Below are 143,755 nucleotides of genomic sequence, written 5' to 3' on the forward strand. Positions count from 1 at the left end.
AGAATGGCGATGAAGGTTCATGTGGAATATTGGTAATGAATAATAATAATGTAATACTTTATACACTGTGTGTGTGTGTGTCTGTGGGGGGTGTGTGTGTCTGTGTCTGTGGAGGAGGGGGGGGGTTTGTGTCTGTGTCTGTGGGGGAGGGGGGGTTTGTGTGTGTGTGTCTGTGGGGGAGGGGGGGTTTGTGTGTGTGTGTCTGTGGGGGAGGGGGGGTTTGTGTGTCTGTGTCTGTGGGGGAGGGGGGGTTTGTGTGTCTGTGTCTGTGGGGGAGGGGGGGTTTGTGTGTGTGTGTCTGTGGGGGAGGGGGGGTTTGTGTGTCTGTGTCTGTGGGGGAGGGGGGGTTTGTGTGTCTGTGTCTGTGGGGGAGGGGGGGTTTGTGTGTCTGTGTCTGTGGGGGAGGGGGGGTTTGTGTGTGTGTGTCTGTGGGGGAGGGGGGGTTTGTGTGTCTGTGTCTGTGGGGGAGGGGGGGTTTGTGTGTGTGTGTGTCTGTGGGGGAGGGGGGGTTTGTGTGTGTGTGTCTGTGGGGGAGGGGGGGTTTGTGTGTGTGTGTCTGTGGGGGAGGGGGGGTTTGTGTGTCTGTGTCTGTGGGGGAGGGGGGGGTTTGTGTGTGTGTGTCTGTGGGGGAGGGGGGGGTTTGTGTGTGTGTGTCTGTGGGGGAGGGGGGGTTTGTGTGTCTGTGTCTGTGGGGGAGGGGGGGGTTTGTGCGTGTGTGTGTGTCTGTGGGGGAGGGGGGTTTGTGCGTGTGTGTGTGTCTGTGGGGGAGGGGGGGTTGTGTGTGTGTGTGTCTGTGGGGGAGGGGGGGGTTGTGTGTGTGTGTGTGTCTGTGGGGGAGGGGGGGGGTTGTGTGTGTGTGTGTGTCTGTGGGGGAGGGGGGGGGTTGTGTGTGTGTGTGTGTCTGTGGGGGAGGGGGGGTTTGTGCGTGTGTGTGTGTGTCTGTGGGGGAGGGGGGGTTTGTGCGTGTGTGTGTGTCTGTGGGGGAGGGGGGGTTTGTGCGTGTGTGTGTGTCTGTGGGGGAGGGGGGGGTTTGTGCATGTGTGTGTGTCTGTGGGGGAGGGGGGGGGTTTGTGCGTGTGTGCGCGTGTCTGTGGGGGAGGGGGGGTTTGTATCTGTGTGTACGCGCGTCTGTGGGGGGGGGGGTTTGTATCTGTGTGTACGCGCGTCTGTGGGGGAGGGGGGGTTTGTATCTGTGTGTGCGCGCGTCTGTGGGGGAGGGGGGGTTTGTATCTGTGTGTGCGCGCGTCTGTGGGGGAGGGGGGGTTTGTATCTGTGTGTGCGCGCGTCTGTGGGGGAGGGGGGGTTTGTATCTGTGTGTGCGCGCGTCTGTGGGGGAGGGGGGGTTTGTATCTGTGTGTGCGCGCGTCTGTGGGGGAGGGGGGGTTTGTATCTGTGTGTGCGCGTGTCTGTGGGGGAGGGGGGGTTTGTATCTGTGTGTGCGCGTGTCTGTGGGGGAGGGGGGGTTTGTATCTGTGTGTGTGCGCGCAGCTGTGGGTGGCTCGGGAATGGTGGCACTGCTCGTGCCAATCCAACTATTCTGCTCTCACTGTCTGGCGCCTGAAGCATGGTCTCATGATCATGGGCTTTGTGATTGCACACCTAAACACTGCTGCACTCTTCCAAGGTTTCTACATCAGCTCTACTTGATGCCAGTGAATTCTAGCAGTTCTCTTCATCCATTTTTGGATAAAAACTGAGATGTATTGTATGGAAACACGCCTTTTGGTCTGATGCGTCCATGCTGACCAGATATCCCAACCTAATCTAGTCCCATTTCCCAGCATTTGGCCCATATCACCCTAAACCCCCTAAATGTTACACCAGCCTCCTCCACTTCTCTGGCTGTTCATTATGTATACTCACCATCCACTGCCTGAAAAAGTTGCACCTCTGATACCTTTTAAATCTTTACCCTCTCAACTCCGGGAGAATGACCTTGTCGATTTACCATATCCATGCCCCTCATGATTTTAGAAACCTCTATAAGGTCACCCTTCATGCTGTAAGGAAAACAGCCCCAGCCTATTCAGCCTCTCCCTATAGCTCAAACCCACCAAACCTGTCAACATTCTTGTAAATTTTTTCTGAACCCTTTCAACATCCCCAGCATTTTTCTGATAGGAGGGAGATTAGAATTGCATACAATATTCCAAAAGTGGCCTAACCAATGTCCTGTACAGCTGCAACATGACCTCCCAGTTCCTATACTCAATGCTCTGACCAATAAAGGAAAGCATAGAAGAGAGGGCATTTTCAGGGCTGACAGACAGGCAGGGCAGGGCAGGGCGTGAGGCTTATATGGGTTGGAAGGGATTGAAGGGAACGGGTTTTCTCTAGTCTGTGGTTCTCAAAAAGCACAGCCGATCATCCAAGGAGCAGGAGAATTGACATTTTGGGCGTTAGCCCTTCATATTCCCTAGTCTCTTGTTTACAGGGCACAGAGGCCTGAGGGACCTGTCACCTGCTCCTGTCTCTTGAGCCATGAATGAGATCAGAATGAAAATTTCCAACAAAAACAACCTTGTAGAGCATTGCTATGAAGTTACCAAGAAGTTTCTGGTAGTGTCAGCTGCTGTTTTGTAATTGTTTAATTAAGGTCTGTTTTGCATGAAATACCTGTTGCAGGGTGGGGCAAGTGACATTCTAGTACTGTGTTACTGGGTGACATGCTATTGGAATGTGAGTTCATACCTACATTTTTCTGTACACAGCTCAGTAAAACAACAAATCCTCAAAATTGGTTACTTAACGGGGTTTGAGAAGGTTTATAGCTCAGGTTGAGGTTCTGGATTTAGGTTTGCTTGCTGAGCTGGAAGATTCATTTCCAGACGTTTCGTCGCCCTGCTAGCTAACATCTTCAGTGGGCCTCCAGGCGAAGCACTGTACATGATTCCTGCTTTCTATTTATATGTTTGGGTTTCTTTGGATTGATGACATCATTCCTGTGGTGATGCCATTTCCTGTTCTCATGGGGTGGTAGATGTGGTCTAACTCGATGTGTTTAGATTAGATTGGATTCCCCTAGTGTGGAAACAGGCCCTTTGGTCCAACAAGTCCACACCGACCCTCTGAAGAGTAACCCACCCAGACCCATTTCCCTCTGACTAATGCATCTAACAGTTGTTTGTTGATAGAGTTCTGGTTGGAATAACAATAGACAATAGGTGCAGGAGTAAGCCATTCTGCCCTTCGAGCCAGCACCACAAGAAACAGGACAGAGCACTGTTACAAAGGAAAGCTGCTCAAGGAAACATTGAGCAATAGCAGAAGATGGTTGCAATCCATTGACCTCTGGGTTATGGGCCCAGCACGCTCCCGCTGCGCCACTCTGCTGCTATGCTTCTAGGAATTCTCGTGCGTGTCTCTGGCTTGTCCTAGGATGGATGTGACTCCCAGACTACTCAGATGGACGTAGAAATAACTGCCAGACTACTCAGACCCCTTGGCATTATGTTAGCCCACAAACCCACCAACACACTAAAACAGCAGCTAATGAACTTGAAACCACCAGGATATGTGAACATCAACTAGCCACAAAACGACATGACCCTCTCTCACTAGTATCCTCACATACGGATGAGGAAGGACACCACTTCAAATGGGACAACACATCCATCCTAGGACAAGCCAAACAGAGACATGCACGCGAATTCTTAAAAGCATAGCATTCCAACTGGAACTCTATTAACAAACACATAGAATTAGACACCATCTACCATCCCTGAAAGAAAGAACAGGAAATGATGTCACTGCATGAAATGACATCACCAACCCAAACATATAAATAGAAAATAGGAATTGCAACAGTGCTTCGCCCGGAGACCCACTGAAGATGTTACCTAGTAGGGTGATGAAACGTCTGGAAATGAACCTTCCAGCTCAGTGAGCAAACCTACATCCTTGGTTATTTACTGTTCATCATAGAATGCTGGGGAATAACGGAAATAATACGTTGAGCTTGGTCTTGTTTAAGGGATTTGTTCATGTGAATATCCTGTGAACTACAGAAGGCAGGGGAAGTACAGATATAGATAGTGACATGTGATACATTGAGTTTGAACAAATCTGATAGTGCAGTGCCCCCTCAGTTTCTTCCCCCTCATTCTTATTGATGTTGCAGCCTGGATTAAGTGTTCAAGTCTCTAGCTAAATCCTGAATTCCTGGTTTTCTAACTCGAACTATGTGCACTTCCCCACTGGACCAAGGCTAAGGAGAAATCTTAACACGGTGTGACAGACCCACTGGAATTCAGGATGTTAATTGGGGGAGCAAGGTGACTCAGGATTCTTGTTGAGAATTTTAATTATGTATGACACTTCTGTCAGATAATTGCACTGGCTGTTGAGTAGTGTTAATAAATCTGCTGTCATACCTTTTGCAAAGTTTAAGGTAAACTCCATTCTTGTTTTTTGTAGTGATGGATGAGGATACGGCAACCGCTATCAGGAACTCTCCAACACCATCAAGGAGAAGTTTCCTGATGCGGAGATCTCTGGAGACGTTGGGAGGAAAGGTAATACAATACGTTAATACCTTCTTTCAGGTGGATTGCTGTAACGATTGTAGATTTGCTTATTTCTCTTATTGACGGCGAAAAACTTTCAACGGTGTGCACTTCTTTAGATGAACCCCAAAAAATATGAAATCTGTGACCTTAGGAATTCCTCTGCTCAGAATAGCCATTTGGCTAATCTGCAAGCATGCATTCAAATGATTCCTCAGGCATATTTCACATACAGTAGATGCTATTGAACAGCCCTATCTCTGGGTGGGAAAACAAAGGTCTAGCCAGTTTACACAGCAAGATTCCACAAGAGATAGAATACTGTTTATGGTGCCATACAATGGAAGGGGAATGTTTTCACTGTATTTTAATGCTGTACTCTTGCCTTTAGAAAGAGATTAACACCATGGGTACGGGAATACATGATCCCACCTCTCCAATGCCATTTTAATTTAACCCTCCTCCTTTCGCTAGTTTTCCTTCACTCTGTTGCTGATGCACTGGCCCTAATGGACTGTGTCTGTAAATTTTCTTTTCATTAGAAACATGAATGACTTGGCAATAGATTAGAAAAAAACAATCTCGAGGTTGTAGTAGTATCTCCTGACAGAAAAATAAAACACTGAGCAGAGAAATGGGCTGGAATGTATTATTTCCCGCTTGAACTCTTTGTTAACAAAAATGACTAAAGTTGGGCACTTTCTTTATTTCTTCATTTGTCTGCCTTTATATTCTGTGGTTTGGTTTATTTTTCTGTGTTTTAAGATGGCACTAGAGAGTGAAAAGTTTTTTATTATGTTGCCAATGCATTTTGTAATAAGATAATTGTAACAAATAAATCCTATTATATTCTAATTTAGTTCTCTCTCTTTTTCCCTACCCTCCCTTCATTTGTTATTGTTGCATTGCACTTATTGCTTAATTAGTCAAATGTATGATTTAGTGGTGGGTATTTTTTAAAAAGAAATGCTAAGTTCTGGAGGCTATCGTGGCACTATGATGTTGTCCCTACTTCTGGGCAAGAACACCTGGGTTCGAGTTTCACTTGCTCCAAAGTGTATTGCTGCACACCACACCACCCACATTCTCCTCTTATCCACTGTCTGGAAACCCCTGGCCATTCCAGCCTACTGTAAGGCAGTGGGACTTCATAATAGCAACCTCGTTATGTGGGTGTTACCTACTGTCCATTAGAAACCCAGGGGCAAGAGTACCTGCTCACAGTCCCGTGTAACTGTAGGTTGAGGTGATCCACAGACACCCAGCCCAACTGTTTATTTTGTGCTACTAAACAAAGTCCAAGGAACTGTAGATACTGGAAATCAGAAACAGTGTAATTTCAGCATCTGATTCCAGCATCACATTTTCTATTCGGGGACCCTGCAGCCTTCAGGGCTCAGTATCATGTTCAATAATTTTAGGCTTTAGCACCCTCTCCCGTATCCTTACCCCAACCCACACACACGAAGCCCTGTCATCTCATGGGTTGCTACCACAAACAACCCATTATCAGCTGCTAACAATCCCCATTAGCAGGTTTTGATTCTCCCAGGCTGACCTTGACCCATTCATTTCTTTGTCATCTTTCCCTCTGTGTTTCCATGAGGACCAAGATTAGACCATTCAGTCATTTGAGCCTGTTTCTTCAATCTGCAAAACTGATGTAACAGGGGATTGTGGTCATAGGCACGGCCCATCACTCCATGACATAGTTTACAGCACTACCTTTATTAAGTACTCTAAGGCGCGTTGTAATTTATGTGTTTCGATGATATTTTCTTTCTCTGACTTCAGGCAGCTTTGAGATTGAAATCAATGGGAAGCTGATCTTTTCCAAGCTAGAAACCAGTGGCTTTCCTTACACTGATGATGTAAGTAGATATTTTAATCCTTTCAAAATTGAATCAGATTTGGTTGCCCCTTACTCCACCTTGTTTCTTGCTCCATATCCTGGAGAATTTGCCAGAATCTTAGCACTGGAATAGACCAACAACCTCACTTTTAGAGTCATGGAGGTCTACACCGCAGGTAAAGGGCCTTCTGCAGCAGTTAAAAGCAACCTCCCAAGTATTTGAATCCCACTTTCCAACACTTGGCCTTATCAAGCTCCAATGAAGAATCATCTGTTCATCTGCATTGACTGATTATATAATGTTTGCAACCCTACCTGGCTTTGTTCCATATTTTTGCAAGATTTGTGAAGGTTTGTAGCTCAGGTTGAGGTTTAGGGTGTAGGTTTGCTCGCTGAGCTGTAGGTTTGATATCCAGACGTTTCATTACCTGGCTGGGTAACATCATCAGTGGTGACCTCCAAGTGAAGCGAAGCTGTTGTCTCCTGCTTTCTATTTATATCTTTCTCCTGGATGGGGTTCCTGGGGTTTGTGGTGATGTCATTTCCTGTTTGTTTTCTGAGGGGTTGATAGATGGTATCTAGATCTATGTGTTTGTTTATGGCGTTGTGGTTGGAGTGCCAGGCCTCTAGGAATTCTCTGGCATGTCTTTGCTTAGCCTGTCCCAGGATAGATGTGTTGTTCAGCCAGAAACCCTAACCACCTTACCATACATCAAAGAAGTTTCAGAAAACTAACAAACTTAAAAGACCCAGTACAACCCATGGACAAAACCAACGTCGTCTACAAACTTCCATTGAAGGACTGCCACAAACGCTACGTACGACAAACAGGAAGAAAATTAGCCACCAGGATACACGAACACCAGCTAGCCACAAAGACACGACCCTCTTTCCCTCGTAGCCCTACATACGGATGAAAAAAGCCACCATTTCGACTGGGACATCACATCTGTCCTGGGACAGGCTAAGCAATGACATGCCAGAGAATTCCTAGAGGCCTGGCACTCCAACCACAACACCATAAACAAACACATAGATCTAGATGCCATCTATCAACCCCTCAGAAAACAAACAGGAAATGACATCACCACAAACCCCAGGAACCCCATCCAGGAGAAAGACATAAATAGAAAGCAGGAGACAATAGCTTCGCTTCACTTGGAGGTCACCACTGATGATGTTACCTAGTCAGGTAATGAAACATCTGGATATCAAACCTACAGCTCAGCGAGCAAACCTACTCCCTAAACCGCCTTTGTTCCATATCTCTGTAAATTCCTCCAAACAATCCTCCAATTATTATGCTTCTCCAGTTCTGGCCTTTGTGCTTCCTGATTCTAATCGCCCAACATTGGCAGTCATGATTTTATTTGCTTCAGCACTAAGTTCTGGAATTGTATTCAGACATCTCTCCCTTCCTCCTCCTCCTTTGCTTCACATCTGAAAATAAACTTAAACATTCACCTTTCTGTCCAAATGTCTCCTGACACAGTTTTGCACTGAACTTCATTTGATTGCTTCTTTGAAAAGCTTTGTGACATTTGACTGTGTTGAAGATGTGCTATAAATTCTCAATGTTGTTGTACTTGTTTAACAATATGCTCCAGGGAGGTATTCTTCAGGAAGTGTTTGTATATAAGTACATAGAGCAGTACAAGCCCTTCAGACCACGATATTGTGCCGAACATTTATCTTAATGTAAGATCAACATATGCTTGTCCAGCAGTCGCTTAATGTCTCTGACTCTAGTACCACCACCTCTGGCAGTGCATTCTATGCCCCCACCACTCTTTGCAAAGAACTTATTTCTGATATCTCCCCTAAACCTCCTTCCAATCACTGTAAAATTACCCCTCGTGACAGCCATTTCTGCGTGGGGAATAGTCTCTAGTTATCTACTCTATCTCTGCCTCTCAATCAAGTCACCTCTCTTCTGTCTTCTCTCCAGTGTGAAAAGCCTTAGCTCACTCCATCTATACTCTTAATACAAGCCCTTCAATCCAGACAGTATCCTGGTAAATCTCCTCTGCACCCTCTTTAAAACATCGACATTCTACCAACATGACTAAGCAAAATGAACCTGAAGAATGCAGTTGATACCTATTGCACCTTTCTGTGTACCTTGCTAAACAGGTAACCTGAGGAGTAGTTTTTCAAGTTGTGTTGGTTACTCCCCTCTCTTACAGGTCCTCGATGCAGTCCAGAAAGCCAGCGATGGAGAACAAGTACAGAAAATTGTCAAGAGTCAGGCTCCTTGTGTCATCCTGTAGCTCAACCTAAATGATGCTTCCTGTCTATCTGCTGCTAATCTGTCATATTTTCAGAACTTAAACTTGCCTTGAAGTCTGTTCTAGTCTAGATCCTGAAGATGTAAAAACAGTGGAGGCCCAGGGGAGTGTGATGTTGGGCTTTTTATTGTCAGATTCCATGATTGCCAGTGGATCATTTATTCTTCGAAGCTGTCGTGACCAGACAGTTTAGATTTCTCCAGTAGCTCATTCCGCTTTATGAATAATTTGTCAGTGCCGCTTCTCTGAACTTATCAGACAAGTGCATTTTTAAAATAATTCTCCCATCCAAACTAGCGCGCGTGTTAACACGCGCACATACACAGTTCCTCATTGGCTCCTTGAGCAGATGCTTCAGGCATTCGGTTAATCCTAGGATTATGCCAGGGTTGCTCTTAAATACAGAACCATATTGCCTTGTCCACTCCCTCATCTCGCTGAAATCAGGGCCAATGAATGAAAGTAACCAGATTCTGTTGTGCAGTTACTGAGAATCTGAAAGGCTGATTGGTTTGCACTGATCATTGTCTTTCAGTCAGGCAGCACCCACAGAGCAGGAGAATATGTTGACTGCTGTCCAACTGACTTGTCTGACCACAGTTGATGTAAAATAAAACAATGATCGGGAATTCTGTCAACTGACACTTCCACTAACCCCCTCCCAGACTGCTCACCAAACAGCAAGATGTGATAATCTGTGGCACATCTCCCAGCGTGATGAGCAGGTCAGATCAATGCACTAAACTCCAATGCCTGTGGTCTCAAAGTTGCTGCTCTGATGTTCTGGTTGATCTGTTAAAACAGGAGACACTACGTTTGACCATGCTGACAGAGGCAGGTCTCTCTCCTTCCCTTCTATCGGTGAGGAGTCTTAGTTGCATAATTGATGTCAGTCTGTGCATGGTGGCTGAGAAGTGTAATATTATCCTCTTGTTTGGGAGGGTTCTGTGTCTTTGCTTTCTTTGCGGCTGTGGACATCATTGGGATTTTCTGAAAAATCTGCTGAACTATTGAAATTGTTGACCTGCTGCAGCTTTAGAATTTGGATCTATGAATGACTATTTTAACTAAAATTAATGGTTAAATTATGAAAAGAAACTGATGCCAATTTCTAATGGCAGAGCAGGTTTACAACTTAAGTAATTGTATTTTAAAATGTAAGAATTATGCTTTTTGAACTTTGTTGTATTTCAAATATAATTGAAATATGTATGTGCTAACAGAATTCGTGTCTGTCGTTTGTATAAAAAAAAAGCAAAAGTGTTGAACATCGAAGTCAGGATAGCACTCACTAAGATAGCACTCACAAGAACTAGGATCCCAGAGTTCTTGCGGGAAGTTCTTCAGGTATGAGGGCGTAGAATACAGTATACTCTAGGAGACTTCAATATTGATAGCAAAGAGTGGCTCTGCAGCAACACTGTTGGCCAAGCCCTTAAGAACATAACTGCTAGACTCAAGGTGCCAACCAAGAGAGAAAGATCTACCTAATCTTGTTCTCACCTGTCATCGATTCTTCATCAGATGAGGGAGGACAGTCCATGATAACAAGCAAGAGGTTTCCTTGCCATGTTTAACCTGATGCCATGAAACTTCACGGGGTCAGAGTCAATGTTGAGAACTCCCAAGGCAGCTCCCTCCCAACTGTATATCACTGTGCTGCCAGGTCTGTCTTGCCAGTGACACATGCCATATCCAGAGATGGTGATTGTGGTGTCTGTGGCATTGCCTCTAGACTATGACTCCATGAGTATTACTGTGTCAGGCTATTGCTTGACTAATGTGTCAGAGAAGTCTCCAAGTTTAGCCGTTTAACCACAGCGGTTAGTAGGGAGGACTTTACAGAGTCGATAGGGCTGTTTCTGCCACTCTCTCTTCCGGTGTTCAGGTTGATGCCAGGTGCCCCTCTAATTTCACTTTTTTTGTTGAGACTTTGTAGAGGTTGGTACAATTCAAAGGGTTGCGAGGCCATTTCAGAGAGCAGTTGAGAGTCAACCACTGCTGTGAGTTTAGAGTCACATAGGCCAGACTAAGTCAGGATGATCGATTTCATTCCCTGAAGGACATTAGTGAACTGGATGGGTTTTCTGACATTTGACAATGATTTCATGGTCATCAGTAGATTCTTAATTTGAGTTTTTTATTTAATTCAAGTTCCACCATTTGCTGTGGTGGGGTGTGAACTGCCTCCCCAGAGCATTAGCTGAGTTTCTGAATTAATACCTGATGAAGGGTTTTTTGCCTGAAATGTTGATTTTCCTGCTGCCTGACCTCCTGTGCTTTTCCAGCACCACACTCTCGTTTCTGAATCAATTGTCTAACTATAATACCACTAGGTCAGCGCCTCCCCAGTTTTTTATTATTGGTTACTTTCAGATTGAAATTAAACGGGAAATTTTAAAAAATTAAATGAAGAAATGAAGAATTAAATGTAAAATAGAGATGCAGAGTCAGGTGATGTGTTGTACCTGCATGATGTAGGAGCTGGTGGACCCCATTGTGGTTCATAGTGACCACATCTGCAGCAAGTGTTGGTTGCTTGGGGAAATCTGGCTCAGAGTTGATGAGCTGGAGTCTGAGCTTCGAACGCTGACATATCAGGGAGGAGGAAGAGTTACCTGGACACTGTTTTAGGAAGCAGTCACACCCCCGAGATTAACTATCTTGATTATTGTCAGTGGTCAGGGACAGGAGGGTATGACTGAGTGAGGCAGGCAGACGGATCTGTAATGTAGTGCTGAAGGAGCCTCAGCCCTTGAGCTTGTCTAATAGGTTTGGGATTCTTGCTTCCTGTGTGGATGAGAGCACGGACAGTAAGAGGATGAGCAAGCTGACCATGCACTGTGCTATAGAGAGCCATTCAAGAACAAGGAGAAATACGCAATGTAGTTTTACTTAGGGATAGTATAGCCAGGATTGAGTCTTTAAGGCTGTATTGGTTGCCTGGTGCCTGGGTTCAGGATATCACATCTGGGTTGCAGAAAAACTGGGAGGGGAAGATCCAGTTGTCATGGTGCACGTAGGTACCAACGATACTGAGGAAAAGAGGAAAGGAGTTCTGCTGAGGGAATATGAGCAGCTCGGGGCTAAATTAAAAAGCAGAACCAAAAGGGTAGTAACCTTTGAATTGCTACCTGAGCCATGAGCTATTTGGCACAGGGTCAACAAGATTAAAGAGATAAATGTATGGTTCAAAGATTGGTGTGGGAGAAGCAGTTGAATTCATGGGGCATTGGCCCCAGTCCTGGGGAAGGAGGGGACTATTCCAATGGGACAAGCTCCACCTGGAATTGGAACCAGATTCCTGGCAAATCACATAACTAGGGATTCAGTTACATGGAAAATTATGGAACAAGTTAAAGGGCAGATGGGGTGGAAGGCTGAGTAGCAGTTATTAAAGTTTCCACAGCAAGTAATCAGACAGAGTATGGGAAGATTTTGGAATTGAACGTGAGGCACAGCAGATAACGGGGCAACTATGAGAATGGTGGCAGTCATTGCAGAGCTGAGGGTGTTGTACTTAATGCACAGAGTATATGAAACAAGGTGAATGAGCTTGTAGTGCAGATTGTAATCAATGGGTATGCCTTTATTGGTAAGACAGGAGTTTGTGGGGTAATTCTGGAACACAGCAGAAATTAATCCCAAGGATAAAGAAAAATACTGAGGGGAGGATGAGGCAACCATAGCTGACGAAGGAATTTTGAGACAGCATAAAAGCCAAAGAAATCTTACAATGTGATGAAGATTAGCAGAAAGCAAGAGGATTGGGAAGTCTTTAAAAACCAGAAGGGAACAACTAAACCTGCACCAATGGTGCTGAGGTAAAGATGGGTAAGAGCATCAATTCCTGGGAGTGACGATCACCAACAATCTGTCCTGGCCCACTCTCTCTGATGCAATGGTCAAGAAAGCTCAATGATGCCTCTACTTCCTCAGGAGACTAAGGAAATTTAGCATGTCCACAAGGACTGTTACCAGTTTTTATGGATGCATCATAAAAAGCATCCTGTCCGTGTGCATCACAGCTTGGTATGGCAACAAGAAACTACAGAGAATTGTGAACCCAGCCTGATCTATCTCCCAAACCAGCTTCTGTCCATACTTCCCACTGCCTCAGGAATGCAACCAACATAATCAGTACCCCTCCCACCCCAGTTATACTCTGTTCCCCCCTCTTCTCACAGGCCAAAGATATAAAAGTTTGAACGTGTATACGAACAGATTCAGGAACAGCTTCTTCCCCGCTGTTAACAGACTTTTGAATGGACGTCTCAAACGTTAATTCTGATCTCTCTCTACTTTCTCAGCAACTGTAGCACTGTATTCTGCATTCTGTTCTGCTACCCTGATGCTTGCTGTACAGTGAAAGCTGCCTGAATAACAAGTGAAAGAGCACTTTTCAGTGTATGTGACAACAATAAAGCAAACTCAAACTAAAATAAACCAGAACAACTGCAGAAGCTGGAAATCAGCCCCTCGGCAACTTTCCATGCAATCACCAAAGGTGCAACACCTGCCCATTTACCTACTCCCTCCCTCCCTCCCTCACTATCTAAGGGCCCAAACAAATCCAGGTGAAGCAGCACTTTGCCTGCACTTCACTCAGTCTAGTCTACTGTATTCACTGCTCACAATGTGCTGTCCTCTACACTGGGGAGATGAAGTGTAGACTGGGTGACCGTTTTGTAGAACAAATACATTTTGCCCACAGAAATGGCCCTGAGCTTCTAGTTTAGATTAGAGTGGTGTTGGAAAAGCACAGCAGGTCAGGCAGCATCCGAGGAGCAGGAGAATCAACGTTTCAGGCCGGAGCCCTTCATCAGGAATGAGGCAGGGAGCCTCCGGGGTGGAGAGATAAATGGGAGGGGGGGGGTGGGGCTGTGGAGAAGGTAGCTGAAAATGTGTTGCTGGAAAAGCGCAGCAGGTCAGACAGCATCAAAGGAACAGGAAAGGGCTTATGCCCGAAACGTCGATTCTCCTGCTCCTTGGATGCTGCCTGACCTGCTGCACTTTTCCAGCAACACATTTTCAGCTCTGATCTCCAGCATCTGCAGTCCTCACTTTCTCCTGGGGAGAAGGTAGCCAAGAGTGTAATAGGTAGATGGGAGCAGGGATGAAGGTGATAGGTCAGAGGGGACGGTGGAGTGGATAGGTCCGAAGGGAGATTGGCAGGTAGGACAGTTCATGAGGACAGTGCTGAGCTGGAAGTTTGGAACTAGGATGAGGTGGAGGAAGGGGAAATGAGGAAACTGGTGAAGTCCACATTGATGCCCTGGGGTTAATGTGTTCCGAGGCGGAAGATGAGGCGTTCTTCCTCCAGTTGTCGGGTGGTGAGGGAGAGACAGTGGTGGAGGCCCAGGACCTCCATGTCCTCGGCAGAGTGGGAGGGGAGTTGAAATATTTGGCTACAGGGTGTGGGGTTGATTGGTGCGGGTGTCCCGGAGATGTTCCCTAAAGTGCTCTGCTAGGAGGCGTCCAATCTCCCCAGTGTAAAGGCAGCCGCATCAGGAGCACCGGATACAATAAATGACATTGGTGGATGTGCAGGTGAAACTTTGATGGATGTGGAAGACTCCCTTAGGGCCTTGGATGGAGGTGAGGGAGGAGGTGTGGGCGCAGGCTTTGCAATTCCTGCGGTGGCAGGTGATGGCGCCAGAACGGGAGGGGAGGTTGTTCGGAGGCGTGGACCTGACCAGGTAGTCACGGAGGGAAAATGGAAAAGGGTGCGGAGGGAAATATATTGGCACGGTGGCACAGTGATTAGCACTGCTGCCTCACAGCGCCAGAGACCCGGGTTCAATTCCCGCCTCAGGCAACTGTCTATGTGGAGTTTGCACATTCTCCCCGTGTCTGCGTGGGTTTCCTCCCACAATCCAAAAATGTGCAGGTTAGGTAAATTGGCCATGCTAAATTGCCCGTAGAGCTAGGTGCCTGAGCCAGAGGGAAATGGGTCTGGGTGGGTTACGCTTCGGAGAACTTGTTGGGCCGAAGGGCCTGTTTCCACTGTAGGGAATCTAACCTAATCTAATCCAGAAAAATTTGGGAGTATTGTATGCAGTTCTGGTCACCACGCTATAGGAAGGATGTGGAGGCTTTGGAGAGCGGACAAAAGAGGTTTAGCAGGATGCGCCTGGATTGGAGTACATTACTGTAGGTTTGAATAAACTTGGATTGTTTTTACTAGAGTTTCAGAGGCTGAGCTGTGAGCTGATAGAAGTATATAAATGTTTGAAGGGCATGGATAGGGTGGATAGTCTGAGTTTCTATCCCAGGGTGGAAATGTCACATACTGAGGAGCATTGGTTCAAGGTGAGAGAGGGCAAGCTTAAAGGAGATGTATGAGGCACAGAGGGTGGTAGGTGCCGGTAGTGTGCTGCCAAGGGAGGTAGTAGCAGCAGATATGATAGTGATGTTTAAGAGGCATTTAGAAAGACACATGAATAGGCAGAGAATAGAGAGACAGGAGGGGATTAGTTTAGAATGGCTTACCTGTTGGCTCTGTAATTCCCCAAGTCGCTGACAAGGATAACCTGGTACCCACTGCAGTCAGATTCAGCTGGAATGGAAGGTTTTTGGCTCAGAGCTGATGAGCTTTTTGCAAGTTTTGCTATTGTGTTATTAGTGATGTGACCATGTAAGACAGGAGGCAAAAAGCAGAGAGCAAAAATGCTTTCAGACTTTGCAAATCCAAAATACAACCAGACAAGTAGGTCAGGCAGAATGTACAGTTACAATACTATCCTGACCTTCCACTGCACATTACCAACACTCACTGCCTGAGCTGCTGAGTATTTCTAGCATTTTCTGTTTCTCTGAAAAACCCCTGATTCCATTGAGGCCTTTTCTAACGTATCCCTCCAAATAAATTTATCACAATTCCATATTTCACTGGACGACACACCAAACCTTACTTTAGGCTCAAAATGTTTATTTCAAATGAACATCAGATGGAACCCTGATTGACCCAATACTTACCCCCAAGATTCAGATTGACAGTGCTAAGGGATGCCAGAGATAAACCTCACTCAACACACGCTGAAGATCAGAGAGAGGAAAAAATATTGGAAATCCAATTTTCATGCACAGCGAGAATGCGATGCCTGGAAATGTGGTTGAGGCAGGTTCACTTGATGCATTCAAGATGGGCATTGCATGATTATTTGGATTGAAGTAATAAGCAGGGATATGGGGAAAAGGCAGGAGATTGGCACTAGGTAACAGAACCGGTGCAGGCATGATGGCCTCCTTTTGCACTGAAATATTTTTGTGATTCTCTGATACAATCCACCATTTGACAGTCATAGAGCCAGCATCTGCAGTCCTCACTTTCTCCGAGTTGATTTTAACCTCACTGCGAAGCCTCTTCCAAGGATGCCTACCTTGAAGAAGTTCTCCTCCTCTCTCTACAAGGATCTCAGTGAGTCTCTCTCTCACTGCGCCCTCCAGGTCATCTCCTCTGCCCTGAAGCTCTTCAGCCTCCATCTACCTATCACCTCTTAGAGCTGTACACGATGGAACCAGACACTTCGGTCCAACTCATCCATGCCAACCAGATATACTAAATTAATCTAGTTCCATTTGCCAGCACTTGGTCCATATCCCTCTAAACCCTTCCTATACATATACCCATCCAGATGTCTTTTAAATGCTGTAATTGTACCAGCCTCCACCACTTCCTCTGGCAGCTCATTCTACATATGCATCACACACTGTGTGCAAAAGTTACCCTTTTGGTCCCTTTTAAATCTTTCCCCTCTCACCTTAAACCTATGCCGTGTAGTTTTGGATTCCCTCCATTCAGTACCTAGAAAGAGAGCAGCATTCTTCAGGATTTAACTTCTGTTGTTGGTGGTTATATCATTCCAAGGCCACCAGGGGGTACTGAATGCCAATTTTATTCAATATCTCAGACATGAAAAATGTCTGTTTTTCTGCGAGTTGCTTTTTTTAAAATCTCAGGGTCAATGCGATTTGCAAGGTCTGTAGACCCATTGTTTCCTGGGGTGAAGGTGCACTATCATGAGATCCTCTGTATCATCATTGATTTCACTCCAGCTCAACTTTGCTGCTGCTAACCTTCATCCATGCCTCTGTTACCTTCAGACTCAATTATTCCAACACACTCTTGTCTGGTCTCCCACATTTTACCCTCCAAAAGTTAAGGTCATCCAAAACTCTGATGCCTTGTCTTTATTCACGTTAAGTCCTGTTCTCCTCATCCCCATTTGCTCATTTACATTGGTTTCAGCCAAAAAGCGCCTTTGTTTAAAAATTCTCATCCTTGCTTTCACATTCCTTGCTGCGCCCCGTCTCTGTAATCTCTTGCTGTACCCCCATCTCTGTAATCTCTTGCTGCACCCCCATTTCTGTAATCTCTTGCTGTACCCCCATCTCTGTAATCTCTTGCTGTACCCCCATCTCTGTAATCTCTTGCTGCACCCCCATCTCTGTAATCTCTTGCTGCACCCCATCTCTGTAATCTCTTGCTGTACCCCCATCTCTGTAATCTCTTGCTGCGCCCCCGTCTCTGTAATCTCTTGCTGCGCCCCCATCTCTGTAATCTCTTGCTGCGCCCCGTCTCTGTAATCTCTTGCTGCACCCCCATCTCTGTCATCTCTTGCTGCACCCCCATCTCTGTCATCTCTTGCTGTACCCCCGTCTCTGTAATCTCTTGCTGCGCCCCCATCTCTGTAATCTCTTGCTGCACCCCCATCTCTGTCATCTCTTGCTGCACCCCCATCTCTGTCATCTCTTGCTGTACCCCCGTCTCTGTAATCTCTTGCTGCGCCCCCATCTCTGTAATCGCTTGCTGCGCCCCCGTCTCTGTAATCTCTTGCTGCACCCCCATCTCTGTCATCTCTTGCTGCACTCCCATCTCTGTAATCTCTTGGTGCACCCCCATCTCTGTAATCTCTTGCTGCACCCCCATCTCTGTAATCTCTTGCTGCACCCCCATCTCTGTCATCTCTTGCTGCACTCCCATCTCTGTAATCTCTTGGTGCACCCCCATCTCTGTAATCTCTTGCTGCACCCCCATCTCTGTAATCTCTTGCTGCACCCCCATCTCTGTAATCTCTTGCTGCGCCCCGTCTCTGTAATCTCTTGCTGCACCCCCATCTCTGTAATCTCTTGCTGCACCCCCATCTCTGTCATCTCTTGCTGCACTCCCATCTCTGTAATCTCTTGCTGCACCCCCATCTCTGTCATCTCTTGCTGCACCCCCATCTCTGTAATCTCTTGCTGCACCCCCATCTCTGTCATCTCTTGCTGCGCCCCGTCTCTGTAATCTCTTGCTGCACCCCCATCTCTGTAATCTCTTCCCACAACCCTCTGAGATCTCTAAGCTCCTCTGTTTCGGGGGCTTCTTGGGTACCCCTTGATTTAAATTATTCCACGATTGAGGACTGTGCCTGGACCCAAACTCTGGAATTCTTTCCCTAAAACTCTCAGTACCTTAACCTCACTTTTGTTCTTAAGAGACTCCTTAAACCCAACTATTTAATTATGATTTTAATCAATCAATGTAATCTCACCTTACGCACCTTGGTGCAATATAATGTTTTCTAATGTTCCTGTGAGCACCTTGAGATGTTGTAATATGTTAATAGCTGTTGCTTTGGACAGCCTGATGCTGTGTTGGCCTGGGTTCATCATTGACCACACAATCCCGAGGTAGTGAGGGTGGAGTGGAGTGCCTTGTCAGTATTCCATCTCCGGACACAGTGACTGTCTCAAATAAATGAGTAATTGTGATACAACTGTGCAGTCTGCTCTGAGATCCCCACACCACATGTTTGGACAGCTCTTGCTCTCAAGAGTTAAACCTGAACATTGAGTCTCCTAAGGAACTATAGCTCAGGATTAGCCCACCCAGTAACTCACCTGTTGATTAATCTGAAGGTTTTGAATCCAGACCCTATACCAACTCAGCAATTAACCACATCTGAAACAATGTTAGGGGAACGACTGAAACCACAATGGTAATATTTGCTAGAATTGCACAGTCCACAGGGAGGTGATTCGCTCCATCATGCCTGTGCTGGCTGCTTGAAAGGGATTTCAAATTAATCCCACACTCCAAGCACTTTCTCCGCAACCCTGCTATTTTAATATGCATCCAATTCCTTTTTGAAAGAGGTTCTGCTGGATTTTGAACATCTACTGATGTTATTTACTGGTTCCTGTTCAAAGCATCTCCCTCGATCGACACATTTAATAACCTCAGTACGATTGTTGCAGTGAGTGTTTAGCCCATTGACTCAATGCTAGCCTCTGTGTTAGAGGGTGAGCAGTACCTATTGCAGTCCTGAGCTAACCATTCCATTGTTAAGTATATTCCCTTTGACTGCGTCCTCTTCATACTCTTTGTGCAAACTGTCAGAAAGACAAATGACATGTCGGGAATATTCAAGGCAATTAAAGTGGAACAACAAAAGGCTTTCGCAGTATGTTGTGGAACTTTGATAAGCCCACACTTGGTACAGTTCTAGTGGTCCACATTTAATGAAGGCTATACCGGGGTGATTCAATCTGGCAGCGATGTAACAGGTCTGCCTTGCTGAGCTCTGCACCACAACTCAGGTAAAGTGGTGCATTTACCTTCCCCGTAATAGCTGTTCTGGTAAAAATCAGTAATTTAAGTTCCTAGAATCTTCATATATTCTTTTTAGCAATTAGGGAAGATGAATAAAGGTAAAGGACCGTGTGGGTCACAACACGCAGCGCACTCCCCTGCAGCAGCAGACACATTCGTAGAAGCCCCCCTGGACTTATTTGCTCAGCAGAGTCTGGCTTCGGAATTTGTCAAACTCCGAGAAAAGATGGAATCAGCGATGGAGGACGCCCAGACCAGGCTGGAACTGATCTCAGCTATGCTGCAAAACCATAAGCAGGAGATGCAGCGTCTTGGGCAGCGTGTGGAAGAGATCGAGCAACGGATCACAGTGTTGGAGACTGCAGCCGAATCCTTGGCGGGATGGCTCCAGGCCCTGGAGGAGCAGGTCAATGACCTTGAAAATCGAGGTTGGAGGAAGAATCTCCGTGTTATTGGGCTTCCGGAGTGAGAAGACGGGAACCAACCAGCCAGCTTTATGGAGCAATGGCTGCTGCAAATCTTGGGATGGGAATCCGAGGCAGGCCGGGTTGGGATTGACCAAGCTCACCGGGTCAAGGTGCACAGGCCTGGTCGGACCAGCACCCCCGCCCAGTCCTAGTGCGATTCCAGTTCTATAGAGACAAGCAAAAGCTATTGGAAGCTTCCAGAACACTGGGGAAGGATCCACAGGCCCTGACTTACAAGGGGAGAAAGTGAGGTCTGCAAATGCTGGAGATCAGAGCTGAAAATGTGTTGCTGGAAAAGCGCCGCAGTCAGGCAGCATCCAGGGAACAGGAGAATCAACGTTTCGGGCATAAGCCCTTCTTCAGGAATGAGGAAAGTTTGTCCAGCAAGGTAAGATAAAAGGTAGGGAGGAGGGACTTGGGGGAGGGGCGTCGGAAATGTGATAGGTGGAAAGAGGTCAAGGTGAGGGTGATAGGTCAGACTGGGGTGGGGGCGGAGAGGTCGGGAAGAAGATTGCAGGTTAGGAAGGCGGTGCTGAATTCGATGGATTAGACTGAGACAAGGTGGGGGGAGGGGAAATGAGGAAACTGGTGAAATCCGAGTTCATCCCTTGTGGTTGGAGGGTTCCTAGGCGGAAGATGAGGCGCTCTTCCTCCAACCGTCGTGTTGTTGTGGTCTGGCGATGGAGGAGTCCAAAGACCTGCATATCCTTGGTGGAGTGGGAGGGGGAGTTGAAGTGTTGAGCCACAGGGTGGTTGGGTTGGTTGGTCCGGGTGTCCCAGAGGTGTTCTCTGAAACGCTCCGCAAGTAGCCGGCCTGTCTCCCCAATATAGAGGAGGCCACATCGGGTGCAGAGGATGCAATAGATTCACCTGCACCTCCACACACATCATCTATTGCATCCTCTGTACCCGATGTGTCCTCCTCTATATTGGGGAGACAGGCCGGCTACTTGCGGAGCGTTTCAGAGAACACCTCTGGGACACCCGGACCAACCAACCCAACCACCCTGTGGCTCAACACTTCAACTCCCCCTCCCACTCCACCAAGGATATGCAGGTCTTTGGACTCCTCCATCGCCAGACCACAACAACACGACGGTTGGAGGAAGAGCGCCTCATCTTCCGCCTAGGAACCCTCCAACCACAAGGGATGAACTCGGATTTCACCAGTTTCCTCATTTCCCCTCCCCCCACCTTGTCTCAGTCTAATCCATCGAATTCAGCACCGCCTTCCTAACCTGCAATCTTCTTCCTGACCTCTCCGCCCCCACCCCAGTCTGACCTATCACCCTCACCTTGACCTCTTTCCACCTATCACATTTCTGACGCCCCTCCCCCAAGTCCCTCCTCCCTACCTTTTATCTTAGCCTGCTGGACAAACTTTCCTCATTCCTGAAGAAGGGCTTATGCCCGAAACGTCGATTCTCCTGTTCCCTGGATGCTGCCTGACCTGCGGCGCTTTTCCAGCAACACATTTTCAGCTCTGACTTACAAGGGAGCGAACATAATGTTTTCTCAGGACTTTTTTGAGGCTGTGATCCGTAAGAGGAAGGCCTTTGATGGAGTAAAGGAGAGGCTGAGGGATTTGGATATTCAGTATTCTGTAAGGTACCCAGCAGTGTTACATTTCAGCCACGGAGGGTCTGTGCATGTCTTTGATTTGTCAGAAAAGGCAAGAGACCTTTTGGACACTTTAAAATAGACTGACTGGTTCAAGCCATATGGACAGTAACTTTTCTGTTGTTAGCTTCATTCGTCTGGTTTTGTCCCTTTAATATGTTTCTTTTTCTCTTCCCTGCTCGCTTTTTTCAGGTTTGGGAAGCATTGTCGGAATTTTGTTTTGATTTGTTTTTTACCAGCAATAACAGGGGTTGGTGTACGGGGGGGGGGGGGGAGATGAAATGCCCACTTCTAATTTCTTTGTTTGGAAGATTTCTGTATTCTTTACTTTTTATTTGCCTGGGTTTGGGGAGTGGCTTCAGCTCGAAGGAGCTACAAAGGTCCTTGTGGGTAGTGTGAGTGCCCCCTATGGGAAAGGGGGAAAGTCTCCTATTATCTGTTTTTTGTATTGGTTTAATGTAAGTGTAGTTCTTAGAAGTTTTGTTTTGGTAGTTTCTGTGGTTGTGTTTTTTAGACTCTGTGAGTCTTGCATTGTTTGCACTCAGTGGGTTGTGAGCAGGGTTCTTCCTCTCAGGAGGGTCACAGGTTGTTTCAGATGGTTATGGCTAGTTGCTCGTTTAAATGGTGCACCTGGAATATTAAGGGGAGTCACTCACCAATTAAGAGAAAAAAAGTACTTTCGAGTCTTAGAAAAGAGAGGGTTCATGTTGCTCTGAAACCCATCTTGATGACAAGGAGCATCAAGTTACCGCAGGGAGGTTTCGGCCAGGTGCTCTTTCCATCTTTTCACACAAAAAGCAGGGACTGGATATACTCATTCAGTAGAAGCTCCCATTTCAGTTGTTAGATCAAATTAGAGATGAATATGGGGGGGTTTGTGATCATCAAAGCTTTAATACATGGTGAGGACTATGGTATTCTGAATGTTTACTGCCCCCTGGCACACCCCCTTAAATTTTTAATGGATGTGCTTTCCAGGTTGGTGGCCATTAGAGCACGCCAAACGATTATAGGGAGAGACTTTAATCGTCTCATGGATCCCGGGGTGGCAGGATACCCAAGGATCTCCTGGGCACCTCCGCACAATCTAAACAAATGGTGGATGTATGTGGGGAGTTGGGATTGGTGGATGTATGGGGATGCCTTCACCCGGCGGGTAGGGACTTTACCTTTCTCTCCAATCCACACAAGTGTTACACAAGGATTGATCTGTTTCTTGCTCCATTGGGTTTTTTGGATTCTGTGTTGTCCTGTAAAATTGGGAACATAGCCATTTCTGACCATGTGGCAGTGTATTTGGAGGTTACGGCCAGGTCAATGGGGTAGGTTCGTGACATTGGCACGTGGACCCTTCCCTCCTGAAGGACAGTGATTGTATCGAGTACTTTTTCACAGGAGTTTAAAATGTTCTTGGATATCAATTTGGGTACGGCCAGTAAACTGAGACTGCCAAGGCCTATTCAAGGGGTATAATTATCTTTTATTCAGTGAGTCGGAAGTGACAGAGGAGAGAGCAGCAGCGAATGCTTGAAGCCTGGCTGAAGGCAGCTGAGACTGTGTACTTTGACAGACCATCTGTGACTAAGTTACAGCGGATCGCAGTCTTTAAGCTGCTCTGAACTTCGCACTTACTCAGACAGCAAAGAGAGAGATCTCTTTCATGAAACAAAGGCTATTTCAGTATGGTGATAAGTCAGGTAAATGCCTAGCATATCTGGCTAGGAAGAAGACTGATCTCTAATCTATTACATCTATTAGAGAGGGTACTGGTACTCTTAGTTGTAATTCCAAAAAGATCAATGTGATGTTTAGGAGATTTTACTCCGAGCTGTATCAGTCAGAGGACTGTAAGGACAGGTTGGTGAAGGTGGAGTCCTTCTTGGAGAACCTGGACCTTCCTGGTGCGACTGTGGAGCAGATGACGTCTTTGAACACTCCTTGACAGTGCAAGAGATACAGGAGGCAGCTGCAAAGTGATAAGGCACCCGGCCCAGATGGCCTTCTGAGTGAGTTTTATCAGGAATTTAGGAAAATGTTGGCTGGGCCAATGCTGGACATGTACAATTATTCGTACAGTCAGGACTGCCTCCCACCCTCTCTGAGAGAAGCTAATATTTCTCTCTTACTCAAGACAAGGACAGCCCCAAAGGACTGTGCTTTGTACAGGCCCATCTCACTGCTAAACTCAGAGTTTAAAATTCTCTCTAAGACACTAGCACTGAGGTTGGAGAAGGTGTTGCCCTCCATTGTAGGAGGATCAGGCAGGTTTAATTAAGGGCTGTAGATCCTCTAGTAACATTAGAAGAGTACTGAACGTGGTCCAGGTGTGCCAGTAGAGATCGGTTCTGGGCTTGGTAGTCTCCCGAGATACGGAGAAGGCATTTGACCGGGTGGAATGGCCATACCTTTTTTATGATCTAGAGCGGTTTGGTCTTGGTGGGCTCTTTGCCAGATGGGTGGCAGTGTCATATCGTGATCCTATGGCAGCGGTCCTTACTAATGGCATAAGGCTGATCATTTCAGTATCGGTACAAGCAGCCAACGAGTCTGCCCCCTCTCAGCGCTGTTGTATACGTTGGTGATTGAGCCACTGGCGGAGAGACCCCAATATAATCACCCCCGGAGATGGGATCAGGGGGCATAAGATCACCCTTTATGCAGATGATGTTCTAATTTGCCTATCAAACCCAACAATGTCTGTGCCGTGTTTATTTCAAAGTATCAATTTAATCGGCTCTTTCTTGTGGTATAAGATTAATTTTATGAAGTTGGAGGCCATGCCTGTGGGGGGTCTTGGGGGACTACCAGATCTCGAAGGTGGAGTCCGATTCCCTTTCAGCTGATCACAGGGAGGTTTTCTGTACATAGGTATTTTTATTACCCCTGCCTTTGACCAATTATACAAGGGTAATTTTGTGCACTCGCTCGACTAGATAATGTTACAACAGGGGGTAAACCCTTCTGCTTAATTTAAAACCAGCAACACAGAAAAGATTTATCCCGTGCAGTAATCTGTACTGAACTATGTAAAGGAAAAATTAACAACTTTATTTCTTGAAGTATAACAGAGAATAACTAACTAACCACTATTTACAATTTCTTCCTCTAACCTATCTTTTACCTTCCCTTCTATAATACTGGTTTAATAAAATTCTCAATTAAGATTTACAAAACAACACTCAGATGAGAGGGGAAAGATATAAAAGAGACCTAAGGGGCAACTTTTTCAAACAGAGGGTGGTACGTGTGTGGAATGAGCTGCCAGAGGATGTGGTGAAGGCTGGTACAATTGCAACATTTAAGAGGCATTTGGATGGGTATATGAATAGGAAGGGTTTGGAGGGATATGGGCCGGGTGCTAGCAGGTGGGACTAGATTGGGTTGGGATATCTGGTCGGCATGGACAGGTTGGACCGAAGGGTCTGTTTCCATGCTGTACTTCTCTATGACTCTATGACTCTATAACAATCCTTCTCTCAAAACCAGGCAGCTGTAGGATCTTGTCTTTGGATCTACCTGTATCTTCTTTTCTCATTGTTAGGAATTTCTGCGTCACAGGTTACTGATCGAAAAGGGACTTTTAGGAGAGATTGTTTTTCAAGCGTTCTGTTACATACTAGGACTTGGCCATTCTCCTCTCAACTGTTCAATTTTCCCCGGGTCTTATACCCCAGAGCATCAGATTGTGTCATTGGTTTTTAAGATTGTCAATATACTCAATTCAAACTGGATTGGAGTTTGGTATTTTTTGGGGTATAATTTAAACTGATTGGCCAAATATGAATTTGTTTTTGTCTCCAGGCAATGAGCTACTAGAGTTGTTCAACCGAGTGTTACATTGTTACCTTATTGAGAACTCTTGGTCCTGTGTCCTGTGGTTCTGCTGCTTTTAACTCTCTTAAAGGTGCACCCACATCTTCATAACAATAAGGCAGGACCTCAGTGTGGGGAGTTTCTTCCAATATTTTGGTTGGGTTGAATAGCTCTTGTTAAAATAAATGTTTTTCCTCGCTTGCTATATCCCATGCGAATGGTGCCGCTGTTGCCCAGGCAAATGTTGCAGAGACTTAATGATTGGTTTGGTTCTTTTATTTGGTGTTGCAAGTGACCTCTCATTAAGCTTGCCAAATTGCAGCTTCCCCAAGGAAAGGGTGGGGGGTAGACTTTTCAGATTTTAAGAGATATCAAATAAACTCCCTATTATCCTTTGTGAATGATTGAGCTTGTCAGGATCTGAGGTCAATATGACTGGATATTGAGGCCTCCCAGGCAAAATGTCCCCTTATTACTTTGTTATTTATGGGTAAGATGAGGACAGTCATGGAGAATTATCGGAACCTGATTGTCATTAAAACAGTTAAAGTGTGGACAACGATGCGACAAAGCAAGGGCAGTTTATATAACGTGTCCTTTTTCACCCCCATAGTAAGAAAGCCAGGGTGGGTGAATTTAGGTTTGGGTAATGGGCAGGAGAGGAGAGTGCTTCAGACTACAGGGTACTCTCTCGATTAGCACCCTCTACCATTTACTGGGAGATGGTGCCTCGAAAGATGCTCTGTGGGGTCTGGGCGCAAGAATTGGGAGTAGAAATCTCATCAGAGGTATGCGAGAATATTTGGGAGAACATGAGAAAGATCTCGATTTGTAATAGAATGCAGGCTATGCAGCTGAAGGTTTTAACTGGGTCTATTTGGCCCCAGAGCGGCTTGCGAAATTCACAAAGGGAGCATCTCCAATGTACCCCAGGTGCAAAATGGGTATTGGCATTCTCACCCATTGTTTGTGGTCATGCCACAAGCTTTGCAAGTACTGGGGCGCTATAGCAAATATCTTGGGGGGGTTCCTTGGGACCAAAGTCAAGGTGAATCTGGTATCTCTTGTCTTGGACCTGCTGAATCTGCCTTAAGAATCTGCTTAATATTCTTACATATTGCACGAGGAAGAACATTCGGATGAGTTGGACCTCAGAATGTCCTCTGGGCCTAACGGGATGGTGTATGTTAGTTATGGAACATGTTCCCCTAGACTTTACAAGTATGGTGCACCAGAAAATGGAACTTTTTTATAAGACGTGGCAGCCCTTTCTTAACTATATAGAAGCAGACCTGTCAGTGATATTAACTAGGGCCTTTGTTTAGCCACGAGACCTGAGTCTGATGGGCTGGGTGCCCTGAGAGGAGGAATCCCAAAGAAATATGGGTATGCCAACTGATGCTCCCAGTAATGGGGAGCTCTGGTGGGGTTGCGCTGAGTGGTGTAATTTAATTTAATTTATTTTGTTTAGTTATTTATTGAATTGTAATATTGGTATTTTTTATTTGTTTCGTATAGTAGAGTAGTAGTTAGTTTATTGTTATTGTTGTAATACTCTCAGATGGTTTTTTCTTGTAATTTTATAATTGTGTAAAGAATAGAAATCCTTCTCAATAAAAATAAAAAGAAAATGAAGGCTATACTGGACTTGGAAGTGGGTGAGTAGCGGCTGGGTTAAGAGAGTTGTGATGGCAGCTGAACAAATTAGAACTCTGGAGTTTAGGAAAAATGAAGTGATCCTATTAAAACATCCCTAATTCTGAAGAGGTTGATAAGTTCAACAGTGAAAGGTTATTTGCTCTTGGTTGTGGAATTCAGAACATGAGGAATAGATTCAGAAAAATGGACTAAAATGGGAAGAAATGTCTTCACTCAAAGGGAAGTGAACCTTTCAAACTCTCTGCCCTGGAGGGTTGTGGGGAACTCCATCAGTGAATATATTTGAGACTGAGAGAGACAGATCTTTGGTCTCAGGGAATTGAGGGATAAGTAGGGATTGGCTGGCCTGGCATGTCGCACCCACATTGTGTGAACAAATAAACAACTGATTGTACTAAATGACAGTGGAGCCTCAAGGAGTTGAATGGTCTGCTCCTGTTCTTATCACCCAGAGTCTGCTGGATGGCAGGTAACATGACAGGAAAAAGTGACAATAGTGTGATATGGTTCATCATGTTTATTCAAAACAAGTGCAGTCAAGTCTGCCTCTGGGCAACAGCTTCCTTGGAAACAGCATATTGGGACAGGAAGTCATTCCCATTCAATTTCTCTGCTGCTAGAAAAGCAATTTTTAAAAAAAGGGACAGTATTATTTTAATGCTTCCTCTGTAAGATATTTCCATGTTGCCTTTGTATTCACAGATGCAAGATCCACTTGAACAAAGGAGGAAAGAACAAGGAACAGGAGTAAAATATGTTGTACAGGAATAGACGTGGGGAATGGGAAAGTTTGTATTGCCCTGCAGAGAGCAGACATGCCGTTCCTCTGTGGTGTATTGAACACCTCCAACACTGCAGGACTCCCTCAGTATCCCACTGGACACAATAGGGGAACAAGGTTGAATAGCCCACCCCTTTTCCAAATCGGCTGAACCTTTGAGTGGGAATTCGAATCCAGGACCTTTCTGACTTAGCGAGAACTGTGAGAACAGTGGACCAAGAATTGGAGAATGGATCAGTGGTGCTGGAAGAGCACAGCAATTCAGGCAGCATCCGAGGACAGGCAAAATCGACGTTTCGGGCAAAAGCCCTTCATTAGGAATAAAGGCAGAGAGCCTGAAGCGTGGAGAGATAAGCTGGAGGAGGGTGGGGGTGGGGATAGAGTGGCATAGAGTACAATAGGTCAGTGGGGAAGGAGATGAAGGTGATAGGTCAGGGAGGAGAGGGTGGAGTGGATAGGTGGAAAAGGAGCTGGGCAGGTCGGACAAGTCCGGACAGGTCAGGGGATCGAGTTTCTGGAGGTTAGAAGCTAGGATGAGGTGGGGGAAGGGGAAATGAGGAAACTGTTGAAATCCACATTGATACCCTGGGGTTGAAGTGTTCCAAGGCGGAAGATGAGGCGTTCTTCCTCCAGGCGTCTGGTGGTGAGGGAGCGGCGGTGGAGGAAGCCCAGCACCTCCATATCCTCGGCAGAGTGGGAGGGGGAGTTGAAATGTTGGGCCACAGGGCGATTTGGTTGATTGGTGCGGGTGTCTCTGAGATGTTCCCTAAAACGCTCTGCTAGGAGGCGTCCAGTCTCCCCAATGTAGAGGAGACCGCATCGGGAGCAACGGATACAATAGATGATATTAGTGGATGTGCAGGTAAAACTTTGATGGATGTGGAAAGCTCCTTTGGGGCCTTGGATAGAGGTGAGGGAGGAGGTGTGGGCGCAGGTTTTACAGTTCCTGCGGTGGCAGGGGAAAGTGCCAGGATGGGAGGGTGGGTCGTAGGGGGGCGTGGACCTGACCAGGTAGTCACGGAGGGAACGGTCTTTGCAGAAGGCGGAGAGGGGTGGGGAGGGAAATATATCCCTGGTGGTGGGGTCTGTTTGGAGGTGGCGGAAATGTCGGCGGATGATTTGGTTTATGCGAAGGTTGGTAGGGTGGAAGGTGAGCACCAGGGGCGTTCTGTCCTTGTTGCGGTTGGAGGGGTTGGGTCTGAGGGCAGAGGTGCGGGATGTGGATGAGATGCGTTGGAGGGCATGTTTAACCACGTGAGAAGGGAAATTGCGGTCTCTAAAGAAGGAGGCCATCTGGTGTGTTCTATGGTGGAACTGCTCCTCCTGGGAGCAGATACGGCGGAGGCGGAGGAATTGGGAATACGGGATGGCATTTTTGCAAGAGGTAGGGTGGGAAGAGGTGTAATCCAGGTAGCTGTGGGAGTCGGTGGGTTTGTAGGAGATGTCAGTGTCAAGTCGGTCGTCACTGATGGAGATGGAGAGGTCCAGGAAGGGGAGGGAGGTGTCAGAGATGGTCCAGGTAAATTTAAGGTCAGGGTGGAATGTGTTGGTGAAGTTGATGAATTGCTCAACCTCCTCGCGGGAGCACGAGGTGGCGCCAATGCAGTCATCAATGTAGCGGAGGAAGAGGTGGGGAGTGGTGCCGGTGTAATTACGGAAGATCAACTGCTCTACGTAGCCAACAAAGAGACAGGCATAGCTGGGGCCCATACGTGTGCCCATGGCTACCCCTTTGGTGTGGAGGAAGTGGGAGGATTCAAAGGAGAAATTGTTAAGGGTGAGGACCAGTTCGGCCAAACGAATGAGAGTGTCGGTGGAGGGGTACTGTTGGGAAGGTCTGGAGAGGAAAAAACGGAGGGCTTGAGGCCCTGGTCATGGCGGATGGAGGTGTAGAGGGATTGGATATCCATGGTGAAGATGAGGTGTTGGGGGCCGGGGAAACGGAAGTCTTGGAGGAGGTGGAGGGCGTGGGTGGTGTCTCGAACGTATGTGGGGAGTTCCTGGACTAGGGGGGATAGGACAGTGTCGAGGTAGGTAGAGATGAGTTCAGTGGGACAGGAGCATGCTGAGACAATGGGTCGGCCAGGGTGGTCAGGCTTGTGGATCTTGGGAAGGAGGTAGAACCGGGCAGTGTGGGGTTCCCGGACTATGAGGTTGGAAGCTGTGGGTGGGAGATCTCCTGAGGTGATGAGGTTCTGTATGGTCTGGGAGATGATGGTTTGGTGATGGGGGGTGGGGTCATGGTCAAGGGGGCGGTAGGAAGAGGTGTCCTCGAGTTGGCGTTTGGCTTCAGCGATGTAGAGGTCAGTGCGCCAGACTACCACTGCGCCCCCTTTGTCCGCTGGCTTGATGGTGAGGTCGGGATTGGAGCAGAGGGATTGGAGGGCCGCGCGTTGTGAGGGTGAGAGGTTGGAGTGGGGGAGGGGGGTCGACAGGTTGAGGCGGTTAATGTCCCGGCGGCAGTTGGAAATGAAGAGGTCGAGGGCAGGTATTAGGCCAGCGCGGGGTGTCCAGGTGGATGCAGTGTGTTGGAGGTGGGCGAAGGGGTCCTCGGAAAATGGGCGGGAGTCCTGATTGTGAAAGTAAGCTCGGAGGCGGAGGCGACGGAAGAATTGTTCGATGTCATGGCGTGTATTAAATTCATTGATGCGTGGACGGACGGGGACGAAGGTGAGTCCTTTGCTGAGGACTGATCGTTCGTCCTCAGTGAGGGGGAGGTCTGGGGGGATGGTGAAAACCCGGCAGGGCTGGAGCTGGTGTAGGTGTGGAGCTGGGAGTGGGGTCGGATCCAGTACCTGGAGTGGGTGTGATGGTGGGGGGAATGGGGGTGGAGGCATGAGCAGGGGTAGTGTTCCCCTCGGGGTTCTGGGGGGTGGGGATAGTGACAGTGGGGTCTGTGGGGGGCGTGTCAGCAGAATGCAGGTGAGTGGCGCTGGTGGGGGCGGAAGTGGTGGCAGACACGGCAGTAGGGGTGGCGGAAGTCACTGAGTGTGTGGCATCGGCGATGATGTGAGGGCCGGAAGTGGCTGTGGGAGTGGCCATGATGGGGGCAGAAGTGACCTCATCAATCAGCGTGGGGGTGGTAGCTGCATCAGCCGCATGGCTAATGGCGTATCCGAGGCCAGGGGAATCTTCTGGAATGTTCGAGGAGCGCTGGTTATGGAGGAGGGTGGATAAAAGTTTGTTTTACTTACAGTTTTTGATGTTTGAGATGGAATTGAAATACTGTTTGTTGAGAGTATGAATTCTCCTGAGGATGTAGTACAGAGTGGGTCCTTTGCAATTCTGAGAGAGTGTGGCCCTCAGCTGAGGCAGGGCAGACTGTAGAGAGGTTAGGTACCGGCCCAATTGGAGAAGTTGATTTATCAAAGGTTCAATAATTGCAAATATATTAGAAATTTAAACATTTATGCCGATTTTTTGAATTCATTCTTGGGATGTGGGTGTCATTAGCTAGACAATCACTTCATTGCCTGTTTCTCATCAGCCTGAAGATTAATATGATTTATTTTGTGAAAAAAATACGGGTTGGGCACCAACTGGGGAGCGTATGTTTCTGCAGAATGCCTCAGTTTGAAAAGTAAAGGGAAAGTCAGTGAGACTGGTGAAGGAGCCGTACAGATGTTTCTCATCTTGTACAGTTCAGACCAGACCTCTGTTTTCTTAAGTTGCTGACTTTTTTACAGTTTTTCCCATATGTAACAAGTGCAAAGGCGAGAAAAATGTGAAGGCCTGCAGCACAGAGAGTGGATGGAAGCTGCTCGATGGGACAACACCAGGGAAGCAGAGAGAATGAGAACTGGAACCTGGGTGGTTACCATGGGGACGGTCCCATTGGAATTTTTAGGATGATCCAATGGTCTGGCGTCAAACTGGAAACAAACAAAGAGACAGAAAACTCAGAAACTCCGAGCTTTGGGAATAAATTGCTCAGAGTTTGAGTGAAGGACCGGAGCAAGTTAGAAAGATAAATACAGAAATGTTTCTCGGTAAATAGATCAATGGAGATCTGACCCCACCAGCTGGTCTGTGCCCTCTGACTCCTCCCCCTTTCTTTTAGAAGCTTCTTCAAAACCCACTTCTTACCCTGAGCTTCCCCCCACCCCTCGCACTCCACAATGTGTCCTGTCTGTGGCTGCGTCTCCATTTCTGATGGCTCCTGGTTTTGGCATATTCTACCTGGCTAAAGGTGCTACTAAATGCAGGTTCTAGATGTTCCAATTCATGAACATATTTATAAGAGACCTGAGTAACACAGTGAGTTTTCCTGGAATCTATAAAGTGAACTGGTTTAGTTCAGTATTCTCTGGAGCAGCAAGGAGTAGATATTTCCTAATCGAAAGGTGTGACTTGAACTTGGGCCTCCTAGTTGAGAGATTGGGACACTACAGCTGCAATCAAGAGCCCTCTATCTGTGAGGATTCAGGAGTGCAGATCATTGCGATTCAGCTATTGTTTTATAGAATCTCCGAGATCCTGCACATGTTAAACCCAGGCTCACATCTGTCTGTGTTTGCACATGCACACTGCGTCATTTTAGCTCCAGGGTAAAGGTGGAGATCACAGATCTGTCAGTAATTAGGGCAGAGACGTTTCTGAACTCCCCCTCAGCATTCTGCTAGTGATACAAACACGTAAAATGCAACCCATATCAAAACCAAAGCTGGGCTTTCCAAATGATGGCTGGAATTACAAATCAAGGCAGAAAGTATTTGTGTAAAACCCCCAGAGAATAAAGCAACCTGTCAGACATAATGCTGAATATTTCACTGCAGCCAGTTGATGGGGAAATGAAATTTTGATCGAGGTGATAATTGCTGCACTGCGGAATTTGATGCAGAATGACACATTGCTCAAGTTACAATCCAAAAATGTGTAGGTCAGGTGAATTGGTCATGCCAAATTGTCCATAGTGATAGGTGCATTAGTCAGGGGTAAATATAGGATAGGGGAATGGGGGTCTGGTGCGTTACTCTTCAGAGGGTGAGTGTGGACTTGTTGAGCTGAAGGGCCTGTTTCCATACTGTAGGGAATCTAATCTTACAGAAACCAGGTCATGTGCAGGTCTCCTAGTCTGAAGAAGGACATACTTGCTATTCAGGGAAAACCAGCGAAGGTTCTCCAGACCGATTCCCGGGATGGCAGGACTGACATATGAGGAAAGACTGGATCGACTGAGCTTGTACTCACTGGGATTTTGAAGAATGAGGGGGAAGATCTCAGAGAAACACATAAAACTGTGATGGGACTGGACAGGTTAGATGGGGGAAGAATGTTCCCCATGTTGGGGAAGTCCATAACTAGGGGTTACAGTCTAATAATAAGGGCTAAGAGAACCTGTGGAACTCTCTCCCACAGGAAGCTATTGGGGCCAATTCATTAGATATATTTCGGACATGGACCTTGTCACTAAAGGGATCAAAGATTATGGGGAGGAAGTAGGAATTGGATACTGAGATTACATAATCAGCCAATGAGCATATAGAATGGTGGAGCAGGCTGGAAGGGCTGAATAGCCTACACCTGCACTGATTTTCGATGTTTCTATGTTTCCATGTCCCAGATTTGAGCTGGAGTAAATGTCAAAATCTTTAAACAATGCAGTTTCTAATTTTGGTTTTACCGTAAGGTGAGAAAAGGAGAATAGGCCATTCAGCTCATCAAGTCTGTCTGGGTATGGGTTATGCCCTTCAGTTCTCTGCCCTTAAAAAGCACAGTTTTGTTTATTAGAATCATGTCACCATTCTCTCTGAACCCCTCATCTCGAAATCACTAAGACTGGAGAAAGCAGTTTGATGAAGTGAAAGCTGTTAGTTGTCTGAGTGACTCCTTCAAAGTGGCTGCCTCTACATCCAGCCTCACTCTTCTGGCTGACATTTCCAGCCTCTTGTAACACACACTCTCCATGCAGAGATCAGACTGAATGCCGACAGTCTGTAGCTTGGAGTGACACCCTGTCTGTGGTAAAGACAATGACTGCAGATGCTGGAAACCAGATTCTGGATTAGTGGTGCTGGAAAAGCACAGCAGTTCAGGCAGCATCCGAGGAGCAGCAAAATCAACATTTCGGGCAAAAGCCCTTCAGACAATCACCATGAACAACAGTAGGCCATTCAGCCCCTCAAGACCCTTCCACCATTCATTAACATCATGGCTGATCTATGGCCTAACTCCATATATCTGCCTTTGGCTCATATCCCTCAATACCCTTGCTTCACTAAAAATTATCTATCTCAGGTTTAAAATTAACACCTGATCCAGCATCCACTGCAGTTACTGGAAGAGAGTTCCTAACCTCTCCCACCCTTTAGAGATGTACAGCAAGGAAATAGACCCTTCGGTCCAACCCGTCCATGCCAACCGGATATCCTAACCAATCTAGTCCCACCTGCCAGCGCCCGGCCCATATCCCTCCAAACCCTTCCTATTCATATACCCATCTAAATGCCTCTCCAATGGGCTGGCCCCAACTCTCAGACAATGCCCCTAGTTCTAGAATCCTCAACCAGTGGAAACAGGTTATGGTAATTAAGCTGTCTTTTCCTGTTAATATTTTGAAAGCTTCAATTGGATCACCCCTTAACATTCTAAATTATGGAGAAAACAGGCCTAATTTGTATAACCGCTCCTCATAACTTCAGGTACGATGTTTTACTCCCTCCACGGCCCTTCCTGAGGTATAGACTCTAGATTTGCTCACAGTACTTCAAATGAGGTTTAACCAGAGTTTTGTTTCACTGCAGCATAATGTCTGCAACCCTGTACTCCTGTCCTTTAAATATAAAGGCCAGCATTCCATTAACTTTTTGATTATTTTCTGCGCCTGTTTGTGACATTTTAAAGAACTTTGCAACTGAACCCCAAAATCTCTTTGGACACCCACTGTATTTAACTTCATACCATCTAGAAAGTTTCCTGATCTATTCTTTTTCGCTCCAAAACAGGCAACCTTACACTTATTTATGTTGAACTCCAACTGCCACGGTTTTGCCCATTCACTCAATCCTATCAATATCCCTTTGTAATTTTATGTTATCATCTACTCTGTCTGAAAAGCTGCCTCACTTGGTGTCATAGGTAAATTTGGAGATATGAACACAGGCAAAGACACTCAGTTACTGGATAGGGATGTGCAGAAATCCAGTCTGAAATTTCCCCCAGAGATTCTGGGGTAATGAAGGTGGTTCGATGGGAGCAGCAGAGTTCTCTTGGTATTCTGGTCAACAATTCTTCCAACAGCAAGATCAGCAACAAACAAAAAACAAAGCTTAATGGGCCTTTCACCTTACCAGTCTTTGTGAGATCTTGCTGTGTGAAAATTGGCTGTAGTGGAGTATTGATTGGTTGTGAAATGCATCCTATGGATGTGAAAGGCACTATAGAAATGGAAGCTGGTACATTGACCTGCCTGAGTGTTGTAGGTTACATGGTTTATTACAGTTTGCATTATATGCACCTCTGAATGAAGTCACTAAATGATGTCAGCAACAAGACCTCCTCACCTCATGAGATTAACTGCCAGACAGAGCATTTCCAACAGCATGTTTATGGATATGAGCTGATTCCATACGTCATGGGCATTGGACTTGTTCTGTATGATTTAGCTTTTAACTTGTACCACAACTGCTTTGAGGTTAATAAACCAAGACATCCCATTTAATGAAGCCCTATGTTTTCTTTAGGAGCACACAGACAACTATTGTATTGTTTGGGATCATGTTCTACATTGCATTCATGATGCTGTCTCTGAGCCCAAAAATTGTCAATCCTTTAACTACCACACACAGCCCATGGTCTAGAGAGCACCATCAGACAAACAGTGCTACCTTTTCAGCTTCACTGGTGCAGGCTATAACTCATGGAGTGCTACAAGGATCAGTATTGGAGCCTCAGCTATTTACAATCAATATCTATGACTTAGACACAATGTTCAACAGTAATGTATCTACATTTGGTGGTAACAGGTGGGGAGGGATCACCCCAAAGAGGCTGCAAAGAGACATAGACAAGTCAGATGAGTCAGCTGCAAGATGGCATATAATTTAGGAACAGATGTAGGCCATTCAGCCCCTCAAGCCCATTCTGCTATTCAATAAGATTCTCCTACTCCTCGGATGCTGCCTGACCTGCTGTGCTTTCCCAGCACCACACTCTCGACTCTAATCTCCAGCATCTGCAGTCTTCACTTTCTCCACAGTAGGATGGGTTGGCTCTTAACTGTTCTCTGTAAAAACCTGACATTCAGGGCAGTTAGAGCTGGGTCACAAATGCTGAGCTTGCTGGTGAGACCCACAGCCCATGAGAAAATGATGCACAAAAATATGCAGGAAATCAGTAACAGACTGGAATGCTTCAGAAAGGGCCATTATCATATTTTCAACGCAGCCATTCCAGTAATGCCCACACTCTAACAATCAAAAGAAAATTGTCTGATGATACATTGAGGACAGGAATATGCCAAGTTTTGCATCTGATCCCTAATGATCTAACCAACTTCAAATATTATAGAGGCAACAGCAGGAATATTAAGACAAAGACTCCTGCACCACTGCATTAGAGTGCCAGCTGTTGTGTTATATATCTCTCGGAGACCTGCTCATGACATTATCACTGTGTTTTATAGCATGTGGCTTGAGGGTAGAAATGTCTCATACTCCATCTTACCCCAGGCTCACTTGAAGCATGACACACTTTTAGAAGTGTGCTCCTCAGTTCTAATCTAAGATCTTGATGTTAGCCCAGACGCTGATGTTTATATATAATAGCTGGCTGTGACAGCTCAATGCCACAATGTCCATAACCTCTTGTGTATCTCGTGTAGGCATCACCATCTCAGGTAAAGCAAAATCTCACCATTGACCACAATTAGAGATGCATTTGAACTCATAACCTTCTAATCGACACTAGGATTGAAACTGAACTTTGTGCAGCCAAACACAACCTGCACAGTAAATACAATGAGAGTTGGTTGGAGAGTGTGATAGAGGTGGACCTCAGGGCAGTACACAAACGTCGGAGTGACAGACTCTAGATTCAGGCTTTATCGCAGAAACCCCCAATGCGGTATGGAGGGAGAGCAGCCCAGGCGTCCAGAAGAGGTATTTCCATTATGGCCCAGTCTGTCGTTATGGTGGTTCATGTAGATGTTCTAAGATCCTACTGCAGGAGCAGGCAGCTTGCCAATCATTCTCCTTCAAATTATCCAATCAATACAGGTTAACGGATGACACCTTTCATTGCTGCTTATGGGATCTTGCTGTACATAAAACACTGTTACAAATTGCTACATCATGGTAGTTAGTGCACCTTAAAGACCTACATTTACTTAATTTATTGTTGGCACCAATAATCTAATAGCCCTTTGGGAACGTGCTAATGAGCTGCATTCCAGAACCACTGCTGTCCACCTGGTACCCAGGAGCACGAGAAGGCCATTCAGCCCCTCAAGCCCACTCTGCCATCCAGCTGGATCATGGCCGATTTTCTATCTCAATGCTATTTTCTCAATGCTATATACATCCCCACATGTGTATCCTTCACACGTGACATCACCCAACTTGTTTCATCGAAATCAATCATCATGACACTCAATTCCCTTCTCTCTCATGTGTTTGTGTAACTTCTTCTGAAACACATTGACATCATTTACTGCAGCCACTCCCTGTGGGAGCAGGTGCCACACTCTCAGCACTCTCTGGCTGACAGGGTTCCCAATTCCATTTCCTGGGACTATTTCATATTGACAGAGAGGTTCAGAAATTGGGAGGTTTAGGAAGGAAGAGAGTCAGGGAGGGAGACAGTCAGGGAGGAAGAAGGCTAGAGCAGAAGAGGTTTATGGATGGAGAGGGTCAGAGGTGAAGACCATCAGAGACAGAATGTTTATGGAGGAAGAGGATTGGAGAGGGAGTTCTGGAGACGCCCAGACAGCTGACAGTATGCCTGTCGATAGTGGAGGGAGTAGATAAAGTGCGGTGCTGAAAAAACCACAGCAGGTTGATGAAGAGTTAACCCTGAAACGTCGACTCTCCTGCTCCTCAGATGCTGCCTGACCTGCTGTGCTTTTTGCAGCTGCATACTTTATCGACTCTGACTCTCCAGCATTTGCAGTCCACACCATCTCCTGGATAGTATAGGGATAGTATCTCCTGGACAGTATAGGGATAGTATCTCCTGGACAGTGTAGGGATAGTATCTCCTGGACAGTGTAGGGATGAAATGGAAAATGCACAAGAAGCCAAGGTCTTGGAGGTTGTGGAGCTAGAGTAGATTACAGACATAGGAAGGGGTAAGGTATGGCTGGGATTTGAAAACAAAGATGAAGGTTTGAAAATCAAGATGTTGCTTCACTTGGCCTTACCAAACCTTTCCAAGGTAAAAACAATGACTGCAGATGCTGGAAACCAGATTCTGGATCAGTGGTGCTGGAAGAGCACAGCAATAAAGTCAGCCTCCACATTGAGGAGCCCACTCAGTTTCAGAGGGAGACAGTGAGGTCTGTAGATGCTGGAGATCAGGGTTGAGAATGTGTTGCTGGAAAAGCACAGCAGGCCAGCCAGCATCCGAGGAGCAGGAAAATTGACATTTTGGGCAGCAGCCCTTTCTCAGGAAATTCCTGATGAATGGCTCCACCCTGAAATGTCGATTCTCCTGCTCCTCGGATACTGCTTGATCTGCTGTGCTTTTCCAGCAACACATTCTCAACACTCAATTTCAGACCTAACCGACCTCTCAGAGCTCGGCTATCAAGGTAATGGATTGGGATCTCTGCCTTTGATTGTAGCACCTGCTAAGGAGCTGCTCTGTGGACCCTGATGGCAATGTCACTCAGGGTCAGCTTTCACATTGCCTGTAAGTGATCAAAGTTTGTGCGAAGATTTGTAGCTCGGGTGCTCGTTGTTGTGGTTCTGTTCGCCGAGCTGGAAGTTTTTGTTGCAAACATTTCGTCCCCTGGCGAGGCGACATCATCAGTGCTTGGGAGCCTCCTGCGAAGCGTGTACAAAATCCCATGCAAGGACTGCACTAAACACTACATAGGACAAACAGGAAGACAGCTAACAATCCGCATACATGAACATCAACTAGCCACGAAACGACACGACCAGCTATCCCTAGTAGCCACACACGCAGACAACAAGCAACATGAATTCGACTGGGACAACACTACCATTATAGGGCAAGCCAGACAGAGAACAGCCAGGGAATTCCTAGAGGCATGGCATTCATCCACAAACTCCATCAACAAACACATCGACCTGGACCCAATATACCAACCACTACAGCGGACAGCTGAAACTGACAACCGGAAGCGGCAGGGACAGACCACTATAAACACCGGAGGAAGCATCAAAGAAGCGCTTCGCAGGAGGCTCCCAAGCACTGATGATGTCGCCTAGCCAGGGGACGAAACGTTTGCAACAAAAACTTCCAGCTCGGCGAACAGAACCACAGCAACATTGCCTCCTTCTTCCAACCAGAATAACCCTCAATAACCAGGGGAAAGAAAGAGGATGGGAATGGGTGCTGAAGGCTCAGGAACAGACTAGCAGCTCTCTGCTCTGTTCTGGGTTCTTTATGATGAAATAAATTTGCAGACTCCCTGCTGAGGAAGGAGGGAGGTTTGAAGAATGTAGTATCCAAGTCTAATTCCAAGGTTCCACTGGGTCTGAATCAAGCAGATAGAGTTAAACAGTAAAACAACGACAGATGCAGCGTCTCATGTGAAGCCAGCAGGAGGAAATGGAGACTGAACCGTGTGTGAATATTTTCCCAACACAGATGTACCTTATCCAGGAAATAAGACTTCAATCTGAACAGTGCACTCAGTTTCATTAACTGCTGGTGGAGTCTGTGTAGAAACCTAGATCCTCCGTGGTGACCAATCACCCTGACCTTGTGCTCTATCACCGGAAACAAATATGAAATCTGCAGTTTGGTTTTGGAGCACTGGGCAACAGAGAGACTTAGATTAACCAATCAACTTGCAGCCAGGTGGTTTACAATCCCATTATTTTATGAGTTAGGGATTTTCTATTTCCACAAATCGTGTTCACAGACTGCAGTCATGGGAAATTCTCTGGAAGCCTTTGTCTCAGAATAAGCTCCACCTTCCCTACCTCCTACCCCCTACCCCCCACCAGGACTGATCCACCACTACTCACTGGGACTGGCCCCATCCCCCTCCCCTCTCTCACTGCCCCCATCCCCCTCCACTCTCTCACTGTCCCCATCCCTCTCCCCTCTCTCACTGTCCCCATTCCCCTCCCCCTCTCACTTTCCCCATTCCCCTCCCCCTCTCACTGTCCCAATCCCCCTCCACTCTCTCACTGCCCCCACCCCCCTCCACTCTCACACTGTCCCCACCCCTCCCCTCTCTCACTGTCCCCATCCCCCTCCCCTCTCTCACTGTCCCCATCCCCCTCCCCTCTTTCACTGTCCCAATCCCCCTCCCCTCTCTCACTGTCCTCATTCCCCTCCACTCTCTCACTGTCCCCACCCCCTCCCCCTCTCACTGTCCCCACCCCCTCCCCTCTCTCACTATCCCCGTTCCCCTCACCTCTCTCACTGCCCCCAACCCCCTCCCCTCTCTCTCTGCCCCATCCCCCTCCCCTCTGTCACTGTCCCCATCCCCCTCCCCTCTCTCACTGCCCCATCCCTCTCCCCTCTCTCACTGTTCCCATCCCCCTCCCCTCTCTCACTGCCCCATCCCCTCCCCTCTCTCACTGCCCCATCCCTCTCCCCTCTCTCACTGTCCCCATCCCCCTCCCCTCTCACACTGCCCCATCCCTCTCCCCTCTCTCACTGTCCCCATCCCCCTCCCCTCTCTCACTGCCCTCATCCCCCTCCCCTCTCTCTCTGTCCCCACACCCCTCCCCTCCCTTTCTGTCCCCATTCCCCTCCCCTCTCTCACTGTCCCCACCCCTTTCCCCTCTCTTTCTATCCCCATCCCCCTCCCCTCTCTCACTGCCCTCATCCCCCTCCCCTCCCTCACTGTCCCCATCCCCCCTCCCTCTGTACCCACACCCCCTCCCCTCTCTCACTGCCTCCAACCCCCTCCCTTCTCTCACTGCCCCATCCCCTTCCCCTCTCTCTAATCCCATCCCCCTCCCCTCTCTCTCTGTCCCCACCCCCTCCCCTCTCCAACTGCCCCATCCCCCTCCCCTCTCTCTCTGTCCCCACCCCCTCCCCTCTCTCTCTGTCCCCATCCTCCTCCCCTCCCTCACTGTCCCCATCCCCCCTCCCTCTGTACTCACACTCCCTCCCCTCTCTCACTGCCCCATTCTCCTCCCCTCTCTCTGTCCCCATCCCCCCGTCCCCACCCCCTGCCCTCTCTCTCTCACTGTCCCCCTCCCCTCTCTCACTGTCCACATCCCCCTCCCCTCTCTCACTGTCCCCATCCTCCTCCCCTCTCTCTCACTGCCCCCATCCACCTCCTCTCTTACTGTCCCCACCCTCCCTCTGTCCCCACCCCCTCCCCTCTCTCTCTGTCCCCACCCCCTCCCCTCTCTCACTGTCCCCACCCCCTCCCCTCTCTCACTGCACCATCCCCCTCCCCTCTCTCACTGTGCCTACCCCTTCCCTTCTCTCACTGTCCCCACCCCCTCCCCTCTCTCACTGCCCCCATCCCCCTCCCCTCTCTCTCTGTCCCCACCCCCTCCCCTCTCTCACTGTCCCCACCCCCTCCCCTCTCTCTCTGTCCCCATCCCCTCCCCTCTCTCACTGTCCCCATCTCCCTCCCCCTCTCACTGTCCCCATCCCCCTCCCCTCTCTCTCTGTCCCCACTCCCCTCCCCTCTCTCTCTGTCCCCACTCGCCTCCCCTCTCTCTCTGTCCCCACTCCCCTCCCCTCTCTCTCTGTCCCCACCCCCCTCCCCTCTCTCTCACTGCCCCCATCCCCCTCCCCGCTCTCACTGCCCCCATCCCCCTCCCCCTCCCCTCTCTCTGCCCCACGCCCCCTCCCCGCTCTCACTGCCCCCATCCCCCTCCCCGCTCTCACTGCCCCCATCCCCCTCCCCTCCCCTCTCTCACTGCCCCCACGCCCCCCTCCCCTCTCTCACTGCCCCCATCCCCCTCCCCTCTCTCACTGCCCCCACGCCGCCCTCCCCTCTCTCACTGCCCCCATCCCCCTCCCCTCTCTCACTGCCCCCACGCCCCCCTCCCCTCTCTCACTGCCCCCACGCCCCCTCCCCTCTCTCACTGCCCCCATCCCCCTCCCCTCTCTCACTGCCCCACGCCCCCCCTCTCTCACTGCCCCCATCCCCCTCCCCTCTCTCACTGCCCCCATCCCCCTCCCCTCTCTCACTGCCCCCACGCCCCCCTCCCCCCTCCCCTCTCTCACTGCCCCACGCCCCCTCCCCTCTCTCACTGCCCCACGCCCCCCTCCCCTCTCTCACTGCCCCACGCCCCCTCCCCTCTCTCACTGCCCCCATCCCCCTCCCCTCTCTCACTGCCCCACGCCCCCTCCCCTCTCTCACTGCCCCCACGCCCCCCTCCCCTCTCTCACTGCCCCCATCCCCCTCCCCTCTCTCACTGCTCCCACGCCCCCTCCCCTCTCTCACTGCCCCCATCCCCCTCCCCTCTCTCACTGCCCCACGCCCCCTCCCCTCTCTCACTGCCCCCATCCCCCTCCCCTCTCTCACTGCCCCACGCCCCCTCCCCTCTCTCACTGCCCCCACACCCCCCTCCCCTCTCTCACTGCCCCCATCCCCCTCCCCTCTCTCACTGCTCCCATGCCCCCTCCCCTCTCTCACTGCCCCCATCCCCCTCCCCTCTCTCACTGCCCCACGCCCCCTCCCCGTTCTCACTGCTCCCACGCCCCCTCTGATGTCTGGGATTGAACGGGTTGTCTTATGAGGAACGGTTTGACAAATTGAGTTTGTAACCCCATGGAATTTCAGAGACAGATTTGATCAGAGTAAAACCTATAAACTTCTGCCGGTGCCTGACAGAGGAGGTGCTCAGAAAGGTTTGCAGCCTCCTGCAGGATTCTGGAAGGAGGGGCTTTAATGATAATTTCCCATTTACTTTCTCATTTAAAGGGTTGTTAATATTTTGGAATTCTCTTCCCCAGAGAGCAGTAGATGCATGTATTTAAGGTTGAATTAGACAGATTTTTGATCTAAAGAGAGTCGAGGATTATGGGGACAGGCACCAGTTGAGACCACAGGCTGATTATTGATGATCTTAACAATGCAGAAGCAGGCTGAAGGGGCTGAATGGCCTACTTCTGTTTCTCAGAATCCTGCAGGCTGCACATTCAGCTGCACTAACTCTGCAACTACTTCCCAAATCCTCTCCATTTGGGGCAGCACGGTGGCCCAGTGGTTAGCACTGCTGCCTCACGGTGCCAGGGACCCGGGTTCAATTCCAGCCTCGGGCGACTGTCTGTGTGGAGTTTGCACATTCTCCCCGTGTCTGCGTGGGTTTGCTCCAGTTTCCTCCCACAGTCCAAAGATGTGCAGGTCAGGTGAATTGGCCATGCTAAATTGCCTGTAGTGTTCGGTGAATGGGTCTGGGTGGGTTGTTCTTCGGAGGGTCGGTGTGGACTTGTTGGGCCAAAGGGCCTGTTTCCACACTGTGGGGAATCTAATCTCTCTGTCTTGCAGATTCTCCTTTAGATCCAGCTCTTTGCTTAAGCTCATCATTTTTCACGTGTCAATTTTAGTTTGATATTTGCTAATGGAAAGCATCTTGAGTCATTTTGCCATCTTCAAAGCAGTTTAGAAATGCAAGTTATTGTTGCTGATGTTAATGTGGGCAATTCCTCTTATTTCTAGATATACCATTCTCAGATATATTCTGTTTCATATTCTACTTGGGTTCCTGTGTTTCATCCACATCCAAGTAAACCCTAGATGCACTCCAAGTTCATCTGTGGTATTAATCATCCTTTTGATCTTGGTGCAGGCTGAGCTGATCACCCCATCCTATCCCCACTTCTCCACTGGGATTTGGTTACTGTGCATTATTAGCCAACATTAGGTGAAGTGTCCGAGCCCTGTATTGCTGTATCAGAAAGGTCACTTTGTTGATTAAGTGCAATGTGGGAGCAGGTTCCTGAGAAACATGGGGAACCCCATGAAAGCAATGTGCACCATCGCTCAATGGAATAGGCATCAGCCCACTCACCAGCACCTTAAGCGAACACCACCTCCTGCAAGGTCCCCTCCAAGCCACTCACCATCCTGACTTGGAAATAGATCACCATTCCTTCATTGTCACTGGGTCAAACACCTGAGCACCACCCCAACAGTTCTGTGAGTCAACATTTACCCCAAGACTGCAGCGGTTTCAGAAGGCAGCTCACCCCCACCTTCTCAAGGAGCAATTAGGGACAGGCAATAAATGCTGGGCCCAGCCAATGACACCTCCATCCCACAATTGAAGAAAATGAACACACTCACCGCTCCCCATATTTGAGAGAGAAAGATGTAAATCTCCAAGCTTTTGTGTGAAAGCATTTTTCCTGTCATCACCCCTGAGAGGACTAGTCTGAATTTTAAATACATTTTATTTCAAAAATATTCTTTATTCATAAAAATCTCAATAGATGTACATGGTCATTACAAACACCCAAAAGGTGTTTCTTATTCAGACAGAACCATATTTACCTTATTTCCATTTGGGGCACTGAGAGGGTCTGATAACTAAAGGGATCCTCCCCGCCCCCTTTACCTTTGTCAGGAAGACCTTATACGGTGGTCTTTCCCCACTGCACCTTGACGGCAGCTGCCCCAGGCTTTACTGTGTCCCTCAGCACATTGTCCTAGACCTTGGAATGTGCCAGGCCGGAGAACTTGGTTGAGGTCAGCTTCTTGGAATGGAAGACATTTAATGTTCTGCTCTTTGTTTAGTGCTCCCCCTCCCCAGGAAACAATTTCTCTCCATTGATCCTTGCATCTCCTTTAATCATTTGTAACCTTTTGATTGGATGGACCCAAGCCTTTCAAACCTAAGGGGATACAAGTCAATCTTTTGCAAGTGGTCATTACCATACAATCCTTTAAGCCTGTTTTGCTTCAGGTTAGATTGTGTATTTCTCTCATGCCCAATATAAAAAGAATTTTGATAAACCTCTCTCTGGTTTTACAGCAGTCTGTAGTATCATCTGGAATCATCTGTTATTGTAACTAATTCCTGAATTTCATCTCCTCCCAAGACAAAGTCCAGCTGATAGGATCCCTCAATGTGACACCTACTGCAAATTTAGCTGAATCTCCTGCAGCCACATAAAGACTATTGAATAAATACAAAATACTGCGGGGGCTGAAATGCAACCGCAAAATGCTGGAATTGCAAGTTTGGCAGCATTTATAAAATAACAATTCACAATTCAGGCCAGTGAGTTTATGTCAGAACTAGTATCTGAAAGTTAAACAATTTTTCACCCAATGCAGAGGTGGGGTGAATTGTAGGAGACTGATTGAGGGGAACAACGAGACAGATGTGAGGGTGGGGCAGGAGCAATTTAACAGCAAATGTGATGATGGTGCTTGTAGAATCTTGCATTGCACAAAATAGCTTATGTGAGAACATTTCACATTCTGCACTTAAAGCTGAGTGTGAAAAAACTGAGTGTTGTTACATCAATGCTAGGATTTTTCCTTCAGGACCTCTGAATAGTATTGCACATAATAGTGATATAATTGTCAAGTTTTCACCTTAATCAAAGCATAGACTATAAACACGACATTTACACATGCAGCAACTGCTTCCACTTTGCTCATGATGCACTCAGAAAAAAGAAGAGATTTCTGTATCTCCCCACTGTCTGGCACAGAGACCTTGGAAGCTGAACAGTGTGAAACTCATTAGCATACCATAGAATCATAAAACAGTTGCAATCAAAAATAGGCCACTCCACCGATCAATTGTACCACCTTTTTCTCATCCTAGTTCCCTGATCTAATCTGCTTTCTCGGCTCCCATATCTTCTCATCTTACTCTTTGTGACATGCACTGATTTCTTTTTTAAAAGATGCTCTTGCCTTTATTTGAACAACAGTTTATGATTTCTTCCCACTGTGTTAACAAGTGTTTTCTAACCTCCTCCATAAATGGGAGCTGTACCAAAAACAGGATATTTTCTCTTCAAGTACATGGGTTACAGTAAAACAAACACAGAGGATAGGACAAAACTCATACATTACAACCCTGCAGGAGCTGTTATGTAAGTATTGACTGTAACAGAACCCCAGCCAGACATAGGAAGTCATTACAATGTGAAGTGTGACATTATTACAGCAGAATACAACAGCAAGAAATCACTGCCTGCCCCAATCACCCTTTTTAACCCTTTATGGAGCAAAAGCCCCATGTTTGTGGTCAGATTTCAAAGAGCAATGATTATTTTTTGGTGGGTTAATTTAGATTTAGCGTAAGTTTTACATTACAAACATCAAGTGTATATTATATAGCAGAGATCGCAGTGGAAAAAATGTTTTTTTCAGTCAGTGGTTACTTCCTGCTGTTCCTGTGTCTCTGTGATCCTACTGTCCTGATGTCTTCTACTGTTTTAAGCGGAAAGTAAAGCTCCCTCCACTCCTTAATCTAAAGGTTACAAAATGGGGTTAAATAGCCCCTGATGGCAACTGTAACAAATTAATGCAAATGGAAATTTATGCAAGGAAATGTAAATTTACTGAATTAAAGTCAGGGTGTTTTCTAACACCCAGGATTAGCACTGAACCCATACCATTCTGCTGCTTGAGATTGTTGGAGTATGTTTTGTGAGTTATTTATGAGTGATGAGAGTTGACGCAGTTGTTGTAATCCTAAGAGGTTTTAAGGTTAGCTCCATCTTCCAGAGTTCACATTGCAGCTTCACTCGCTCAATCTGTGTCGAGAGTATGCTGCTAGAAAAGCACAGCAGGTCAGCCCTCATTCCTGATAAAGGGCTGTTGCCCGAAACGTCAGCTCCTCGGATGCTGCCTGACCTGCTGTGCTTTTCCAGCACCACACTCTCAGCTCTGATCTCCAGCATCTGCAGTCCTCACTTTCTCCTGGGATCAATCTGGATCAGGTTCCCAGAGAAATTACAAGAAAGCAAAGTGACCTGTCAATTCCATCAACAGGGAAGTAAATAATTACACATTCTGGTTACAACAAATCAGACCCACAACAAGGACTGGGTGTCACACCATTATTACAGTAAAATACCAACAGCAAGAAATCATTACCTGCCCCATCACCCTTTTTAACCCTCTGTGGAGCAAGAACCCCATGTTTGTGATCAGATTTCAAAAGCAATAATTATATTTTAGATTACAGGGATCTTTCCCTGCCTCACATGGACTCCTCAGTGAACCCTGGCAGAAACCACAATCCTGGGGCTGTTCAGAAAATTCCACCCCCTGGCATCTGTTTCAAATAATTTCCAAAAGCAAGAGGGGCTGTTGATAGTTACTGAAGACAGACGTAAAAACTACAGGTCAAAACAAAAGTGGATTTTGAGGGAATGCAGAATGGGCAAAGAAGGGAGCTCTCAGTTGGCAATGAAAAGACTGTTGAGTGTGCGAATGATCCAGGAGTGAATGTCCAGACTGAGATTCAAGGCAGTTACTGAGAGGAAAGATATAGAGATCTGGAAGATTTCAGAAAATAAAGCAGAGACCAGCTGCAGCAGGGGAGCTGCTTTGAACGTGGTGACACTGACGAGGGTGAGGGGGTATTCTGAAAATCCAGGGTGACATTCCATTGAGTTAATGTTCACAATCCCCTCTGTCCCACCCTCTGACCTGGGGCTGCAATTATACTCTATTCCCAAGAGCCAGGCAATTAGGATAAGATATAAAATTTTATTTATCAGAAACCAATAGCAGTTTCAGTCTGTTAGGAACATGGGCCAATCCCCAGTTAATGGCCAAAATCTGAATACAATATTTCTGAACCCTGCCCTAGTCCTGACTTCTCCTTCCTGTCCTCACCCACAACCCCCCCCCCCCCCCCCCCCCATCGAATCTTATCTCAGCACTCCCCCTCCCCCAATCTCCTCATACCAGCCCCATCCCCAAGACCAACAGGAGGAAGTGTCAGATGGTCATTTAGTAGATGACTTTATTGTTAAAGTGGTCACAATGATAATTGCCCCACTATCCAAGACATCTTGGAGGAGTCATGGTTCGGAGGGGTCACAACTTGAAGTGGGCATCTGTAAACCATCCAGCATCTCACCTTAAGACTGGCACAAATGGATTGGTACTGTCCAGTCTAACTTTGGATAACTGAGAACATGGATTTAGCTTTCCAAAAAAATGATTCTGGAGTCTGAGGTAGAGCCTGAGGGAGGAAGGGAGTATGGAAGTGCTAGTTTTTTAAGAAAATGCAGGCTCAAGGAGGTGGTGATTAACTCTGTTTATCCTTGTTTCTTATGTCATTAGACTGACTGCAATATACATCTTGTCAATTTGTCCAGGTGCTGCTTGAATGCGGCTATTGTGTCTGCTTCCACCACCTCCTCTGGCAGCGCGTTCCAGGCACTCACCACCCTTTGTGTGAAAAACCTGCCTCACACATCTCTTTCAACTACCCCCGCCCCAGCACCTTGAACCTGTGTCCCCGAGTAATTGACCCCCTCACCTTGGGAAAAAGCCTCATATTTCCCACCCTATGCATGCCATTCACAATCTTTTCTGTACCCTCTCCAAAGCATCCACATCCTTCTAGTATGTGGTGACCAGAACTGTATGTAATATTCTAAGTGTGGCCGAACTGAAGTTCTTCGAGGAGAAAGTGAGGACTGCAGATGCTGGGGATCAGAGCTGATAATGTGTTGCTGGAAAAGCGCAGCAGGTCAGGCAGCATCAAAGGAACAGGAGAATCGACGTTTCAGGCATGACCCCATCTTCAGGAATGAGGAAAGTGTGTCCAGCAGACTAAGATAAAAGGTAGGGAGGAGGGACTTGGGAGAGGGGCGTTGGAAATGTGATAGGTGGAAGGAGGTCAAGGTGAGGGTGATAGGCTGGAGTGGGGTGGGGGCGGAGAGGTCAGGAAGACGGTGCTGAGTTCGAGGGATTTGACTGAGACAAAGTGGGGGGAGGGGAAATGAGGAAACTGGAGAAATCTGAGTTCATCCCTTGTGGTTGGAGGGTTCCTAGGCAGAAGATGAGGCGCTCTTCCTCCAGCCGTCGTGTTGCTATGGTCTGGCGATGGAGGAGTCCAAGGACCTGCATGTCCTTGGTGAAGTGTTGAGCCACGGGTTGGTTGGTCTGGGTGTCCCAGAGGTGTTCTCTGAAACGTTCTGCAAGTAGCCGGCCTGTCTCCCCAATATAGAGGAGGCCACATCGGGTGCAGCAGGTGCAGTAAATGATGTGTGTGGAGGTGCAGGTGAACTTGAGGCGGATATGGAAGGATCCCTTGGGGCCTTGGAGGGAAGTAAGGCGGGAGGTGTGGGCGCAAGTTTTGCATTTCTTGCGGTTGCAGGGGAAGGTGCCGGGAGTGGAGGTTGAGTTGGTGGGGGGTGTGGACCTGACGAGGGAGTCACGGAGGGAGTGGTCTTTTCAGAACGCTGATAGGGGAGGGGAGGGAAATGTATCCCTGGTGGTGGGGTCTATTTGGAGGTGGCAGAAATAACGATGGATGATACGATGTATATCGAGGTTGGTGTGGTGGTAGGTGAGGACCAGTGGGGTTCTGTCCTGGTGGCGATTGGAGGGGTGGGGCTCAAGGGCGGAGGAGCGGGAAGTGGAGGAGATGCGGTGGAGAGCATTGTCAACCGTGTCTGGGGGGGAATTGCGGTCTTTGAAGAAAGAGGTCATCTGGGTTGTTTGGTTTTGGAACTGGTCCTCCTGGGAGCAGATGCGGTGGAGACGAAGGAATTGGGAATATGGGATGGCGTTTTTACAGGGGGCAGGGTGGGAGGAGGTGTAGTCTAGGTAGCTGTGGGAGTCGGTCGGTTTATAGTAAATGTCCATGTTGATTCGGTCGCCCGAGATAGAAATGGAAAGGTCTAGGAAGGGGAGGGAGGAGTCTGAGACGGTCCAGGTAAATTTGAGGTCGGGGTGGAAGGTGTTGGTAAAGTGGATGAACTGTTCAACCTCCTCGTGGGAGCATGAGGCAGCGCCGATACAGTCATCGAAGTAGCAGAGGAAAAGGTGGGGGGTGGGGCCAGTGTAGCTGCGGAAGATGGACTGTTCCACATATTCTACGAAGAGGCAGGCATAGCTGGGGCCCATGCGGGTGCCCATGGCTGCTCCTTTGGTTTGGAGGAAGTGGGAAGATTGGAAAGAGAGGTTGTTCAGGGTGAGGACCAGTTCTGTCAGTCGAAGGAGGGTGTCGGTGGAAGGGTACTGGTTGGTACAGTGGGAAAGAAAGAAGAGGAGGGCTTTGAGTCCTTCGTGATGGGGGATGGAGGTGTACAGGGACTGGATGTCCATGGTGAAGATAAGGCATTGGGGACCGGGGAAGCGAAAATCATGGAGGAGGTGGAGGGCGTGGGTGGTGTCCGGATCGTAGATGGGGAGTTCTTGGTCTAAGGGGGACAGGGCCATGTCGAGGTATGCAGGGATGAGTTCGGTGGGGCAGGAGCAGGCGGAGACAATGGGTCGGCCGGGGCAGTCAGGTTTGTGGATTTTGGGCAGGAGGTAGAAGCGGGAGGTGCGGGGTTGTGGGACTATGAGGTTGGAGGCGGTGGATGGGAGGTCCCCTGAGGTGATGAGGTTATGGATGGTCTGGGAGATGGTGGTTTGGTGGTGGGGATGGGGTCATGGTCAAGGGGGCAGTAGGAGGAGGTGTCCGCGAGCTGGCATTTAGCCTCAGCGGTGTAGAGGTCGGTGTAAACTGAAGTTCTATAAAGCTGCAGCATAACGTGTCTATCCTTATACTCAATGCCCCTTCCAATGAAGGCAAGCTTGCCATAGGCCTTTGTTACTCCCTTATCTACCTGCACTGCCACCTTCAGTGATCTGTGGACCTGCACACCCAGATCCCTCTGCATGTCAATACTCCTAAGGGTTCTGCCATTCACTGTATAATTTCCACCTGTACTTGACCTTCCAAAATGTATCACCTCACATTTGTCCGGTTTAAACTCCATCTGGCATTTTTCTGCCCATGCCTCCCACTGATCTATATTCTGCTGTATCCCTGTATTCTCTGATAATCTCCTCATTATCTGTAATTCCACCAATCTGTAAAGTTTTGATTAAATAAATCCCAGTCCTAAAGGATCAGCTGTTTTCCTGACATTGTGCTGCTGTGTTTGAGATCTCTGAGCTGGGTGACACAGTCTCTTAATGTCAGACCCTGTCAATGCCCCTTAGACCTCACATGTTTCAGGGTGATATTTCCAAATTCTGAAGAGCATATGCCCACTTTATTCAATCACTGCCCCATGGGCCATAATCAATGATGTGTTGTTAACTTCCCATTTACATATCAATTCCAGGATGGAAAAAGACCGCGGGCAACTTGAATAGCACAGGATACAACTCTCTAGGAGTTCAGTCCAAGGCCCAGATCTGTATCTTAAAATGACAATGCTGAACATTTCCCATTCTCCCACCCTTCATCACCAATTCCTGGCCCCTCTGCAATCCCACAATTCCATGTGTCTGTTAGCCCATTTGTCTGCCCCAATAAGTCAGCACCACCTCCAGCTGCCCACAACTACACCCTCCCCAGCCCATTCCCTCCGATATTCCCCATCAGTAACTATCTCCAGCTCCTCCTTCCAGCGGTTCCCCTTCCTCCCACACCCCAGCTGCCGCTGGCCTCCCTTCCCAGCCAGCTCCGGGTTCCCTCCATCAAGCCACTTCCTCTGGTCCCTGTTTCAGGAATTGGGTGCCATTACACGCTGGGGGCAGGATGTTCTCCGAATTGTTTTGCATGATCAGGAATTCTTTCCCATAGCTTGTAGCAAGCTTCAATCGTTCAGAACAGCTGCAGGAAACCTGATCCCAGGGCAGGTCTGAGGAGGGCAGCCGGGGATATGGACTTACCAGGGAATGAAAAGCAGCGGGATAACGTATGCTTCAGAACGAGAGTGTGAATTGTATGTTCCACTGGAAGAAGATCACTGTCACTGTCTTACAGAATTTAAAATTCAATGTGAACAATTAGATTAGGCAATAGGGTGCAACAATTCAAATCAAATCCCTCTGACAATACAATTTATCAGCAAGAATTAGAGCAAATCCTCTTGGCATTATCACAACCTACTGTCAGTTGTCATAGAAATATTTGTATAGAAACAGAATATTTGCAATATTTTCTGTTTCATTGTGTGACTGCTGTCCAGGGTGACTGAATCTTACAGCTACTGAAATGCAATAAAGAACACACACACACTCTCACTCACACACTCTCTCACACACACATAGACACACACACGCACTCACACACTCACTCACTCACGCACACACTGTTGCTCACACACTGTCTCTCACGCACACTCTCACTCATACACACACACTCTCACACACATTCTCACCCACTCACTCACTCATACACACTCTCACTCACTTACTCACCCAGTCTCTCACACAGTCACACATTATCAAACACTCACTCACTCGCACACACATTCACTAACTCTCACTCATTCACTCACTCTCACACACTAACTCTCACACACACCCTCACATACACACACACCCGAACACACACTCTCATAATCACTCTCACAAACACTCACACACACTCACAGACATTCACTCACACTCTCTCACACATTCAGTCACATATACTCTCTCTCACACACACACACACACTCACTCACACACACCCTCACACACACTCACTCACTCCCTCAATCACTATCATTCACACACATACTCACACACACTCACTCACTCCCTCAATCACTATCATTCACACACATATTCTCACACACTCTCACTCACTCAGAATCTCACGCACACTCACTCACTCCCTCAATCACTATCATTCACACACATACCCTCACACACACTCACTCACTCCCTCAATCACTATCATTCACACACATATTCTCACACACACTCACTCACTCAGAATCTCACGCACACTCTCACTCACTGTAACACACACACATTCTCACTCACTCATTATCTCTGAGAAGAAAGTGAGGTCTGCAGATGCTGGAGATCAGAGCTGAAAATGGGCTTATGCCCGAAACGTCGATTCTCCTGTTCCCTGGATGCTGCCTGACCTGCTGCGCTTTTCCAGCAACACATTTTCAGCACTCATTACTCTCTCTTACACACACATTCTCACTCACTCATTATCTCTCTCTTACACACACATTCTCACTCACTCATTATCTCTCTCTTACACACACATTCTCACTCAATCATTATTTCACTCAGTCATACACACACACACACACCTTTCTACTGCTACCTTTTGACAGGTTCCACCTTTGCCCTGTACAGGACAATGTTGGAGAGATTATCTGGGGAAGGGGGGGTTTAGGGTACACCCCTGTGTAGAACTCCAGGGAAAGTGGGTGGTGGTTAGTGGGAGGTCAGTCACTTGGAGACGGTGCCTGGGCTTCCATCGATGTCCAGGACTGTTCTCAGCAGCACTTCATTAAACCAAGTTCACTTTTAAGCATTGTAAACAAAAGACATGACCAGTGTTGAAACACATCTTTGATGTAATGTTTCTATTGCGACCTTGAGATCTTCTTCAGATAATCCGATATTGGGATAATTGATATTTGGATAATCAAGTTCCCTTTGTAAAAGCAATGGTTATTCCTGGTTGTGAAAACAGGAACTCTCTTCCTCGGTCACCAGGTAGCATTCAGCCCAGAGCCAGGGCAGGCTTCTATATAAACCAACTCTTTCAGAGATGATATGATACACCTCAAATCCTGGCCTCTTCTCTCAGAGATAGGGACACCACTATTGCTGCCATCAGAGCTCCCCAGGGCCAGTGTAACATGTGAATCACAAGTTGTCATGGGGCAGGATTTTGGTATTTCTGAGCATTACTTGGGTCAGGGTAGAAGGGACGGAACATGTGAGATTGTTGTGTGACATTGCTTTTCCTCACTTTCTCGTACCTCAGCAGGAATCCCTGAGAGGATGGCAAAGATCCCTCAGCCTGGAATACCAGGGAAAGATAACGTTCCAGTTTGAAGTAATGGAGGACAATCCATGAAGTTTGCAGGAAAGGAGAAATGCGGAGAGCCTGATTGAAATGGATTCCCGTTCTGGATCATGGGGAATGTTGGAGATTTGGGAATCCTAGAATATCAGGGAACCGAAGCAGGTAAATCCAGAGGGTGAGTGGACAACAAGATCCCATTGCCACCCACAGTCTGCATGGGCAATGAAAGGACACCTAGAGGGACAGGAGTGTGTAACCTGCAACTTTCAATGACAGCAGATGTACTCTCAAAGAGCAGGAGGCAAGAGGTCATTCACTATTAGATTAGATTAGATTAGATTAGATTATTTACAGTGTGGAAACAGGCCCTTCGGCCCAACAAGTCCACACCGACCCGCCGAAGCGCAACCCACCCATACCCCTACATTTACCTCTTACCTAAGACTACGGGCAATTTAGCATGGCCAATTTACCTGACCTGCACATCTTTGGACTGTGGGAGGAAACCGGAGCACCCGGAGAAAACCCACGCAGACACGGGGAGAATGTGCAAACTCCACACAGACAGTCGCCTGAGGCGGGAATTGAACCCGGGTCTCTGGCGCTGTGAGGCAGCAGTGCTAACCACTGTGCCACCGTGCTGCCCACTATCTTGGAGGTGCCCAGAGATCACCTGAACGGAATTGTCCATTAGCCAACCCGGGCCAAGGAGCTGGTCACCTGCTGCATGAAGTGAACCTTCATCATTGTCACCAACTGGGACTAGACATTGTGTTGTTCCAGTGTGAAGGTGAGGTGCCCATGTTCAGATATGGAAGGATCACAACAAAGCAAAGACTAAAGGGGGTTGTGCCAGGTTTGATTAAACCAGCTCTGCACTGGTCACCACCAAAGCATGTAGCAAGGACTCCTTAGAAAAACAAAGCAAAATGCATCACCTGGAACGAATTTTAAAAAACAGCACCAGCGACAGGCAGTCCAGATCCCATCAAGATCACAGAGCTGGAGAAAGATTGAAAGGGATTGAAATTTGACAATATAACACTCAAATCCCTCAACATCTTGGTTCCTGGGTCATTATGACTGACCTTGTTCTACACAAGGATGATCCAGTCAACGCACTCCTATCAGCAAAGTGCAAGATGAAAAATCATTGCCACTCCCAAACCTGACAACGGTTTCACCCTGATAGACAGTTACCAAATGATTACACTACTGTCCCAGAAGAAGGTATTAATGTAGGAAATGATGAACAGACAAAGACAGGAAGGGACAGAGAATACAGATCTCAGGATAAATTAGATAATGAGACTAGAGATTATAATAATAATAAAAGTACGGAGTATTTAAACTGGTGGTACATATTGAGGTAAGTAATTATTAATGGCCATAACTGAGACATGGCTGCAGGAAGGTTTAGATCGGGACTTGAATACTGGAGAGTATTTAACATTTAGGAAAGACAGGAAGTTGGGAAAGGGTGGAGCAGTGGCTCTGTTAGTTAAAGATAATATTAACACAATAGGGAAGGATGAGCAATATTCAGGAAACCAGAATATAAATTCAGGAAATCAGTCTGGTTAGAGATGAAGGCTGAAAATGTGTTGCTGGAAAAGCGCAGCAGGTCAGGCAGCATCCAAGGAGCAGGAGAATCGATGTTTCGGGCATGAGCCCTTCTCCAGGAAGCGCTCATGCCCGAAGAAGGGCTCATGCCCGAAACGTCGATTCTCCTGTTCCCTGGATGCTGCCTGACCTGCTGCGCTTTTCCAGCAACACATTTTCAGCTCTGATCTCCAGCATCTGCAGACCTCACTTTCTCCTGGGTAGAGATGAAGAATGATAAAGACAAGAGGTCACTTGTGGGAGTTGTGTATGGACCTAAAGATATCGGCTGAGAATAAATAGTCTAAATAAGGAATTCATTAAATATTTTTCAAACAATTTCTTAGACCAGCATGTTATGGCTCTAAGCAGAGAGCAGTCTATACTAGACCTAGTTTTGACCAATGGGATAGAACTAATTGCAGACCTCATTGTGAAAATGCATCTGGGTAACAGAGACCAGAATTTGATTGAAGTTTACATACAGTTTCAGAGACAGAAGTGAGAGTCTAAGACTCATATTTTGAATTTAAGCAAAGGCAATTATAAGGCTATGAAAGAAGCCCTAGTGAAGATGAACTGACAATTCGGGGTAAGGTCGAGAGTATGACGCTGGGAAAGCACAGCAGGGCTGACAGAATCCGAGGAGCAGGGGAATCGACGTTTCAGGCAAAATGAAAGGCCTATGCTCGAAATGTTGATTCTCCTGCTCCTCGGATGCTGCCTGACCTGCTGTGCTTTTCCAGCGTCATACTCTTGACTCTCATCTCCAGCATCTGCAGTCCTCACTTTCTCCTAATTTGGGTTAAGGGTTAGGTCAATAAAGTTGCAGTGCCAAATATTTTAGGGGGATATCATAGCACAGAATAAATACATTCCAACAAATAAAAAACAATTCTAAGGGATGGACCCACCATCCATGGTTAGCTAAAAAAAGTCAAAGATAGTATCAATCATAGAGAAAAGACATACAAGTGGGCAAAGATTGGTGGCTAGTCAGAAGGTCAGACAGAATAAAAAAAACAGCAAAGAATGATCAAGAGATTAATAAGGAGGGAGAATTTAGAGTACAAGAGAAAGTTAGCCAAAAATGTAATTACAGATAAGAAAAGTTTCGTCAGATATTTCAAAAAGAAAAGGATTAAGAAAGTAAGTGTTGGTCCAACAGAAAATGAGTCTGGGGAATTAGTGATTGATGATGGATGGATTGAACAGATGGATTGAACAGATGTTATACGTCAGTCATCAACAGAGAGGACACACACAGCATCTCGGAAATGGCTGTGGCTCAGGAACTGAAAGAAGGGAGAATCTCCAAAACAACTCACAATTACCAGGGAAGCAATACAAAGTAAATTGTTGGAAACAAGAGTTGACAAGTCCCCAGGTCCTGATGGATTCCATCCCAGAGTCTTAAAAGAAGTAAACAATGAAATAGTTGATGCATTGGTTTTAATTTTCCAAAGTTCATTAGATTCAGCGAAGATTCCTTTAGATTGGAAAAGTTTTAATGTAACTTGTGGGCGGCACGGTGGCACAGTGGTTAGCACTGCTGCCTCACAGCGCCAGAGACCCGGGTTCAATTCCCGCCTCAGGCGACTGACTGTGTGGAGTTTGCACATTCTCCCCGCGTCTGCGTGGGTTTCCTCTGGGTGCTCCGGTTTCCTCCCACAGTCCAAAGATGTGCAGGTCAGGTGAATTGGCCATGCTAAATTGCCCATAGTGTTAGGGTAGGGGTATGGGTGGGTTGCGCTTTGGCGGGTCGGTGTGGACTTGTTGGGCCGAAGGGCCTGTTTCCACACTGTAAACTAATCTTTAGTTCAAAAGGAGAGGAAAGCAGGAAACTATAGGTTAGTTATCTTAACCTCTGCCATAGGGAAGCTATTATGAACAATGTTATAACAGACACTTGGATAAGTTCAAGGTAATCAGGCAGAACTAAATGGTTTCATCAAAGGGAAATCATGTTTAATTGATTTTTCAGAATTCTATGAAGAAGGAAGTTGTGCTGTAGATAAAGGGGAACCAGTGGATGTATTGTACTTAGATTTCCAGAGAACATTTGATAAGGCTCCACAGCCAGGGTCGTAACATAGTGACACAGAGAGATGATTGGCTGGATTACAGGAAGCAGAGAGGAGGAATAAGTGGGTCATTTTCAGGCTGTTGGATGTCCCAAATGGTGTACCCCAGGGGTCAGTGCTGGGACCTCAGCTCTTCACAATTTATGGAAACAATATGGATGATGGGATCGAAGATGCAGGAACTCTTCCTAATGACACAAAAATAGGCAGGAAAGTGGGTTGTGAAGAGAACATAAGCATCCTACAAAGGGAAGCAGATAGATTCAGTGAGTGAGCGAAGATTTGGAAAATTGTGAAATTATCCATTTTGTCAGAAAGAGTAAAAAAGTAATGCATTATCTAAATGATGAGAGGTTGCACAGCTCTGCGATGCAGAGGGACCTAGGTGTCCTAGTGCATGAATCAGGGAAGGTTAGTCTGCAGGGATACAACAAGTAATCAGGAAAGCTAATAGAATGTGATGGTTTATTATGAGGGGAGCTGATGCAGAAGTAGAGAGTTTATGCTGTGGTTATACGGGGCATTGGTGAGACTCCACCTGGAGTCCTGTGTACAGAACTAGTCACTACTAGTGATGCTAATGCTTTGGAAGCAATTCAGGGAAGGTTTACTCAACTAATCCCAGCAATGAGTGGATTGTCTTTTGATGAAAGGTTAGTTAGGGCTGGGCCTATATCCTCAAGAGTTTAGAACATTGTAGGGTGATTGAATTGAAACATGTAAGGTCATCCCTCCACATCTGATGCTCCAGGGAAAACAGCCCCAGCCTATTCAGCCTCTCCCTATAGCTCAAACCCTCCAACCCTGGCAACATCCTCATAAATCTTTTCTGTACCTTTTCAGGTTTCACAACATCCTTCTGATAGGAGGGAGACTAGAATTGCACGCAGTATTATATTCTGAAATGCTTTCAGTTTTACTCAGCAATTCCAGAACCAAGGGAATCCATATTGGGATTTTTGACGAAGTTAAGACGATTGTCAGAAGCCCATGGTTTTGGTTTATCCCTTAATGAGATGCTTAGAAACCATTTGGGTATGTGGGATTAATGAGGTAATGATGCAAAAGAGCCCACTGGCTGAAGCCCAATTGAACTTCAAACAGGCACTACAACTGGCTTTATTGGAAAATGTGGAAAGTGGAGCATTTGAGTTGCAGAGTTTTCAGATGGAAGTGAACACCTTCATCATCTGACTGAGTTTGGGGAACACCACTTGAATGAACACCAATTACATGGCCTCACTCAGCACACATCCTGAACAGGGGGACTCTAGGTCAGCCCACAGCAAAACCCCAAAACACAGCCAAGCCTTGGCCAAATGGTTAAAATGTTCTCCAGGATCCAGGCTGACAAGTAATTGTAGTTGCTGTGGGTATGCAGACTTGAAAAGAGTCCCACCAGATCTTAAATTGAGTAAGAGGACTCATAGGCTGGTATCCAGGAAAGTGCACCTACATCTGATTTGGAAAAGTTAAATTGCTTAGCAACATCCAGATCAGAACCAGTCAAGACAAATGTCTGGTTAAATAGTCACCTGTTTCTAATGAAGGTTGATAATGGTGTGGCCATTTCGGTGATTGTGGAACCAGTTTTTAATAAAATTCAGGACTCCAGCCCTTAGCTTTGTGTAAGACCTTGACTAGGTTGAGAATCTAGGGAATCTTTACAGATTAAAGGTACAACTTCAGATCCAGTCTCTTATAATTACCAGTGATTGTAGTAAAAGACTCGGGCTCAAGCTTGATGGGGCAAAATTGGTTGCGTGAGTTTGACCTAGATTAGCTCAACATTTTTCAGTTAGAAAATGGCTGCATGACTGAAGGCCTGATTAAAATATCCAGAAGTTTCTCAGGAAAGTCTAAGGACTATACATCACCTTGTATGTTCGTTGGTACAATCGGTACTGCCCATTCCGCAAAGTACTCTACTTTGCTGATTCCTTCACTTTTCAGCTTTCTGATTTCTACTTCTACTTTTGCCCGCAAGGCACATGGCCCTGAAAAATCCTTGCCTCCTGACTCTCCAAACTGAAGACATTTGGTATGCTTTCTTTTATTGGTCAGAGTATTGAGTACAGGAGTTGGGAGGTCATGTTGTGGCTGTACAGGACATTAGTTAGGCCACTGTTGGAATATTGCATGCGATTCTGGTCTCCTTCCTATTGCAAAGATGTTGTGAAACTTGAAAGGGATCAGAAAAGATTTACAAGGATGTTGCCAGGGTTGGAGGATTTGAGCTACAGGGAGAGGCTGAACAGGCTGGGGCTGTTTTACCTGGAGTGTCAGAGGCTGAGGGGTGACCTTATAGAATCATGAGGGGCATGGATAGGATAAATGGACAAAGTCTTTTCCCTGGGGTGGGGGAGTCCAGAACTAGAGGACATAGGTTTAGGGTGAGAGGGGAAAGATATAAAAGAGACCTAAGGGGCAACTTTTTCACACAGAGTGTGATACGTGTATGGAATGAGCTGCCAGAGGAAGTGGTGGAGGCTGGTACAATTGCAACATTTAAGAGACATTTTGATGGGTATATGAATAGGAAGGGTTTGGAGGGATATGGGCTGGGTGCTGGCAGGTGGGACTAGATTGGGTTGGGATATCTGGTCAGCATGGACGGATTGGACCGAAGGATCTGTTTCCATGCTGTATATCTCTCTGACTCTAATTCCACCAACTACAAGGCACAGGTCAGGAGTGTGCCTGGATTGGGACAGCTCCATCAACACTTAAGAAGCTTGACTCCATCAGGCCAAAATAATTCACTTGATTGGCAGCACTTCCATAAATCTCAATAGGCTGCAGAGCCCCCTTCTATGGTAATGGCTCTGGGATAGAGAGGATTGTAGTTACTGTTGAAGTTGGAATTTAATCCTGTTTAATTGGGAAGCGACAGCCTCAAGTATAATATATTTTCTCATTTTAGATACACAATTTGTTTTGTTTCTGGTTGGTCGGGGTAGAAACCCTCACAACATTGATGAAGTATTCAGATGTGCACCTATAATGTCAAGGCACACATGGCTGTGGGCCCAGGGCTGAAAAAGGGGATTAGAATAGTTACCTGGTTGTTTCTGATCAGAGCTGAAAATGTGTTGCTGGAAAAGCGCAGCAGTCAGGCAGCATCCAGGGAACAGGAGAATCGACGTTTCAGGCATAAGCCCTTCTTCAGGAATGAGGAAAGTGTGTCCAGCAGGCTAAGATAAAAGGTAGGGGGGAGGGGCGTCGGAAATGCGATAGGTGGAAGGAGGTCCTTGGTGGAGTGGGAGGGGGAGTTGAAGTGTTGATGCAATAGATAATGTGTGTGGAGGTGCAGGTGAATCTGTGGCGGATATGGAAGTTTCCTTTGGGGCCGAGGGGGGAGGTGTGGGCGCAAGTCTTGCACCTCCTGCGGTTGCAGGGGAAGGTGCCGGGAGTGGAGGTTGGGTTGGTGGGGGGGTGTGGATCTGACGAGGGAGTCACGGAGGGAGTGGTCTTTACGGAATGCTGATAGGGGAGGGGAGGGAAATATATCCTTGGTGGTGGGGTCCGTTTGGAGGTAGCGGAACTCGATTTGCCAAAGAATCTTTTTCTAAGCTGCGGGGCTTGATGACTCTGTAAGTGGTCTACCCCTTATCCTGAGATTATCTCTGCAGTCCTGGAGACACCAGCCAGGCCAAACACTTTATCTACATCTACCTAGCATGTCCTGTAGGAATTTTGGAAGTTTCAATAATGTGACTTCTCGTGGTGTGAGACTTTAGAGAATACAGGCCCATTCTCCTCACTGTCCCACACAGAGACACAAATAAAGCTGCATCAAGGAATGTCTCTCCACAGACTAATCTCTTCAAACTCAGCGAACGAGAGGTCGCGACTTGGCCTAGGGGACTTGTATTTACTGAATCAATAAAACCGGCCAACATAATCATCAAGGAAGATGTCAGAGAGCAGAGCAGAGTGACCTGGGCTCTGTAAACGTCTGCTCTTCATAACTCCACGCATACACCATGCCCACATGAGATCTGCCCCACAAAGGACTTACAACATTCACATCGAATTTTATTTAAAATCTCAGGTGGTTCAAATCCCCTCAGTAAAAAGATATTTTGAGAGAGACGCATCAAACTCTGTATTGTGCTAATTCTTTCTATAATTTCCAGGGGAGAATCTGTCTCCAAATCCTTTAATTCCCCTATAACTTTGATCCTTGCTCCATCCCATCGGGAATTATAATACTCACATTCTATGCAAAGTTCCTTTCAATGGTTTTAATGAATGTCTTAAATAAGCAACAACGCCCAATTCTATGGGTCTTAGCAGGTGCAATGTTTAACTTTTCCCTGCACCTCCTTTCTAGCCCAGGGCACAGAGATCAATGAAAGAAACCTATCACCAGCTTTTTATATTTACTGAAAGCAGAGACACTTCCTTTGAACCTGGATTAGATTGTACTGATGATTGCGTTGATGTAAAGCTCACTGTAATCTATTACACTCAGCGAATGTATTCATTAACCTAGAAGCAGCTATTAGGTGGATTTTTATCAAAGAATTCTAGCATTATAAAACACAGAAAAAGGCCATTCGGCCTATCATATCTATGTCAGCCTTTTAGCAGAGCTGTGAAATTAAACTCACTCACTGATCTTTCCCCACAGGCCCTGCACATGTTTCCCTTAAAATATTGATTGAATTCTCTCTTGAAAGTTACTAATTAATCTGTTTCCACTGCCCTTCCAGGCACAACAACATAGTACGATAAAAAAAAGGACTTCCTGTCATCTTGGTTTTTTTAGTGTCAGTCAGCTTAAATTTCCATTATCTCCTTAATGACCCATCCAGGCACCAGGAAAACACTCTCTGAAACACTCTCTTTCTCTGTTAAGGGGTCAGTTTGCTGGACAGTTGGTTCACTGATGCAGAGTGATGCCAACAGAGTGGGTTCGGTTCTTGCACTGACTGAGGTCATAGAGTCATAGAGATGTACAGCATGGAAACAGACTCTTCGATCCAACCCGTCCATACCGACCAGATCTCCCACCTGCCAGCACCCGGCCCACATCCCTCCAAACCCTTCCTATTCATATACCCATCCAAATGCCTCTTAAATGTTGCAATTGTACCAGCCTCCACCACTTCCTCTGGCAGCTCATTCCATACACGTACTACCCTCTGTTTGAAAAAGCTGCCCCTTAGGTCTCTTTTATATCTTTCCCCTAAACCTATGCCCTCTAGTTCTGGACTCCCCGACCCCAGGGAAAAGACTTTGTCTATTTATCCTATCCATGCCCCTCATAATTTTGTAAACCCCTCAGCCTCCGACGATCCAGGGAAAACAGCCCCAGCCTGTTCAGCCTCTCCCTATAGCTCAGATCCTCCAACCCTGGCAACATCCTTGTAAATCTTTTCTGAACCCTTTTAAGTTTCACAACATATTTCCGATAGGAAGGAGACCAGAATTGCATGCAATATTCCAACAGTGGCCTAACCAATGTCCTGTACAGCCGCAACATGACCTCCCAAATCCGTACTCAATACTCTGACCAGTAAAGAAAGCATACCAAATGCCTTCTTCACTATCCTATCTACCTGCTACTCCACTTTCAAGGAGCTATGAACCTGCACTCCAATGTCTCTTTGTTCAGCAACACTCCCTAGGACCTTACCATTAAGTGTATAAGTCCTGCTAAGATTTGCTTTCCCAAAATGCAGCACCTCACATTTATCTGAATTAAACTCCATCTGCCACTTCTCAGCCCATTGGCCCATCTGGTCAATATCCTGTTGTAATCTGAGATAACCCTTTTCGCTGTCCACTACATCTCCAATTTTGGTGTCATCTGCAAACTTACTAACTGTACCTCTTATGCTCGCATGCAAATCATTTATGTAAATGACAACAAGTAGAGGGCCCAGCACCGATCCTTGTGGCACTCCACTGGTCACAGGCCTCCAGTCTGAAAAACAACCCTCCATCACTACCCTCTGTCTTCTATCTTTGAGCCAGTTTTGTATCCAAATGGCTAGTTCTCCCTGTATTCCATGAGATCTAACCTTGCTAATCAGTCTCCCATGGGGAACCTTGTTGAATGCCTTACTGAAATCCATATAGATCACATCTACTGCTCTGCCCTCATCAATCTTCTTTGTTACTTCTTCAAAAATCTCAATCAAGTTTGTGAGACATGATTTCCCATGCACAAAGCCATGTTGACTATCCCTAATCAGTCCTTGCCTTTCCAAATACATGTACATCCTGTCCTTCAGGATTCCCTCCAACAACGTGCCCACCACCGAGGTCAGGCTCATTGGTCTATAGTTCCCTGGCTTGTCTTTACCGCCCTTCTTAAATGGTGGAACCACATTTGCCAACCTCCAGTCTTCCAGCACCTCACCTGGACTATCGATGATACAAATATCTCAGCAAGAGGCCCAGCAATCACTTCTCTAGCTTCCCACAGAGTTCTCAGGTACACCTGATCAGGTCCTGGGGATTTATCCTCCTTCTCCTCCTTAACCTTTCAGCTTCAACCACCACCAGTCACCCCTCTCTCTCTCTCTTTCTGTAATGAGTTTGGTATGCTTGCCTTCATTGGTCAGAGCATTGAGTAAAGTAGTTGGGATGTCATGTTGCGGATGTGTAGGACATTAGTGAGGCCATATTTGAAGTACTACATACAATTCTGGTGGCCCTGTGATAGGAAGGATGTTATTAAATTGGAAAAGGTGCAAAAGAAATTTACAAGATTGTTACTGAGTCTAGAAAATTTGAGTTATGAGGACAGGCTGGATAGGCTGGGACTCTCTTCCGTGGAGTGTTGGAGGCTGCAGGGTGACCTTATCAAGGCTTACAAATCATTAGGGGCCTAGGTAAGGTGACTGGCCAAGATCTTTTGCATAGGGCAGGAGAGTCCAAAGCTAGAGTGCATAATTTCAAGGTGAGAGAGTAAAAAATTTAAAAGGGGCCAGAGGGTCAACCTTTTCACACAGCGGGTGGTTTGTAAATGGAATGAATTACCAGAAGAAGTGCTGGAGATGGGTACAATCAAAACATTTAAAAGACATTTGGATCGATAGATAGATAGGAAAGGTTTGGGGAGATATGGGCCTAACACAGGCAAATGGGACTAGTTCAGTTTAGGATACCTGGTTGGCATGGAAGAGTTGGGCCGAAGGGCCTGATTATGACTGTATGAGAGTAGCCCTGTGATCTTGTGTGATTATGGTGACTTTACCTTTTCTCTCAAAACTAGTCATTTGCTTGCACAAAGCCTGTGTATTGCTGAAAGAAAGGTCACAATTTGTCAAAGATTTGCATCTTGCACTCATCAGGACATTCACACGAAATACAAACATCGAAATGTTTGACAAAATGTGTCCAAAAAAACCATTCACAATTCTAAATATCTCTGTTAAAATTCTCAACCTTTTCTGCTCTAAGGGAAACAATTCCAGTTTCTCCAGTGTTCCCACATTCACTGAAATCCCACAGCCCAGAGACCATTCCTGTAAACCTAGCTCGGTTTGACTCTGTTAATCTTGCACTTTATTCCTCGGATTATAAAATCAAGGATCCCATCCATTTATTTACCTACCCTGTCAACTTACCCTTCCACCTCCAATGATTTCTGATACATTCACTAAGACCATGGATCATTTTCTACATCATGGGAATTTGTCTATTCTATATCTGAGCCATCTTTTCTTTGAAGGGACCTAGTTGTTTTGATTAGATTAGATTCCCTACAGTGTGGAAACAGGCCCTTCGACCCAACAAGTCCACACCGACCCTCCGAAGAGCAACCCACCCAGACCCATTCCACTACATTTACCACTTCACCTAACACTATGGGCAATTTAGCATGGCCAATTCACCTAACCTGCACATTTTTGGACTGTGGGAGGAAACCGGAGCACCCGGAGGAAACCCGCGCAGACACGGGGAGAATGTGCAAACTCCACACAGAGAGTTGCCTGAGGCGGGAATTGAACCCAGGTCTCTGGCTCTGTGAGGCTGCGGTGTTAAATTACAGTTAAATTGTTAAATTACAGTTTGGCCCATATCAACTTTTGACCCCAATCCCATTGAAATTATCTGTTTTCCAGTTAATTATTTTTATGATTATAATTACTATTTCTTAATGCCACCCCAACGAAATACTTATCCCAATTTATTCCCAGTAGCTTGATCCAATGCTGCTTCCTTCCATACTGAGGAAAGTACTGTTAAAGAGGGATACTTATTTCAGGAATACCCGCCCTTCTCTGCTGTTACTACACCAGCCTAGACTGGGATCATGTTAATTTGATCTCTGAAGTACACTATTGTTCTCAGTTATTGAGGTAGTTTATTTGATTAGTACTACTACCCTAGGCCTCCTTTTCCTTATCATTCTTTCCTGAACATTTCATGGCCAGGAATATGAAGTCTCCAGTAATCTCCTCCTTTGAGCCAGATCTCCATTATTGCTGTTATATCATACTCCAAAGTGATGACTTGTATCTGCAGCTCATTAACCTATTTGCTGATCAGTGCCTTTACTCCAAATCAACCTTCAACTGAATTGAATTGAATTGTTTTGAATTGAATTGAATTTATTGTCACGTGTACTGAGGCACAGTGAAAAGCTTTATCTTGCGAGCAATACAGGAGGATCACAGAGTTAAGTAACATAAGCTGCTTTACATTTCCTCCTGATGATCCTTCCTATTTCTGAACTGTACTTTTGCGCTATTTACCTCTCCCAGCCCTGTACATTTCTTATCTCCCTTCTCTCTAAGTTCTTTAATAAGACCTCCCTCACTGCATGAGTGAACCTTTATCTAACTCTAGAGTTGATGGAGTTATAGAGTCATAATCATGGAAACAGACCTTTTGGTCCATCTCATCCATGCTGACCGTGTTGAGAGAAAGTGAGGACTGCAGATGCTGGAGAGTCAGAGTTGAAAAGTGTGGCTCTGGAAAAGCACAGCAGGTCAGGCAGCGCCTGAGGAGTATCTGAAGCCGATGTTGATGCCGTGCACTTGAAGATGAGGTGTTCTTCCTCCAGGCGTTGGGTGGCTTGGATTTGGTGGTGGAAGAGGCCCAGGATTTGCATGTCCTTGGTGGAGTGGGAGGGGGAGTTGAAGTGGTCAGCCACAGGGCGGTGGGGTTGTTTGGTGCGTGTGTCTCAGAGATGTTCCTGGAAATGCCGTACGAGGTGGTGTCCTGTCTCCACGATATAAAGGAGACTTATGCCCGAAACGTTGACCCTTCTGCTGCTCGGATGCTACCTGACCTGCTGTGCTTTTCCAGTGCCACACTTTTCCACACTGACCATGTTCCCAAAGTAAGCTAGTTCCACTTGCTTACATTTGGCGCTTATCTCTCCAACGCTTATCTGTCCAAAAGTCTTTTAAATGTTGTAACTGTACCTGCATCTACCACTTCTTCTCGCAGTTTATTCCATACATGAATCATCCTCTGTGTGCAAACGTTGCCCCTCATGTATTTTCAAAATCTTTCTTCCCTCACCTTTAAAAGATCCTTTAAAAGTTTTAAACTCCCCCACGCTAGGAAATAAATCTTTGCCAGTTACCTTCTCTAAACCCCTTGTGATTTTATTAACATCTATAAGGTCATCTATCAACCTCCTCCGCTCCAGGGAACAATGTTCCAGCCTATCCAGCCTTTCTTTATAACTCAAACTCTCCATCCCCAGCAACATCCAATAAATCATTTCTGAACCCTTTCTACAGAACCTAATCCCGATGAAACCTGCCTGTACATGATGTTGCCCAAGGTTCTCCTTCCAGGAGCACGATCATTCTCAATCTTTCAGCACAAATCCCAGTTTGAGGGTTACCTTGTCTTCCTTGCACTAATCCTCTGGACAGTTGGTTGTAGAATCATAGAATGGAATCCCTACAGAATGGAAGCAAGCCATTTGGCCCATCGAGTCCACACCAACCCTCAGAAAAAGCATCCTGTCCCAGCCAGGTTCTCCCCCCCCCCCCCCACCCCACCACCCCACCACCCCACATTGCCCATGTCTAATCTACCTAATTGTACATCTCTGTGACTGTGGGAGGAAACCAGAGTACCCAGACAACTGGGATCCGATGTGGCTCCCCAGCTCTGAGGTGGTAGTGCTAACCACTGAGCCACCATGCTCATTGTCATCTCCTCACCTCCCTGATTCTGTGTACCTATTGGCTGATCAGTTCCTGGAATGTATGGTCCAAGAAATTCACTGATGGAGAAATGTGTTCTCCCCAGCTTAGTCTGAGAATTCTGCCGCCCAGAGATATACTGAATGTACTCATGTACTCACCTGGGTGTGGCATTGATATGACTGTCAGTGTTCAATTCATTTTCAAACCTGATTTTCAAAAAAAAAATTAGGGGACTAAAAGGAACAGAAATCCTCAGAAGTTTAGCAGTTTTTCCAGTTTCTGATCCTTTATTGAAACGAAAAAAAAATCTGGGATTTCTTTAGCGGTTTGACACAATTCTTTCTGATGAAACATGAGAAGGTGGGATTGAGCGAATCTCACTTTATCTCCAAATCAGACACTTTGATGTTCAAATCGAGCAAGTGTTGATAAAGAACGTGGAAATAAGCCCTTTTTTAAATCACTGGATTCCCAGTGGTATTTGAGAGTGTGTTGCTGGAAAAGCTCAGCAGGTCAGGCAGCATCCGAGACGCAGGATGTTTCGGGGATAATCCCCGATTTACCGGATGGAGGGCTCCGGCCCGAAACATTGACTCTCCTGCCCCTCGGATGCTGCCTGACCTGCTGAGCTTTTCCAGCACCGCACCCTCCCCACTCCGATCTGCAGCCCCGACTTTCTCCCGGTGATATTCCCAACGATATTCCCAACGCCCATCTCCCGGTGATATTCCCAACGATATTCCCAACGCCCATCTCCCGGTGGGTTCCCAGACGGAATACCCTCCGGGAGGTGTTTGGGAAATGCTGCGGGTTTTGTCTTTGGGGCGGGGAAGGCAGAGCGAGTTCCCTAAACCTGGGCCGGGGGGTGGGGGGTCCCGGGGCTGAACACAGCAGCCCCCAGGCTGCACCCCCCCCCCCCGGAATGGGGTGGGTGGGGGTGAGGGCAGCGGTTCAGGGCAGGAGTCAGCCCCAGGGTGGGGAGAGACTCACCCCCACCCCCGGGGGGGGAGGGGAGGGGAGAGGCAGCCCCAGGGTGGGGAGGCTGTGTCCCTCCCCGGGCGGGAGGCGTGTCTCCGGCCGGTTATAAAGCTGCAGCCGGCGGCTGCTCCGCGGACACCGCGCTCCCCCCAGCCCCCAGCCCCCGGTCCCTGTCCCGGTCCCCGGCCCCGGTCTGACTCGGAGACCCGCCCCCGGTGCCCCCCGCCGCCCGGTGCCCCCCGCCCCCGGTGCCCGGTGCCCCCCGCCCCCGGTGCCCCCCGCCCATGGCCCGGGGCCCCCTGCTGCTGCTGCTGGCGGCCGCCGGCTGGGCGCTGCTGACGGTGACCGTGTGTGAGGCTCCGGTCCCGGAGCGGCCTGTCCGCTGTGCCCCGTGCTCCGAGGAGAGGCGGGCCGGCTGTCAGCTCCCTGCCGGCTGCCAGGAGCTGGTCCGGGAGCCGGGCTGCGGCTGCTGTGGGACCTGTGCCCTGGCCAAGGGTCGCCGCTGTGGGGTCTACACCCCCCGCTGTGGCTCCGGGCTCCGCTGCTTCCCCCGGAGGGGCTGCGAGAGGCCCCTGCACTCCCTCCTGCACGGACACGGAGTGTGCATGGAACCGGCGGAGATCGAGAAAATCCAGGGCAGCCTCCCCCGCACAGGTACATACCCCGGGGGGGGGGGGACAGGCGGCTGGGGGGGACGGGGGGGGGGAACAGGCGGCTGGGGGGGACGGGGGGGGGTCAGTGTCGGGGGTCTGGATGGGGCAGGTGGAGGGGGGGGTCAGGAGGGGGGTGGTGGTGGAAGAGGGGGTCTGGAGGGGGGGGTGGAGGAGGGGGGTCAGGAGGGGGGTGGAGGAGGGGGGGGGTCTGGAGGGGGGTGGGCGTGGAGGAGGGAGTTAGGAGAGAGTGGGAGGGAAGGGTTCCATGGAGGATTGGGGAGAGGGGGCTGCGGAGAACATGGGGCTTTGGGGAGGGGTCTGCGATTTTAAAGGGGGGGGGTGGGGGGAATGGTGGAGAAATGGGTTAATGGATCTGTAAAGGTCAGAGAAACCTGCAAGAATTTGATGCAGGTGTTTGTTTGAGTGTGAATGGTATTTGAGATTTGCTTGTTTGCCTTCAGTGATTTTTCATGTGGATTTTCGCAGACTGACTGAAATGTGAGTGTACTGTTTCGGGTTTATTTTGGAGTAGGTGAAGTCTGGCTATTTGAGAGTGGATCAGGGTGGGGTTGTGCAGTGTCTGTCATGAGGAGAATGCCCCAAGGGTCCCAATTTTGAGATTAATGGAACTCACTGAATCAAATTCCTTGCATAATATTTAACTCCACACCTCATCCATTTGGAAAGTTTTACAATTTATTTAAATTGTGAAGAGAGTTAATCATTGAAATGCTAGTGCAGACAAGGCACCCTTATTTTGGTGGAACCTCAGCACCACAGCTCTGATTCCAATCTTCTGTTTCCCTTATCAGAACCTTGTTAATATTTTCTTCCACTTCAAATATTTATCTAATTTCCCTTCGTCCAAACAAACTCGATTTCATAATTGCTGAGTGTCCCTTTCCAAGCAGGTACACCTGTTGTCCAGCTTGCCCCATGTGAGCAATTTACATTTGGAGGGGAAATCATCTGGAGTGAGCTGATGTCTCTTCCAGATTCCAAGACCTACACTCAGGGTGATGTGCTGTGCCAGCTGTCAAACTTCCCAATAGAATCACTGATACTTCACAGATCTGTCTCTCTGATGGTGCAAATGTTAGTCCTCAGTTAGTGAGCTCACCACAGAGGCAGTGTGACAGGGTAGGGACTGCAGAGCCCAGTAGTAAGCTCAGATCCTGTTATACCTGAGGACAGAGTACTGATCATTGTTTGGAGGTGTTTGCAAAGGTACGGTTCAAGCAAAATCTCCAGTAGATGTCAATTGCAACACCTCCATCCTGAAGGGGAGTTGAGAAGATTAAGAAACTTTAAAAAATATATGAAAGCGAAGTGAAGCCTATCTGAAAGTGCATCACGCTGTGGGGATTCTGACACTGACTGGATGTTAAAAATCACACAACACCAGGTTATAGTCCAACAGGTTTATTTGGAAGCACTAGCTTTCAGAGCACCACTCCTTCATCAGGTACCACAACCACCAGTGCTCCAAAAGCTAGTGCTTCCAATTAAATCTGTTGGACTATAACCTGGTGTTGTGTGATTTTTAACTTTGTCCACCCTAGTCCAACATGGGCTCCTCCAGATCGTGATTGATGTTGGTGCTTGTTACAATTATTAGCTTAGCCTAGTGCAGTCACCAAGGGCAGACATGTGAGGCTGTTGCCCTTGTTAAACTTGCTTCCAGCTACACCCTGTTGCTATGCCAAATAACAGAGAAAAACACAAACCAATGCCAGAATGTTATTGACAATTTAAAATTAATTGTTTGCAAGTTTTAAACTTTTTTTTTCTCAATCATAGTGTAAGCGGAACTAATCTAGGTCCTATTGAAAGAATGCTTACTTATCATTTGTCATGGTCTTCATATGGAGAGGTATATGACTAAAATATATGAAAATTATTCAGCATTGTCAATGCAAGCTGGATCATGTTAGTACAGTTTGGCATGGTTAGTAACCGGTGCTGTGTTAGTAACTATCTGGCAGGGTCAGTAATAGTTTGTACTGTATTAGTAATAATTTAGGCAGGGTTAGTAATGGGGTAATGCTGTATTAGTAACAATCTTACAGGTCACTAATTGGTTGTATTGTGTTAGTAACAATCTGGACAGGGTTGGTAATGGGTCATGATGTTTTAGAGAAATATTTTCATATTCCCTCAACTTTGTATTTTGAAGGAAATAAGTGGAGACTTGGTCAGCGCACACTAATCCTGACTGACCACTCATGCACAGAGCTATAAGCCTTTTGGTTGTGGTCATTTCAGTCTGCATGTTTGAATTCTCTTTTTCAATGCAGCCTCTTTCACTGTGTGACTGTTGACTGCTTGCAGGATGCTATAAAATGCCACAAAAGTTTCAAGCCTGTAAAGTAGTTGCCTCCCTCCAGCTTGCTGTCCATTCTCTGAAAGGAGACTTCATCAAGATGCTAAACATTCCACATCTCTTCCTGGCCTCCACCTTTTCATGTGGCTTCTCATTCCTCTCCTTGGGCTGTTGTTCTGCTGCACTTCAATATTGCTGTCAGCAGCCTCCCCCCTCAAAGAAATCATAGTGACGTCTTCCTCCTTGCAGACTGTTGGATCTCCTCCTCTATCTCCAAGCTCTACTATTTATCTATCCATCTCTCTCTGATATTTCCCTCTATCTCTCTCTCCCTGATCTTCCTCTCTTCTGTCTCTAACTTCACTCTCAATCTCCAACATGTGTCTCTCTCTCTCTCTCTCTCTCTGTCTCTGATATTGAATTGTTTGACTCAAATTTGTTTTTGAATGTCTTGCTGCTGCCCAAAGTATTTTCTGGAACTCTGTTTGAAACTTTGCAATCGAGTGTTTCTCCTGCTGTGTTACCAATCCGATGTTGTCAGAGTCACTGATCACCTTCTTTGTGACTGTGACGAGGGGAAACTTTCTCACCTTCTTGATCTGTCTGCTCTCTGTCGCACTGTAACCACATTGTCCTTTTCCAATGTCTCTCTGCGTTGCAGGGTTCAGCTGCTAACGCCTTGTTCCTTTTCGTTCTGTCTAATTATAGTCAGAGAATCCCTGGCATTGGCTTCTCTTGCTGCTCTCACACTATTCCTTCTGCATTCTCTAAGGATCAATCCTTGGCACGTCCTATTGCTCCTCTGAATGCTATCCCTTGCCAACATCAACAACGTCTCCTCCAAGACCAGCATTTCCTGCCCATCTCCAATTGCTTTTGAAAAGATGAGTGACTGCCCTAACCACTTCCCTGGTCGGGGTTTCAGGCTGAACCGTAATGTTCACAATCTCAGCATTGGATTTGATCGTGAAGTGAGCTTACAACACAGTGACCCTTTCCACCACACCCTGCTGTCCCTTGAGTTTCTGCTGGAGTTTAGTGGAGGTCGTGGGTATAGGGGGCAGGCTGAGAGTCAGCTGCATTATTAAAACATGAAGCCAATAGGCAAATGAAAACGAGGTGTTCAGCAAAGCTGGAAAATGTTCTGACCCTCAGCACCATGCGGTTTGGGTGATCTCAGTGTGTACATTATACAGCAGGAAACACAACATCCAGTGGAATACAATTCACAAACACTTCATTGTGAAGTTCACTGGGACAGAGGTTTGCAAAGGGGCTGTAGGATGGAGACCTAGCTGTAACATTGCAAGTTGAAGACGTTATGATGCTGTGACATGGAGGTGGGTAGTGGGGACAGATTGGAACCTGGTGAACAGATGGGCTGGCACATGGTCCTCTCTGGTGTTGGGGGGAGTGGTTGTGAGTAGGAGGGTCTCTCACTGCCTTTGTGTGTTTGTCATTGTGTAAGAGAGAGTTCCATTGGGTGTAGTCACACTCAGTAACTTCCTCAGACAGAAAGGGTCACCTTAACTGCTTTAGTCAAAACCTGAGCATTAGTCTCAACATCATGTGCTGAATCTCTGCACGCTGTTTACAAGATGATAAAAGGGTTATTGTTTTATTGTTTTTGTGTTGCATTTCAATATATTTCCTATTTTAATCTACAATATCAGGCATACACTCCCTGAATGTGATGTAGTTATGTTGGCACAGGGTGACCCAGAGAAATATTAAGTCAGGCAGTTACTGCTGGCTGCCTTGCCTTGTCACTGCTTCCCCGCGTTCCCCCACCCCTCAACCTGCTGTGTGAGCCTGTCTCCCTGCTGGCTGTCCATATTCCTTACAAAGTTGTCTTTGTTTCAAGCAAGACGAAACTATTTCTTCTATTCTTCAGGCCTGACAAGACATTGCAGAGAGTTGGGTAGAAAGCTGGTTGAAGAAGTTAATAATTGTTTCAGCTTTATAAACACAGGATGCATTGAGTGAGAATGATTAATTTACACTGAGCTGCCTTCCCAGTGTGATTTTAATTTTGTAAACTTTGAGGAAAGTAAAATTCTGAAGTTGATCTTTTGATGGTTGTTCCATTTTTGAGGCTTTGTTCGAATTCAGGGTCATGGCCCTTTCTCAAAATAAAAGTTATTTTCCAACAGCTCCCTGACAAGGCCAAGTGTTTGAAGTAACATCGAAAATCATGACATCTGGAGTTTGATATTTTTTGGGTTCAGAGTTGAAAGTCACTGTTATTCCACAGATGTAGCCTCAGACTGGATTCCAGTTTGGGAACCTGGATTCTGTTAAATATTTGACACTTGGACACTTGTGTAAACCTGCACAGCATTGCTGATGCTGTTAGAACAATGCTCAGAGATTTGGGAATACAAGGTGATGCACGATTCAGGGAGGGGATGCTATCAGTGGGACTGGAAGCTGACTGTGTGGTAGCACAAATAACCATCAGTGTTTTATTGGGTGTATGCTGTGAAAGCCCGTGTCACTGTGTTCCATTTTTGAAGTGAGTTCACCCAAAAATGCACTATGTCACAAAATATTTCAACTTGTATATTACAGAATTTGCAATAAGTTTCAACTTATCTCCAGGCAGCATGTTCCACTTAATAAGGTTGTAAGTTTTAATGTTTACAATAAGCACACTTCATGTCAGGATACAGACCAGGACAAAACATTTCAAATGAAAAATGACGAACCGTGCAATAAACATTTGCGTATTTGCTGCATTCCATTCTGTGCCTTCATACGTTTTTAATAATTTTGATTTGCATCATACGTTCCTTACTGGGTTTTGCACAGTCTCAGCCTCTCTGTACTCTGGCTGATGGGCCTCAGACAGTGACCTTTCCCCACTGCCCCTCTGAAGCAGATGCCTCAAGCTTTAGAGAGTTCCTCAGCGGGTAATCCTGGACCTTTGGAAGGTGCCAGTCTGTAACACTCGGGTGAGGACAACTGTCTACACAACAAGACCAACACGTTTCAGGCAGACCGAGGGACATCTTTCACTGAGTCGATGGCTCTCCAGGCACGGTCACTGGTGGTCTCTGTGTTTCCCAGGGAACAGCCTTTGGAGCACAGAGTCCTATGTCATGGAATTGCTCGGAATGAACTTTGACAAAACCCACTGCATCATATTTTGGAGCTTCATTACAAAAGCACATTCCACAAGGAAGTGGATAATTGTCTCTTCTCCATCACAGTCCCCTCCAGGGCAGGATGTGGAGGCTGAGACTCTGGGCATATAGAACGAATCTGACGGGTAGTGCCCTTCTCAGGACCAGCCAAGTTCCGTCTTGGCGCTTGTTGGAATGTTCTGGTGATGAGGCATTCTGCTAATTGACTTTGACAGTCTGCTCAGGGAACCGTGCGACAGGACACCCGACACCAACCCCCCACCCCCTAAGGATCTCGGTCACTACATGCTGACCACTTCCTGATGGACCTATGCTCAAAGGGGATTTCCTGCAGAAACATCTCTGTGTGGGACTGGTGATACTGTCCAGTCCAACAACTGGAGCATATCCTCAGAACCTGCAGACCCATCATCGTTTCCCACCTGGACACTCAGCAGGGAGTGACACTGTGTTTGTGTACTGAGGGTCTAGACACTGTTTAATGCAACTATGCACACACAGGGTGAGGGTGATGTCAGGTACTACTTAATTCTCCTTGATTGAAAGGGCTGTCCATCATGTCCCCATGAAGACAGGCCATCTTCAACAAGCACACCCCCCACCACCCCCAATCCCTGAGATGGTATACAATGGTTCAGGTGATTTGCCCCTTGCAGGACTGAGGAATGGGTCAGATCCTTCCCCATGTGCAGGAACACTGAGAGGTCCTCACCCCTGACCAGGACTGTCGCTAGAATAGGAGTGAGTGGTGCCTCCAAACACTGTCTTTGTTGGACAACAGCCAGTCCTTCCACATTTAACACACTCCCCAGCCTTTCCAAACCATATTCCTAGCACCTATCCTAATGGTGAAGGGCATAAAGGATCAAGTGGCCCAGTTCCCAATGAATAGGGCCTTGATCTTGCCTTCAATTACCTTGGCTCCTGAAGCCAATTTGAACTGGTCACTGAGGCATATGAGTCAGTGCACTGACAGAGGGTCCACACAGAACAGCTGCCTCGGTCTCCCCCTCGGTCTCCCTGTGTGGCCCTCGCGCTCCCCCTCGGTTTTTGTCGTGTTGTGTTCTGGGGAAGTTTGAGGAACCAGGTTGTTGATTACAATCTGGCAGCTGTCGATTCAGGTGACAAGATCCAGATCCAGGACCTCTTGAAATCAGTTGACGATGAAACGACACAAACTGAGGGACAGAGCATTCAGCTTGTCTGACCTCCTGTGCTGTTCAGCATGGATCTGATTGATCACAAGATGCTGAGGAGCATCAACATGTGTTAATTTGACTTTGCATCCATCATTTGTGACCCTGTTAACTTTAACACAGCCTAATTCCATCATCAAAATCTAGACCTTGATTCCATCCCCTGAATTGACACTGCTTTAAAAATGCCATCAGTGAGTCTGCCCTGGTCATTAAGTCACTACAACTGAGTTTGCATTAAACTCTGACTGAAAATGGAACAAAAGTCTAATGTAAACTTAGACAATGAGCATCTCCAACAAGTGAGTATTTAACCAGCTCTCTCTACGTTTCTGGTTTTACCATCATTTTACTGAAGGGCGTGAGATTACCAAGACCTGGATCAAACAGACAGACACATAGGCTCAGGGTGAGATCCTTCTGACCCTGAATTGTGTGTGTGTGTGTGTGTGTGTGTAGAGTGGGTATGGGTGGGTTGGGGAAGGGTGTGTGTGGAAGGGGGGATGGTGTGGGTGTATGGGTGGGGGTGGGTGTGGGGGAAGGGTGTATGTTTAGCTGTGTGGATTTTTTTTAATTTCAAAAATATACTTTATTCATAAAATTATTTTGCTCTCTATACAATTGGTCATGCCATTCTTGGGCACACATTACATTGCTTTACATACATCGAAATTTATTTTTCATATATACAAGTCTGTACACTTACTATCCAGCTCTTCTGCTGAGGCACCAGCGGAGCCCAAATGACTGCATGGGCCCCCTGTTCTTCTTTAGGCAGGCAGATGTTACACGGTGGTCTTTCCCCACCGCGCCTTGGCGGCAGCTGCCCCAGGCTTCAGCGCGTCCCTCAACACGTAGTCCTGGACCTTGGAATGTGCCAGTCTGCAGCACTCAGTCGGGGTCAACTCCTTCAGCTGGAAGATCAGCAGGTTTCGGACCACCCAGAGAGCGTCCTTCACCGAGTTGATGATCCTCCAGGCACAGTTGATTTTCGTCTCGGTGTGCATCCCAGGGAACAGGCCGTAGAGCACGGAGTCCCGCGTCACGGCACTGCTCGGGACGAACCTCGACAAACACCACTGCATTCCTCTCCAGACTTCCTCTGGATAGGCACATTCCAGAAGGAGGTGTGTGACAGTCTCGTCCCCCCCGCAGCCGCTTCGAGGGCAGCATGTGGTGTGGCTGAGAGTCCGGGCATGCATAAAGGATCTCACAGGCAGAGCCCTTCTCACCACCAGCCAAGCCATGTCTTGGTGCTTGTTGGAAAGTTCTGGTGATGAGGCATTCTGCCAAATGGCTTTGACAGTCTGCTCAGGGAACCGCTCGATAGGGTCCGCCCTCTCCTTTTCCCAAAGGGTCTCAAGGACACTACGTGCTGACCACTTCCTGATGGACTTGTGGTCAAAGGTGTTTTTCTTCATAAACTTCTCCACGAAGGACAGGTGATATGGAACGGTCCAACTACTCGGAGCGTTCCGCAGCAGCGAGGCCAGGCCCATCCTTCGCAACACCGGGGACAGGTAGAACCTCAGTACGTAGTGACACTTGGTGTTTGCGTACCGGGGATCCACGCACAGCTTGATGCAGCCACACACAAAGGTGGCCATCAGGGTGAGGGTGGCATTGGGTGTATTTTTTCCCCCGTTGCCCAGATCTTTGTACAGTGAGTCCCTTCGGACCCGGTCCATCTTTGACCTCCATATAAATTGGAAGACGGCCCGGGTGACTGCAGCGGCACAGGTTCTGGGAATAGGCCAGACCTGTGCCACGTATAACAGCAATGACAGTGCCTCACACCTGATGACCAGGTTTTTTCCCGCGATGGAGAGCGACCGTAGCTTCCATCTGCCCAGTTTCTGCTTCACTTTGCTGATACGCTCCTCCCAAAACTTGGTGCACGCCCCAGCCTCTCTGGACCAAATACCCAGCACCTTCAGGTGGTCGGACCTGACGGTGAAGGGGATCGAGGATTGGTCGGCCCAGTTCCCAAAGAGCATGGTCTCGCTCTTGCCTTGGTTTACCTTGGCCCCCGAGGCCCGTTCGAACTGGTCACATATGCACATGAGTCTGCGCACGGACAGCGGATCTGAGCAGAAAATGGCAACGTCATCCATGTACAGGGAGGCCTTAACCTGCAGACCCCCGCTGCCAGGAATAGTCACCCTTCTCGGGCTCGCATCCTGCCTAATGGACTTGGCAAATGGCTCTATGCAGCACACAAACAAGGCAGGAGAGAGAGGGCAGCCCTGCCTGACTCCAGATCTGACTGGGAAGCTATCTGATTCCCACCCGTTGATTGAGACTGCACTGACAATGTTGGTGTGTGGATGGGTGAGGAGAGGGTGGGTGTGTGTTTAGGTGTGGGTGGGGTGTGTGGATGGGTGTGGATGTGTGGGTGGGGCGGGGTGTTTGTTTAGGTGTGGGTGGGTGTGTGGGAGGGAGAATTGGGTGGGGCGGGAGTGGATTGTGAAAAGTTAGGTGGAGTTATGTCTCTGAGATTTTCCTCCAAGATGGGCTTTGATGATGCAGAAAGCCCAATCAAAATATTTAAAAGCATAATTAGCCCTTAATTATTTAAAACTGAGCAGTTCTCCTGATCTGAAACAATGCCAGGAGCTCACTGAGGGCTCCCAGATTGCTGTCTGTCATGTGGCAACATGACCAGCTAATGCCAAGACCTGTCTTACGCTGGGAATTTCCTGTCTCCATCCAACAGCAACTCATATGGTCACCTTTAAAATTTCACTCACTCCACTCACCGTTCCTTCACTGTCGCTGGGTCAAAATCCTGGAATTCCCTCCCTAAGGGTATTGTGGGTCAACCTACAGCACATGGACGGCAGCGGTTCAAGAGAGCAGCTCACCCCCACCTTCTCAAGGGGCAATAAATGCTGGGGTCAGCTAGTGACACCCATATGCCCCAAGTGAATAAGCGATATGGGAAGTCTTGTATGAGGTCAAAATAATGTGCACTATTACACATTCCTGGGACCTGGAATCCTGACAAATGCGGAGGTTATACCATTTTAACACAACTTGGTGAGTGAATGCAACAAACTGGGAACCAGCTGGTGATTTGTTGGTGATAACCAATCTTTGACTTAAACCAGCATTTCATCACCAGGAGATAGACTGTAATTTCAGAGAAAGATTCAGGAGATGATTTATCATGTTTTCAAAGCCATCTATTTATAATCGGAGAAAGGATTATAAAGGATAGTTAATGTGAAACAATGTCAGGACGTGTGGCACGATTGCAATCTGAAGCCAGAAAAGCAAGTTCAGTTGGACAGAGCGACAATAGCAGGCGAAGGGAGTGTGTGTGTGGAGCCTGAGCTCCCGACACTGAAGCAAGAGGAACAGAGCCAGCAGCCAGCTGCAGTCGGAGAGAATGCAGAGCTGAGATGCCAGGAAAGGCAATAGAATCTGAGGATAGCTGAGCTCTGAGCCAAGCCTCCTCACTGTGATATGTTTATCCAGTGTTTTGATGGTTCAATGAACACTCCGTGCTCTCTCCTGTTGGGAAGATCAATTCAAAACCAGGCGCACCCTTCAGTTGCTGACGTTTTCACAATCTTCCTCATCAAATTACCATTTTTCCATTCTATGACTTTGTCTGCCAGGCCATTGTTTTACTGTTGATCGTTGTATCAAATCATTGTTCCAGAAACTGGCCCTTCAGCCCAATTACTCTCTGCTGCTCGACCTGAGTATTCTCCTTTTCTCACTCACCCTGTCAGTAAATCTGTGTCTCTGTCATGAACCAGCTTTTTCCCAGGAATCTGAGGATGTTGAACACTGGGAAAACAGGAAGTTGACTTGAACGCAGTCTTTCTTTCTTATGCTGCCTCTTCCAGGCTTTACCTGCTGCTGGTGCAGTGTTGAACCAAGGTGACAGGTGTGGGGCTGAACGCGGTTCACATCAGATGGCGAAGGACAATGTTTCTGTGATTGAACACTGGGTGGAGATCTGATTGGAGTATTCTGAGCCATTAGAAGTCAGGGGAGGGTGAAAAGGAAGAAAATGTTTCCATTTGTGTGAGGGTGGAAAGTGTAAAGGGTACAGGTCAATCAACAGTGAGAAGAGGAACACCTTTTAAAGTAAGAAGTAGCTCGGGGACTAGGCTGCCTGCAAAGGGTAGAGGAAACAGGTTAAACTGCAACACTTGGGCAAATCAGCTAACAATTTGAACAGGAATAATGTGCAGGGATAGAGTTTATAAGAGAATGGTACCAGGTGAGAAGCTAATGGGCGAGCTGGTGCAGAAGTGATGGGCTCCATCTGATCTCTAATACTCCCAACAACTTGGTGAAACCCTGTGGGATTACTCCCAATCCATGGACCAAGCCATTCTCCAGAATTTCTGACTTTATTAATGACTGGCTTGTACCTACGGTCCCCTCATTCTGGAGTTGCCAAACCTGAAATATCATCTGAATAGATAACTGCATCAAAAGCCTTTCACAATTTTAAGGATCTTTTAACAGGTCACCCCTGAGTCTTTTCTCTTCCAGAGATAAGTGTTTCAACCCATTTTATCCTTTCTGATAGTCAGAACCTGTCTGTTTCAATCATCCTCTCTCAGTCTCTCTGTTTTTAAACAGCTTCTCCAGTGTTTAGTGTGGTTATCAGTTGGGGCAAAGATAGCATTTTAACAAGAAGAGAATGGATACGAACAGGATCTAAAAGAAACTACAGAATCTCAGGGGTTAAGTACGAGATTGCCTAATGAGCTCTCAGTTTCCAATAACATTTCCACATCTGGTTCCCATTTTGTTTTATATTTCCAATTCTGTTTGAGCTGCTGAAGGTCACAGTGGATCCTGGTAATGAACAATGGAACATGCTTCCTCCCAAAACTCAGCAATAATCAGCTCTCCCAGAAGTGGGGCATTCCTGTATATTAATGGGACCCTCGATGCAGACACACATCCTGCAGGTCTCCCTTTGTGAGGAAATGGGACTGTGTTTGTTCTCTTGTCCGTTTTCCTGTGTCCCCCTTCAAATACTCCAAGGACTAGTACATGGTGGGTTTAGATACAGAGTATAGCTGCCTTTACTCTTTTCAACAGAAAATAAAGTTGTTCTATATTGTCCCTAGCACTCCCCATGATAGGTATAGCACGGGCTTAGATACAGAGTGATCTTTGTACTGATTAATTACATGGACTGTAATAACGAAGGGGGAGAATAATAGTCTGGTCTCATGGAGATTCTGGAAAGATCCATCAGACCTGGGTGAAGACTGAGGACCAAGCAGCTTTTCTTCTCCCATTGGATGGTTGTATGATTGAGTGAGGATGGCGATACAACCAATCACTGTAATTGATTTCTGATCAGGGGAGGAAGCCCCTGGTGATGGAGAGAGTTGGGAGCCTGAGGAACTCCCATGTTTGTCCAACATGCAGGCCACTCGGTGCCCCTTCTATCCCAAATTTCTCAAAAAATATTCAAGACCTTGACTGGTGCCATATTCACCAACACCCACTTCCTCCACCATTGACGCTCAGTAGCAACAATGTGTACCGTTTACGAGATGCACTGCAGAAACCCATCAAAACTCCTCAGACAACACCTTCCAAAACCATGACCACTTCCACCTAGAAGGACAAGGGCAGTAGATACATGGAACACCACCCCCTGCAATTTCCCTCCAAGCCCCTCACCATTTTGACTTGGAAGTGTATCATCACATTCACTGTCACTGGGTCAAAACTTTGTAAGTCCAATTCTAATGACATTGTGGGTCAACCTACAGCACATGGACTGCAGCAGTTCAAGAAGGCAGCTCACCCCCACTTTCTCAAGGGGGCAACTAGGGATGGGCAATAAATGCTGCACCAGCCAGTGATGCCCGTATCTCACGACTGAATAATAAAAAAGCAACCAGTTGGACTGCAGACCGGGTGAGGCAGGGTATGACTCTGAGTTCAGTCTCCAGTCGTATTGTTCATTTCATTGCCCTTCTGCTCCTGGCCTAACCAGCAGCACCCACATCCTATGATTTTTTTTTTGTTTAGAATTGTGAATAATGGAAGTTTAGGCAAAAGTGGCCTAACCAATGTCCTGTACAGCCACAACATGACCTCCCAACTCCTGTACTCAATACTCTGACCAATAAAGGAAAGCATACCAAACGTCTTCTTCACTATCCTATCTACCTGCAACTCCACTTTCAAGGAACTATGAACCTGCACTCCAAGGTCTCTTTGTTCAGCAACACTCCCTAGGACCTTACCATTAAGTGTATAAGTCCTGCTCTGATTTGCTTTCCCAAAATGCAGCACCTCACATTTATCTAAATTAAATTCCATCTGCCTCTCCTCAGCCCATTGGCTTGTCTGATCAAGATCCTGTTGTACTCTGAGGTAACCCTCTTCGCTGTCCACTACACCTCCAATTTTGGTGTCATCTGTAAACTTACTAACTGTACCTCTTATGTTCATATCCAAATCATTTATATAAACAAATGAAAAGTAGAGGACCCAGCACCAATCCTTGTGGCACTCCACTGGTCACGGACCTCCAGTCTAAAAAACAACCCTTCAGCACCACCTTCTGTCTTCTACCTTTGAGCCAGTTCTGTATCCAAATGGCTAGTCCCCCCTGTATTCCATGAGCTCTAACCTTGCTAACCAGTCTCCCATGGAGAACCTTGTCGAATGCCTTACTGAAGTCCATATAGATCACATCGACTCCTCTGCCCTCATCACTCCTCTTTGTTACGTCTTCAAAAAACTCAATCAAGTTCATGAGACATGATTTCCCATGCACAAAGGGGTCACTCAGGCATTTCCTCCAATAAATTGCCCACCATCGACGTCAGGCTCACTGGTCTATAGTTCCCTGGCTTGTCTTTACCACCCTTCTTAAACAGTGGCACCATGTTAGCCAACCTCCAGTCTTCCGGCACATCACCTGTGACTATCGATGATACAAATATCTCAGCAAGAGGCCCAGCAATACTTCCCTAGCTTCCCACAGAGTTCTAGGGTACACCTGATCAGGTCCTGGGGATTTATCCAATTTTATGCATTTCAAGACATCCAGCACGTCCATCTTTGTAATATGGACATTTTTCAAGATGTCACCATCTACTTTCCTTCATTCTCTATCTTATATGCTCGTTTCTACAGTAAATACTGATGCAAAATACTCATTTGATATCTCCCCCATCTCCTGTGACTCCTGCTGATCTTTGAGGGGTCCTATTCTCTCCCTAGTTACCCTTTTGTCCTTAATGTATTTATAAAAACCCTTTGGATTCTCCTTAACCCTATTTGCCAAAGCTATCTTGTGTCCCCTTTTTGCCCTCCTGACTTCTCTCTTAAGTACACTCCTACTGCCTTTATACTCTTCTCGGGATTCACTGGATCTCTGCTGTCTGTACCTGACGTCGGCTGCCTTCTTTTTCTTCACTAAAACCTCAGTTGCAGAGGGATCTGGGTGAGCAGGTCTACAGATCATTGAAGGTGGCAGTGCAGATGGATAAAGTAGTAAAAAATGGTATGCTTGCCTTCATTGGAAGGGGCATTGAGTATAAGGATACACACGTTATGCTGCAGCTTTATAGAACTTCAGTTAGGCCACACTTGGAATATTGTGTACAGTTCTGGTCACCACATACCAGAAGGATGTGGATGCTTTGGAGAGGATACAGAAAGGGTTTACCAGAATGTTGCCTGGTCTGGGAGATTTTAGTTATGAAGAAAGGTTGGGTAGACTGGCTTTGCTTTCACTGGAATGCAGGAGGTTGTGGGGGCGACCTGATTGAAGTTTATAAGATTGTGAATGGCGTGATAGAGTGGGAAATATGAGGCTTTTTCCTTAGGGGGGTGGGACACATGTTCGAGGTGTTGGAGGTGCGGGGGCGGAGTTTAAAAGAGATGTGCGAACCCTTAAGGTTTTCACACAAAGGGTGGTGAGTGCCTGGAACGCGCTGCCAGAGGAGGTGGTGGAAGCAGACACAACAGCAGCATTCAAGCAGCACCTGGACAAATACAGGAATAGGAAAGGGAATAGAGGGATACAGATCCTGTAAGTGAAGACAGTTTTAGTACGGACGGGCGAAATGTGTCAGCGCGGGCCTGGAGGGCCGAAGGGCCTGTTCCTGTGCTGTAATGTTCTTTTCTCTTTGTCCAAATTATCCATCCAAGAGATTCAATTGGTTCTTTATACGTTTGTGATGAGTTAGTGGGGTTTGATTCCCAGTGGATTCTTCCCACTAGAAATACAACACAGTTTCTTGCTTCAGATGATGGAGTATAAGATCTTTATATCGTTGAGTCACGTGCTGTGATGCAGTGATGACATCATGAGCATGTCTCTGTAAGATATTTTGATGTATGGACCCAGAAACCTAAAACAACCCCCTTTTTCCAAAGGTTAAATTTAAACTCAAACAGATATAGACATTTCTCAATTTGAGAGGGACCGTATTGTTGAAGAGGAGAGTGTGAAACGGACTGCTAAGCTAGAGGAGATACTTGTTAGGAAGGAAGATGTGTTGGTCATTTTGAATAACTTGAGGATCGACAAGTCTCCCGGGCCTGACTGGATATATCCTAGGATTGTGTGGGAAGCAAGAGAGGAAATTGCAGAGCCGTTGGCAATGATCTTTTCATCTTCACTGTCAACGGGGGTGGTACCAGGGGACTGGAGAGTGGCGAATGTGCCCCTGTTCAAAAAAGGGAATAGGGATAACCCCGGGAATTACAGGCCAGTTAGTCTTACTGCGGTGGTGGGCAAAGTAATGGAAAGGGTACTGAGAGATAGGATTTATGAGTATCTGGAAAGACACTGCTTAGTTAGGGACAGCCAGCACGGATTTGTGAAGGGTAGGTCTTGCCTTACAAGTCTTATTGAATTCTTCGAGGAGGTGACCAAGCATGTGGATGAGGGTAGAGCAGTGGATGTAGTATACATGGATTTTAGTAAGGCATTTGATAAGGTTCCCCATGGTAGGCTTATGCGGAAAGTCAGGAGGCATGGGATAGTGGGAAATTTGGCCAGTTGGATAGAAAACTGGCTAACCGATCGAAGTCAGAGAGTGGTGGTAGATGGTAAATATTCAGCCTGGAGCCCAGTTACAAGTGGAGTTCCACAGGGATCAGTTCTGGGTCCTCTGCTGTTTGTAATTTTTATTAATGACTTGGAAGAGGGAGTCGAAGGGTGGGTCAGTAAATTTGCAGATGGTACGAAAATTGGTGGAGTTGTGGATAGTGAGGAGGGCTGTTGTCGGCTGCAAAGGGACTTAGATATGATGCAGAGCTGGGCTGAGGAGTGGCAGATGGAGTTCAACCCTGTCAAGTGTGAGGTTGTCCATTTTGGAAGGACAAATAAGAATGCGGAATACAGGGTTAACGGTAGGGTTCTTAGTAAGGTGGAGGAGCAGAGGGATCTTGGGGTTTATGTTCATAGATCTTTGAAAGTTGCCATTCAGGTGGATAGAGCTTGTAAGAAGGCCTATGGTGTATTAGCGTTCATTAGCAGAGGGATTGAATTCAAGAGTTGTGAGGTGATGTTGCAGCTGGACAGGACCTTGGTAAGGCCACATTTGGAGTACTGTGTGCAGTTCTGGTCGCCTCACTTTAGGAAAGATGTGGAAGCTTTGGAGAGGGTGCAGAGAAGTTTTACCAGGATGTTGCCTGGAATGGAGAATAGGTCGTACGAGGATAGGTTGAGAGTGCTAGGCCTTTTCTCATTGGAACGGAGAAGGATGAGGGGTGACTTGATAGAGGTGTATAAGATAATCAGGGGAATAGATAGAGTAGACAGTCAGAAACTTTTTCCCCGGGTACAACAGAGTGTTACAAGGGGACATAAATTTAAGGTGAAGGGTGGAAGGTATAGGGGAGATGTCAGGGGTGGGTTCTTTACCCAGAGAGTGGTGGGGCATGGAATGCGCTGCCTGTGGGAGTGGCAGAGTCAGAATCTTTGGTGACCTTTAAGCGGCAATTGGATAGGTACATGGATAGGTGCTTAAGCTAGGACAAATGTTCGGCACAACATCGTGGGCCGAAGGGCCTGTTCCGTGCTGTATTGTTCTATGTTCTATGATAATGATACAAACAGATGAAGCAGAGTTTGCAATTCAAACATTTTAAGCTTCAGTATAACACTTTAGAATTTTGATAACGTAATGTGATCTCATGATTGGGAGAAAGTGAAGACTGCAGATGCTGGAGACCAGAGTTGACAAATGTGGTGCTGGAAAAGCACAGCAGGTCAGGCAGCATCCGAGGAGCAGGGGAATCGATGTTTCAGGAATGAGGCTGGTGTGCCAAATAGGCTGAGATAAAAGGTAGAGGGGAGGGAATTTGGGGGAGGGGAATTGGGAATACATCTGATCTGACCTGTATTCTCAGTGCCCCTCTCCCAAATTCCCTCCCCCCTACCTTTTATCTCAGCCTGCTTGACACACCAGCCTCATTCCTGAAGAAGGGCTTATGCCTGAAACATCGATTCCCCTGCTCCTCGGATGCTGCCTGGCCTGCTGTGTTTTTCCAGCACCACACTTTTCAACTCTGATCTCATGATTGTACAATCATCTTCAGAGAAACACGTTGTTCTCTGCCGCTCTTGTTTGACAAGTTGGTTGTCTTGCTGCTGCTTGTGGTCACTCAATAGTACTACCTTATCATGATCACTGGAGTGGTCTTTTTCACTCTGTGTGCGTGATCAGTGCACTGTAACTGGGTCTGAGCTGGTTTCTGTTCCATGTACTGTCGCCCCATGATCAGTGGTGACTGTAAGTAGCATGGCCCATATGAATGTTTGATAAATCTTTGCTGTTGTCCAGGTTTCTGTAACTGTCTTTCTAACTTGTACTCTGACCCATTACGTGGTGTTTGTAGTTCTCTTCTTGTTAGTTTATCATTTACCTCACTCATTCTTCACTGCCTCTGGAGAAAAGTCTCCTCTATGTAACCTTGCACTTGCCTTTTGACCATGAGTTGTGCTGGGTGTGGTAATAGGTGGAGCAATACGATGTGAAAACGGTGTTGCTTGACACTTGCTGAGCATTGATTGTATGGAACGTAGTGTCTGATCTGACCTGCTTCAGCATGAACCGTGGAATGACAATGTGAAATGTGTCATTCCCCACTGAATGGATATTTATCAGAATGGTTTGCCACTAAGTTGTGATCCATTGTCTGAGAGACTCTGGTCTGTAAAGCATGTTTAGTGCTTATGCTGCTGAGTCAGTGAAGATTGGGGAATTGAGGGAACTGAACTTTTATTGTGCTGCATAAGATGATGAGGGGCATGGACAAGGTGGTTCAGAAGGGTCAGTAACAAGGGGGCATAATTTTAAGGTGAGAGGCAGCAGGTTTAGAGGAGATTTGAGTGGGGTGGAGGTCTGGATTTCAGGAAACCTCACCACCTTTAAAGAGGACTTGGATAAGCACTTGCAGTAACATTCTGGGCGAAGTGGAATTAGTGTAGATAGGTTGGTGCAGACTCACTGGGCTGAGGTGCCTTCTCTGTGCTGTCTGATTATAAACCATTACAACGATGGAATCTTCCCCTTACATTGTCAATAGGTCCACTGCTACTTTCATCCACAGAATGTGGGCACAGGTGTTCCCTCACAAGCAATCACACGTCTTCGAATACCCTGATTCATCTCTGGCCAGGGCACAGATTCACAGACAGCTCCTGGTCAATTCTTGTGTCCCTGATGTAAAATGGACTGAGATCTTGCTGGAATGATTTTCGGGACTGGTTGCCATTGGCAGTTACTTGTCCTGATGTACTGTGTTGTCTCTGCGTGGCCACAGGGAGTTACTTCATAAAACTTAACTGTCTCCACTCTTAACACTGTTAGGCCATCCCTGGGAAAAGTACCTTTTGTAACTCTGAGATGTCCAACTTTTGGCAGTTACTGACAGTGTCAAAAGGTGTGGTTCTGGAAAAGCACAGCAAGGCAGGCAACATCCGAGGAGCAGGAGAGTCAACATTTCAGGCAAAAGCCCTTCATCAGGAGTGAGGGGATGGGAAGAAAGGGACTGAGAGATAAATAGGAGGGATTGGGGCTGGGGGCAAGGTAGCTGGGAAGGCAATAGGTGGAGGCAGGTATGGGGTGATGTTGATTGGTCAGAGTGGAGGGTGGAGCAGATGGGTGGGAAGGAAAATGGACAGGTAGGACAGTTCAAGAGGGTGGTGTTGGGTTGGAGGGTTGGGAGGGGGGGGTTGGGGAGATGAGGAAACTGGGAAGTCAATGTTGATGCCATGTGGTTGCAGGGTGCCAAGGCGGAAGATGAGACGTTCTTCCTCCAGGCATTGGGTGGCTAAGATTTGGTGGTGGTAAAAACAATGACTGCAGATGCTGGAAACCAGATTCTGGATCAGTGGTGCTGGAAGAGCACAGCAGTTCAGGCAGCATCCAAGGAGCTCCGCAATCGACGTTTCGGGCAAAAGCCCTTCATTTTTATTCCTGATTTTGAAGCTCCTTGGATGCTGCCTGAACTGCTGTGCTCTTCCAGCACCACTGATCCAGGATTTGGTGGTGGAGGAGGCCCAGGACCTGCATGTCCTTGGTGGGAGGGGGGATTGAAGCCACAGGGTGGTAGGGTTGGTTGGTGCAGAGATGTTCCCTGAGTTGGCATCCTATCTTCCCAATGTAGAGGTTTCACAAATCAAGCACCTGTTGGTGTATTGGCGTAGCAGTCTGATTCTGCCAGTACATGGAATTGAAGATCTGTTATATGCTGTAGATGGTGTCTCATAAAAACTGTGGAAGCAAACAACTAGAAGCAGGAGTAGGCCATTCAGCCCATCGAACCTACTGTCCCATTTAATATGATGCCTGGCTGATCTCATCTCTGCTTCAACTCCACTTTTCTGCCTGTACCCAGAACCCTTCAACTTGTTATTAATTAAAGATCTGTCAATCGCCTCCTTAAATTTACCCAATGTCCCAGCATCCAGTGTTCCCTGGTCGAGCGAATTCCATGGATTTACAACTCTGAGTCATTTCTGCTCATCTGTGTTAAATTTGCTCCCCCTTATCCTAAAATGAGGATAACCACTTATACCACAGGAGACAGAGAGTAGTAATGGAAGGGAGCTCCTCAAAATGGAGACCTGTGACCAGTGGGTGTTCCACAGGGATCTGGGCTGGGACCACTGTTGGTTATGATATACTTAAATGATTTGGAGGAAGGTGTAGATTGCCTCATTAGCAAGTTTGCAGATGACGCTAAGATTGGTGGAGTAGCAGATGGAGAAGGGGTCTGTCAGAGAATACAGCAGAATATAGACAGATTGGAGAGGTAGGCAGAGAAATGGCAGATGGAGTTTAGTCCAGACAAATGTGAGGTGATGCATTTTGGAAGAGGCAATTCCAGAGCAAACTATACAGTAAATTTAGATTAGATTAGATTAGATTAGATTACAGTGTGGAAACAGGCCCTTCGGCCCAACAAGTCCACACCGCCCCACCGAAGCGAAACCCACCCATACCCCTACATTTACCCCTTACCTAACACTACAGGTAATTTAGTATGGCCAATTCACCTGACCCTGCACATCTTTGGACTGTGGGAGGAAACCGGAGCACCCGGAGGAAACCCACACAGACACGGGGAGAACGTGCAAACTCCACACAGTCAGTCGCCTGAGGCGGGAATTGAACCCGGGTCTCTGGCGCTGTGAGGCAGCAGTGCTAACCACTGTACCACCGTGCCGCCTACGGAAAAGTCCTGGGGAAAATTGATATACAGAGAGATCTGGGTGTTTAGGTCAACTGTTCCCGAAGGTGGCAATGCAGGTCAGTAGAGTGGTCATGAAGGCATACAGCATGCTTTCCTCCATCAGGCGGGGTATTGAGTACAAGAGTTGGCAGGTCATGTTACAGGTGTATAGGACTTTGGTTCGGCCACATTTGGAACACTGCGGACAGTTCTGGTCACCACATTACTATTTGGAGAAGGTGCAGAGGAGGTTCACCAGGATGTTGCCTGAGATGGAGGGTGCTAGCTATGAGGAGAGATTGAGTACATCAGGATTATTTTCCTTGGAAAGACTAAGTTGAGGGGGGGGGGGGAACCTGATTTGAGGCCTGCAAAATTGTGAGAGGTGTAGACAGGGTGGATAGCAAGAACCTTTTTCCCAGAGTGACGGACTGAATTACTAGGGGGTCATGTGTTCAAAGTGAGAGGGGAAAAGTTTAGGGGAGATATGCGTGGAACGTTCTTTACGCAGAGGGTGGTGGGTGCCAGGAACGCGTAGCCAGCGGAGGCAGTGGGGGCAGGAACGATAACGTCATTGAAGGTGTATCTAGACAGGGACATGAATGAGCAGGGAGCAGAGGGATACAGATCCTTAAAAAGATAGGCGACAGGTTTAGATAGAGGATCTGGATCGGCCCAGGCTTGGACGGTCGAAGGGCCTGTTCCTGTGCCCCACATGAGGAAACATCCTCTCTGTCTACTTTGTCAATTAGATCTCATCTCATTCTTCTAAACTCCAGAGTGTTTTGGCGCAAATTGCTCAACCTGTCATTATAAAACAAACCCAAACCTCTGGGACCAATCCTGGGCTGTATCATGGAGTGGCACTTGCTGAGCAAAATGTCCTTCAAGATGTGTAGGGATAATATTTGGGCACTAGCTCCCATGTCAATTTTAGCTTTATGAAAATACCACCCTGCCTTTTCAGGCCATATGGTGTCAATAGCGTTGAGAGAGTGTGTGATGTTAACAATATGGAAATTCAGAAACTGGCCTTTCACTTGTTTGAGCCTGAACGTGATTGATGTGTCTGTGCCTGTGCACCCTCTCAACCCACTCTCAGCTGTCAGTACTGTAAGGTTTCGTTGGGCCGTTTTGGGATCTGACTTTGCCTCTGCACATGTCCAGAGCTGGATAGTGTTGGAGTAGTTGTGACAAACTGCAACAGTTTCAGATCATGCTGTTTTGCTGCAGTTGCTGACTGTCCCTAAAACATGGGATTGTCATTGGGATACCCCATACCTTCAAATTTGACTCTGTTTAAGTGTTGCACCAATGGTGTGGCCTTTTTCTTGCCCAAAGATCCTTCCTTAAAGTTTTAATTGGTGGGCCAGTAATGACCAACACATTTTGACAGTTGACAGTTCCTCCTTGCTCTGACATCCTCCTTGCTCCACATCTGACAGTTCCTCCTTGCTCTTTACAGTAATATTTTCTGATAATCTGGTCAATGGACCCTTGGGATTGCTGCCTGTATGATATGAGTTAGAACATCGAACAGTACAGCACAGAAACAGGCCCTTGGGCCCGCCATGTTGTACCAAACATGACACCAAATTAAACTAATCCCTTCTGCCTGCACTTGGTCCATATCCCTCCACTCCTTACATATTCATGTACTTATGTAAAAGTCTCTTAAATACCCCTTATCATATTTGCCTCCACCACCAGCTCTGGAGTCTGAAGTTTATTTGTACCTTGATCGAGTGTTTGTGAGCTTTCTGGAGCGTTCCTGAATCTTTCTGAGAATCCACAGGAAGAGCGGGTCAGAGACCTCTGTGCCGATGACAAGCAAGAGTTTGAGAGTTTTGTTTTGCTCTGGATCTTAGACCATTTGAATGGAAAATACAACAGCATATGTTGCTTGAATAGTTGTCATTTGTAAGGGTGTTATTGACAAAAACAGAAATTGCTGGAGAAACTCAGCAGTTTTGGCAGTGTCTATGGAGAGAAAGTTGAGTGATTGTCTCAGGTTCAGTGACCCTTCTCCAGGACATCATTCCATAATGAGGCAGAAGTGAGGATTGCAGATGCTGGAGATTAGACGTCTAGATCAGAGTGGTGCTGGAAAAGCACAGCAGGTCAGGCAGCAGCCGAGGAGCAGGAAAAACGACGCTTCAGCAGCTTTTACCTGAAACGTTGATTTTCCTGCTCCTCAGATGTTGCCTGACCTGCTGTGCTTTTCCAGCACCACTCTGATCTTGACGATATTCTATAATGAGGTTTCTGCTTTCTATGATTCTGCCTTAAAATGTTAGACATGAAGTCAGTGTAAATTCAAAAATAAAGCTCTTTGACTTTGTGTCAGTTGTGAAAGAGCTTACATTTCTATCCAAAAATGTTGATAGTTAATGTGCTATCTACAGATCCGTCCAGCTGTCTGTATTCCCTGAAACTATGTCCCTTTGTCAGAATTTGCTGGGGCTGACAGCACAAATAGTGTCAGTTTGGTTTTTCAATTTAGTTTTCCTTGCACCTACCACCTGGATGTGGAAGAATTTTGTAGATGGTTTCTGCTGATTCCATGAGGTGAACACCCAGCCGTTTCCCTTTCCTCTTGCCCTCTCATTGCCCAGGCACAGGTTCGAGCTGCTCCACCCTGATGTGAACATGACTGCTTTATATCTTACCTCCGTTTATTCACTATGATTCCAGAATCATTGAGATCCCCTGACCAAAAATAAGTTATTCTCAGTCATTGCCCCCCACCCTCAGCTGCTGTCTTCTCTCTCTCTGTCTCTTGTAGATACCGTGAACTTTGTCAGCCCTCTCCTTTTTTAGTTTTACTTTAAATACTAAGCCATCCCTCTGTCGATTCTCTACAGTGCAGGTACCGGCTGTTTGGCCCATCAAATCTGCACAGACTCTCCAAAGAGTATCCCATGCTATCCCTGTAATCCTGCATTTCCCATGGCTAATCCACCTAACCTGCACATCTTTGGACTGTGGGAGGAAATCAGAGCACCCACAGGAAACTCACACAGACACTGAGAGAATGTGCAAGATCCGCACAGACAGTCACCCAAGGATGGGATCGAATCTGGGTCCCTGGCGCTCTGAGGTAACAGTGCTAACCACTGAACCACCATGCTGGTGTGTACAATGAAGCTGATTATTGGGGAGGTGGATGGAGGGAAGGGAGTTGGGGAGTACTGTTTTGTGCTTTTACACTGAGCGGGGTTTCTGTGAAGCCTGAGGTGAGTAGAAATCCTGTGCACGGCAGGTCGTAATGACCGAGATTCACAAAGTGTGAGGCAGTTTGCTTCCCCAGCGAGTGCAGGTTTGGGGGCAGAGGGAGGGGGAGGAATGCTGCTTGGAATTGCTGCTCTTGCTGATCTGATTGTAGTTTGACTGAGGCTTGAGATTTTCTCGGACTCTCTCCTAAAGCCGTGCCAGCGCCTCACACATGAACCCTGACTCAGAGCCTGGTCCTAAGGAGCTGATTTGAAACAGGAGGTTGCTGAAGGTGTGCAGACTGGAACAGGGATCAGTGCACCTTGGGGTGAGTGTGCCTCAGCACCACAGCAGACCGTGAGACAATGAGAGCTTCTCTCTGTCAGTTCACAGCTGCTGTAAAGGCATCCAACCCATCTGTAGCTCATTAGCTGCAATAACAATGAAGACGCTAAATGTAGCCTGTGAGCCTCAGGATAGGCACAGGAAAGTCAGCCAGGCGCCAATCTGATCATTATCCAGTTAGCCCCTGCTGGAAATGTGCCTCTCTGTATTTGCAGTCTCTCTCTCTCTCTCTCTCTCTCTCTCTCTCTCTCTCTCTCATCCTTCTCTCCCTTCCCCTCGCTGTCTCTTCCTTCCTTCTCTCACTCTCTGTCTGTCTGTCTCTCTCTCTCATTGGTTTGCATGCTGTCCAGATACCTAGGTGCATAAGGGTAATAGAACAAATGTAGAATAGTGTAACAGCTACAGAGAAAGATCAACTCTAATATACAAAAGATCCATTCATAAGTCTGACAACAGTGGGGAAGAAGCTGTTCTTAAATCTGTTGTTACATGTTTTCAAACGTTTATATCTTCTAGCTGATGGAAGTGGGAGGAAGAGAGTATAACTGGGGTGGGAGGGGTCTTTGATGATGACTGCTTTCCTGAGGCAGCTGGAAGTGTAGACAGAGGCAATAGAAGGAAGGCTGGTTTGTGTGATGGACTGGGCCGCGTTCGCAACTCTCTGTAATTTCTTGTAGTCTTGGGTAGTGGAGTTGCTGTACTGAGCTGTGATGCATCCGGAGAGAATGTTTTCAATAAAAATTGGTCAGAGTCACTGTGGTCATAAGGAATTTCCTTAGCCTCCTGAGGAAGTAGAAATGTTGGTGTACTTTCTGGTTGGTGATGTTTACTCCCAGGAACTTGAAGCTCTTGACCATCTCCACCTGAACACCACTGATACAGGCAGGGGTGTCCCTTACTCCACTCCCTGAAGTCAATGAAGTTGAGGGAGAAATTGTCTTTCCGCCATGTCACTAAGCTCTGACTCTTTCCTATACTCTATCCTGTCATTGTTTGAGATCCAACTCACTACAGTGGTATCATCAGCAAATTTGTCAATGGAGTTAGAGCTGAATTTGCCCACACAGTCTTGAGTGTATAAGGAGTACAGCAAAAGGATGAGTATGCGGCCTTGCTGGGGAACCTGTTGAGGATTATCGTGGAGGAGGTGCTGTTGCTTATCTTTACTGATTGTGGTCTGTGGGTCAAGAAGTCGAGGATCCAGTAGCAGAGGGGGGAAGTAGAGGCACAGGTCTCGGAGTTTGGAGATCCGTTTGATTGGAATTATGGTATTGAAGACGGAGCTAAAATGGATTTCCTGTTGGCTGTTCAGTTTCATCCAGCAAAAAACTGGAAGTTCCATTTTGTTCTGGATTTTAAAAATGCTGTGACAAATTACTTAAAGAAATTAAGTGCCATTAATTGGTGCCACATGGTTTTTCTGAGGGTTACTGGAGCAGGAGTGGCTAGAAACAAAGACCCCCACACCCCTGTCCCGTGCCCCTCTCTGTCTCACTCACCACACCGGCTGGAGTGAGGATGGAATTGGGTTCAACTGTTCAACAGGCCCAGAGCAGCAGCAGAGCTCCAGGTGGAGACAGTGTTGATCTTAAATGGAGGAGAAAGTGAGGTATGCAGATGCTGGAGATCAGAGATGGAAATGTGTTACTGGAAAAGCGCAGCAGGTCAGGCAGCATCAGGCATTCCTGAAGAAGGGCGTATGCCCGAAACGTTGATTCTCCTGTTCCCTAGATGCTGCCCGACCTGCTGCGCTTTTCCAGCAACACATTTCCAGCTCTGATCTTAAATGGACCCTATTGCTTGGTCTGAGAGGAAATTAAATCTCCGGGAACAAACCTTTTGAAAAGTGACTTTGTAATGGAGAAAGTACAAAGTTTCAACATGAAAAGCCTGTGTTTGAAGGTTGCTTTTTCCTCTCTGCTCTCACTCTGCCAGCGTCTTGGTAACCGATGTGACAGACCCAAACAGCCAGGTCAGTACCGATCCAAAATAAAACTGGACTCGCAACACATGAGGCAGGTTTAAAGTGAAGCGTGTCAAGACTTAGAGGCTCTGGGTGGCATTAGATAGAGGGTTTCCAGCTGTTTCCTTTTGTCTTAGTTACTTCTCCTGATGAGGTTAGTTTAATCACTCCTGCTCCACATGAACAAGCAAAGACATGTATCGACCTCTCAGTAACTGCTTTGTTCAATCTTACTCCCTGCCAGCCAGCTCACTGTTTATCTGTTAATGTTTAACTTGAGAGCAATCTCCAGAGATAAGGGAATTGAAATCCGAGACTCCCTGCTAGTGGGAATTACTGGAATTCCATTGTACCTTTGGCTTATTTCCTGATAAAGTGTGAGAACTATAAAGCTGGTTAGGAAGTAAGCTTCCTGACAGACTGAAGCCAGCCTGAACATTTCCTAGATACAGCTGAATTCGACACCATCTGTGATGTAAAGAAGTGACAGTCTTAGAGTGTACATGTCAGAGTGTACCCAATAGGGTGTACGAACACGGTGTAGAATTAGGCCATTCAGCCCATTTGATTGTGACAAGAAAACAGCAGATGCTGGAATCCAAAATCCACAAGCAGGAGACTAGAAGAACCCGGGAAGCCAGACAGTATCAGGAGGTGCGGACGTCGACGCTTCAGGTGTAACCCTTCTTCAGGACCAGTTGGTTACACCCGAGACATCAATGTCTCCACCTCCTGATACTGTCTGGCCCACCATTTGATTGTGGCTTTTACGTTTCTCAACCCCATTCTCCTGCCTTCTCCCTGTAACTCTTGACCCTCTTACTAATTAAGAACCTCCCTATCTATCTATCTCGGTCTTAAATATACTCAATGACTTGGCCTCCACAGCCATCTTTGGCATTGAGTTCCACAGATTCACCACTCTCTGGCTGAAAAAAAATCCTCCACATTTCACTACAACAGGGTCATCCCTTCACCCTGAGGCTGCGCCCTTGCATCCTAGTCTCTCCTCCTACTACAAACATAGAAAATAGGTGCAGGAGTAGGCCATTTGGCCTTTGAAGCCCACCAGAAACATCTTCTCCATGTTCATTCTATCCATACCCCTCAGTATTCTGCACACCACCTTCCCCCCCCCGACCAATCTTCTAAACTCCATCGAGTACAGTCCCAGAGTCCTCACCCACTCCTCATGTGACAAACCCTTCACCCCAGGATCATTCTTGTGAACCTCCTGTGGACCCCCTCCATCACCAGCACATCCTTCCTTAGATCCAGGGTCCAAAACTGCTCACAATATTCCAAATGTGGTCTGACCAAAGCCTTATACAGCCTCAGCAGGGACCTCTCTGCTCTTGTAACCTATTCCTCTTGAAATGAATGCTAACATTGCATTACCTTCCTAATGAAACTGAATATTAACTTTAAGAGAATCATGAACGAGCACATCCAAGTTCCTTTGTGCTTCAGATTTAAAAAGCCTTTCCACTTTAGACAATAGTCCATGCCTCTATTCTATCAAAGTTCACAACCTCACACTTTCCCACATTGTATTCTATCTACAACTCCCCTTGCCTGTTCAAGTCCTTCTGCAGCCTCCCCACTTTGTCAACATTAGCTGTTCCTCCATCTAACTTTGTGTCATCTACAAACTTGGCAATAATGCCCTCAGTTCCTTCATTAATGTATAGTGTGAATGGTTGTGATCCCAACACAGATCCCTGTGGAACTCTACTAGTCACCAGCTGCCATCCTGAAAAGACCCCCTTTCTCCCCACTCCCTGCCTTCTGCCAGTCAGCCAATCCTCTATCCATGCCAGTACCTTGCCCCTAACACCATCAACTCTTACCTTATTTTGCAGACTCCTGTGCAGCAGCTTGCCAAGGCCCTTCTGGAGATCCAAGTAGATTCCCATCCAGTGGCTGTCCTTTGTCAAACTTGCTTGTTACCTCCTCAAATAATTCCAACAGCTTTGTCAGGCATAACTTCTCCATGACAAGCTGTGCTGACTCTATGTTACCGTGCATGTCCTGTTCTTTCAATCCTTTATCCTTGAAATAGTGTTGATACATTGAATATGGGAGTGGGGGTGGGGGGGGGTGGGGGGGTGGGGGGGGGGGGGGGGGGGGGCGGGTGGGGCGGGTGGGGTAGCCGCATAAACACGTGATGGAGAAAGGAATAGAAGGAGATGCTGATTGGTAAGGGGCTGAGTAAACATTCATGTACAGCAGAAAGCCCAGCATGGTGCTGAAGGGCCAAATGGCCCACTCCTGCTGGAAATACTCTGCAAAGTACTTTGTCACTGAGTCCCATGAACAGCACCATGTGTAGCTGATCCAGACACTGAATGCGTCTTGTCAAGGGAAGTGGAGGGTAATTTTTCTGGTTCCATTGGTACGTGCACTAAGACGTATTACAAGATAAAGTGTACAAAGTTAAAGATCACACAACACCAGGTTATAGTCCAACAGGTTTAATTGGAAGCACTAGCTTTCGGAGCGCTGCTCCTTCACCAGGTAGTTGTCACTATAATCTGGTGTTGTGTGATTTTTAACTTTGTCCCCAGTCCAACACCAGTGTCTCGTGATAAAGTGTGTGTTTGTCAAGGCAATGGGTTATGGTGTTGGGCATCTTCCATCCCAAACCCTGTTCACTGTACCACGCATGCACTGTGCTTTTCACTGTTAAACCCACATCAACACTGTGTTTAAGTGGGGTGTGTTTCTACAGTATGTTATGGTGGGTAGAGGAGACCTGCTCTGATAATTGAGCTCCCACAACTCCAGCAGTCAACACTGTTTTATAAAGTTGTTGGTGAAATCAGCCAGTGCAGAGGTCAGGACACCTTGCCAGGGCTGGGGAACATGAGCTTAGCATTAGTTGGGGGGAGGACGGTGGGTTGGAATATAATTGTTGCCGTCCACATCGGCAGCAAAGCATTGGTAGGATGAGAAAGGAGATTTTGTTGAAAGAGTTTGAACAGTTAGAAGCTAAATTAAAACACAGAACCAAGAGGTAATAATCTCTGAACTACTACCTGAGCCATGGACAAACTGACCCAGGGTAAATAATGTCAAGGAGTTAAACATGTGGCACAGTGATTGGGGGGTGGGGCACTGACACCCAAGCTGGAGTAGAAAGGCAGTACCTGGATTCTGGTTGGTTTGAACCATACTGGGACCAGTGTCCTCATAAATCAAATAACCAGGGCTGTAGAGACAACTTTAAACTAGGACAAGGGAGAATTTCTGGAGAGGGATACGTAGGCCTAGAAAGCAAGGAGGTAAGGTGGGATACAAGGCATCCCTCTGGATGATAGTATCCAGTGTGGGACGGGAAGGGACAGCATCCATAAACAGGTAGGGTCAAAGTGGAGAGAAAAGAACTGAATGAATAGCATGCAGAGTTAAAGGGGGACTGTATTGTGGGGCATTATGGAGACAAGGACATCAAAGCTGGGAACAAATTATTCAGGGTATGTGATTTTTTTGAAAAACTATGCAGCAAGGAAAGGCTGGTGGGGTGGATCTATCACTGCAGAGCAGATTGAGTATGAAAGCAAGAAATTACCTTGGATTGGAAAATATACAGTTCATAAGGGTGGAGGCAACAAATTCAGCTGTAGATGTACAGCTCCAACAACACTCTTAAGATCAACACCATCCACTTGACTGGCACCACATCCCCCACCTTCAGCAGCCCCTCCCTCCACCACTGACACTCAGTAGCAGCAGTGATGCCCTGCAGAAATTCACCAGAGACCCTTAGACAGCACCTTCCAAACCCACAACCACTTCCATCCAGAAGGACAAGGGCAGCAGATACATGGGAACACCACCCTCTGCAAGTTCCCCTCCGAGCTACTCACCATCCTGACTTGGAAATATATTGCTGTTCCTTCATTGTCACTGGGTCAGAATCCTGGAATTCCCTCCCTCAGGGCATTGTGGGTCGACCTACAGCACATGGACTGCAGCAGTTCTAGAAGGCAGCTCACCCCACCTTCTTAAGGGGCAACTAGGGACGGGCAATAAATACTGAGCCCAGTCAGCAACTTCTGGGTCTAATGATTGGATATTAAAAATGAAAAGAGGGGGAGACTCACTGCTGGCAACAACCCCCCCCCCTCCCCAAAACAACAATGCTGTAGGACAGAGAATAAATCAAGAGGTAAGGAGGACATATAAAAAAGGCAGTACAGTAACCATCATGTAGTTTAGAAAAATCAATTGGCAGAGATATTCACAAAGAAGAATTCATAGAGTGCACTCGAGACAGTTTCCCAGAACTAGTTTGATTAGATCCAACCAGGACTCGGGTGATTTTGATTCTGGGAATGTGTAATGAGACAAGTTTAATAAATGATCTCAGAGTGAAATTTCACTGGGAAACAGTGACCATAACAAGCTAGCATTTAGCATTCAGAATGGGAGCAGAGGTAGCTGGAATGGACTAGGAAAGGAGTTTATCAAAATCAGGTTGATTAATAATGGCAGATGTGTAGGAAAATAGTTGAAGAATCATAACAAAGATATACCCCAATGAGGATGGATGATCCTAGGAAGGAGTTAAACAGCCAAAGAAGTTAAAGATAATATTAAATTGAAAGAAAAACCACATACAATGTGGTAAATATTAGTGGTAAACCAGAGGTTTGGGTAAGTTTTAAAAGTCAAAATATTCTAAAAAAAGCAAGAAGATAAATAATGCAAATAAATAGAGATGAGGAGAAACGTCTTCACCCAGAGAGTGGTGAGTGTGTGGAATGCTCTGCCCCAGAGGGCTGTGGAGGCCAAGTCTCTGGATACTTTCAAGAAAAAGTTGGATAGAGCTTTTAAGGATAGTGGAATCAAGGGTTATGGGGATAAGGCAGGAACAGGATACCGATTGAGGATGAATAGCCATGGTCATAACGAATGGTGGTGCTGGCTCAAAGGGCAGAATGGCCTACTCCTGCATCTATTGTCTAAACTACCAAGTGATATAAAAAGACAGTACAAGCTTCTTTCGATACATCAAAAGGAGGCACAAGGCCGAAGTGAACATGAGCTGTTGGCGAATGAGGCTGGGGAAATAATAATGGAGAACCAGGAAATGGTAGAGGAGTTTAATAAATACTTTGCATCAGTCTTTAAGGTAGAGAATGTTATTGGCATTCCAAAATTACTAAATATTCAAGAGAAGGAAATAAATACTATAACTATAGAAATAATAATAAGGAAACTACTCTGCTACAGACCAATGAGTCCCCTGGATCTGATGGGATCCATCCTTGGAACTTAAAAGAAGTAGCTACCAAGATAAAGGATCCACTGGTAGTAATCTACTTTCCTTGGTAATAATCTTCCAAGAATTCTTAGATTCAGGAGTTCCAGATTGGAAAACTGCCAATGTAATGCTTTATTCAAAAATAGAGTCAGACGAAAGCAAGTAACTATAGGTCAGGCAGCTTAATGTTTGTTATTGGGAAATGGTAGCATCTATTCTGAAGGATGTAATAGCAGAACATTTAGAACTGTATAATATGAAGCAGGGTTAGCAAAGCTTCAGGAAGGGGAAACCATGCCTGGAAAAATATATTGGAATTCTTTGAGGGGGCAACAAGTAGGATGGATAAAGGGGAATCAGCAGATGTAATATATTTGGATTTTCAAAGACATTTAACAAGATACCACATATTAGCTGACTTAACAAGATACAACCCCATGCTTATGGAGATAGAGGATTGGCTAATTAACAGAAGAGTTTGGATCAAGGGGACATTTTTCCAGATGGCAATGTCCAGTTATATCCCCCTTGTGAGAGAGTCTGGAAGCCGGGGGCATAAATCAGAATAAGGGGTTGCCATTTCGGGAAGATGAGTTTTTTTTCCTCTCAGGGTATTGAATTTGTGGAATTCTTTCCCACAGAGGACTGTTGAGGCTGGGTCGTTTAGTATCTTCAAGGCTGAGGTAGATATTGAAACAGTAAAAAGGGAATCAAGGATCCTGGGAAAAAAACAGGCAAGTGGAGTTGAGGATTATCCACAATCTTATTGAATGATGAAGCGTATTCAATGGGCTGAATGGCCTGTTCTGCCCCTAGGTCCTAGTGGTTTTGAGAAGCATTGATCAACTCTTGCTGTGTTGACTTTAGATAAATAACTAATGTATTGAGCGAGTTTTGAGAAGATTTATGGATCAGGTTGAGGTTCTCGATGTAGGTTTGCTTGATGAGCTGGAAAGGTTCATTTCCAGATGTTTCATCACCCTACTAGGTAGCATCTTTAGTGGGCCTCTGGGCAAAGCACTGCTGAAAATTCCTGCTTACTATTTATATGTTTGGGTTTCTTTGGGTTGGTGATATCATTTTCTGTGGTGACATCATTTCCTGTGGTGATGTCATTTCTTGTTCTTTCTCTCAGGGATGGTAGATGGGGTCTAACTCGATGTGTTTGTTGATAGAGTTCCGATTTGAATGCCATGCTTCTAGGAATTCTCGTTCGTGTCTCTGTTTGGCTTGTCCTAGAATGGATATGTTGTCCCAGTTGAAGTGGTGTCCTTCCTCCTCTGTATGTAAGGATACTAGTGAGAGGGTCATGTCTTGTTGTGGCTAGTTGGTGTTCACGTATCCTGGTGACCCTCTCTCACTAGTATCCTTATATCTCAGTTAGACCCCATCTACCACCCTCTGAGAAAAAGAACAGGAAATGACATCACCGCCGGAAGTGATGTCACCACAGGAAATGTAATCACCAACCCAAAGAAACCCAAACACGTCGGAGGCCCACTGAAGATGTTAACAGAAACCTACATCCAGAATTACTGCATTGACTTCAGAGGATGTACTGCATTGGGACTTTGTTACTAATGAGTGTGCCTGTAATCTGCAGCCTGACATTTGCAAGAACACTGTAACCCCAACAGTTTAGACCATTACGGTGACTTCAATTTTACCATTCAGGGCAGTGGCCTGAAAGGGACAGGGTTTCCACTGAACATCCCAGTGCGATCTGAACATCCCAGTGCGATCTGAACATCCCAGTGCGATCTGAACATCCCAGTGCGATCTGAACATCCCAGTGCGATCTGAACATCCCAGTGCGATCTGAACATCCCACTGCGATCTGAACCTGATTCCATGACGATTTGGACCCAATCAAACAAACCTTGACTTTGTTCTGAAGTTGCTATTGGTGGTTTTTCTGTCCCTCTGGGTTTGTTGCTGTCCTGAGCTCACACTCTCTGATGTTCTGGCAGACACATATTTTGGCCATTCTGAAAGCCAGATAGTGCTGCTGTCAATGTGTGTCCGGCTATCCCTGTGGGCCATTGATGTCTAGTCAGTCTGATGTTTATTGGCCTTTCTAATACCGAATACAAATGCAGCCATTCAGGAACCTTTTTAAAGCCAAGGAATTCTGGAGAAACTGTTGAAATGATTGTCTGGTGTAATTAGCTCACCTGGCTGCTTGCATTAGAGGATCAGAAACAGTCTGTCAGCCAACGCAGGGATCGTATTGTTAATTATCCCCTTGTGAGCTGTGTAATGAGAACCGTTTGTTTGAGGCTTTTGAATAATGATTCAGTCTTTGCGGTTGTCCCAGAGCTATTAGAATGGTTATAAAAATGCTTTCTTTAACTATCTATTTGATATAAAATTGTCAGTTGGACCCACTGGAGAGAATCAAAATTACTGAAAAGGAAAGTTTTTTAAAACCCGTGCTTTCCCCTGACCTCCGGCCAGGATGGGAGGAACGATCTCACACATTGACCTTGGGTTCTGAGGCTCTCAGATGTGGACAGTGCTTTCACAGGCAGTGCCTACACGCATAGAGAGAGACAGAGAGGCTTAAGCAAGACAGCCCAGTCACTCAGCCACACACGAGACTCCTGAATTGTGCTGCACCGGAGATACACTAGTTTAATAAAATAACCTGTAGGAAGTGGTGAAATTAGCAGGAATAACAGGGAGTTGGAGAAACTCAGCAGGTGTTTCCGTGTCTGTGAAGAGAGAGAGAGAAACAAGAGTTATTGTTTTAAGCCATTCACCCTTCTTACACTAACATTGTTACAAATGGATCCATCATGATCTGGGAAACACAACACTGTCAAAGCTGATCCAATGGCAACTTCTAAAAGGCATGTAGAGAAACGCATAAACAAAACCACTGTAAGAATAAGGGCAGAGGAATGGGATTCATTAAATTGATAGCAGGGGCCAACACAGGGAGAATCGATCAAATGGCCACCTCCTCCGTATACTTCCCTGCGACGAGAACAACAAGAGACTCTGCCTCCTTCAGCCTGTTCCTTCCCCTTGGGTCAGAGCTGATGTGGCGTTTTCTGTGGTTCCAAAGCCTGAGAGAGTAGCTCCTTCCATTGTCTCCCCCCCCCCCCCCTCTCAGCCAGGAGCCCTCACAGAGCAAATGGGATTGATGTTTGTGTGGGGGGGAGGTGCAGTTTGGATCATGTGTGGGGGGGTGCTTTTTAATATAAAACCTTTCAGAGTGTGAACCAACAAACAGTTAAATCTTGGTGAGGGACTGCGAGCTGCTGAAGGAGAAAGTGAGGTCTGCAGATGCTGGAGATCAGAGCTGAAAAATGTGTTGCTGGAAAAGCGCAGCAGGTCAGGCAGCATCAAAGGAACAGGAGAATCAACGTTTCGGGCATAAGCCCTTTTTCGGGCTTATGCCCGAAACGTCGATTCTCCTGCTCCTTTGATGCTGCCTGACCTGCTGCGCTTTTCCAGCAACACATTTTTAAGCTGCGAGCTGCTGAAGTCTGTTGACTTGGGCAAGGATAAGAATTGCTTTTGCAAAAGCAATTCCTGAAAGAATTTCCTGGCGAGGGTCGGATGCAGAAGAGATTCCCTCAATGCCTTTAACTCTGTGTATTTTTGGAATTAGAATCTGATTGGCTGCAGTGAGAACTGGCACCAAGGGAAGTGTTTCCTTAACTCTTCAATTCTCTGTAGAATGCAGAACGAGAGAGAAAGAAGGAGGGGGAGAGGAGTGAGGGGGGGGCGGGGGGTGGGGTGATGAAAGGAGGTGAAAGGAAATGGGGGAGAGTAAGAGGGAGGAAAGCGAGGGTGGAAGAGAGGGACGGAGGGAGAGCCAGAGAGGGGTGAGAGGCAGAGAGGAATGAGAGAGAGAGTGGGGGTGGGGGGAGGAAGTCTGCAATTTTGGAATCTGGAGATTTTGAAGTAGGAAAAGTGGCAGCAGAGTGGCCCAAGTAAGATTCCATCGCCAAGGTGTGTCTGTATGGTTTGACATTGCTCTGGGTCAAATGTAACACAATGATGAAGTTACTCCAAAACCAAGTGGCCCCAATCCTAACAGGCCTCACTGCTGCAGCTGAATCTGACCACATGTGAAAACGAGTGGTTTAATCATGAGGAAGGGTTCAGAAAGGATTTACAAAGATGTTGCCAGGGTTGGAGGATTTGAGCTGTAGGGAGAGGTTGAACAGGCTGGGACTGTTTTCCCTGGAGCGTTGGAGGATGAGGGGTGACCTTCTAGGAGAAAGTGAGGACTGCAGATGCTGGAGAGTCAGTGTCAAAAGGTATGGTGGTGGACAAGCCCAGCAGGTCAGGCAGCGTCCGAGGAGCAGGAGAATTGATGTTTCAGGCATAAGCTCTTCTTCAAGAATCTGCTCCTCTGATGCTGCCTGACCTGCTGGGCTTTTCCAGCACCATACTTTTCAACGGTGACCATATCGAGGTTTACAAAACCACGAGGGGCATGGATAGGATGAATAGACAAGGTCTTTTCTCTGGGATTGGAGAGTCCAGAACTAGAGGGCATAGGTTTAGGGTGAGAGGGGAAAGATATAAAAGAGACCTAAGGGGCAACATTTTCACACAGAGGGTGGTACGTGTATGGAATGAGCTGCCAGAGGAAGTGGTGGAGGCTGGCACAATTGCAACATTTAAGAGGCATCTGGATGGGTATATGAATAGGAAGGGTTTGGAGGGATATGGCCCAGGTGCTGGCAAATGGGACTGGATTACTTTAGTATATCTGGTTGGCATGGACGGATTGGACCAAAGGGTACATCTCTCTGACTGTATGACTTACTGAGGAGCTGCTGCTATTTGTCTCCAGATTCCACCCCAGCCTGTAGCATATGGATATACCAGCAAGGAGAGGGAGGAAGCCATTCAGCCCCTTGAGTCTGCTCTGCCAAACAGTAAGACCATGGCTATTCCAGCAGGAACCCACAGTCCATATTAACACCTACCCCTGGAAACCTTCCACCTCCGAGCTGAATACAAATCGATTCACCTCCAACATAAAAATATTTCTATTCTGCTTCCACCAACTTTTCAGGAAGAGAGGCCTAAAGACCCACAATCCTCTGTCAGATAGAGTCCTTCTTGTCTGGTGTAAATGGAAGACCCCTGATTCTGAGCAGTGATTCCTCATTCTAGATTCGTCCACATCCGGCATAAACACAGAATGCTTCAAAGACTCAGCAGCATGTGTAGAGAGAAAAGCAGCGCTAACATTTTGAGGCTGATATGACTTCCTCAATCCTTCAGCACGCTCCACATCCACCCCATCAAGACCCCTCAAGATGGTATGTCATAGAGTCATGGAGATGTACAGCATGGAAACAGACCCTTCGGTCTAACCCGTCCATGCCGACCAGATATCCCAACCCAATCTAGTCCCACCTGCCAGCACCCGGCCCATATCCCTCCAAACCCTTCCTATTCATATACCCATCCAAATGCCTCTTAAATGTTGCAATTGTACCAGCCTCCACCACTTCCTCTGGCAGCTCATTCCATACACATACCACCCTCTGCATGAAAAAGTTGCCCCTTAGGTCTCTTTTGTGTCTTTCCCCTCTCACCCTAAACCTATGCCCTCTAGTTCTGGACTCCCCGACCCCAGAGAAAAGACTTTGCCTATTTATCCTATCCATGTCCCTCATAATTTTGTAAACCTCTATAAGGTCACCCCTCAGCCTCCGATGCTCCAGGGAATACAGCCCCAGCCTGTTCAGCCTCTCCCTGTAGCTCAGATCCTCCAACCCTGGCAACATCCTTGTAAATCTTTTCTGAACCCTTTCAAGTTTTCAAAGTTTTGCGAAGATTTGTAGCTCGGGTGCTCGTTGTTGTGGTTCTGTTCGCCGAGCTGGAAGTTTTTGTTGCAAACGTTTCGTCCCCTGGCTAGGCGATATCATCAGTGCTTGGGAGCCTCCTGCGAAGCGCTTCTTTGATGTTTCCTCCGGTGTTTATAGTGGTCTGTACCTGCCGCTTCCGGTTCATCAACAGATGCCTAAGAGAAAGACCACGGAACGAGGACATACCACAACCAAAAGGACTAGCCACACTACCATACATCAGGAGCTTCTCGGAACTGACTGCCAGACTACTGCGACCCCTAGGACTCATAACGGCACACAAACCAACAGCCACGCTCAGACAACAACTCACCAGAACGAAGGACCCGATACCCAACATGAGCAAGACGAATGTAGTGTACAAAATACCATGCAAGGACTGCACTAAACACTATATAGGACAAACAGGAAGACAGCTAACAATCCGCATCCATGAACATCAACTCGCCACAAAACGACACGACCAGCTATCCTTAGTAGCCACACACGCAGACAACAAGCAACATGAATTCGACTGGGACAACACTACTATCATAGCGCAAGCCAGACAGAGAACAGCCAGGGAATTCCTAGAGGCATGGCATTCATCCACAAACTCCATCAACAAACACATCGACCTGGACCCAATATACCAACCACTACAGCGGACAGCTGAAACTGACAACCGGAAGCGGCAGGGACAGACCACTATAAACACCGGAGGAAACATCAAAGAAGCGCTTCGCAGGAGGCTCCCAAGCACTGATGATGTCGCCTAGCCAGGGGACGAAACGTTTGCAACAAAAACTTCCAGCTCGGCGAACAGAACCACAACACCTTTCAAGTTTCACAACATCTTTTAAAAAAGGAAGGAGACCAGAATTGCATGCAATATTCCAACAGTGGCCTAACCAATGTCCTGTACAGCTGCAACATGACCTCCCAACTCCTGTGCTCAATACTCTGACCAATAAAGGAAAGCATACCAAACGCCTTCTTCACTATCCTATCTACTTGCGACTCCACTTTCAAGGAGCTATGAACCTGCACTCCGAGGTCTCTTTGTTCAGCAACACTCCCTACGACCTTACCATTAAGTGTATAAGTCCTGCTAAGATTTGCTTTCCCAAAATGCAGCACCTCGCATTTATCTGAATTAAACTCTATCTGCCACTTCTCAGCCCATTGGCCCATCTGGTCCAGATCCTGTTGTAATCTGAGGTAACCCTCTTCGCTGTCCACTACACCTCCAATTTTGGTGTCATCTGCAAACTTACTAACTGTACCTCTTATGCTCGCATGCAAATCATATATGTAAATGACAACAAGTAGAGGGCCCAGCACCGATCCTTGTGGCACTCCACTGGTCACAGGCCTCCAGTCTGAAAAACAACCCTCCATCACTACCCTCTGTCTTCTACCTTTGAGTCAGTTCTGTATCCAAATGGCTAGTTCTCCCTGTATTCCATGAGAATAATTCCTTGCTAATCAGTCTCCCATGGGGAACCTTGTCGAACGCCTTACTGAAATCCATATAGATCACATCTACCGCTCTGCCCTCATCAATCTTCTTTGTTACTTCATCAAAAAACTCAATCAAGTTTGTGAGACATGATTTCCCACGCACAAAGCCATGTTGACTATCCCGAATCAGTCCTTGCCTTTCCAAATACATGTACATCCTGTCCCTCAGGATTCCCTCCAACAACCTGCCCACCACCGAGGTCAGGCTCACTGGTCTATAGTTCCCTGGCTTGTCCTTACCACCCTTCTTAAACAGTGGCACCACGTTTGTCAACCTCCAGTCTTCCAGGGCCTCACCTGTGACTATCGCTTATTCTTTCAAATCCCTGTCTGAGGGAGTGCCGCACTTTCGGAGGGTCAGTGCTGGGGGAGTGTTGCACTGTCGGAAGGTCGGTGCTGGGGGAGTGCTGCACTGTCGGAGGGTCGGTGCTGGGGGAGTGCCGCACTGTCGGAGGGTCGGTGCTGGGGGAGTGCCGCACTGTCGGAGGGTCAGTGCTGGGGGAGTGCCGCACTGTCGGAGGGTCAGTGCTGGGGGAGTGTTGCACTGTCGCGGGATTGTACTTATGGTAAAATACGTCTTACAACTGAAGTATAGATTTGTTTAGAATGTTCAGCCAGTGTTTCTGTTGTTGTGCCTGTGTGTGTCTGTATTGATGAGTGAGGCACAGAAGTCTGTTACAGACTGCTACCTGTTAACTGGGAGAAAGTGAGGACTGCAGATGGTGGCGATCAGAGTCGAAAAGTGTGGTGCTGGAAAAGCACAGCAGGTCAGGCAGCATCCGAGGAGCGGATTCCTGATGAAGGGTTTATGCCCGGAAATCGACTCTCCTGCTCCTGAGATGCTGCCTGACCTGCTGTGCCTCTCCAGCACCACACTCTTTGACTTCGCCTCCTGTTAACTGTGTGTGTGGCTCCAGGAGTGAAGTGATTGGCTGTGAGGTTTTGGAAACGTTCGTGTTTTTGCTTTCCCACTGAAGTTTCAAGCTGTCGTTATTGTTGCAGAATTGGAGGATTACTGGGAACTGGAACACCCAGACAGCAGTCACATCCCCTGCCACTCCTATGACAAGAAATGCATCGCCAAACACTACGCTCGGATTCGTGAGAAAACTCACAACAATGGGAGGTCAAAGAACAACCACATCCGTGATGAACCGCGAATAATGGCAAGTTTGGTATCAGTATTTTACCATTTTGGTATCAGTATAGTACCATTTCCACCTTGAGTCTCTGTCTGTGTGTGTGTCTCTGGCACTCTCTCTCTCTCTCTCTCTCTCTCTCTCTCTCTCTCTGGATGTCTCATGTTCACTCACTCTATGTCTCTCTGTCTCTCCATGTCACTGTTTGTCTCTCTCTGCCTGTCTCTCACTCATTCTGTCTGTCTTCATCTCTGTTTTTCGCTCCAGCTCTCTCTCCCTCTCCGGCGGTCTCTTTCTCTCTCAACCTTTGTCTCTGTCTCACTCGTTGTCTCTCCCTTTTGTCTTTCTCTCCCTCTGTCCTTCTCCCCCCGTCTCTCTCACTTTCTTGCTCTCCCCACTGCCTCTCTCTCTCCCCTCCATCTCTATCTCTATCTCATTTCTTTCTCTCTCTCTCTCTCTCTCTCTCTCTCTCTCTCTCTCTCTCTTCTCTCTCTCTCTCTCTCTCTCTCTCTCTCTCTCTCTCTCTCTCTCTCTCTCTCTCTCTCTCCCCATCCCCATCTCTCTTTCTTTCTCTCTCTCTTTCCCCCTGTCTCTCTCTCTCTCTCTCTCCCCGTCTCTCTTTCTTTCTCTCTCTCTTTCCCCGTGTTTGTCTCTCTCTCTTTCCCACTGTTTCTCTCTTTCCCTCTGTTTCCCTCTCACTCCTTACTGTGCTCTTGTCAGAGCAGACAGTGAGAGAGCACCATGCTCCCTCAATGACAGTGTTTTTTTGAGTGAGTTGCTAAGTGCAGTGCTGTCTGTCTGTCTGCCTGCTCTCACAGGCAGCTGGGAATGATCCTGTGACTACTGTCTTGTAGGTGAACAGGGATTTATCATTTTTGACATGAACAATATTTATCCCTCAACAAACATCACCGACATAAAGATCTGATGCTTACCATCCTGCTGTTTGTGTGAGCTTGCTGTTTGTAAACTGCATTACAATAGTGGCTGCTTTGTTTATGACTCTATGATTCTGTAGATGTGAAGTGTTTTGCAAAGTGTTGATAAACCCAGTTGTTCTTGTGTCGCTGGGGAATGGCTTGCTCTGGTGTTGAATCAGTGCAGCATTGACCATGTTTGAAGTTGCTTTAAACTTGGCTCGACATCTGAGGAACCAGGGGAATAATGTACAAACAGCAAGTCAGTCACCACGCTGCCTTGTGCAGCTGTCTCTGTTAAATGGCTGAAGCTATTAATGCACTCCATTACTCCTCAGCAAGTTTCACCTCTACTTCTTACCCTCCTCTCAGCTCTTTGTTTAGTAGCAGCCATTTTCTCGTGACTTAAGTGCCTTGGCCATGTGCTTTAGGCCCGGGTGCAGGGCTGCTATGGAGCTGCTCCGTGGCTCCACTCTCCCATTCTCCATGGAGCAGGCTGCCTGACATCAGGGAAGAAAACAAAATAAACTTTGGAAACACAGTCAGTCTGAGCTCCTGCTGTAAAACACTAACTCCTCTTTCACCAGACCCAGCAGAAACTCAAATCCAAACAGTTTAACTCTTGCTGCTAGCTCTCCGAGTGGATTAGTAATTGGGTTGGATCCAATCTAATGGATTGAGTTTCCAATTGAAACATCAATAATGTTCCTTCATTTCGCCACCCGCAGAGTGATTAATATTTTTTGTAAATATTTCTGTGTGAAGAAATTTCATCAATATTATCCCATTGAAGCCCTCCCTCTCACACTTTTAATTTCCTACACCTCACTATATTCTGAAATAGTATAATGTTTTTATTTGTGAATTTAACCTGTCAATTCTTCGGAATATCTCCCCTTCAATTACAAGTGACCACTTTCCAGTTTGGTCTTTCTGTTTCAAATTGCTCTCCATCAGTTTGAATTTCTCAGCTTTGCTTCCACTCTCCCAGATTATGACTCTCCGGTATTGTTGATCCGAATTAATATTAGAATTCCCTGATTGAGTTTCTTCTGAAGTTTTTCATTTCTAACTGCAGACTTCAACCTTCTCTCTCCCTCCGACCAGTGCCATCCTTTCAGAGGACATTGTCACATTTCCTCCAATCAACAATTATAGTTTTTGAATTTCATTTTATTCAGAAATTTCCTGAATATGATTATTATCAGCCATGATGCGGGTGAAGTGAATTAATCAACGTCTTCTCGATGCTCCTGTTCACAGGGACCGTGTCATGGACAGCTGCAGCGAGCGCTTGAGAGGTTTGCGATGTCACTGAGTCAGACACATGAAAACCTGTACCATATTCCCATCCCAAACTGTGACAGGAAAGGATTTTATCATCCAAAGCAGGTTTGTGTTTCATTGGCAATGATCACTAAATGCACCAGCAGAGCTGCTTCTTCACTTCCAGGATAACAGTCAGCTCTCCTCGAATCCACCTGGGAAATTCCCCCCACAGAAACACTGACAGTTGGAGTCATGCCTATTACTGCTATGATTGTACACATCTCAATGACCAAACAACAGCACAGGGGCAGTGCGGGGTTAGATACAGAGTACAGCTCCCTCGACACTGTCCCCTATCAAACACTCCCAGGACTGGGACAGCACAGGGTTAGATACAGAGTACAGCTCCCTCGACACTGTCCCCTATCAAACACTCCCAGGACAGGGACAGTGCGGGGTTAGATACAGAGTACAGCTCCCTCGACACTGTCCCCCATCAAACACTCCCAGGACTGGGGCAGTGCGGGGTTAGATACAGAGTACAGCTCCCTCGACACTGTCCCCCATCAAACACTCCCAGGACAGGGACAGCACAGGGTTAGATACAGAGTACAGCTCCCTCGACACTGTCCCCCATCAAACACTCCCAGGACAGGGACAGTGCGGGGTTAGATACAGAGTACAGCTCCCTCGACACTGTCCCCTATCAAACACTCCCAGGAAAGGGACTGCGCGGGTTTAGATACAGAGTACAGCTCCCTCGACACTGTCCCCTATCAAACACTCCCAGGAAAGGGACTGCGCGGGTTTAGATACAGAGTACAGCTCCCTCGACACTGTCCCCTATCAAACACTCCCAGGAAAGGGACTGCGCGGGGTTAGATACAGAGTACAGCTCCCTCAACACTGTCCCCCATCAAACACTCCCAGGACAGGGACAGCGCAGGGTTAGATACATAGTACAGCTGATTGGCCTTTCTGATTTGGAGTTTTATAAATTAATACCAATGATGTCAAATGGAAGGGTTTGTTATGTATTTGAATTGATTCCTGACTGGAGTGTTGTGCAGTCATACAGCACAGAAACAGACGCAAAAACAGAAATTGCTGGAAAAGCTCAACAGGGCATGGCAGAATCTGTGGAGAGAAATCAAAGTTAACGTTTCAGGTCTGGCGACCCTTCCTCAGAAACAGGCAACTTGTCCGTGATGGTCAGGCTTCCCAAACTGAACTAGTCCCATTTGCCTGCATTTAGCCAAAATCCACCTAAACGTATCCTATTCATGTATCATGTCTTTTTAAATGGTGTAATTGTCCCAACCTGTATCATTTCCTTTGGCAGCTCATTCCACACACGCACCACCTCTGTGTGGAAAAAGTTGCCCCTTTGGTCCGTTTTAAATCTTTCCCCTCTCACCCTAAACCTATGCCCTCTACTTGTGGACTCTCCCCCCCCCCCCCCCTCCCCCCCCCCCCCCCCCCCCCCCCCCCCGCCCCAACCACCCCCCACCCCAGGAAAAACACCTCAAGCCCCTCATGATTTTATAAACTTCTATAAGGTCACCCCTCAACCCCAACGCTCCAGGGAAATAAAGTCCCAGCCTAACCAGCCATGTGTAGACAACTTTGGGTTGAATTTGAAAGTGATGTTATTGAGCTGCTGATTGTGGAATCCATGTTTCTGATGCCTCTGCTTCCCGTCTCCTCCCACTTCCCCCTCCTCCTCCCACCTCCCCCTCCTCACAGTGTCACCCCTCGCTGGATGGAGAAAGGGGCAAATGCTGGTGTGTCGAACCGAAAACAGGGGTGAAGCTGATTGGCTCTCCAGAGGTGAAGGGAGACATTGACTGTCAGCAGTTTCTCCTGGAGCAGGAGAAGGACTGAGCAGCTGCTTCCAGCAGAAAGATGCTTCACTGTTCTTTCCAAAAAAATCCACTGTTCTTTCTGATGTTATCTTTGTAAGATGGAGAGGGAACTCCCACAAGTTGAGTCAGTGTGTTCTGTGAGATGCAGGAGTGTGCAGTCATTGCTCATTCAAACCTCACTGAATCAGTGCTCAGTTACATTGACAATCACAGAATCCTTTTAAGCTTTTGTCTGCTCCTTATAGAAGTGTTTCTGTTGTCTAACGTCTTCCAATTTTGATATCTTTCTGATGTTCCTGTTGCCTGTTCCTGTGGGTTTGCCACATTCTCCAATCTCTCACTCCAAGTAGGTCCCATCGTGAACACCCACAGCAAGTGGCCATTCTCCCTGTGGTCAGACTGTAGTCAGATAATTAGTGAGTGTCAGGTCACAGGGAGTAAGGACCATGAGGGAAAGTCAATGTCGCTTGTGTGCCATTCTAGCCTAAAGGTGTTAAAGGTCTTTCAGTCTAACTCTCTGAGCAGACTGAACCAAACTCTTTAACTTACAACAACCAAACAAACTAGTTGTGTCCTTCCAGTGCACCTGGTGCTAAACAGTCTCACCCTAGCCTGTGAGAAAGGGTATTGAAATATTGGGGATAGGGGAGAAATGCATGAATCAGTATTAAATCCTACAAGGTGCCAATAGGGCACTGACACTCCAAAAAAAAATGCATCCACATCTCACTTAGTGCCTCATTCTGTCTCGATGAGAAGCCCAGAAACCTGTTTCTTGCAGGAGTCTGTTTGATATTCACTCATGGCCAATGGAAGTTTGATCCAATGTTGAAGGGGTTTGTATGTCCATTGATATTTGGAATGGGATGACCACCAGGTGACCCTTAAAGAGCCCGCCCTTCCTTCCTTATGACTCTCCTTTTGGCTATTATTCTGCACCTAGCCTTAGTCCTTCTAATGGCACCCAATGGGTTACTTGGACAGGATCTCCCAAAGACATGAATACCTCACTCACTCAGCCTCTGTCCACTTGCAGCTCCTGTGGCTTCTCAATTGAGTTTTATAAATCTCTTGGGAAAGGTGGCAGATGGGATATTGAGGGGGTAGTCACTGAGCCGTTGGGGCAGATTGCTGGAGGAAGATGGTTGGCTGTTATCGCTGCTGCAGAGATCATTAATTCCTGAGCAACAGGGAGAGGAGGAATTTAAAATTGTGCAAAGGTGAATGTTTCTGTGCCTTCAGAAGTCACTGATAATGTCACTGAACAAATAAACTAGAGACCCAGAGAATGGTTTGACAACATAGGTTCAAGTCCCACCACAGAAACTCGTAGAATTTTAATTCATTTAAAATCAGGAATTGAAAGCTAGTCTCAATCCTACTGGCCCTAAAGCTATCATTGATTGTTAGAAAAACCCACCTAATTCACTAATCTCCTTTAGGGATGAAAATCTGCTATCCTTACCTGGTCTGGCCTACATATGACTCCAGAGCCACAGCAATGTGATTGATTGTGTAACTGCCATCTGGGAGAACAATAAGAGAGAGCGTGTGGACACAGTCAGGGGCTGTGAGTGACAGCCTCATCAATAATGATCCGTCCCATGGAAGAATGAAAGGAGTAATCTCTGTGTTTGCAATTTCTTTTCAGGAAGTGAGGGTCTGCCAGTGAGACATGAGGCAGCTTCAGCATCATTGGGGTGGATGGTCTTCTCCTGCCCCTGAGTGTGTCCCCAAGCTGTCTGGGTGACTGCTGGCTAGGAACACAAGATGTGGCAGCTGGTTTGAGGGCTTGTGGCCTGAGAGAGACGATCAAACTCTCCATGTTCCACACTCACCATGGATTATTCAATGTTCCAGTAGTTCTACTGGTGCCTATACATTTCAGTATTGGAAGTATCAATCATTGAGATTGATTATCTACATTTCCCCATTTATTAGATCTACCTTTCCATCTGGCCAACTGGCAGATACTAACCAAAGTCAAGATTAGAGTGGTGCTGGAAAAGCACAGCAGGTCAGGTAGCATCTGAGGAGCAGGAAAATCGACGTTTCGGGCAAAAGCCCTTCATCAGTGTGCTTTTCCAGCACCACTCTAACCTTGACTCTGATCTCCAGCATCTGCAGTCCTCCCTTTCACCTAGATACTAACCAAAGCCCAGTCTGGAATGGTTGAAGCAGAGAGCAGGAGACGGGTGGGAAAAGATATTCTGGTCTGATTATAAACAGCAGCATTTGGGACTGTTCCTATACCATTATAATTGTTAGAGTTAGTGGATAATAAAACCTCCTCTGCCCCAAACTGGGACATTGAACCATTCTCTTCACTTGGGTGATTGGCTCAGTTTGTCTTCAGCTGATCAACTGGGACAGTCCACCTCCCCAGGGTTTGGGTTCAGGGTTTCTGTTCCTGAAACAGGGAGGAGGTTGCTTCAGCCAAAGAATACATTTTCTGGGTTGTATTATTTCCCCAGAATGAGGTTGGATCTCTGTTGTGAGACCCTCTGCTTATATTGGTATGTCAGACTGTAGGACAGTTTAGAATGTCTGCTGGACAGTTGGACGTTGAGTTCGTTTTGTTAAAAGAGAGAGATACTGCTTCCTATCCAACAGCAGCCGATAACCTGAAGCTGTCAGATAATGCAGGGGAAAGGCTCGTGTCACAGGTTAGAAACCAAGCCAGATCCAACCTCAGACTAACTTGTGGTGGAGGATGTCAATCTGTTTAGTGACTCGGTCACCTAGAAACTGTTGGCGAGATTGGGCTTTGAACCAAGCACACAAAGAAAGGGAGAGCAAGTGATGGAGCTGCAGGAGTAACTATCCTCTCAGTCCCAGTTACAACAGCACTTCACCAGGAAATGGAGAGGTCCCCTCAAATTGATTGCAGCTGAACGTAATTCTGGATGCTTTCAATAGTAGACATTGAGGGCCCCTCTTGTGATGCAGTGGTAGTGTCCCTACCCCTGAAGCAGGAGGCCTGGGTTCAAGTCCCACCTGCTGCAGTGGTGTGTAAGACCATCTCTCAATTGGTTACTTAGAAAAAGAGAATAATAGTGAACATAGAAGCAGGAATAATTCTCCCTGAGCTCTTTCCACGCTGCCTGTCAATGTCTGGGCTCCCCTTGGTTACGAAACATGAATGCCACTCTGAGAGACTGAGTTCAGAACTGAAACTGCTGTCACTAGGCAAGGCTACATGAGTAGGAAGGCTTTAGAGGGATATGGACTAAATGTAGGCAAATGTGACTGGGTCAGATTGGGAGACCAAGCGCGTGCAGCATCAGGGAGGTCCAGGTTGTCTGGGCTGTCATACAAAGATGCGCTATAGCTACCTGTTGGAGCATTCAGTGAGAATGGTTCACCTTCCAGCCCCCTGCTCCCTGTCACATGCTTCATTTAATGTCACCCTGTTGCAGTAGGGAGCCTCCTCATTGGTCATTGCTGTGCTCAGAGCTGGGTGACCTGTGACCTCAGTTACGAGGAGGTCACCAGTGGGAAGGCAGACACTGGCCATTGGGAGCAGATTCCCAGCTGAGGTCTGCACTGGTTCACATTGTGCCATTTCAAATGCAGACCCTTCAGCGACTGTCACATTAATGTAGTGCCCATCCATCTCCCTCCTCAACAACTTCCTCATGCTGAGACCCAGGTCAGACTGTAGCAGGAACCATCAGCCAATGTTCAACCAGAGGAAGGGGTTAGTACTGTCACTATCTGAGCTGACAATGATCCCAGATTCCGTTGAAGTTGAAGTTTACCTAAAGAATTCCTGAGGAGCAGTGAGCATTGTCACCTTAGAATCCCTACAGCATGGGAAGGATCCAGTCTGCACAGACCCCTGAAGAGCATTCTGCCCTATCCCCATAATCCCACATTTAACATGGTCACTCCACTCTAATCTGCACGTCCTTGGACTGTGGGTGGAAACCGGAGCATCCAGAGGAAACCCTCACAGACACGGGGAGAATGTGCAAACTCTACACAGACAGTCACCTAAGGGTAAGAATTGAACTTGGGTCCCTGGCGCTGTGAGGCAGCAGTGCTAACCACTGAGCCACTGTAATGCCAGACTGGGTGCCAAGTTTTTAGGACCCCAGTAGAACAGGACTCTGCTCACTCCTGGAGAGATTTTTTTTATTGCAAAGTATACTTTGTTCATATAAAGTTGATGTACATGCACAGATATTAAAGCAGTTCTGTACAGGTTTTGCATTTCAGGAAAAGCAAACATTGAAATCTGACACTCCCTGCGAAAACCAAAGGCATTTCTTCCTTATGCAGGACTATACTGACATACATTTACATTGGAGTTGGCGGGACAGTCTGGTAACTGAATGGACCCTCATTATACTCTGACAGGAAGACCATGGTCTTTCCCCAATGCCCCTTGGCAGCAGCTGGCCCAGTTTTAGTGTGTCCCACAGCATGTAGCCCTGAACCTTGGAATGTGCCAGTCTGGAACACTGGATCAGGGTCAACTCCTTGCTCTGGAAGACCCACAAGTGTCGGGCAGACCAAAAAAGTGTCTCTCACTGAGGTGATGGTCCTCCAGGTGCAGTCCAATTTTGTTTCAGTGTGCGGCCTGGGGACCAGACAGTAGAGCACAGAGTCCCACGTCACGGAGCTGCTCAGGACGAGCCTCAACACAAACCATTGCATCTTCCTCCAGACTCCCTTTGCTAAGGCACATTTAGATGGAGATGTGTGACAGCTTCCCCCCAACCCCACAGCTGCTGCGGGGGCGGTGTGTGGTGGTACAGACCAACTGGGCATACATGAAGGATCTGACAGACCACCGGCCAAGCGATGACTTGGTGCTTGTTGGAAAGTTCTGGTGATGAGACATTCTGACTTTGACAGTCTGTCAGGAAACAACCCGACAGGACCCACCCTCCTTTTCCCACTACGTGTGGACCACTTCCTGATGGACTGGTGGTCAAAGGTGTTTTCCTTCATGGGTTTTTCCCCAAGGACAGGTGCCATGGAATGGTCCAACTACTTGCAGCGTTCCACAGCAATGAGGCCAGTCCCAACTCCGGGGAGAGGTGGAACCATCATACACACTGACACTTGGTGTTGGTATACTGAGGGTCTCTGCACAGTTTGACACTGCCACACAGAAAGGGGGCCGTCAGGAGAATTGAGTTAACTGCCTTTGTAACAAGATTAGACCCAGAATGGATGCCATTCCTTCCACCTCTGCTCCTCTGCTCTTTCAATCTCACCTCATACTTGGTGTAATGAAATTCAGTTTGTTTAGTATCATTGGATGGAGGACAGGCTCAATAGTGACCTGTTTGTGACAGGAACTGGTGTGAGAAACAGGAAGGGCGATCACAGGGCCCTGTGACTGTGAGCAAAGGGAGGAATCCAAATGTGATGATGTGACTTTCACTGGTACAGATCCTGGAGACAGGTGACTACCAACACAGTTGACCTATATATGATATTTACTGGTAACAATCTTTAACACCCTGTGATATTCAGAATCTTTTTTAAAATACTATGTTAGAGAGTGTGTGTGTTTTTTTTGCAAAATATTGGAATGTAGTAAATGCAAATTCCATTGGTGCTGCTGTGTCCAGTTTTTTCAGGATCTCCTGTCTATCATATTGTTGCTCTGTTGTTTGTGGGATCTTTCTGTGCATGAATTGATTGCTGTGTTTTTGACATTGCGACACTTTTAATCCAGTTTAAAGAGACAGTTCATTTTGATGACTTAAGGTCACAATAATGACCCAGTCCTCAGTGCTCCACAGGACCCTACTTTAATTCATTCCCTGATCAGATGTAACCACATGCACAGCTCAGGCAGAAAACCAGCTTGATGGACCATACTTTACAGCCACTGTGCCATTGCTGTCTTGCCAGACCCCCAGCTTCACCCCCATTCCTAGTTGTTTTGTCAGTGAATTGGGGCAGTAACAGGTGGCTCACTGCCTGTGGGACCAGTGAGACCTTATGGTGGGTCAGTCGTGTCCAGTTAAGGCCTTTTACCCCACACTTGTAGTAAGTCAGCAACGGAGAGACTCATTCCAAGTGACCAGGTTTCATTGAAGTGACACGAGGGAGAAATCTCCTTATGAGACTCTGGGGGTGACAGCCGGACACCCTTAGGTGTAACCCCTTCCCCATCCCATTTCCCCTGTTCCTACGTGGCTTCACAACAACCTTCCAGGGCTGCACCTTCCAAATGACCCCACCAACACTGGAGAAGACTGGGTGGGGGTGGGGGGGGGGGGGTGCGGCTCCAGCCCCTTCAGGGAAGGCAATTCCACCTCCAGGAGCTGAATTCCATTGGCCAGAGGCTGGAATTTGGTGCCCATGTAATTCAGCTTCTCTACATCGTCTCCATCAAACGCTCTGTTGATTTCAGAGAGGACCAGACTGTCTAGGATTCCCTCTTCAGCTGCTGTACTCTCTACTGGACATTGGGCCCATTGTAAGAGGCATGCCATTGGCTGGGAGTTTAGTTCCTGTCTTAATGTCCCTCTAATAACCTCAGGATATCCTCGCTGTAGATGGAATCCTGGGATGATTGGCGTTGTTCAATGAGCAGATATTGAGACTTTGTTTCTGATGTTTAGAACAAGAAATGATCCATTTGAAACAAATAAGATTCTGAGAGGGTTTGACTGGGTAGAGGCTGTGAATATGTTAAACTGTCAACCCTCTACACCCTCACCCAACCCCAGATACTAACGTGGGGAAACTGGATACTACCAGGAGTGGCTGAGATGTGTATAAGGAGACCCCAGAGAAATATGTGAGTGAAAAGGGGCTGGAGGGTTTGCTAGTTGGGTGAGACCAAGGAGGAGACTTATGGGATCACTAACACCAGAAGGGCTGAATGGCCTGTCACTCTGGCAGCTCCCCTGTACACTCTCCCTCGATCACAAGTTTTGGCTTCAAGACTGTCTGGAAATGTGTGGAGTGCCAACCCACAGACTGAGTGCAGCAGCAGTCACACATTCTCAGAGAATCTGCCACATTTCCAGGAAGCTTTGGAAACTTGATATTACAAAGCAGGAGGTATTCAACAACTTACATCAAAATGGTGACATAAATGCAGAATTGACAACATGACAAAGCAGGAGGTATTCAGAAAGGTGATCAAAGTGTTTCGTTGAAGAGGTCAGCTTTGAAGTAGCCAGAGAGAGTTGTTTAGGAAAGTCCAGAGTTTAGGCCCCAGGCTTCTTTAGCACAAATAGGATGGACAAGGGGAGTGAGGGATCCACAAAATGTCACTGTTGGAGGGGAGCAGCATTCCTGCAGGATTGTTTTTACAGGTGGCAGAGGTTACAGAGGTCATGGAGGGATTTGAGGATAAGAATTTTTTATTAAAGGTTTTTGTGGATGAGATATAAACATCTGTCAAAACGCTGACATTTTCAGCACAGGTGAGGCTGGTCCTTTTCAGTCACTCACCACATTAGACAAAGTAACCCCCAATAACATCCAGGTCAGATTTCCAAGGTGAGATACACAGTTGCTTGAAAAACCAGTTTTCATTTCCAATGTCCAGATTAATCTTTGTTCCTGTTGCTTCTGCAGAAAGACAAAACACTGTCATGTTGGCAATCACTAATTAACATACACCCCAATACTCACAAACTCAAAAGTGTAAAACTACCTGGACTCAGAAAGCCCCGTAGTCAAGGAGTTCTGATCTCCTGAGATTCCAGCAGGGGGGGAATAGATAAGAGTTAAGATACAAATCAAGCATCAGCTGATTGAAAGATAGAACAGGTTTGAGGGACTGAATGGCCTGGACCCGGTCTTCTAGTTAACAGCTGAGACAGTGTCTGCTAGAAATGCCAGGAGTAACTGTAACCTTTCACAGTTAAACAAACTCTTTGCTGTTTGAGTCTCCTGCAGCATTTGATTTAGAACCAAAAATTGTCCAAAAACGTTGATTTAGTTTGAACAATCTAATACAGAACTGTCGCAGTAATTTTACATCAAGGCTGACTGATGCTAAAGAGCACACTGAGCAATTCACTGCAAACAAGGACCCGTTGCTGGTTATTTCTTTTCATAGCTGACATTGCCAGTTCCATGTCTTTTGTCCGCTATTGCTCACGCACTAGGGATTAGGATTGGAGGAGGGCTGAGCCAACGATGAAATATCACAGCTGCTTTAGAATAATAGAGAGAGGGAACTATGGAGAAATTCCTATAAAGAATCAGACTGACCAAACAGTGCTGGTGGCAGTCTGAACAGAACAGAAGTGTGGCTCTGGCATCAGAGCAGCACCTACAGCTAGGATTATCCTCAGGATATCTGGACAAACGAAATCCAATTCAAACAACATTCCACTGCAGCTCAGTTGACATTCGAAGGCTGGAACACGAAGGGAACACGATGAACTCCAATCACAGTCTCGTGACAGAAGGCCGATTAATTTAGAATGAGATGAGGAGGAATTGCCTCAATTTAATGTTGTAAATCTTTGGAAATCTCCAGCTCAAAGGGTAGTGTTGAGGTCGCAAATCAGTCATGATCTAATTGTCAGCCAAATTACTTGAATGAATGACCACCATCTGTTCACATTGCTTAGGCAATTAAATTTACACACACACACACTGACTCACTGGGGTACAGTCCCCCACACACACACTGACTCTCACTGGGGTACAGTCCCACACACACACTGACTCTCACTGGGGTACAGTCCCACACACACACTGACTCTCACTGGGGTACAGTCCCACACACACACTGACTCTCAATGGGGTACAGTCCCACACACACACTGACTCACTGGGGTACAGTCCCACACACACACTGACTCACTGGGGTACAGTCCCACACACACACTGACTCACTGGGGTACAGTCCCCCACACACACTGACTTTCACTGGGGTACAGTCCCACACACACACTGACTCACTGGGGTACAGTCCCCCACACACACTGACTCTCACTGGGGTACAGTCCCACATACACACACACTGACTCTCACTGGGGTACAGTCCCACACACACACTGACTCTCACTGGGGTACAGTCCCACACACACACACTGACTCTCACTGGGGTACAGTCCCACACACACACACTGACTCTCACTGGGGTACAGTCCCACACACACACTGACTCTCACTGGGGTACAGTCCCACACACACACTGACTCTCAATGGGGTACAGTCCCACACACACACTGACTCACTGGGGTACAGTCCCACACACACACTGACTCACTGGGGTACAGTCACACACACACACTGACTCTCACTGGGGTACAGTTCCACACACACATTGACTCTCACTGGGGTACAGTCCCACACACACTGACTCTCACTGGGGAACAGTCCCCCACACACACTGACTCTCACTGGGGTACAGTCGCACACACACACGGACTCTCACTGGGGTACAGTCCCACACATACAGACTCTCACTGGGGTACAGTCCCACACACTGTCTCTCACTAGGGTACAATCCCACACACACACTGACTCTCACTGGCGTACAGTCCCACACACACACTGACCCTCACTGGGGTACAGTCCCACACACACACTGACTCTCACTGGGGTACAGTCCCACACACACTGACCCTCACTGGGGTACAGTCCCACGCATACACTGACTCTCACTGGGATACAGTCCCACACACACAGACTCTCACTGGGGTACAGTCCCACACACACACTGACCCTCACTGAGGTACAGTCCCACACACACAATCACCCTCACTGGGATACAGTCCCACACATACAGACTCTCAGTGGGATACAGTCCACACACATACTGACTCTCACTGGGATACAGTCCCACACATCTGACTCTCACTGAGGTACAGTCCCACACATACAGACTCTCACTGGGATACAGTCCCACACACACTGACTCTCACTGGGTTACAGTCCCACACATACAGACTCTCACTGGGATTCAGTCCCACACACACACTGACCCTCACTGAAGTACAGTCCGACACACACAATGACCCTCACTGGGATACAGTCCCACACATACAGAATCTCACTGGGATACAGTCCCACACATACAGACTCTCACTGGGATACAGTCCCAAACATACTGACTCTCACTGGGATGCAGTCCCACACATACACTGACTCTCACTGGGATACAGTCCCACACACGCACTGACTCTCACTGGGATACAGTCCCACATACGCACTGACTCTCACTGGGATACAATCCCACACACACTGACACTCACTCGGGTACAGTCCCATACATACAGACTATCACTGGAGTACAGTCCCACACACACACTGACTCTCACTGGGGTACAATCCCACACACACACTGACACTCACTCGGGTACAGTCCCATACATACGGACTCTCACTGGGGTACAGTCCCACATACACACTGTCTCTCACTGGGATGCAGTCCCACACACACACTGACACTCACTGGGATACAGTCCCACACACACTGACTCTCACTGGGATACAGTTCCACACATACTGACTGTCACTGGGATACAGTCCCACACACTCACTGACTCTCACTGGGATACAGTCCCACACACACTGACTCTCACTGGGATACAGTCCCACACACACTGACTCTCATTGGGATACAGTCCCACACATACAGACTCTCACTGGCATACAGTCTCACACACACTGACTCTCACTGGGATACAGTCCCACACACTCACTGACTCTCACTGGGGTACAGTCCCACATACTCACTGACTCTCACTGGGGTACAGTCCCACACACACTGACTCTCACTGGGATACAGTTCCACACATACTGACTCTCACTGGGATACAGTTCCACACACTCACTGACTCTCACTGGGGTACAGTCCCACACACACTGACTCTCACTGGGATACAGTCCCACACACTCACTGACTCTCACTGGGGTACAGTCCCACACACACTGACTCTCACTGGGGTACAGTCCCACACACACTGACTCTCACTGGGATACAGTCCCACACACTCACTGACTCTCACTGAGGTACAGTCCCACACACACTGACTCTCACTGGGATACAGTCCCACATACTCACTAACTCTCACTGGGGTACAGTCCCACACACACTGACTCTCACTGGGTTACGGTCCCACACACACTGACTCTCACTGGGGTACAGTCCCACACACACTGACTCTCACTGGGATACAGTCCCACACACTCACTGACTCGCACTGGGGTACAGTCCCACACACACTGACTCTCACTGGGATACAGTCCCACACACACTGACTCTCACTGGGATACAATCCCACACACACACTGACTCTCACTGGGATACAGTCCCACACACACTGACTCTCACTGGGATACAATCCCACACACACTGACTCTCACTGGGATACAGTCCCACACACATTGACTCTCACTGGGATACAGTCCCACACACACTGACTCTCACTGGGATACAGTCCCACACACACTGACTCTCACTGGGATACAATCCCACACACACTGACTCTCACTGGGATACAGTCCCACACACATTGACTCTCACTGGGATACAGTCCCACACACACTGACTCTCACTGGGGTACTGTCCCATACACTGACCCTCACTGGGGGTGATGGTTCCATACTTCCTGATGATAGTGCTGGAGACTCTGATTGCTTTATGTCACTCTGTTTTCAGTGTGTTGGGGAAGTGGTGGGGTCAGTGTGTGGTCAGAATTTCAAAGCCATTCCCAGTTTAGATTCCTCATGCCAGGGTTTTGAATCTGTGGAGTTTGTCTGTTCAGGGTCTGGCACTGAAACAGTTAAGAGAACAGGCCCTCGCTTTACTTTTAAATATGAAACTGAGTTTTTGAATCCAAGTGTTGAAGCAGGATTTAATCCAAAGTGTTACTCAGTAAAATACCTGGCAATGTTCAGACTGAAATCGTTGGGACCAACACAGGAATGAAGTGATAGTGAGTCTGAAGAGTTTGTGTTCCAGCACCATGCCCGTAATTATTAAAACCTATTAAAGCAACACAGAGAGAGCAGGAATTGGAAGTTGCTCTGGCACTTTGATCCATGCAGGAACTGACTAAAAGAACCGTCTGTAAATGGACCAAAGTTCACCTTTCTGATGATCAGGAATGTTCTGTGTTAAACATACAATTGTGAGGCTGGATTAGTGGTGCTGGAAGAGCACAGCAGTTCAGGCAGCATCCAAGGAGCTTCAAAATCGACGTTTCGGGCAAAAGCCCTTCCTGATGAAGGATGCTGCCTCTAATCCAGAATCTGGTTTCCAGCATCTGCAGTCATTGTTTTTACCGATACAATTGTGAGGCTACTTGGACAAAATTGATTCTCAAATGATATTCACAATAATGACTCTGATGAAAAGGTCACTGGATGCAGAGAAAATTCTGTTTCTGTCTCTGCAGATACTGCCAGACTTGCTGAGCTTCTCCAGCACTTTCTGTTTCTCCTTGCAATAGAGGAAGTGTGTGAAACTACAGCTGTCAGCACAGGTGACACTGAGGGCGAGCACGTTCAAGAACTAAAGGAGAAGCTATCAATGCAGTAGGACGTGGATTGTGAGAGAGAAAGAAGCATGTTGCCTGAGGAATGATGGAGACAGAGTGATGCTGCAGAGCACTGGGATGTGAAGGGAGCTGAATATGGAGTAACGTTATCAGCACGAAGGTAGATGGTGAGTGTGGAAGCTCACTAATTTGGAGAGGGCACAGAGTGTACAGAACATAGAGGATCAGGCACAAACTACTGCCCAAATAGAATTGTGTATCGCAAAGAGATATTGATCGATGAAATGAACAGGTAAATATGTTCTCAATGTGGGATCTGTGTCAGAGAGAGGAGGATTAGTTCGCATGATGTCAACTTGGGACCTGATCTTGGATATTTTCAAAGATTAAGGGTGTTTAAATGGGCATTGGACATATATATAGATAACAATGGGACATTAGCTGGGCATCAGATTAATTACACAGGTCGGTTTAACATCGAGGGCTGAAGGGCCTGTACTGCACTGGAACATTCCATTCAGCTGGACTCCAGATGGCACACTGGATTGAGAAGCCAGGTGGAGTTTGCTGTGTGATGCCAGCACTGAGATCCCTCTGATCTCGTGAGAACACAAAGTGCAATGATCAGCCCCATCCTGACAAAATAACAGCATCACGATAGAGAGAGTGCGGCCAGAGAGTCAGATAACTCTTTCAGAGGGCTAGTATAGATGGAGTGGGGCAAATGGCCTGCTCCTATGGTTTAACAAGTGAACATTCGACACCATTTCTACAGAGTGCAATGCCCCAGTGCAATTCTCAAGAGGTTTAAATAAAAGCATTTCAACCTGGCCCACATGAGGAATCTGGTGACCAAATGTTTAAATGTAAAGATCACACAACAACAGGTTTATGTGGAAGTGCGAGCTTTCAGAGTAGCTCCCTGATGAAGGAGCAGTGCTCTGAAAGCTTATATTTCCAAATAACCCTGTTGGACTCTAACCTGGTGGTGTGTGATTTTTAACTTTGTCCACCCCAGTCCAACACCAGCGGCTCCACATCATGGTCAAAGTTCTACTCCCAACAGCTGGATGGCACAGGAAGAGGTCATCGAGCCGACCAAACTTCATGTAATGTAGGGGAGGTGATGACTTAGCGGTCTGATTGCTGGACTGTTAATCCAGACACAAGCTGAAAATGTGTTGCTGGAAAAGCGCAGCAGGTCAGGCAGAATCCAGGGAACAGGAGAATCAACGTTTCGGGCATAAGCCCTTCTTCAGGAATGAGGAAAGTTTGTCCAGCAGGCTAAGATAAAAGGTAGGGAGGAGGGACTTGGGGGAGGGGTGTCGGAAATGAGGCACCTATCCAGCATCTTTCCCTTGTTAATCCAGACACCCAGCTAATGTTCTCAGGACCTGGGTTGTGGAACTTGAATTAAGAAAAATCTGGAAATTAATGTGTCTATTGATGACCACGAATCTCATAGAATCATAGTGTGATAGAGATGTACAGCATGGAAACAGACCCTTCGGTCCAACCCGTCCATGCCGACCAGATATCCCAACCCAATCTTGTCCCACCTGCCAGCACCAGGCCCATATCCCTCCAAACCCTTCCTATTCATATACCCATCCAAATGCCTTTTAAATGTTGAAATTGTACCAGCCTCCACCACATCCTCTGGCAGCTCATTCCATACACGTACCACCCCTGCGTGAAAAAGTTGCCCCTTAGGTCTCTTTTGTATCTTTCCCCTCTCACCCTAAACCTATGCCCTCTAGTTCTGGACTCCCCAACCCCAGGGAAAAGATTTTGCCTATTTATCCTATCCATGCCCCTCATAATTTTGTAAATCTCTATAAGGTCACCCCTCAGCCTCCGACGCTCCAGGGAAAACAGCCCCAGCCTGTTCAGCCTCTCCCTGTAGCTCAGATCCTCCAACACTGGTAATATCCTTGTAAATCTTTTCTGAACCCTTTCAAGTTTCACAACATCTTTTAAAAAAGGAAGGAGACCAGAATTGCACACAATATTCCAAAAGTGGCCTAACCAATATCCTGTACAGCCGCAACATGACCTCCCAACTCCTGTACTCAATACTCTGACCAATAAAGGAAAGCATACCAAATGTCTTCTTCACTATCCTATCTACCTGCGACTCCACTTTCAAGGAGCTATGAACCTGCACTCCAAGGTCTCTTTGTTTAGCAACACTCCCTAGGATCTTACCATTAAGTGTATAAGTCCTGCTAAGATTTGCTTTCCCAAAATGCAGCACCTCGCATTTATCTGAATTAAACTCTATCTGCCACTTCTCAGCCCATTGGCCCATCTGATCAAGAACCTGTTGTAATCTGAGGTAACCCTCTTCACTGTCCACTACACCTCCAATTTTGGTGTCATCTGCAAACTTACCAACTGTACCTCTTCTGCTCACATCCAAATCATTTATGTAAATGACAAAAAGTAGAGGGCTCAGCACCGATCCTTGTGGCACTCCACTGGTCACAGGCCTCTAGTCTGAAAAACAATCCTCCACTACCACCCTCTGTCCTCTACCTTTGAGCAGAATCTGTTGTCAAATGGTAGAAAACTCCATCTGTGTCACTAATGTCCTTTTAAGAAGGGAAATCTGCTGATCTACAAGTGACTCCAGACCCACTGCAATGGGGTTGATTCCTAATTGCCCCCAGGGCAATTAGGCATGGGCAATAAATGCTGGGTGCAGCCAGTAATCCCCACATTCCATGAATGATTTTTTTAAAAATTCTATTAATTTTTTCCCTCGTGTATTTGTCCAATTTCCACCAAATTGAAGGGACACATTCACCTTGACCCCTGACAGTGGGATTGAGCTCCATAGTCTCTGTATAAATCTCTTCCTCTGACCTCCCCGCATTGAGTTTCTTAGTGACTATCAATCAGTAAAACAAATTCACAAACTGAACTCGAGCCAGGTCCTGAAAGAGCACATTGACACAAATCACCCCATCGTGGGAAATGTATCTCAGTCAGTGACCACTGGATTTGGGGAGTGAGGGTGGGGGTGGCAGATGGGTGGTGATGCAGGTAACCCTGATGCTGCCCATCGTTCGGGGTAAGTGTGGGTGGGTCCAATGGGCATTGTTGGGGCTGAATGGTCTATGTCCTGCACCATCAGAGCCCAGTAGTACAGATTTGGGTATCTGACTGGCGTTGATGGTCAACCATCCAGGGTCACTCCTTGATCATCCTGACCCTGGGTTCACAGTCAGAGTCAGAGTCTTGACCAACAGGAGAAACAACGTCTGGATCCAATTGGTCAGAGATCTTTGTCATTTAAAAATGTCTATTAGACCCTTGGTCTTCTGTTTAATCCAGGCAGCCCCTTCACTCCAATCCGGATTTATAAACATGCACTTTTCTGGCGTTGTCCTTGTAAATCTCCTGTGCACCTCTCCAGTGTCTTTCTATAACCCAACAAATGGATTCAGACACAGTTTCTAAGTGGGGTCCAAACACAGAGCGCCCTGAAGCCTGGTAGTAGGTGAAAGGTTTCTAACCTGTAGTGTCACCTTACATTGTGTATCTGAAATCCCTTTACTCCCACACTCACTGCGATATCCCCTTTTGTACTACAACAAGCATCTGAAGGAAGGGATGGGGTGGCGGAGTGGGAGAGTTGGAGAGCGTTGTTAGGGGAGTTAGACAGTTGGAGGGGTGGGGAAAGTTAGGGGTTGGTGAGATGTTAGAGAGTTGGAAGGGGTTGAGGTGGGGAAAGTTAGGAGTTGGGGGGGCTGTTAAAGAGTTGGAAACAATTGGGGGTGGGGAGGGTTGGGTGGTTGGGGTTAGAGGGGTACATTCCTAAACAGAGGGTTCAGGCAGATGAAGGTCCAGCTGTAATTAGTACCAGTGACAATGGGGAGTCATCAGGGAGAGGAGACGATGACAGAGATTGTAGAGGGAGAGGCAGGGGAAAGGGAGCAGAGGGATTTGAAAACAAAAATGAAAAATGTGAAACTTAGTTCCATTCAGCAAAACAGAACATAAAACACACGCAAAATGGCAAAAAGGGCCCACATGGGGCTCAGGGAGAGACTCCTGACCATGCCGGGAGCTTGTCTCACAGAGAGACAGTGGGTGAGATGGATAGAGAGAGAGACAGAGAGTGGGGGGACAGAGAGAGAGAGAGAGAGAGAGACAGAGACAGAGAGTGGGGGGACAGAGAGAGAGAGAGAGAGGGAGAGCGAGAGAGAGAGAGCGAGACAGCTCTCAGCAATGTCAGACAAAAACCAGGGCTATGGGGAAAGATACATGGAATAGGCTGGGGAGCAGGGTGGGGAGTGGGAGTGAGGAGTGGGAATGGGGAGTGGGAGTGGGAGTGGGGAGTGGGGAGTGGGAGTGGGGAGTGGGTAGTGGGAGTGGAGAGTGGGGTGTGGGGAGTGGGAGTGGGGAGTGGGGAGTGGGAGTGGGGAGTGGGGAGTGGGGAGTGCGGAGTGAGGAGTGGGAGTGGGGAGTGGGTAGTGGGAGTGGGTAGTGGGAGTGGGGAGTGGGTAGTGGGAGTGGGGAGTGGGGAGTGCGGAGTGAGGAGTGGGAGAGGGGAGTGGGAGTGGGAGTGGGAGTGGGGAGTGGGGTGTGGGGATTGGGGTGTGGGGAGTGGGGAGTGGGGAGTGGGGAGTGGGTAGTGGGAGTGGGGAGTGGGGTGTGGGGAGTGGGAGTGGGGAGTGGGGAGTGGGAGTGGGGAGTGGGGAGTGGGGAGTGCGGAGTGAGGAGTGGGAGTGGGGAGTGGGAGTGGGGAGTGGGGTGTGGGGAGTGGGAGTGGGGAGTGGGGAGTGGGAGTGGGGAGTGGGGAGTGGGGAGTGCGGAGTGAGGAGTGGGAGTGGGGAGTGGGTAGTGGGAGTGGGGAGTGGGGAGTGTGGAGTGAGGAGTGGGAGAGGGGAGTGGGGAGTGGGAGTGGGGAGTGGGTAGTGGGAGTGGGGAGTGGGTAGTGGGAGTGGGGAGTGGGGAGTGTGGAGTGAGGAGTGGGAGAGGGGAGTGGGGAGTGGGTGTGGGAGTGGGGAGTGGGGAGTGGGAGTGGGAGCAGGGAGTGGGGAGTGGGAGTGGGGAATGGGGTGTGCGAGTGGGAGTGGGGTGTGGGATTGGGGAGTGGGGAGTGGGAGTGGAGAATGGGGAGTGGAGAGTGGGGAGTGGGGAGTTGGAGTGGAGAGTGGGAGTGTGGAGTCTGGAGTGGGAAGTGGGAAGTGGGAGTGGGGACTTGGGAGTGGGGAGTGGGGTGTGGGGAGTGGGGAGTGGGGTGTGGGAGTGGGGAGTGGGAGTGTGGAGTGGGGAGTGGGGAGTGCGGAGTGTGGAGTGGGAGTGGGAGTGGGGAGTGGGGAGCGGGGAGTGGGAGTGGGGAGTGGGAGTGTGGCGTGGGGAGTGGGGTGTGGGAGTGGGGGTGGGTAGTGGGAGTGGAAGTGGGGTGTGAGAGTGGGGAGTGGGGAGTGGGAGTGGGAGTGGGGAGTCGTAGTAGGAGTGGGGGTGGGAGTGGGGATTGGGAGTGTGGCGTGGGGAGTGGGGTGTGGGAGTTTGGGTGGGTAGTGGGAGTGGGGAGTGGGGAGTGGGGAGTGGGAGTGGGGAGTGGGAGTGGGAGTGGGGAGTGGGAGTGGGGAGTGGGGAGTAGGAGTGAGGAGTGGGAGTGGGAAGTGGGGGGTGGGAGTGGGAGTGGGAGTGGGAAGTGGGGTGAGGGAGTGGGGAGTGGGAGTGGAGAGTAGGAGTGGGGAGTGGGAGTGGGGAGTGGGGTGTGGGAGTGGGAGTGGGAATGGGGAGTGGGGAGTGGGGCGTGGGGAGTGGGGAGTGGGGAGTGGGAGTGGGGAGTGGGGAGTGGGGTGTGGGAGTGGGAGTGGGGAATGGGAGTGGGGAGTGGGGTGTGGGAGTGGGAATGGGGAGAGTGAGTAGGAATGGGGATTGGGGTGTGGGAGTGGGGTGTGGGGTAAGGGAGTGGGTGTGGGAGTGGGGACTAAGGTGTGGGAATGGGGAGTGGGAGTGGGAGTGGGAGTGGGGAGTAGGGAGTGGGATTGGGGAGTGGGAGTGTGGAGTGTGGAGTGGGAGTGGGGAGTGGGGGTGGGGAGTGGGGTGTGGGAGCGGGGAGTGGGAGTGGGGAGTGTGGAGTGGGGAGTGGGAGTGGGAGTGGGGAGTAGGGAGTGTGGAGTGGGGAGTGGGAGTGGGAGTGGGGAGTAGGGAGTGCGGAATGGGAGTGGGAGTTGGGAGTTGCGAGTGGGGAGTGGGAGTGTGGAGTGGGGAATGGGGAGTGGGAGTGGGAGTGAGGAGTGGGAGTGGGGAGTGGGGCGTGGGGAGTGGGGTGTGGGGAGTGGGAGTGTGGAGTGGGAAGTGGGAGTGGGGAGTGGGAGTGTGGAGTGGAAGTGGGGAGTGGGAGTGGGGAGTGGGGAGTAGGAGTGAGGAGTGGGAGTGGGAAGTGGGGGGTGGGAGTGGGAGTGGGAGTGTGGACTGTGGAGTGGGGAGTGGGGAGTAGGAGTGAGGAGTGGGAGTGGGAAGTGGGGTGAGGGAGTGGGGAGTGGGAGTGGAGAGTAGGAGTGGGGAGTGGGAGTGGGGTGTGGGGAGTAGGGTGTGGGGAGTGGAAGTGGGGAGTGCGGAGTGGGGGGTGGGAGTGGGGAGTGGGGAGTTGGGAGTGGGGTGAGGGAGTGGGTGTGGGAGTGGGGAGTAGGAGTGTGGGAGTGGGAGTGTGGACTGTGGAGTGGGGTGTGGGAGTGGGAGTGGGAATGGGGAGTGGGGCGTGGGGAGTGGGGAGTGGGGAGTGGGAGTGGGGAGTGGGGTGTGGGAGTGGGAGTGGGGAGTGGGAGTGGGGAATGGGAGTGGGGAGTGGGGTGTGGGAGTGGGGAGTGGGAGTGGGGCGTGGGGAGTGGGGAGTGGGGAGTGGGAGCGGGGAGTGGGGAGTGAGGTGTGGGAGTGGGAGTGGGGAGTGGGAGTGGGGAGTGGGAGTGGGGAGTGGGGAGTGGGGTGTGGGAGTGGGAGTGGGGAATGGGAGTGGGGAGTGGGGTGTGGGAGTGGGGAGTGGGAGTGGGAATGGGGAGAGGGAGTAGGAATGGGGATTGGGGTGTGGGAGTGGGATGTGGGGTAAGGGAGTGGGTGTGGGAGTGGGGACTAAGGTGTGGGAATGGGGAGTGGGAGTGGGAGTGGGAGTGGGAGTGGGGAGTAGGGAGTGGGATTGGGGAGTGGGAGTGTGGAGTGTGGAGTGGGAGTGGGGAGTGGGGGTGGGGAGTGGGGTGTGGGATTGGGGAGTGGGAGTGTGGAGTGTGGAGTGGGAGTGGGGAGTGGGGGTGGGGAGTGGGGGTGGGGAGTGGGGTGTGGGAGCGGGGAGTGGGAGTGTGGGAGTGGGAGTGGGGAGCGTGGAGTGGGGAGTGGGAGTGGGAGTGGGAGTGGGGAGTAGGGAGTGCGGAGTGGGAGTGGGAGTTGGGAGTTGCGAGTGGGGAGTGGGAGTGTGGAGTGGGGAATGGGGAGTGGGAGTGGGAGTGGGGAGTGGGAGTGGGGAGTGGGGCGTGGGGAGTGGGGAGTGGGGAGTGGGAGTTTGGAGTGGGAAGTGGGAGTGGGGAGTGGGAGTGTGGAGTGGAAGTGGGGAGTGGGAGTGGGAAGGGTGGTGTGGGAGTGGGGGTGGGAGTGTGGGAGTGGGAGTGGGGAGTGGGGAGTGTGGAGTGGGAGTGGGAGTGGGGAGTGGGGAGCGGGGAGTGGGAGTGGGGAGTGGGAGTGTGGCGTGGGGAGTGGGGTGTGGGAGTTTGGGTGGGTAGTGGGAGTGGGGAGTGGGGAGTGGGAGTGGGAGTGGGGAGTGGGAGTGGGAGTGGGGAGTGGGAGTGGGGAGTGGGGAGTAGGAGTGAGGAGTGGGAGTGGGAAGTGGGGGGTGGGAGTGGGAGTGGGAGTGGGAAGTGGGGTGAGGGAGTGGGAGTGGAGAGTAGGAGTGGGGAGTGGGAGTGGGGAGTGGGGAGTGGGGTGTGGGGAGTAGGGTGTGGGGAGTGGAAGTGGGGAGTGCGGAGTGGGGGGTGGGAGTGGGGAGTGGGGAGTTGGGTGTGGGGTGAGGGAGTGGGTGTGGGAGTGGGGAGTGGGAGTGTGGGAGTGGGAGTGGGGAGTGGGGATTGGGAGTGGGAGTGGGAAGGGGGAGTGGGAGTGTGGACTGTGGAGTGGGGAGTGGGGAGTGGGAGTGCGAGTGGGAAGGGGGAGTGGGGGGTGGGGAGTGGGGCGTGGGGAGTGGGGAGTGGGGAGTGGGAGTGGGGAGTGGGGAGTGGGGTGTGGGAGTGGGAATGGGGAGTGGGGAGTGGGGCGTGGGGAGTGGGGAGTGGGGAGTGGGAGTGGAGAATGGGGAGTGGAGAGTGGGGAGTGGGGAGTCTGGAGTGGGAAGTGGGAAGTGGGAGTGGGGACTTGGGAGTGGGGAGTGGGGTGTGGGGAGTGGGGAGTGGGGTGTGGGGAGTGGGGAGTGGGGTGTGGGAGTGGGGAGTGGGAGTGTGGAGTGGGGAGTGGGGAGTGCGGAGTGTGGAGTGGGAGTGGGAGTGGGGAGTGGGGAGCGGGGAGTGGGAGTGGGGAGTGGGAGTGTGGCGTGGGGAGTGGGGTGTGGGAGTGGGGGTGGGTAGTGGGAGTGGAAGTGGGGTGTGAGAGTGGGGAGTGGGGAGTGGGAGTGGGAGTGGGGAGTCGTAGTAGGAGTGGGGGTGGGAGTGGGGATTGGGAGTGTGGCGTGGGGAGTGGGGTGTGGGAGTTTGGGTGGGTAGTGGGAGTGGGGAGTGGGGAGTGGGGAGTGGGGTGTGGGGAGTAGGGTGTGGGGAGTGGAAGTGGGGAGTGCGGAGTGGGGGGTGGGAGTGGGGAGTGGGGAGTTGGGTGTGGGGTGAGGGAGTGGGTGTGGGAGTGGGGAGTGGGAGTGTGGGAGTGGGAGTGGGGAGTGGGGATTGGGAGTGGGAGTGGGAAGGGGGAGTGGGAGTGTGGACTGTGGAGTGGGGAGTGGGGAGTGGGAGTGCGAGTGGGAAGGGGGAGTGGGGGGTGGGGAGTGGGGCGTGGGGAGTGGGGAGTGGGGAGTGGGAGTGGGGAGTGGGGAGTGGGGTGTGGGAGTGGGAATGGGGAGTGGGGAGTGGGGCGTGGGGAGTGGGGAGTGGGGAGTGGGAGTGGAGAATGGGGAGTGGAGAGTGGGGAGTGGGGAGTCTGGAGTGGGAAGTGGGAAGTGGGAGTGGGGACTTGGGAGTGGGGAGTGGGGTGTGGGGAGTGGGGAGTGGGGTGTGGGGAGTGGGGAGTGGGGTGTGGGAGTGGGGAGTGGGAGTGTGGAGTGGGGAGTGGGGAGTGCGGAGTGTGGAGTGGGAGTGGGAGTGGGGAGTGGGGAGCGGGGAGTGGGAGTGGGGAGTGGGAGTGTGGCGTGGGGAGTGGGGTGTGGGAGTGGGGGTGGGTAGTGGGAGTGGAAGTGGGGTGTGAGAGTGGGGAGTGGGGAGTGGGAGTGGGAGTGGGGAGTCGTAGTAGGAGTGGGGGTGGGAGTGGGGATTGGGAGTGTGGCGTGGGGAGTGGGGTGTGGGAGTTTGGGTGGGTAGTGGGAGTGGGGAGTGGGTAGTGGGAGTGGGGAGTGGGGAGTGGGAGTGGGGAGTGGGGAGTAGGAGTGAGGAGTGGGAGTGGGAAGTGGGAGTGGGAGTGGGAAGTGGGGTGAGGGGAGTAGGGTGTGGGGAGTGGAAGTGGGGAGTGCGGAGTGGGGGGTGGGAGTGGGGAGTGGGGAGTGGGGTGTGGGGAGTAGGGTGTGGGGAGTGGAAGTGGGGAGTGCGGAGTGGGGGGTGGGAGTGGGGAGTGGGGAGTTGGGTGTGGGGTGAGGGAGTGGGTGTGGGAGTGGGGAGTGGGAGTGTGGGAGTGGGAGTGGGGAGTGGGGAGTGGGAGTGGGAGTGGGGAGTGGGGAGTGGGAGTGTGGACTGTGGAGTGGGGAGTGGGGAGTGGGAGTGCGAGTGGGAAGAGGGGAGTGGGGGGTGGGGAGTGGGGAGTGGGGCGTGGGGAGTGGGGAGTGGGGAGTGGGAGTGGGGAGTGGGGAGTGGGGTGTGGGAGTGGGAGTGGGAATGGGGAGTGGGGAGTGGGGCGTGGGGAGTGGGGAGTGGGGAGTGGGAGTGGGGAGTGGGGAGTGGGGTGTGGGAGTGGGAGTGGGGAATGGGAGTGGGGAGTGGGGTGTGGGAGTGGGGAGTGGGAGTGGGAATGGGGAGAGGGAGTAGGAATGGGGATTGGGGTGTGGGAGTGGGGTGTGGGGTAAGGGAGTGGGTGTGGGAGTGGGGACTAAGGTGTGGGAATGGGGAGTGGGAGTGGGAGTGGGAGTGGGGAGTAGGGAGTGGGATTGGGGAGTGGGAGTGTGGAGTGTGGAGTGGGAGTGGGGAGTGGGGGTGGGGAGTGGGGTGTGGGAGCGGGGAGTGGGAGTGTGGGAGTGGGAGTGGGGAGTGTGGAGTGGGGAGTGGGAGTGGGAGTGGGGAGTAGGGAGTGCGGAGTGGGGTGTGGGAGTTGGGAGTTGCGAGTGGGGAGTGGGAGTGTGGAGTGGGGAATGGGGAGTGGGAGTGGGAGTGGGGAGTGGGAGTGGGGAGTGGGGCGTGGGCAGTGGGGAGTGGGGAGTGGGAGTGTGGAGTGGGAAGTGGGAGTGGGGAGTGGGAAGGGTGTTGTGGGAGTGGGGGTGGGAGTGTGGGAGTGGGAGTGGGGAGTGGGAGTGGGGAGTGGGGAGTAGGAGTGAGGAGTGGGAGTGGGAAGTAGGGTGAGGGAGTGGGGAGTGGGAGTGGAGAGTAGGAGTGGGGAGTGGGAGTGGGGAGTGGGGAGTGGGGTGTGGGGAGTAGGGTGTGGGGAGTGGAAGTGGGGAGTGCGGAGTGGGGGGTGGGAGTGGGGAGTGGGGAGTTGGGAGTGGGGTGAGGGAGTGGGAGTGTGGACTGTGGAGTGGGGAGTGGGGAGTGGGAGTGGGGAGTGGGGAGTGGGGTGTGGGAGTGGGAGTGGGAATGGGGAGTGGGGCGTGGGGAGTGGGGAGTGGGGAGTGGGAGTGGGGAGTGGGGTGTGGGAGTGGGGAGTGGGAGTGGGAGTGGGAATGGGGAGTGGGGCGTGGGGAGTGGGGAGTGGGGTGTGGGAGTGGGAGTGGGAATGGGGAGTGGGGCGTGGGGAGTGGGGAGTGGGGAGTGGGAGTGGGGAGTGGGGTGTGGGAGTGGGGAGTGGGGAGTAGGAGTGAGGAGTGGGAGTGGGAAGTGGGGTGAGGGAGTGGGGAGTGGGAGTGGAGAGTAGGAGTGGGGAGTGGGAATGGGGAGTGGGGAGTGGGGTGTGGGGAGTAGGGTGTGGGGAGTGGAAGTGGGGAGTGCGGAGTGGGGGGTGGGAGTGGGGAGTGGGGAGTTGGGAGTGGGGTGAGGGAGTGGGAGTGTGGACTGTGGAGTGGGGAGTGGGGAGTGGGAGTGGGGAGTGGGGAGTGGGGTGTGGGAGTGGGAGTGGGAATGGGGAGTGGGGCGTGGGGAGTGGGGAGTGGGGAGTGGGAGTGTGGAGTGGGGAGTGGGGAGTGCGGAGTGTGGAGTGGGAGTGGGAGTGGGGAGTGGGGAGCGGGGAGTGGGAGTGGGGAGTGGGAGTGTGGCGTGGGGAGTGGGGAGTGGGGAGTGGGAGTGGGGAGTGGGGAGTGGGGTGTGGGAGTGGGAGTGGGGAGTGGGGAGTGGGGAGTGGGAGTGGGGAGTGGGGAGTGGGGTGTGGGAGTGGGAGTGGGGAATGGGAGTGGGGAGTGGGAGTGGGAATGGGGAGAGGGAGTAGGAATGGGGATTGGGGTGTGGGAGTGGGGTGTGGGGTAAGGGAGTTGGTGTGGGAGTGGGGACTAAGGTGTGGGAATGGGGAGTGGGAGTGGGAGTGGGAGTGGGAGTGGGGAGTAGGGAGTGGGAGTGTGGAGTGTGGAGTGGGAGTGGGGAGTGGGGGTGGGGAGTGGGGTGTGGGAGCGGGGAGTGGGAGTTGGGAGTTGCGAGTGGGGAGTGGGAGTGTGGAGTGGGGAATGGGGAGTGGGAGTGGGAGTGGGGAGTGGGAGTGGGGAGTGGGGAGTGGGGCGTGGGGAGTGGGGAGTGGGGAGTGGGAGTTTGGAGTGGGAAGTGGGAGTGGGGAGTGGGAGTGTGGAGTGGAAGTGGGGAGTGGGAGTGGGAAGGGTGGTGTGGGAGTGGGGGTGGGAGTGTGGGAGTGGGAGTGGGGAGTGGGGAGTGGGAAGTGGAAGTGGGAGTGGGGAGTAGGGAGTGGGGAGTTGAGTGGGACTGGGGAGTGGGGAATGGGGCGTGGGGAGTGGGGAGTGGGAGTGGGGAGTGGGGAGTGGGTGTGTGGAGTGGTGTGTTGGGAGTGGGGAGTGGGGAGTGGGAGTGGGGAGTGGGATGTGGGAGTGGGGAGTGGGGAGTAGGAGTGGGGAGTGGGAGTGGGGAGTGGGGAGTGGGGAGTGGGAGTGGGGAGTCGGGAGTGGGAGTGGGAGTGGGGAGTGGAGTGGAGTGGGTAGTGTAGTGTGGGAATGGGGTGTGGGAGTGGGCGTGGGAGTGGGGAGTGGGGTGTGGGAGTGGGGAGTGGGGAGTGGTGAGTGGGAGTGGGGAGTGGGGAGTGGGGAGTGGGGAATGGGGACTGGGGAGTGGGAGTGGGGTAAGTGAGTGGGTGTGGGAGTGGGGAGTGGGAGTGGGGAGTGGGGAGAAGGAGTGGGGAGTGGGGAGTGGGAGTGGGGAATGGGGAGTGCGAGTGGGGAGTGGGGAGTGGAAGTGGGGAGTGGGAGTGGGGAGTGAGGTGTGGGAGTGGGGAGTGGGAGTGTGGGAGTGGGAGTGGGAGTGGGGAGTAGGGAGTGGGAGTGGGAAGTAGGGAGTGGGGAGTGGGAGTGGGAGTGGGAATGGGGAGTTGGGAGTGGGGAGTGGGAGTGGGAGTGGGAGTGGGGAGTGGGGTGTGGGGAGTGGGATGTGGGGAGTGGGGAGTGGGGAGTGGGGAGTGCGGAGTGAGGAGTGGGAGTGGGGAGTGGGGAGTGGGAGTGGGGAGTGGGTAGTGGGTAGTGGGAGTGGGGAGTGGGGTGTGGGGAGTGGGAGTGGGGAGTGGGGAGTGGGAGTGGGGAGTGGGGAGTGGGGAGTGCGGAGTGAGGAGTGGGAGTGGGGAGTGGGTAGTGGGAGTGGGGAGTGGGGAGTGCGGAGTGAGGAGTGGGAGAGGGGAGTGGGGAGTGGGTGAGGGAGTGGGGCGTGGGGAGTGGGAGTGAGAGCAGGGAGTGGGGATTGGGAGTGGGGAGTGGGGTGTGCGAGTGGGAGTGGGGTGTGGGATTGGGGAGTGGGGAGTGGGAGTGGAGAGTGGGAGTGGGGAGTGGGGTGTGGCCTGTGGGAAGTGGGAGTGGGGAGTTGGGAGTGGGGAGTGGGGTGTGGGGAGTGGGGAGTGGGGTGTGGGGAGTGGGGAGTGGGGTGTGGGAGTGGGGAGTGGGAGTGTGGAGTGGGGAGTGGGGAGTCCGGAGTGTGGAGTGGGATGGGGAGTGGGGAGCGGGGAGTGGGAGTGGGGAGTGGGAGTGTGGCGTGGGGAGTGGGGTGTGGGAGTGGGGAGTGGGAGTGGGGAGTGGGGAGCGGGGAGTGGGAGTGGGGAGTGGGAGTGTGGCGTGGGGAGTGGGGTGTGGGAGTGGGGAGTAGGAGTGGGGAGTGGGGAGTGGGAGTGGGGAGTGGGGAGTGGGGAGTGTGGAGTGGGAGTGGGGAGTGGGAGTGGGAGTGGGGAGTCGTAGTAGGAGTGGGGAGTGGGAGTGTGGCGTGGGGAGTGGGGTGTGGGAGTTTGGGTGGGTAGTGGGAGTGGGGAGTGGGGTGTGGGAGTGGGGAGTGGGGAGTGGGAGTGGGGAGTGGGGAGTGCGGAGTGAGGAGTGGGAAGTGGGGTGAGGGAGTGGGGAGTGGGAGTGGAGAGTAGGAGTGGGGAGTGGGAGTGGGGAGTGGGGAGTTGGGAGTGGGGTGAGGGGAGTGGGGAGTGGGGAGTGGGGACTGTGGAGTGGGGAGTGGGGAGTGGGAGTGCGAGTGGGAAGAGGGGAGTGGGGCGTGGGGAGTGGGGAGTGGGGCGTGGGGAGTGGGGAGTGGGGAGTGGGGAGTGGGAGTGGGGAGTGGGGAGTGGGGTGTGGGAGTGGGAGTGGGGAGTGGGGAGTGGGAGTGGGGAGTGGGGAGTGGGGTGTGGGAGTGGGGTGTGGGAGTGGGAGTGGGGAGTGGGAGTGGGAATGGGGAGATGGAGTAGGAATGGGGATTGGGGTGTGGGAGTGGGGTGTGGGGTAAGGGAGTGGGTGTGGGAGTGGGGACTAAGGTGTGGGAATGGGGAGTGGGAGTGGGAGTGGGATTGGGGAGTGGGGAGTGGGATTGGGGAGTGGGCGTGTGGGAGCAGGGAGTGGGAGTGGGGAGTGGGGGTGGGGAGTGGGGTGTGGGAGCGGGGAGTGGGAGTGTGGGAGTGGGAGTGGGGAGTGTGGAGTGGGGAGTGGGAGTGGGAGTGGGGAGTAGGGAGTGCGGAGTGGGAGTGGGAGTTGGGAGTTGCGAGTGGGGAGTGGGAGTGTGGAGTGGGGAATGGGGAGTGGGAGTGGGGAGTGGGAGTGGGGAGTGGGGCGTGGGGAGTGGGGAGTGGGGAGTGGGAGTGTGGAGTGGGAAGTGGGAGTGGGGAGTGGGAGTGTGGAGTGGAAGTGGGGAGTGGGAGTGGGAAGGGTGGTGTGGGAGTGGGGGTGGGAGTGTGGGAGTGGGAGTGGGGAGTGGGGAGTGGGAAGTGGAAGTGGGAGTGGGGAGTAGGGAGTGGGGAGTTGAGTGGGAGTGGGGAGTGGGGAATGGGGCGTGGGGAATGGGGAGTGGGAGTGGGTGTGTGGAGTGGGGTGTTGGGAGTGGGGAGTGGGGAGTGGGAGTGGGGAGTGGGGAGTAGGAGTGGGGAGTGGGGAGTGGGAGTGGGGAGTGGGGAGTGGGGAGTGTGGAGTGGGAGTGGGGAGTGGGAGTGGGGAGTGGGGAGTGGGGAGTGGGAGTGGGGAGTCGGGAGTGGGAGTGGGAGTGGGGAGTGGAGTGGAGTGGGTAGTGGAGTGTGGGAATGGGGCGTGGGGAGTGGGGAGTGGGAGTGGGGAGTGGGGTGTGGGAGTGGGGAGTGGGGAGTGGTGAGTGGGAGTGGGGAGTGGGGAATGGGGAGTGGGGACTGGGGAGTGGGAGTGGGGTAAGGGAGTGGGTGTGGGAGTGGGGAGTGGGAGTGGGGAGTGGGGAGAAGGAGTGGGGAGTGGGGAGTGGGGAGTGGGAAGTGGAAGTGGGAGTGGGGAGTAGGGAGTGGGGAGTTGAGTGGGACTGGGGAGTGGGGAATGGGGCGTGGGGAGTGGGGAGTGGGAGTGGGGAGTGGGGAGTGGGTGTGTGGAGTGGTGTGTTGGGAGTGGGGAGTGGGGAGTGGGAGTGGGGAGTGGGATGTGGGAGTGGGGAGTGGGGAGTAGGAGTGGGGAGTGGGAGTGGGGAGTGGGGAGTGGGGAGTGGGAGTGGGGAGTCGGGAGTGGGAGTGGGAGTGGGGAGTGGAGTGGAGTGGGTAGTGTAGTGTGGGAATGGGGTGTGGGAGTGGGCGTGGGAGTGGGGAGTGGGGTGTGGGAGTGGGGAGTGGGGAGTGGTGAGTGGGAGTGGGGAGTGGGGAGTGGGGAGTGGGGAATGGGGACTGGGGAGTGGGAGTGGGGTAAGTGAGTGGGTGTGGGAGTGGGGAGTGGGAGTGGGGAGTGGGGAGAAGGAGTGGGGAGTGGGGAGTGGGAGTGGGGAATGGGGAGTGCGAGTGGGGAGTGGGGAGTGGAAGTGGGGAGTGGGAGTGGGGAGTGAGGTGTGGGAGTGGGGAGTGGGAGTGTGGGAGTGGGAGTGGGAGTGGGGAGTAGGGAGTGGGAGTGGGAAGTAGGGAGTGGGGAGTGGGAGTGGGAGTGGGAATGGGGAGTTGGGAGTGGGGAGTGGGAGTGGGAGTGGGAGTGGGGAGTGGGGTGTGGGGAGTGGGATGTGGGGAGTGGGGAGTGGGGAGTGGGGAGTGCGGAGTGAGGAGTGGGAGTGGGGAGTGGGGAGTGGGAGTGGGGAGTGGGTAGTGGGTAGTGGGAGTGGGGAGTGGGGTGTGGGGAGTGGGAGTGGGGAGTGGGGAGTGGGAGTGGGGAGTGGGGAGTGGGGAGTGCGGAGTGAGGAGTGGGAGTGGGGAGTGGGTAGTGGGAGTGGGGAGTGCGGAGTGAGGAGTGGGAGAGGGGAGTGGGGAGTGGGTGAGGGAGTGGGGCGTGGGGAGTGGGAGTGAGAGCAGGGAGTGGGGATTGGGAGTGGGGAGTGGGGTGTGCGAGTGGGAGTGGGGTGTGGGATTGGGGAGTGGGGAGTGGGAGTGGAGAGTGGGAGTGGGGAGTGGGGTGTGGCCTGTGGGAAGTGGGAGTGGGGAGTTGGGAGTGGGGAGTGGGGTGTGGGGAGTGGGGAGTGGGGTGTGGGGAGTGGGGAGTGGGGTGTGGGAGTGTGGAGTGGGGAGTGGGGAGTCCGGAGTGTGGAGTGGGAGTGGGGAGTGGGGAGCGGGGAGTGGGAGTGGGGAGTGGGAGTGTGGCGTGGGGAGTGGGGTGTGGGAGTGGGGAGTGGGAGTGGGGAGTGGGGAGCGGGGAGTGGGAGTGGGGAGTGGGAGTGTGGCGTGGGGAGTGGGGTGTGGGAGTGGGGAGTAGGAGTGGGGAGTGGGGAGTGGGAGTGGGGAGTGGGAGTGGGAGTGGGGAGTCGTAGTAGGAGTGGGGAGTGGGAGTGTGGCGTGGGGAGTGGGGTGTGGGAGTTTGGGTGGGTAGTGGGAGTGGGGAGTGGGGTGTGGGAGTGGGGAGTGGGGAGTGGGAGTGGGGAGTGGGGAGTGCGGAGTGAGGAGTGGGAAGTGGGGTGAGGGAGTGGGGAGTGGGAGTGGAGAGTAGGAGTGGGGAGTGGGAGTGGGGAGTGGGGAGTTGGGAGTGGGGTGAGGGGAGTGGGGAGTGGGGAGTGGGGACTGTGGAGTGGGGAGTGGGGAGTGGGAGTGCGAGTGGGAAGAGGGGAGTGGGGCGTGGGGAGTGGGGGAGTGGGGCGTGGGGAGTGGGGAGTGGGGAGTGGGGAGTGGGAGTGGGGAGTGGGGAGTGGGGTGTGGGAGTGGGAGTGGGGAGTGGGGAGTGGGAGTGGGGAGTGGGGAGTGGGGTGTGGGAGTGGGAGTGGGGAATGGGAGTGGGGAGTGGGAGTGGGAATGGGGATTGGGGTGTGGGAGTGGGGTGTGGGGTAAGGGAGTGGGTGTGGGAGTGGGGACTAAGGTGTGGGAATGGGGAGTGGGAGTGGGAGTGGGATTGGGGAGTGGGGAGTGGGATTGGGGAGTGGGAGTGTGGGAGCGGGGAGTGGGAGTGGGGAGTGGGGGTGGGGAGTGGGGTGTGGGAGCGGGGAGTGGGAGTGTGGGAGTGGGAGTGGGGAGTGTGGAGTGGGGAGTGGGAGTGGGAGTGGGGAGTAGGGAGTGCGGAGTGGGAGTGGGAGTTGGGAGTTGCGAGTGGGGAGTGGGAGTGTGGAGTGGGGAATGGGGAGTGGGAGTGGGGAGTGGGAGTGGGGAGTGGGGCGTGGGGAGTGGGGAGTGGGGAGTGGGAGTGTGGAGTGGGAAGTGGGAGTGGGGAGTGGGAGTGTGGAGTGGAAGTGGGGAGTGGGAGTGGGAAGGGTGGTGTGGGAGTGGGGGTGGGAGTGTGGGAGTGGGAGTGGGGAGTGGGGAGTGGGAAGTGGAAGTGGGAGTGGGGAGTAGGGAGTGGGGAGTTGAGTGGGAGTGGGGAGTGGGGAATGGGGCGTGGGGAATGGGGAGTGGGAGTGGGTGTGTGGAGTGGGGGTGTTGGGAGTGGGGAGTGGGGAGTGGGAGTGGGGAGTGGGGAGTAGGAGTGGGGAGTGGGGAGTGGGAGTGGGGAGTGGGGAGTGGGGAGTGTGGAGGTGGGAGTGGGGAGTGGGAGTGGGGAGTGGGGAGTGGGGAGTGGGAGTGGGGAGTCGGGAGTGGGAGTGGGAGTGGGGAGTGGAGTGGAGTGGGTAGTGGAGTGTGGGAATGGGGCGTGGGGAGTGGGGAGTGGAGTGGGGAGTGGGGTGTGGGAGTGGGGAGTGGGGAGTGGTGAGTGGGAGTGGGGAGTGGGGAATGGGGAGTGGGGACTGGGGAGTGGGAGTGGGGTAAGGGAGTGGGTGTGGGAGTGGGGAGTGGGAGTGGGGAGTGGGGAGAAGGAGTGGGGAGTGGGGAGTGGGGAGTCGGGAGTGGGAGTGGAGTGGGGAGTGGGGAGTGGAGTGGAGTGGGTAGTGGAGTGTGGGAATGGGGTGTGGGATGTGGGCGTGGGAGTGGGGAGTGGGGAATGGGGAGTGGGGACTGGGGAGTGGGAGTGGGGTAAGGGAGTGGGTGTGGGAGTGGGGAGTGGGAGTGGGGGAATGGGGAGTGCGAGTGGGGAGTGGGAGTGGGGAGTGGGAAGTAGGGAGTGGGGAGTGGGAGTGTGGGAGTGGGAGTGGGGAGTGGAAGTGGGGGAGTGGGAGTGGGGAGTGGGAAGTAGGGAGTGGGGAGTGGGAGTGTGGGAGTGGGAGTGGGAGTGGGGAGTGGGAGTGGGAGTGGGGAGTAGGGAGTGGGGAGTGGGAGTGGGGAGTGGGAAGTAGGGAGTGGGGAGTGGGAGTGTGGGAGTGGGAGGTGGGAGTGGGGGAGTGCGAG

The 143,755-nt window shown here is 49.0% G+C and overlaps 2 protein-coding genes across 2 annotated transcripts in view; both read left to right on the forward strand.

Annotated features, from left to right (window-relative positions):
* mien1 (migration and invasion enhancer 1) overlaps positions 1–9,870 on the forward strand; it is a 9,920-nt gene extending 50 nt beyond the window's left edge. Inside the window, exons 1-4 of the mRNA XM_043674711.2 lie at positions 1–32; positions 4,417–4,514; positions 6,300–6,376; positions 8,544–9,870. The exon at positions 1–32 is cut by the window's left edge and continues 50 nt beyond it. Of these exons, the coding sequence (XP_043530646.1) occupies positions 4–32; positions 4,417–4,514; positions 6,300–6,376; positions 8,544–8,627 (288 nt within the window). The 5' untranslated portion in view covers positions 1–3 and the 3' untranslated portion in view covers positions 8,628–9,870. The remainder of the gene's footprint in view (positions 33–4,416; positions 4,515–6,299; positions 6,377–8,543) is intronic.
* Positions 9,871–68,637: 58,767 nt separating this feature from the next.
* On the forward strand, positions 68,638–118,322 carry LOC122539620 (insulin-like growth factor-binding protein 4). Its single transcript, XM_087977703.1, has 4 exons — positions 68,638–69,060; positions 108,561–108,724; positions 110,878–111,006; positions 112,630–118,322. The coding sequence occupies exons 1-4, from the start codon at positions 68,691–68,693 to the stop codon at positions 112,765–112,767; spliced, it is 801 nt and encodes a 266-aa protein (XP_087833829.1). The 5' UTR covers positions 68,638–68,690; the 3' UTR covers positions 112,768–118,322.
* Positions 118,323–143,755: the final 25,433 nt, after the last annotated feature.

The sequence above is a fragment of the Chiloscyllium plagiosum genome, unplaced genomic scaffold, assembly GCF_037043375.1.
Source record: "Chiloscyllium plagiosum isolate Xiang-an unplaced genomic scaffold, Cpla_swu_hap1 HiC_scaffold_32, whole genome shotgun sequence".
Taxonomy (NCBI): domain Eukaryota; kingdom Metazoa; phylum Chordata; class Chondrichthyes; order Orectolobiformes; family Hemiscylliidae; genus Chiloscyllium; species Chiloscyllium plagiosum.

Coding starts and splice junctions, on each gene's coding strand:
- LOC122539620 (XM_087977703.1), top strand. CDS start 68,691: ATGGCCCGGGGCCCCCTGCTGCTGCTGCTGGCGGCCGCCGGCTGGGCG. Junction 69,061..108,560: donor GGGCAGCCTCCCCCGCACAG/GTACATACCCCG, acceptor TTATTGTTGCAG/AATTGGAGGATTACTGGGAA. Junction 111,007..112,629: donor GATTTTATCATCCAAAGCAG/GTTTGTGTTTCA, acceptor CCCTCCTCACAG/TGTCACCCCTCGCTGGATGG.